General features: G+C 34.7%; 2 protein-coding genes across 2 annotated transcripts; one reads left to right on the forward strand and one right to left on the reverse strand.

Annotated features, from left to right (window-relative positions):
* Positions 1-16,989: 16,989 nt before the first annotated feature.
* LOC147074023 (G protein-coupled receptor Mth2-like) lies at positions 16,990-68,435 on the forward strand. The gene is made up of 8 exons (XM_085944222.1): positions 16,990-17,034; positions 23,307-23,517; positions 29,298-29,495; positions 30,728-30,806; positions 37,667-37,851; positions 38,899-39,070; positions 41,863-42,048; positions 68,363-68,435. The coding sequence occupies exons 1-8, from the start codon at positions 16,990-16,992 to the stop codon at positions 68,433-68,435; spliced, it is 1,149 nt and encodes a 382-aa protein (XP_085800348.1).
* Positions 68,436-82,913: 14,478 nt separating this feature from the next.
* Positions 82,914-121,686, reverse strand: LOC147074024 (G protein-coupled receptor Mth-like). Its single transcript, XM_085944683.1, has 3 exons — positions 120,612-121,686; positions 84,022-84,244; positions 82,914-83,291 (listed from the first exon to the last, which is right to left on the reverse strand). Exons 1-3 carry the CDS (start codon positions 121,086-121,088, stop codon positions 83,014-83,016), a joined length of 978 nt encoding a protein of 325 aa, XP_085800809.1. The 5' UTR covers positions 121,089-121,686; the 3' UTR covers positions 82,914-83,013.
* Positions 121,687-131,551: the final 9,865 nt, after the last annotated feature.

Genomic DNA, 131,551 nt, shown 5'->3' on the forward strand with positions numbered 1-131,551 from the left:
ATTGATAGGTATAACCATATAACACCTTTGTGGTAGTTACACATGCACAACATAACTATAGAAATATTCTAATATACTAAACTGACAAACTTGATGGAACAAATTAAAATAATAAAATGAAGGAACCGGGACGACACGTAGTATACTCGATGGCCTCCGCCATCGCTCCAGCTCCTCGATTTTCGTCGACGACGTCCAAATTGTGATTCGGGTATGCTTCTTCCTGGACGTCAAGAATCTGCAGCGGTGGTGGTACTAAAAGAGAGGAATTCCAGCGCGAACAGCGTTTTTATCGACTTCGTCCGGAACAACCAAATAGCGCCAAAACCGACAATCCGATGCGCGATCCAACTTATCCAAAGACAATTTTATTTCAGCGTGGCCAGTGAAGCGATGGGAATAGTTAGTCATGTTTTATAAATGAACATGACACTAGTTACTAATATATTCCGGATTATTTCATACCGTTAAAATGAGACTTGTAATTGATTCGTATGTTGGGTCGAAACCACGATAGAAATTTCACTTATATCCCATCATCGTCGTGATATATCATATATACGTACAGGGCTCGAAATAGACCGGAGCGCACCGGAGCACACAGGAGCCGTTCCGGTTCATAATATCTACAAAATTATCGCTCCGTTTCGTGGAAAAAATAATTTTACTATCTGAGCTAGATAGACCAAATAACAGAAAAATCTAACACATTTATTTTTATAAAATGTACATAAAATTGATAACTATGTTAATATTTTCAGAAAATTATTCTCCGGTTTGTGAAATTTTCCATGTGCTGTATACGTACTGTAACCTACATAGATCCTAGTGAACAAACAAAGATTATATTTTTAGGGGTGACAGAGGAGCGGGAGTGTGTGTTCAAGGGCGGTTTGGCGTATCAAAAAACTTAATCTACCACGTGGTCAAAAGTGTGTTTATTATCCTAAGCAAAGGATTTTACGTTGTATATTAAACACTATGAAAGCAGACGATGAAATCAGCTCTTCACGGTAAAATCAGTTAGTTACAGATTGAAAATCAAGTTAATCGATCAGGATGGCCGTTATTTTTTTGTTTTTGACAGTTAGAGGCCGACAGGCCAACTGACTTTGAAACCCATGCTCCATTGGCACGCAAGTCAGGCGACTTTCGTCGGACTTTTTTTCGCTTGGAGCACCCCAAATCCACAGACTCTTAAATCCGCACAGGTTCGTTAGATTTCAAATATGTTTGATATTTTACTCTTCTAGTTGTCAATATTCGTACGTCAATGACTACGTAAATTCGATCATTCGGACTGAAAAAGCTTGTAATTGTTCTAAACATTTTTATTGACACATTTCTTAATTTTCATATTAGAAAAGGAGGGATTTATCAATTATTTTTTATTTTAATTCATAAAACTCTTAAAAGAAAGCATAAAAAATTGTGTTCTTTTTACTCCTATATTATTTCATGCAAATCTGTATGACCGTATGTTGTAGCTTAACCACTGGGGAATGCTAAAATAAATGGCGTATTTCAAAAAAACACTACCTTATTCTTAGGTCAATAATTATTATAAAGCAATCATTATTCGTAGTATGTTTATCACACTTGAATGGTCAATGACATTGCTTATAATAAGTATCTTTATAAGTATCTTTAAATGTGTAAATCTTGCCCATTTTTTGAATAATAAAATGCCTAATTCTTGTCAAATTTGGGATCACAGAGGTTATCAGTATAATTTTTTATCGTAAATATTTCACTATAATAATGTCGACATAAATTATACTAATAGTTTTATGAATGCGTTTAAAAATTAATAAACGTAAAAAATCACCACTGCACACGGATGTACCGAAATATGACTTTATTCTAAAACATTAGAGCGAGAGGTTCAAAAGAATACTATTTTATGTAATAAAAATACTTTATGCAGTCATCAAATGTTTAAAATAAACATAAAGGATAATAAGGCTTCATAATTATATAAATAGATTATCTACAACGTTTAAGGAATGTCCAGGATCATGCTTTGAAAATACAATAAAAGCTGCATTTTGACCTACGCTGAGCATGTCCGCCCTTAATAGGATAGGTCAGTGTGGTAGTATAATAAATAAAGCATAAGTTTGTACGGACAGTATTTTTTGTATATCATTAGCTAGTTTTTAAAAATAAATTGCTCTCGATTTGGCTATTTCCAATCACTTCTTACTTTAAAATATTAAATATTTAATATTGGGGAGGACGTCGGCTGCCACCCTTAGCGCGACACTGATTATGGTGGTAACAAATAAAATAAATTAAAATCAAAAAACGTTTTTACTTCTTACAAACAAAAAAGTAAATTACAGTGAATTGACTATATCTAATGTAATGTAATGTAATAATAATATAACCTATATATCTATTATGTATATATATATCTACCTATCTATGATTGTATTATCTACTTATTATCTAGTTTATATAATATTAATTATTATTATTTTTATGTTTTTGTATAGGTATACAATACCAACATACAAGTATGTAAATGGATTATCATGTATTCTTATGTTAATACACTAATAAGTAACTACAATCCTTACCTTTACAAGTGTTTCAATCAAAGCACTTATATAATTATTTTCAAATGTAGATTCTATTGTTAATACTTTCATATTATATTAAATGGAGAATTAAAATGTATTATATTGACATAAATAGTCAACATTATTATTCAGGGCTTAGCTCTCAAGAATATCTCAAATTCTTAATTCATGGTATTGTTGTCATTAAACGTTTTAAAAACATTACGTAATGACCAGGGCTCGAAATGAACGGGAGCGCACCGGAGCGCCGATCCTGTTCAAGAAATCTCCAAAATTAGCGATCCGATCCAAGACAGATGACGAATGAACATCTCTACCAAATTATTTAGTTAAACCATGCAAATGTAATTATAACTGCAGTACATTATCATGTAGTTATAAGAAATGGGCTTTGACATGTATATCATTGTGCAAATGTGAAAAAGTAGTGTTTGTAAAAACTGTGATCATGATACTTAAAGCAGTTTGAACACTTGACTTGTTGTTTCTTTTTTTTTTTTTAAATAAATGTGTACTTAGTGTGGTTAGTGGTTATCGTTATTTCATTTATTCACCTACCTATATTTATGTAACCTACACTGTTTCTGGATTAACCATAATACTAAAACTAATGTCATATGCATAGATATAGTAAAGAAACCAATCTGGGTGATTCTATACAAAAATGCTACTAAATAAAGTAATTTAAGCCAAAGAGGATCCTAAGAATCGATAATTTTGAGAATTTTTAATAAATAATTATTCTAGATTATTTATCAGTTTTATCATCACTAGTAGATGTTCACAGTCATCAACACAGACCGGGTACAACTAGAGACTGGGTATTATTTACAGATAAAGGAAAATGGGAACCACTGCACATTATTTTATTACGGCAGGTTTAATTATTATGTGTTTGTTTTATGTATTAATATTATAATAACGATGTTTTCTTATACCACATGACGCAATTGGATTCTAAAAACTTAGAAAACTTAAAAACTTTTTTTCGCCATGAAAAACTGTTTGGCACGTCAGACAGTTGGAAAATATTATTTAGGAAATTTTGGCACGCGTACGTAAAAAGGTTCGCCAACCCTGCTCTAGAGGGACATAAACGGAGCACTATGATGAAAAGAAAAAGCACGTCACAAGTTAGGCGTATTTTTGTGAATAATTATGTGTTTCAGGTTTAGTAAGTGGCTACATCCATTACTCGTAAAAACAAAAATCTGTTAATACAAACCTCCACTCTGTAGAGGCGCATATTATGATCTTATTAGAATCGGACATGGTCGATGTTACACACATTTACTATTTAACCCTTAGAATGCTACGCAACGATATATCGTTGTTTTTGATAATGGCCAGAAATGCTAACAACGATCGTCGTTTTGCTATTGATGCCCGAAATGTTAAGTTAATTTGGGAACATACTACTGCACCGGTGGTACGAAACATTGTTTTGTCTATGTAGTTTTATTGTTGTGTAATATAACCCGATTCATATATGTTTTGTGACTGGGTAGGTTTAGAACTTATAACTATTGTATATTTTTTTCATGGCATCACCCTTTTCATAATAAAAACAATTCCAAATACAGATTTAAGTTTACAACATAAAAAATTGTTTACAGTCAAATTCTTGGTGGAAGGACAAAGTTTTATTTTATTTTATTTTATAGATTTGAACCAATGGGAAAGTTTTTTACTCAACTCAGTGTTTAAAGTAAAGTGCATTTGTGCTATATAAAAACAGTTTCATTTATAAAAAAATAATGAAATAAAATCATTTGCAATACATATTTTAAATGTTCCAATAACAAAGACCATAAAGACCTTTTTCACAAATCACGCATATTGTACGGGATCTTTTAACGAGGCCACCATGCAAAAATTTTCTTTTCAACCGGGTAGTTTCCTAGTTCCACTACTTTGTACCTATTATCCCTCGTGTGGGATAACCGATTGTTTCCTCTTTCTCTTAAAAATCAAAACTCTGTGCGCGGATCGTGCATTTCGCTCGTTCTCGCGATCGCCCGTATGATGGAGCGAGAAAGAGATATGTCAATTACTTTTAACAGTAGATGTAGCTCGGGATATCTAATCGCCTCAATATCTATTAAAAACGATAAATTAATTACGAAACAGACAGACAGATATTAAACATTATTTAATTATTTTCGCAATCAGCCGTTATTATTTGTTGGCTTCGATACCGATTCGGGCCTCTCAAGATACACAAAGACATCTCCAAATGGGGACCAAACGGGGATATCACACTACGCTATGGCCAGTCCCAAGGCCGGATAAAGGAGGGTTCGTCGTAGGGCTAATCACCCAACACAGTAAAAAAAAAAACCCTGATTACGAACATCAAAACAACTGCCTTGGACCCCGGACTCCCCATAAACCAACGACCAAAGAAGCAAATAATTAAGGACAAACGATTATATGTTCAATGTGGCACATAGAACGTACGCACTATGTTGCAGCCTGGCAAGATGAAGGAGGTTGCAATTGAATTGCACAAGTACAAAATGAGTGTGACTGCACTCCATAAAATAAGATGGGAGGACGCAGGTTTCATAATCAAGAGAAACTACACTTTTACAGTGTTATCTACTACACTAACTAATTAACTAGACTATTACAGTGGATCTGCAGGTACGCAGGGTCGCTATGGAACTGGGTTTCTAATCAGCTCTGATATCCACAGGGCGGTATTAGGATTTGAGCCAGTTAGCGAGAGATTTTGTAAACTTAAACTGAAAGGTACACTTTTCAATATTACATTCATCAACGTTTATGCCCCAACCGACGATGCGACTTAAGAAATTAAGGATAGATTCTAAAAAGCTCTGCAGAGAGCCTGCGAAATAGTTTCCCCACATGATGCTCTAATTATCTTGGGAGACTTCAATGCAAAAATTGGAAAAGAGGAAGCATTTAAGGAAGTAGCTAGGCAGCACAGTTTGCATGAACGATAAGCGATAATGGTGAACGTATATGCTTTTTAGCGGCTGCAAATAATTAAATAATTAATAATACATGGTTTAAGCATAAAAAGATCCACAAAGGAACCTGGAAAATACCTGGAAGTAATACATGCAACCAAATAGATTACATTTTTATATCGAAAAGAAGAGCGACAACAGTGGAGGATGTGCGTGTCTGCGATTCTGATCACTTCCTGGCGAGAGCAAAATTAAAACAAAAAATCTCCTTGATACTGAAAAAAGAAGGCCAGAGAAGAACTAAATGGAAAGTTGAAAAATTGAGAGATGAAAATTTTTTGGATAAATACCTACCAGGAATCTATAGACACAAACTTAAAAATGACCAATAACCGATGATGTGAATGTGGACTGGGAAAATACAAAAAACTGTATTATCACGAGTGCAACTGAAATTCTTGGGGAAAATAAAGCGAAAATAGATGCAGGATGGTTTGATGATGGTTGTAGGCAAGCACTGTTAGAAAAAAATGAAGCAAGGAAGAAATGCATACAAAGGGAAACGCGCCAAAATTACGGAACTTATAAAGAAAAGAGAAAAACTGCAAGAAAGCTCTGTCGAAAGAAAAAGCGGATGATGCTCAAGAGAATACTCCCAAGACATGGAATATCAAAGAAGAAACAATGATCCCAGAAAATTTTACAAGACTCTTCGAAATCTAACGAAATCTTATCAACCCAAGTTCAGCTCCTATAAGGATGGTGAAAGACAAATGCTGATCGAAAAGGAGGACATTATGGAAATATGGAAAGGCTATTTCACAACACTTTGAAATCAGGCTTATAGTAATGATGACGAGAAACCGGTAGAAGTATTGTACCACACTGATGAGGAATTTATTGATGAGCCTACTCTGCCTGAATTAAGAAAAGCATTAAGAACGTTGAAAAACAATAAAGCACTTGGAGCCTGCCGAGCTGATAAAGAGTGGTGACCCAACGTTGGAAGCACATATCCACAAGATAATAGTCAATATTTGGGAAAAAGAAATTTTACCTGGGAAATGGAAGATGGGTATAATCGTGCTTATTCTGAAAAAGGGAGATAAAACAATGTGCGATAATTACAGAGGGATCACAATTCTAAACGGAGCATATAAAGTTTTCTCATCTGTACTGTATAGCAGGTTAATGATCTATGGTGAGGTAATCCTGGCAGAATACCAATGTGGCTTCCGACCAAATAGATTCACCATAGATCACATCCATCTCATGAGGCAAACCATGGAGAAAGTGCACGAATACAACCTGACACTCCACCACCTGTTTATTGATTTCAAACAATCTTTCACTATGAAAAACTGCTCGACACGCCAGGCAGTCGAAAAATAATATTTAGAAAATTTTAGCACGCGTACGTAAAAAGGTTCGCTAACCCTGGTCTAGGTCCTAGGGAGCTGGGAGCCTTTATGTGCTTAGCGTAGAAGACACTGACATTATTTTTCATCCATTAAGTAATTCCTTGCTACGCTGTTTGGACTTTGACGTCCATCCGCAATGAGATAAATATTTTGTTGTATAATTTGTTAGGCTCAATAAAAAAAGTGTATTTGTTATTATATCAAGAGTGACTCTTTCCCTCTTTCGGAGTGCTAATTCTGGGAAGTATCATCAATTATGACAAATATTTTTTTTTAAATACCGTTTTAAAGAAAAATGCATTCTCATCCTTTACCTAACAATTGGATAAAAGGGTTCAGTAAGAACCCTGGCTCATTTCTACATATTTCATTTAGTCTTTGGAAACCCATGTAGTATTATGTAACAGTCATGAAATAAATAAAGTGGACGAAGCCCTGGCGATGACATACTCAGCCTTCAATAGAAAATAGCATTCTGTGAAAATTTTGACCTAGGTGTAACACGTGTGTTTTTATTTACACAATTTATTCTTACCGGTTGAAGGAAAAATTCATCCTGCGTAATAAGATTGGGGTAAGAGTAGTATATCTCCTTGTCTTTATTTGGACACGCGTCTCCAAAGATCAACCCAAAATGTCTATGAGCCACAATGACATTATGAGCCATCAGATCCTTCAAAAGATTCACTTCATGATGCACTGGCGGATTGAATGGATTAACCAGGCTATCATTAATCTGCACACAGGATATTCCTTCCAACAATTGGCCTCTGGAGCAACATTTTCTCGTGCAATTTTTTACAAGGCACGTACACCCTCTTAAATGAGTTGAGTTGTCCTTCTCCGTGTATTGAAATGTTTGGTTTTCCGAGTACGTTAAGCCATCATGGACATAATGACCGTTTGGCAACTGTATTCCAGTTGTTATGTCGACGCTCATGAGGTAATGGCATGGTTGTTCGCATAGTATCGTTGGTAACACTGACACTATTATTATTAATGTCCAAAGCAATGAGTTCATGCACTTTCTTGCCATTTTTAATGTTTGTGTATATCTGCGAACCACAAATAATCACTGACAAAAAAACCTGATTTTTTATTAATGAATGTGTCCAATACGCCTAGTACATACCGACATAAAACTAAGGTCGTTAACTTTTTTTGAAGAATATTATAATATAAAAAATATGGTATTGAAATTCGAATGTTTTTTCCACCTTAATTTTAGTTTATCCCGGAAGAAAGTCAAAAGCCTATTCTACGATTAGGTTATCCCTTCAAAATCAACCTTCTACCCCGGAATATAAGTCGATGACTTTTTATAGCTCTTCATTCGATTTATTTCCTCGATCAATTCTCAATCGGGAAAATGAAAATTCATTTCAAAATATAATTCCATTTGTAAATTTTAGCTTTCTTTCCTAATTTTGTCAAATGCTACGTTTCATTCAAACTGGCCAGTTTTGAAAAATTGTGTTCGTGGCCACTAAAGTATCAGGACATTATTCGTCCCGGTTGAGATTCACCCGGGATGATGGACAGGGTCTACTTTTCCATGGCGTTTGGCAACCTCACATATCTATACGGTTTTTCACGGTTTTGTAATGCATGTGCCCCAACGTTTAAATCTCATCGCATGTTAACACTGCAAGATAATACTATAAAAATAACATTATCAAATTAAAGTTTGGACGGTCTACAATCTACAACTACATCATAATAAAATGCTCGTTTATGTTTAAAATAACACTATTCAAGACCATGCGTTGCTACTTCCTATGAAATAATAAAAAAAAAACCCGAAAATATCTCAACGCATGCTTGTCGTTCCGTGAATTTCAAAACGCTTTCCATTCGTGGCGGAATAAAAACACATGTCTCCATACAAACATAAAGCTTTTATAGATTATTTGTATGTGGACAGATGTATATAGGCTTTAAGAATCTAAAATCAACAAAATTGAAAGTATTTTTGGGTCACACACACACACACAGACACATTATATATGTTATACAAATATTGCCGTATTAATAATATTTTAATCTAGTTTAGAATATTAAAATTGTTTTTTATAATACCATAATATCACAAATCTTATAATACGTATTTTTAAATAAATGTTTCATGTTTTACACAATACAAAATATGAAACTAACCTATCAATAAACATATTTTTTTTATCTTATATAGGTATATATTTAAAGTTAATATTATTACACTATTTTAATACATAATCGGGAGGTTGCTCTAAATACGTCCAAAATTTTTAAATTCGAATACGTTAGGTGCTCCCATAAAGTCTGAGTAAAATATATTTGAAAATCTTAATTCTTATTATTAAGTTATCAAGGAACTGACATATTAGAATTTTCGCGGCAATTTACGTATTGTGCTTTTACTACAACATATTATTATGCTAACCGCTCAAAATGCGTAGGACAACTGAATTGCCAGGTTGAATGCATGTGCTAATGATTCACTGCAAACTTTCTCTGTAATGGAACACTTCGCAAACCCGGAAATTAGATTATTTTTTAGGTCGGGTAATCCCTAGTAGTAAAAATTTTAAAAAAATGTTATTAAAACACATTATTTATTTAGTAATTATTTTTAAACGTGAAACTATAATATAAACATAAACATATGAATAAATAAGGCGCTTCATGACTTCGATGATTTTGAGTCCTTGAATTGCATATCTTCTTGATAACAGGCACAGTATTGGTAAGTTGCATTCTAATAATATCTGGTGTGGCGTCGAGCCTGTTCCTGCACTTCGTTGTAGCATAAAAAGAAAATCCCGCTTCGCATAAATAGGTTGTAGAAAACGGAAGTAAAACAATAATAGTTTGTTTTGAAAACTCTCTCTTATATACTCTTCTGACCAACTCGCCCAGAAATCATTTAAATGCTGATCTTTGTATTTTTGTTTCAAATCATCAAATCAGAGTGACTAATTTTTAAATCAATTAGATTTTCATAGCCTATTGGTTTAACTGTCACGGAAAATGGATTCCGAACCCAGGAATCGTCCTTACTTAAAATATTGCAAAAGATTTGTTTTCAAGTTATGTAGGTGTTTTAAAAATATTTTGGAAACTTCTTCATCTACTTTAAAATTTAATTCATTCAAACATACATGTAAGGCAGGAAAATAATCAAAATTATTAGATTCAACTGATGAAATCCAAAATTGTATTTTTTTTATCAAAATTTGCAATTTTATCTCTTGTATTAAAAATTGTAATACTTTTTCCTTGTAATGCTAAGTTAACTTCATTGCACTTGGTAAAAATATCTGCCAGATATGCAAGTTTTATCAACCATGAAGGATTTGTTAAAACTTCAACAAAATTTTGTCCTGAATTATTTTGTGTCTTCAAGAAGACCAATAACTCACTTCGAAGTTCATAAAGTCTTAATAGTGCTTTTCTTCAGGATAGCCATCTCACTTCAGTATCTAATAAAAGTGCTCTATGTCCACTACCTTCCCATTTCATCGCACAAAATTCCCACCAGAATTTATACACTGATTTGCTGAATATTTAACACGTACATATTATTTTCAACCTGTTTTTTATCAGGTTTAAGAACAATATTTATTAGCGCGACTAACTGTTCTGTCAATCTTGGAAACTGTCGTTAATCTGACAAGACTTGTCAGCCGGTCAGGTAAAACAATATACCTACCCCATCTCTTTCATTAGCACGGTGTGAGAAAAGATGGTCCTCCGCCTGTACCAAGATACTTGACGTCATAAACATCAGTGGAGATTGATCATCACTCGCCTTTCAATATGAAGTAGATTCTTTACTTATTTTACTTCTACTTAATAGAAGATCTTTACATGTGCTGCAGTGTATACAACCTTTCCAAATTATTATCGCGGAACACCTATTCAAGTACACAAAAACACTGGTGTTCCACGGAAAATAGTTTGGGAAACCCTGTGCTAATGAATGGTGGATTTTAAACATCGACCTACAGGGCAGGGCGACTTTTATATCAAGCATTCTACGTCACTATAATATATCGATAACTGCAGTAATTTAATTAATTTTGGATATGATTAATATTGTAGTATGTAGGTACTTTAACTACTCTAACTTCTACATATTCTTATATGAATACACCCATGGTGGCCTAGTTAGTAGTGTCGTCGTCCATCAAGAAGTGAGTTCGATCCCGCGACTCGAAAAAATACATGTTTTTAAATGTTTGAAACCCAACGTAAAGACCCAAATGTGTTGGGAGAATGGCTAACAAGTAACAACCATTCTTCGTATATAACCTCTATTTTTGACTTTTGAGGATAATTCATGTTCCGATTTAGAACAAAGATGTTAATTACTAGGCTTACGATTTTTCTAAAAAATGAATAATAGGTACCTAAAATATATAGATATAATTAGAAAATATGTTATTAAAATTTCATATTTCGTGACCTTAAAACAACAAGGTATCATCTGGCATTTATACGAAACTGAGATATTGAGTTCAAAAGTTTTGAATATGAATGAAATCCTAACTATATGCAATGAAAATTGGTAGATATTAACAATATTATTGTTATTGCATTATGTTTGTATTTTCAAAGCATTTTATACTAAATAAATCTGATATTATCTAATCCAGACATTAAAATTTTGTGATGGAACTTATTGCTCTGAAAATCGAAAAAAATCAGAGCAACAAAGTTCTATCTGATTATTGAACCTTGATGTTGTGAAAATGTTTTGCTACAGGGCTTAATTATTGTGTTTAAAATTGAATAAAAATACCTTTTTCGATTAATTCTTTATTAGAACAACGTTAAATTAAACATAGTTTATGAAAAATGACAGGACGTGGTATAAAAAAATGTTGCATAATACTGAGATTTAGAACAATATTAATAGTTTATAAAATGACAGGAAAGTATCTTCACTTTCAAGATTTTTGTTGTTAGAACCCATATGATCCATGATGAACTCTCCAGTGTACTCACATAACTTCACAGCTCTGAAAAAAAAAGTTTTTATGATAATAGACTGGCATAAAAAAAATACTTTCACAAAACTATTATTACAAAACCTCTCAAATTACTCAATTTTCAAATGAAACTTAATAAAGATATCATTGTATTGTCAATGCAGTGATTCATGAAGTAATAATTAAATAGTTTATGAAAAGAGCTATTGCAACTATTATTATTTAGTCAATATCATAGCCAACATCTATGTTTTCTTCGCAAACAACATACTCTGCAACTTCTCCAAGTACTTCCACCTACATGAATAATAAAAAGGAGAATATATATGAAATTATGACATATTCTAGAAACAATTTATTCAGATGTAATGTCAAATTTACAAAATATGAAAGAACAGCAAATAAATTAAGTACTCATTTTGAAAAGAAACATAAGTACTTACCCAAAATTCTCATCAATTGTAATATCATCAGACAGTACGTATAACTTGAAGATTGTTTATATTATCCAATAAATTGAGATTGTTGCTGAAAATAAATTGATAATATAATTACTTATATTAAATTTGAAACAAAATAGAATAATTAATTGCAATACATGAATAACAAAAATAATACATAACCTCAAACTTACTTTGTATTTAAAGCAACGATATTGTAGTTTGGTGAGGTATATTCGTAGTATTATCATCCTCTTAAATGTCCACAATACCCCTTTCACTTAAATTGTTGCTCATCTGTATGTTATTTTAATTAAATTGTTGACAGTGTGAAATACTACATTAACGTTTTTCAAATTGTGTTTTAGTTAAAATTAAGGGTACTTATACAGTGAATTATTGGCGACTTTTAATACATCTACTTTGATAATGAAACTGTATTGTAAATGTACTGTACTGTAAAATATATTGCACGATTATTATATAATTCAAAATGTTCATGGCCATGAAGTATAATAGACTTTTTTTTACTATTAAAGCTAATTTATGATGTGTGTTTATCTCACTTATCTGGTCAACCCGACACGCCGGGCCCCCAGGCTAGAGCCCTGTCACCCCTTCCCAGCCATGACCTACACCCATAGACTATAGATACATCTAGACGCCACCCGTTGCATTGCTAAATGAAGCCGCGTGCCGTGCGTTTGGTTTGTGGGCGAGCGAACGCATTCGTCTACAAATGTTCGAGACCATAGACCATTTCGCTAGTGCTCGCACTAGACGCTCAGAATTAAAATATATATTTCTTTTTTTTACGTTATATAGTATTTTTAAGCGGTCAAAATGCAACCATTAGGTAAAGATATCCATAATTTAAGTTATTTTAAAGAAACACTAGGTCACTGATATTAAAATATATAATAATATACAAATAAATTATCACGAACATGTATCAACTTACCTATGAAACGTAATACCATCTTCTTGCTTATCAGTACGGCTACCATATTTTAATACAACACACTTCTACTTAATTAACTAAAAATATTTACCACTGACTTTATGTTTAACACAAGAAATAGCAATTTTAGCAACAGGGTTATCTACGCTTAGTTATGCAATAAGCTAAGATTTGCCGGCTACACCGTAGCAAAACATCTCCCAGATCTGTAAACCTTTTATCTTACTCTAGCGCGTGTCGCAGAGATTATAAGGGTACCGAATACTTTCTCACTCGCACTTATGCATCGTTTTTGTTCAGGCCTACACCACTCCGGAATTCGGGTGGACACCGAGATTTTTTTGACAGTTCCATTAACGATTGGGTTTCTAAAAAAACCCGACATTAGTGTTTCGAAATTTTTATGTTAGAAATTAAAATCATTTTTTTGTTGTCTAAGCCCAATGTATAGTTTATTGGCTTTCAATTTAAATGTTTAAAATCAATCTGATAATTTTCATATTTGGGGGATGCTAAACTACACCAACTTCCCCTCTAACATATAAATTAACTGCATATAAGTAAATATATATATATATATATATACATATATATTTTTTTTTTAACCAAAATAGTCATCTGAGGGCTCTGGGTTCGATCCCGATGAGGGCACAATATATTTATGTGATTTTCTCAAAGCCCGGTTGTTTGTGATTGTTTGACTTATATTATTAATTACATTACTGTCGTTGGGCCTCATGGCCTGTTGTAGTGCTAAAAAATAAATATTATAATGCAATATAATTAGTATAAACATACGTTTTAATATTTCAAACCATCTGTCCCAGCGCTCGAAATGAAAAAGTTTACGAACCGGAGCGCTCGACAAATTTCTGAAGATATTTAGTTATCAAATTTTATGTGTAGTTTATAAAAAAATAAGTGCGTTAGATTTTATAATATTATAAGGCCTATCTAGCTCAGACCGTCAAAATATCGTTTTACACAAGACGGAGTAATAATTTTACAGATTTCACTAACCGGAACGGCGCTACAGTACTCCCCGGTCCATTTCGAGCCCTGATCTGTCCTCACCATTTGAAAGATGCTACACACACGATGCTACAGTATTACACGTCATAACCATGATGGTACTGATTGGATTCACATTTTTTTATTTGTCATGTCGACACTGTGCAATATTATCAATTAATTAATTATTTTTCAGCCCTGTCAATCCCGGTATGTGTTTCCAGTGGATTCTTTACCGCAGAAAATCCATATGTGGGTATTATCAAATCAGTTGTCCGATGCATTTTGCACAGTTCGCATAAAACCTAAGTAAATCTTGGCAAGAATTTAATGTCAGTTTCGAAAATAAAACACACTTAATAAATACCCTAAAAAATAAAACATAGCTACCTAATAACTTATCATTTTCAAATATGTTTATTTGAAAGTTTTTGTAGTGTTCAGAATTTAACCCTTAACTTTCTCAAATAATTACAAGTTTTCAATATATTAGAGCGTGACTTGCAACATTGGTATTAAAAATAGTTACAGAATGTTGACATTTTAATCTATCTATAATCTATAATACAACAACGGCCCGTCCGATTTGGTTGCTACTAAGGTCAATTATCTTGCATTTAAAAAAAAATGCGGCGTCTTACTGCGGGCGTGAAGATCTTTTCACATAACTTTCGTTTTCTTTGATATATTCCCAACGTAACTTCATTTTCTGTTCGTAATTTCCATGTGCTTTTATCTCCCTGGCACTTAAATATTAACAATTAAAGTGAACTCATTAAACTCAGTCAGAGCTCACTTTGAGCGTAGCAACCTAAGTCTTGGGCATCTTCTCCCAGTCCAATTGTAGGGTCCCACGATACGCTCGATTAAGACCGAGTGTGGTGCGGGGTGGGTTTCGGTGGACGGCGCTTAATTTCAATGTTGATTTGTAGGTTCTTAAGGGACATTTTACTGGTATTGTTAAAACATCAAGTTTTAAGCAGTGATTGTTCGTGGTTAAATACGCATTTTAAAAATGTCAAGAAAGTGTATAAACCCCATGCTTTGGGCGTTTACAATAACTGTGACAGTGTTATCAGCGGTAATATGCGAAGAACCATGCCATTATGACATGAGTGTCGACATCACAGAAGAAACAAAGTTGCTGAACGGTCATTTTATCTACGACGAATTGGTTTACACGGAAAATCAAACGTTTCAGTATACGGACGAAGATAATTCGACCCACTTAATGGGGTGTGTGTGCCTTGTGAAAAATTGCATCAGAAAATGTTGTCCCATAGGTCAATTTTATGCTGACTACGAATGCAATGACAGTAATGAAAGCTTTGTTAATCCGTTTAATCCACCAGTGTACAATAACATAAAACTTGTGGAAGGTCTGAATGCTTATAAATACTTTGGATTGTTGTTTGGAAATCCTTGTCCAGACGGGCAACAGTTCACACTGAGTCATCATTTCGATTCTGGACCAAATGATAATGATGCATATTTTATTCAAACGGTAAGAGACTTTCAAAAATAACAATTATTGTAATATATAGTTACAGATAGATATTAATTATGTACTTATCAGGAGGTTTGTTAATACTTTAAATTAAAACCACATATTATTATGCTGATACAGTGACGTCCCGTATGGGTAGGCAGATTGAGCGTCGCTTGGGGGCGGCAGTTACCCAATGGGCGGCAAATCGAGGAGAATCATTAGGTACATATGGATAGCTACCTAAACTTAGTAATAAAGGAAATATCTTTCCATTAAAAAAATCAGCTCACTGGCTGGAAACAAAATATATTAATTAGGTAGGTACTATAAAAGTTTTAACAGGACTTTATTTTTTGTCAGGTTCGCGATGTCTAGTTTACTTCCGTTGTCCTTGGACGTCACGTTCTTGGTGAACAGCAATGACACGTGCATACCTAATTTAAAATGTATAATTTAATATTTTTAAATAAATTTTAAATAAGTTTAATATGTTTGCCAGTCACTCGCGAGTTTTGGAAGTTTTCAGGTGTATTTTTAAATGTACCTAAGTATCTGAAACCGTATTCTCGCAATATTCCAGTCTTTCTCAATTTTTTTACACCTGCGGACCACTGAAAATAGGTAAAACGTTTTGCGAACCGCCACCGCAGAAATAAAAAATATTATTTATATAGTAACGTACAATAACATCTGATAACGGTTGATTTCATTACGTAAAACCATTAATCTATTTTAGAGCAAAAACACAATGCACAAACACTTGCAGGTGGAGATTGAGGTGGAGGTGGAGATCAGTTTGGAGATTTTGTAGAAATTTCTAGCATAGGCATTTGGACGCCAAAAATTCGCGGATCACCGGTTGAGAAACACTGAGCTAACCACTATCTTAAACCCATATAAAACAATGTCCACCTAAGCCTAAACTCACCCTCACGTTAGTAGAATATTTTAATACACAAAGCGATTTGATTGAAAACAGTAAGTCATTGCCTTCTTAGTTGGTATTACTCGTATCAAAACGATTTCTAATTGAGATAAAACTTATGTCAATAATTGATTGAACTCCGTTACAATCTTTATGCGTCCGTGATTGGCCCATAGATACGGCAGAGAATTTTTATTTCAAAAATATTCAAGTATCGTTTATTTTGCGCTGTTTATGTCCAGGAATCCATGGCGGATAACAGAGATTTCCAAACTGGGGGACGCGCCTCCCTGGTGAGGCGCGGACTGTTGCAAAGGGAGGCGCAAAAAGTTTAACACAATAATGTAGCCACAGGTTTGCAGTTTGCAAGTGCATAGTTTGTAAAACGGCAGCTAGTTATATATTACATAAAAAACAGTCCTATAAAAGTTAGGTTGTTTGCAAACCTGTATGAAGATAATACGGAGACTAATTTTATTACAGGTAGGTAAGTACTTCATTTTTATACTATCGTCCATGGCCCCCACAACGAGAGACCAGTTAAGTGAGATAAACCCACACCACAAATTTGTTATATTAGTAAAAAAAAATTCGCCTGCGGCACGGTTTCGGTTACAGAATATTAACATTTTATAATATATATGTGTCTGCATGATACAATTTGATGTGATTGTGTGGTGTGTGTGATTGATGATAATTCACATGTAGAATTTTATTTTATAATTATTTGTAGAGTGTTTCCTGACTAAAAAAGGGCTATATGGAAACAAAAACCTTTGTTCAATTTTGGTTGAATCGAACTGAAGACTAATATAATACTTTGTCAAGAAAAGCAATATGAGTAGGTACTGCTACCATTCGTAACATCATATTTATGCGAAACGGAAATTTCTGCATTAGATGCAATGAAATTCATATATCGAGCCCTATAGTAGAAAAAAGCACTATGTGTAAAAATGTATTTAATGAAATAAACAGGGGGAGGCGCCAAGATTAGATTGTTTTAAAAGGAAGGCGTAGTAACGTAAAGTTTGGAAACCACTGGCGTATAATATAAACACATGCTTTAAAAATATTTTTAGTTTACGTGGCTTAAAATGTCTTGCTCTAGTCTTTGACATTATTATCATGCCAATACCCTTAATGATATCATTATTTAGGTTTACAGAAGACCCAGGGAAGGCAAAACTATCAAATGCTAATGACCAATAATTTAGGTTGGGACGGGTTTTCGTTCTGTTGGATTTTTGTCTCATTTATCTATAAACCTATTCTTTTAGTCACGATTTCATGTGTTTTGAACACCTTTTTCACCGCTTATTGAGATGGCAATGATAAATCACCAGTGACGTCCCTAAACAAAATGAAGGGCTCGAAATGGACTGGAGCGCACCGGAGCGCCATTTCTGTTCGTGAAATCGGTAAAATTATCGCTCCGTTTTGACCGTCTGAGGCCATATAATAGAAAATCTAACACACTTATTTTTATGAAATGCACATCAAATTTGATAACTATGTAAAAATCTTTAGAAAACTGTCGAGCGCTCTGGTTCGTAAACTTTTCCATTTCGAGCGCTGGCAAAGTACTACCCTTAGGCAGACTTAGAATACCATCCCCTTTCATTTTTAGTCTCAAATTGTATGCAAATTTGTTGAATAGGTACCCACCAATCACAGAATAGATAATAAATCGAATTCCGAAAGGCTATATGCAATACGTTATATTTTGATACAGGATTTTGAATGTGTGAGTGTCCTACGAAAATGAAACACACATTATGCATGTGCAATAGTGTGTGTAATGCATCAATATTAAATGAGTGTCAATGCATAAACCAAGAGAAATTGTGAGTATTCGACGTAATATGAGATATTCTTGACACGTGTTTAAGTTTATCTTCCTTACTCGAGATCGGTTACCTGCTACTCCTTACCCGTTCGGTATACAGTTCCCAATATTTCTGAGTTCCCTGCCACCGACCTATTTTATTAGTCATCGTCTACTGACGATTAAAGCATTTCCTCGAAACATATTCTCAAACAGCGGTGTTTTCAAGAACGTGGATGTCTGAGTCACTGACAGGTTTGGCGACTCCCTCGTGATTTTTGTCGTTCGCAATAAACCGCCATTGGGTATTACAATACAAAGTAGGAATAATAGAAAATTATTTTACCACGATTTTTAATGCTTCTATTATTTGTAATCTGAGATGTCGGTACTTTATAACGAATCGACCGCATCGGCTGTGTAAAACCGCCACTGCTCTCAAAAGTTGTAATATTTATGTCCGTGTCTTCATTTACCGCCCTTTAAAATGTGCCACTTCTGATCAACGCAAGACCTGACTACCCCCACGGGACGTCACTCGTGTCGTTATCATTTAGGTATGAAAATATGAATATGATCATTTTATCCATACAATATAATAACAATAATAATTTACGTATTATTTAAAATAAATTAAAAACACCATTTATATGAAATAATAAAATGTCATTATTATTGATGACGCATTTTATCGATTAGCAAGAATCAATAATTGCCACGTGTTACCTTCCTCGTCAGATGGAAATTATATAATATAAAGTTTGTGTGGTCAACGTCCACAGGAATACCACATCCTGAGAAGAATCCTTACCACCAGCTGCTGTATTAAAAAATAAGATGTTAAGTTATCAACTTAATACTGACATATTATAAGGATATAATTAAATAAATATTATCGGCGTCACGTCGTCTATATCAGTGTTTAGCAACCGGGTCCGCGAGTCGCCTAGTCCAGGGGTCGGCAAACTGCGGCTCTTTGGGTATTGGGGTGCGGCTCTTTGCCTAATTCCTAATTCACAATTTTTACAAAAACTTTTGCAAAATTCACAATTTTAATGTTGACATTGATTTGTACACTTATTATATTATTATGTAATGATATTATCGCGAACCTAATTTTCCCTCCGTGATGGTTGATGCAAAAAGGTATGATTGTTGTTGTTTTAAATCCGCCCATTGCAAAAGTCGACAATTTAAATTTTTCTCCATTTGATATTGACACTAGCACCTTTAAAATACAATTTTATTGGTAGATTTCACAAGCGAAGAGTTATGGAGTTCAAAATTTATAGGTCTTGCCACCAAAATGAGGATTTAGGCCATCATCCCACGGCGCAACTGAAGTCCGACGGAACTGAAACTAAAATTCCAGCCAGTATCTAGCTAATGTATTTCAATGGCGGCTCGCTGACGGCAAGACTGGAATCTCTCAGCTTCAAAACGGTCGCAAAGAGGCGCGACATGCTAGTCGCGCGGTCTCTGAAGTTCCCAGTCACAGTAAAACAGTGGTACCAACATCATTAGATTTCGGTGAAAAATCATATTTTCTTACCAAAATTGGTAGCACTTCGTAAAGCCGCTAGCGCCATATCGTAAAAACCAAAACAACCAGAGACGTCAAAAGTACAAGATGAGCAAACAGACTTTTAATTTAAATTTTGTGGCAGAAGTCGAGAGACACCCCTGTCTGTATAATTACAGGCTACCACAATATTCCCGTAGAGATATTACGGAAAAGGCTTGGAATCATTCACTTTTTCTGGGTCTCTACATCGTATTGGGCTATTCAATACTTGCCATCAGTTCCTTTGCAGCAACGAATAGTCTGCAGTTTATGTTCCTTTCTATATAAGGATGAATCCAATATTTCTTTTATTTTGTCTCCTGTATCTGTTGAATTGATACAAAACTAAAGTCTCCTCGTCACTTGACTCGCTCGAAGACATTGTTTGTTAAATATTAATCAGAAAATTAAAATAACCTAATTGTAAACGCTGCAGCGCGCGTGTTGTCAGTTTTTGTACAACACAGCTGATAGTCCAGTTTGACAGTTTGAGGTTATGTGATTATTATTTCAACTGGGTTTCAGTAGCGCCGTGTGCGAAGCATCACATTGGTCAGTTTATGAGTTCCTTCACAAACCAGTTCCACCAGATTTCAGTTGCGCGTGGGAGGATGGCCTTAGAGAGAAGAAAATGCAATTTTAATTTTACAACACAATTGGAGTGCTCTAAAAGATCTACATAAGTAGATACTATGATTTTTAATACATGGAATAGCTTTTCGAGCTCATATTCGAGGCTACATAATGTGTAGATATGTGAACAATCATTTTCGAACATGAGCAATATATATAGCATTGAGAGAAGGCAAATAACCGATGAGAATTCGGAGTCGTGTCTGAAATTAAAAACTACAAGTTGCATAAATAGCCAAACATACAGAAACTCTCCAAAGAAATGCAAGGAAGGCCATTGTTCACATTAGTTTTAAGCAATGCATGAAAATTGTAAGTAATTCATATTCTGTAAAAATTATATTTATAATTTCAACAATAAAAACATATATTTAGGTACGTTAGATTTATTCGGGAAATCTTCACTTAATAAATAAATAATTATAAAATATAATTAATTCATTTAAATAAATCATATTTATAAAAATATACGTATAGCTCTTGAATTTTTTTTCCGTTGTATCACTCAATTTGGCTCCTTTGGTCCGAGTCTCACTCTTTGGTGAGTTTGCCGACCCCTGGCCTAGTCAAATTACACAAAAAAAAAACAAATGGTAAAAATAAATATTTATTAAACCATACATAACAATAATAATAAATTGGTTGAAAATTGCAATCAATATTTTTTTTGATTTTACATGGAAATATTATGTTCAAATTACATTAGCAAATTGCGTCTGGTCCGATCGTCTGCCACGATTGCCAAAATCTATTATCTATAGTTTTCCGGGATCGTGAACGATCGTGAGCAAACTGGAACCAATCCTATTTCCGAAGATTTCCGAAAACGTACGAAAATATCCGAAGCTACCGCCCGCTTACGAGGTTAGGTTTTACAGCCGAGTTTTGACGTAAAATTGTGAGGGAAACTGTTTAGTGTAGCCACCAATCTAACGAAGAAATAGTTTTCGGTCAACCTATATTTTTAATAGTAGCAACACTATGTTTATTTTAAGCCAATCAAAAGCAAGGACCAACGCGATGGAATCGTTGCGTGTAATTGCTTATAGTGTAAAGACGTTGGTCACGACGGTCGGCGTGGATCGTTGGATTTGGTTGGATCTGCGCGTCTGCCAATGCAATTAAGCCTTTACAATATCACAACAATAATTATTGTTACGAAGCGTGACTCTTGTAAAAGGACTCAAAGGACGGATGTTTATCATTGAAATCAATGTATTTAAATGAGGACGAGACTGGGAATTAAAAAAGTGTGGTGCTCTGTTATGCGTCGATGACATTGAGCTACTTTACAAGCTACAAGTCAGCGAATTTACAATCTGCTTGTATACTCCCCCAGCGTCATCATCGACCTAGCTGAAAAGCAGATTGTATACAATCTACCGAGAAAAGTTGAAAACCGGGCTAATTTACACGCTACACGCTGGCATATGGGCCGATCTGAGTCTGCGCAGTAGTAACTATTCAATACGTCCTGTCAAAATAGTACCAAAAATGACGGTTTCAACTCGCTAGCTTGTTGGCTTCTGAGTGAGTGGAATGTTTTATGTGTCATCATCACAATCGCACTAGCTGACTCGCCCGCTTTTAAACTCCCCCCACAGAACGTGTCCAGTGTGAAAAAGTCAACTTTTTGAGGACTACAGTCAGAATAAAATATGAAAACCAATGCAAACCGACGAAAACAATTAAAATAAAAGTTGTACATTATTACAGAAATATAAATTCATAAAAATATCATACTTACTAAAATTTGTTTTGCATATACTGCGTCGTCAATGTATTTAGTAATTAGTAAAAAAGTCTTAATTTTTATAATAACTAGAAAAAATTACCAGGTCGTGGTGCCACCTATCGACATTCTTGTACTATTTAGCTGACAACAATATCATACGCAAAGCAATATCGGGTACCTCACAATATTCATAGCTAAATAATGCGTACGTTTGATTACCATTGTATATTGGTAGGTATTTGTTTCGATAAAGCCGGTTTATTTTACGCGAGTTTCACCCCGTGGGCCCGATTGCGTCACCATTGCCTCCAATGCAATGACATTATTACATTATTAATGGACAACGCACGCAATACAGTAGCTAGCAAGTAAATTCGCGCAAAGCGATATTCGCACATGTATAGGTAGACGTCACGCAATTTCCAATATACTATATCACGCATCGGGAATTTATAGCAATATCACCTTTATTGTAATGGCATTAGAGCAGTGTTTCTAGTGTGAATGTTCATTTGAGCGAACCCGTTCGAACCGAACCATTCGGCAGACCCGACAAAAAGCATCGGGAATTTATGGCAATATCACCTTTATTGTAATGGCGTTAGAACAGATTATGCCATTCGGCAGACCCGACAAAAAACTGAGTGTCATTTTTTTCTCCAGATGCTTCGTCCATATTAATGTCATTGCTCCAATTCGACTGCTCTAGTGTGTGTGTGTGTGTGTGACGTGTGTGAGCTGCGCTACATTGCAGACAATCCATTCCCTTATAATAATGTACTAAATGTTCCTGTCTTTTTAACAGGATGGCAGCGTCTTGGTTCCAAATTACTTTAAAGAAGGACCCAGATCATTCGGCCAGATGGAGTACTGCATCGAAGCCTGGGGAACAGATCCAGAAATGGAGAGAGGAGAGGAGAATCCTGATTGGACCACCAGATACGTGGCTGCAATCTGCTCAAATGGAAACACACATAATTCCACCCTAAATAACAATGCTGTCGCGTTATGTATAAGTTAGTCATTAGTATCCCTCTTGTCACTATTATCCTTACAATGGTAGTAAATTCTACAGTGCGAGTAAGCTTCTAGGATTCGTCATGCGACAAGCCAAACCATTCAAGAATCCAAATGTCATACGTACACTCTACGTCTCGTTCGTGCGTAGTATTCTTGAATATAGGTCAATTATTATATGGTGTCCTTATGAGGTTTCCTACAAGCTTAATTTTTAGATCGCGTGAAGAAGGATTTTTTTACGATGTCTTTATTTTAAGACATATAACTATTTTCCTTTCAATAATTCGTCAAATGATTATTTTCCGACTGCCTTTCTACAAGGCATAATTACTTTTCACTCGTTTGAATCTCATAGGTCATATTTTCTGCTGTTGACACATTTGCTTGTTATCGCGAGGTACGGTTTCCAATCCGGTGAGTCTATTCTATACTTATTGACCGCTAAAATGATAAATATTATCACTTTATCATATTTATGTATTGAGGTATTATAATTGTTACAAAAAGTTAGCCGTCTAAATAGTCAAAACTGTCTAGCTCGCTCTAAAGTTAACACAGCCAAGAGAGGTGCTGTTAAAACATAGCACTTATTGTAACAATTACAACTAATTTATTGTAATAATTGTTACAATAAATGCTAATATTTCGATACAAATCTACCCTAGATAGCTGCCGTAGAGGCCGAAAAGCAGTCTTGTGTATAGAATAGACGTGTAGGTGTATTATTGAATTTTAATTTACATGAGCCTGTCAATTACATACGTGGTCGCAGCCATAATCTAACAAACATTTACGCTCACAAGAGAGAAAGAAAAAAAAATATAAATACCGTAAAATAAAATTTCGAAAACAAAATACATAGCACGTCACAGAAAATTTATGTCCTTGGAGAGCGCATTGCCTAGTCTTGCACCCCTCGCTAATGGTACTGATACGATGGGGTCCTTTGACAAATTCACATTTTTTTACAATTATTGTAAGTCTAGGTGCCTCTTGTAGGTAAAGACATCGCCTTAATAATTGTGAGTCTCAGTTAGGCTCTAACTAGAGTACTACTAGAGTTCAATATGTCTCCATCAACTCTAATTCGGATAGGGAACTTTCTTTGCAAATTACCATCTTCCGTGATATGTTATGGGCCTAGTTATTTGAAGCTGTGCTGAAGTTGCTCTTCAAAAATAAAAATAAAATTATTTTCCTTTTGACACCTTCTCAAACGAGTCTTTTCCGACTAACTTTCTTCAAGGCATGCTCGCCTTTCATTCTCTTAAAGCTCGTAGGTCACTTCTGCTCTTAAAGCATTTTTCCCTGCTCTCACGTGGTATCATTTTCAATCCCGATATTCTAGAAAATTTAATTTTTTACGCACCCGTCAATTACATGCGTGGTCGCAGCCATGACCTATTTTGGGTGAAAGCTGTTTCCTCGACGTGTCAGGCTCACCAGGCACCAATAGCGAGGGCTGTGCGGTTGGTCAATGCACTCCCTAGAGATGTAGATATTTTTGGCGATCCATTATATTCTGTTTTTTAAATTCTATTTTATTGTTTAATTTGTACTTTTTGAATCATTGTTGTTTTTTTTTAATTTTATTTCTTTTGTATAAAACTATTTTTGCTTTCTTTTTTTCCTCCACTTTGTTTTTTTCTGATTTTCCGAACTGATTACTTGTAATTTTTATTCTAAGTGTCATGTTGTGAACGTCCTGAATTAATAATTTGTTATGTACTCAACGTGTCTTTTTCAAATAAATAGATAAGACAGCATCATCGAGGAATTCCAAACCTCACAGCTTCAGCATGGGGATGACGGCTACGCCTCGGTCAGGTGGTGTTGACCTTCATAGTATGACATCGAAATTAAATATAGCAAGGAAAAAATTCTATCTGGCTCGAGTCATGACCATGAACCATTCCTTGACAGTATCACCAATTCTGACACAGCATATAAATATATAGTATCTTCGAGTAATCTTTCAATTAATTTATATTATTACGAAGTGTTCTTAGATGTGTATTGCCCCACTGGTAATTCCACTTAATATTTGATTAGTTTATTACACTTTTTACACTTAGCAATTTCTTTACTTTCATCCAGTAAGAAGTACCTAATACCGAACACTATATTATTCACTCTTTTGTTAAAAAAAAAATTATTTATCCATTATTATATAATAATATAAGCTACTTTTTAGTACATAATATATAAACAGAAAAAATAGGTACAGGCAAGTTCATTATAGTGTATAATTATTATTTCGTCATGAAATATTCGCCACTAGGGTTAAAGTTACTAATGATTATACAAATGAACAGTATCAAATTTAACCGCGATGTTAGATACATCTGACAACTTCTAAAACCCACGAGTAACTGGCGAATATATTTGAATAAATTAAAAATTAGGGAAGTGGGTACCTAGGAAATCTGCACATGTTATTGCTGATCACCATGGACGTCGAAGGGCAGCGGAAGTAACCCAGATATCGCGTAACCTGGCAAAGAACTTATAGTCCTGTTAAACCTATTTTGTTTATTAATACTTTTTGTTACCGAATATATCGGTATTATCTGATTTTTAAAACCGGTATTTCGGTATCGAAAAATACTTGGATACCGATTTTAGCCCCCAGTCATACAGTGCTACTAAACGACCACAAGGATGCCCTAAAATTTGATTAACAGCTAATTTTTTGTGTTATTTTCTACAATTTAAAGTTAACCCGGCCTTAAAAAACACCTTTACTATTATTCTCATGCAGGGATTTAATTATGGCAATAATCTTGAGTAAAATCCCGTATGCTCCAAGCCAAAATATGATAAAATTAATAATTTGATGTGTGTTGTGGACAGCAAACAAATTGTATTTTCTGTCGATTTTATGCGGACGTGGGGTACCTAAGTATATCGTCTGCCATGGCCGTCTTTTTGAGATTTTTTTGCGTGATATTGAGGCATAAATAAATAATTAAGGTTTCGTACCGCGCGGCTTAATCGTCCGCCTATAACAGGGATGGCGAACCTATGGCACGCGAATGTTTCATTTTAAAGAGAAAAGAAATACCTATTACTACTTTTTATATAATATATTTAAAAAATGTTTTTTTTATAAAAAAAAGTTTTACAAATAAATATATACTTACTTAAGCAGGTATCTACTTACTTAGATATATATAATATTAAAAAAATAATGACGACATAGCCATTCGTACTTTCTTAGGGTTTTCATATAATATTTAGGTACCTACCAATCGATGCGGAAACGGAAACGACGAAATTTATGCATAAATAAAGACAAATCGCATTGTATAAAAAATTGCAGGTAAATCATTTTAAAGAATAATCATTACGTTTAATGTAAATATACAATTGCATAGGTCGGCCCTTAGGACCGGGGAATTAAAAATAAAAATAAACAAACAACAAACCTTATGAAATTAATTATCGTCAGTCATTCAAATATAATAACTGCTTGTTATTTTACCTCAAACATAATCTCTAAAAATGGAAAAACGCTCAGTGATGAAGAATATAATAATATTAAAGAATAATGGTTTAATTAAATGCTTCCACGATCTCTTTGAGTACCTATCTACTAGTGGCTGACATCCATTTCTCGTAAAAACAAAATCTGTTAACACAAACCTCCACTCTTTGGAGGCCCATAATATGATCTTATCAGGATCGGATAAGGTTGGATTTTCTTTTAGACTTTAGTATCACTATAATATAAATAGCAAAATTCCTTATACTTAAGGGGGGACATGCTCAGCGTACGTCAAAATGGAGCTTTTATACTATTTTCAAAGCATGATCCTGGACATTCCTTAAACGTTGTAGATAATTTATTTACATAATTTAGAAGCCTTATTATCCTTTATATTTATTTTAAACATTTGTTGATTGCATAAAGTATTTTTATTACATAAAATAGTAATCTTTTAAACCTCTCGCTCTAATGTTTTAGAATATAGTCATATTTCAGTACGTCCATGTGAAATGGTGTTAAGATTTTTTATATTTATTAATTTTTAAAAGCATTTATAAAACCATTAGTAAAATTTATGTCGACATTATTATAGTGAAATATTTACAATAAAAAATTATAATGATAATCTCTGTGATCCCAAATTTGACAAGAATTAGGCATTTTATTATTCAAAAAATGGGCAAGATTTACACATTTAAAGATAGTTTTAAAAATACTGATTTTAAACTATGTCTTTGACTATTTAAATGTGATAAACATTCTACGATTCTATTTTACAGTCATCAAATGTCATTAAAATAAATATAAAGGATAATAAGGCTTCAAAATTATGTAAATAGATTATCTACAACGTTTAAGGAATGTCCAGGATCATGCTTTGAAAATAGCATAAAAGCTCCATTTTGACGTACTGTTGTATACACTAATAAGACATCACACCTATTTAATTTACAATGCTATTTGATCATAGCATCATACAAACTTTAAGCTTTTAAAGTAAACAATATAATATAATATAAACATTTATGCACCCACTTGACTGTGTCAACTTAAGAAATGTTCAAAGGGATCTCACAGCATTCAGGTCACCATCTAAAAGCAGTAAATTAACTAAAATAACGTCTTGAACCGAATGCACACCTGCAGTTATAAATAAGATGATATATGTATCTTTTTATACAAATAGCACTTTACCCTCTTTTAAAATACTGACACGAGTTAAGAAATACATTTAACTGATAATTATTAATATTATTTACGAGATCATGCAATCTGTTCTCACCCTTTAAAATTTTTAAATATCTTATTAAAATAATTAAATTAATAGAATATGCTATTCTTTCTTAAGTTTTCAAGTAAACATCTGTATTCACCCCTATTTTAACTATGTTGATTTAAAACAAGTACATCATTATGAAATTGCTCCCACGCTTTTGCGTGTTATGGAAATAAGCCAGAAAAAGCACTTAACTGGTAATTACTGATATTATTTACGAGCTTATGTTTAATATTCAGGGTAAAGCAATCTATTATCTACATTAATTGCATAAGTGTGCATCTTTTTGGGTTAGATATTCAGATCTTACACACTCTTTAACCTTTTTGACCCGAACTAGAAAACTCACTAACCATTATTAGTGTTATTTATTGTTGATGTAAGTAGATGTGATAATGAACACCTGCATAGTCAAATAATGTTATAAATGTTATTTCTTGTTAATGTAAAGCATATATCATAACGAACACGTGCAGATGAAATGGAGTCTGTTCAAGTCAAAAACCCATTAAAGAGAATAGTATAAAATCTCAGGGAATGTTACCCCTGTTGTCTTTAGTCTCCAACCATTGTACAGTACGTAACCTCTGTCTGTCAAACACTTTGTACTAAAATTATTACTGACATAAATAGTAATGTTTTACTTTACGTAAAACACTATTTGCTCCGCCGTGTTCACAATCAATTACAAACGCCCACCGCTCAAGCATCCTAGAAGGTAAATCTCCTGACAAATTACCTTCAAAGACGTACAGTCTATAAATGTACAAGAAAACTGTGACGAATTACATCAAGGAGTTTCACAGAGTGTCCCAATTCTGGTAAGAAACTTAAGGAAGGTTAATATCATCAAACCATACAGGACCTGCTAACCCAGATCTCCTACTTCCTTATTCTCATCACTAGGACATAACAGTACGCTGAACATGTGGGCCGTTAACCGTTTGCCACATTATATTTGTATTTCTGTTAATTTACTCTACACTTATTAAATATGTTATTTGTTACAGCAATGATAATCGGCCTCCCGTTCCTGGTGGTAACTTTCTTGGTATACGCCCTAATCCCTGAACTCCAGAACCTCCATGGAAAGGCGCTCATGTCATACGTATTTGGACTGGCTGTGGCGCATACTAGTGTGACAGCCTTGACACTTACTAGGCTCCATAGTAATGATGATACAGTCCCATCGACATTCTTCTATTTGGGTAATCCACCTAACCTATAATATTTCCATCATTATCATCGTCATTCTGGGTTGATCCACTGCTGGATGAAGGCCTTCTCTAGCTCCTTCCAATCTTTTCGGTTCATAGTCCTTTACTGCCACGTACATCCACGAGTTCGTCTATCTAGCGGGTTTTAGGGCGTTCCTGTGGTCGTTTAGTGCTCCTTGGGTACCACTGTATGACGGCATTTATTCAGCGGATGTCCTCTCACCAAATAACAAGTCCAACCCATTGCCACTTCATCTACGTAGCGATGTCTATCACATCGCGTACTCTTGTCTACTTCCTTATCTATTGATTTATTTTGTGATCTTTACTCAGGGCTCGAAATGGACCAGAGCGCACCGGAGCGCCGTTCCGGTTAATAAAATCCCCAAAATTATCGTCCGTCATTGACCTTCTGAGCTAGATAGACCATGTAACAAAAAATCTAACACACTTTTTTTTTATAAAATACATATAAAATTAAATACATAACTATGTTAATATTTTCGTAAAATTTTCCATTTCGAGCACTGATCTTTACACATTATACCAACATGCACATTTCATACCACGTTGGGTTACTCGTATTTTTTAGATTTCTCTTACATTAAGAGTCCATGTTTCACATGCATACCTTAGTGTTTTATGCACATATTAGTTGAACACTTTATTAAGACACATTACAATTATGATTAAGTCGCAATGGTAGGTTACTTTCAAACGCCCAAATGCACTCATTGCAGTTTGATTCTGTGAGTAATCTCGTCATACATAATAATATTATAGTGCCCCATTATCATCAGCCGAGGTCAATCCACTGCTGGATGAAGACATTGCCATGTAAAAAATATGTTTGAATAAATAAATAAATAAATAATTTAGTACCATTTATATTTTCAATGTAAAAGCAAGAATATGGCGGGATTTTTGATCATTATCATTATTAAATAATAAAATTAATAAAAAATATATGCATCGGCTAGACGCCAGCGACTTGCCTGCGCGGTATAGTTTGTGCAAAAAATACGGAACACTTTTACAGCGCTTTTCGGTTTGCGCAAGCTACAGTTTTCCCGTCCATACACACGGGCTTCTCGATACAAACTAGTTTGCGCAGGTAAGCTTGTGGTAAAGCATGAGCGTCTAGCCGGCGCTTTAAAGTTGTATTTTTCTTCGAACGAAATTAATTACTGGTGCTTTTCATTAAAAAGCTTTTTCTCTTTCAGGTTTCATCACTTACTTTTCTTTCTTGCTATGTTTCTTCAACCTAAACGTCATGTGCTTTGATATGTGGTGGACGTTCAAGTACGTACCTACTCTATTCTCGTTAACTGATATAAGCCCCGTTTTATCTTTGTGTTCTATTAAAATCGTGGGGTTGCTGCCAAATGTTGGTAAGTCGATAATTTAGGTATTTAGAGATAACAACGGATTATGTGTCTATATATAAATTTGTACGTTAGAAAAAAAAATATAAGGTCACCCGATATAAAACGTGCACATAAAGCACAAAGAGATTAGCATTGTGCCTGATTTTCGAAGGCATATCAAACTTTCAAATTTGCAATTACCACATAACATGATTTCCTTGAAACTTACCAACTTTTGGCGGTAAACCCAACATACGAGGGTGGGTCAATAAGTCCTTAGAAAAGCCGACAGGTGGCGCGACTAGTACTGTAAGCGGTTTGTTTTCGTGCAGCGGCACTACCGATTCAGTATGCTGCGAAGTTTCAATCAGATTGGTCGAGTTGTTGTGTGTTTCTCGTATATTTAAAAAAAAAATTTGCTTGTGGAAAATGGAAAAATGGAAAATGGAGAAAATTGAGTTTAGAGCTGTTATTAAACATTTTAATATAAAAGGGTTAACAGCAAAGGAAATAAAAAATGAGTTGGATTTAGTTCACGGCATATCTGCTCCTTCACTTGCAACTATTTATAACTGGTTAAATGAATTTAAACGTGGTCGTACATCAACAAAGGATGAACCACGCTCAGGACGTCCTGTAGAGGTGACTACACCAGAAATGATCAACAAAATCCACGATATGGTGTTAAGTGACCAAAGATTAAAGTTGAGTGAGATAATTGAGGTTACAGGGATCTCAAAAGGTAGCGTCATTTCTATTTTACATGACAAATTGGGCATGAAAAATATTTCTGCAAGATGGGTGCCGCGTTTGCTCACAGTCGACAATAAACGCAATAGGGTGGTGGCCTCTAAAGCCCTGTTGTCGCTCATGCAACGCAATCCGGATGAATTTTTTCGTCGCTTTGTTAGATGAAACATGGATACACCACTATACTCCCGAGACGAAAGAACAGTCAAAGCAGTGGATTGCGAAGACAAACCATGTCCAAAGAAGGCGAAAACCGTAAAATCAGCTGGTAAGGTTATGGCTACTGTATTTTGGGATGCACGTGAAATTATTTTCGTTGACTATTTGGAAAAAGGAAAAACAATAACAGGGGATTATTATGCATCTTTATTGGACCAGCTAAAAAACGAAATTGAAGAAAAACGGCATCATTTAAACAGGAAAAAAATCCTCTTTCATCAGGACAATGCCCGTGCTCACACATGTTTACGATCAATGGCTAAAATTGAAGAATTGAAGTTCGAATTGGTCGACCACCCACCGTATTCACCAGATTTAGCCCCCAGTGACTTTTTCCTTTTCCCAAACTTAAAAAAATGGCTAAGTGGACAACGTTTTTTTTCAAATGAAGAAGTCATCGATCGGACAAATGCTTATTTTGAGGACCTTCCGAAAACTTATTTTTCTGACGGTTTAAAAAAAATTGAGAAACGTCTAACCAAGTGTATTGAGCTCCAAGGAGATTATGTTGAGAAATAAAAAAAAATACAAAAATAAAAACTGTTTTAATGCTTTTTTCTAAGGAATTATTGACCCACCCTCGTATTATGTTTATAACCAATACATATTATATACTATTTGCTAGAGTTATTTACTTAAAAATTACATAATATTATATTTATTAAGCTCTCCTGTTCAAACTCGTCTAAATTAAAAATAATTTCACGTATATTATTATGATTGTTGTAAGTTTAGCAGGGGTTGCCAACCTTATTGCATACCATGCGCCAATTTTTTTCACAGACGAGTTCAGATGCGCCATACAACTCAAGCACCTTTTCTACTTTCTTACGTTCACGGATGGGCAGGCACGTCATACGCTCGATTAAGACCGAGTGTGGTACGTGGCGGGTTTTGGTTTGGAGGGATTAACTTCAATGTTCACGAATGTGGTTGGAAAATAGGGATAGGGGCAGGATCTGCTTCTTTAAGGAGATGAAAAGGAATAACTCAATCACGCAATTAAATTAATTAATTTATGCCAGTTCAAAAAACACACGTTTATTGGAGAACCAATCTACAATAATCAGAAATGATCTCTTGGACGAGAGGGTGATCGCTGTCGTGGACCCGGCTGATGGTACTACAGCTGCCGGAGAGTCTCGTTTGGTGAAGATTACTCTGGACCACAGTTGTTGGATGTGATGAGAGAGAGAGCTCTGAGCGGGATGGAGCACTGAGAGCTTTTGAGCGTTTGTATTTCGCTAGTCTTCAATGTTTGTGTCAAATTTGTTACTGAGAGCAGCAGAGAATTCTTCAAATTTTAAGCAGTTATTCGCGACCTTGTTTTAAATTTAATGGATAAAAATGCTTGTTCACATCTGAATTTCGATCCAAAGCCACATAGGTATATAACTTTTTGCAAATTTTCTCAGCTCTGGGAAATGTTCACAGGGTAATGAACGGCAGAACTTAATTATGTCAGAAGCATTTTGATCTGGAAAAAGCTCATCAGATTTCATTTTCAATAATGAATTTGTTTTTAAATCAATCAGTTCCATTTGTATGTTACTAGGCATCTGCATTATATTTTGTTCACTAAGTGAAAATGGATTTAAAATACGAACATGCAGTTTTCTTCTTAAGCAAAATCATGAAAACGACTTTCCTTGTAATTTCCTACTGAAACTTTCTGTACTTCTCTGTACTTCTCTGTACTTCTCTGTACTTTCCTTGAAATGACCTTGCAATATCTTGATTTTTTATTTGGTCAAATTGCTATTATCCGCAGCACATTCATTCTGCTCTTTCAAGTGTGGAAATTGACTCAAATCCTCATTTTCTAACTCAGAGATGAACAGTTTTAATTTCATTTTATTCCTACAATTAATTGTAAACTGTCAAAAACGAACTGATGAGTAAGAATATGTATATGTATGACTTGAATTGAGAGCACTCAGGTGTTGAAAATATGAAGATGGATTCAGTTATGGCGCCTATTTCAAATAAATAAGTAGGCGCAAAGATACAATGCGCCACTTGTAATCATCCAATACGCCACGTTTGGCGCATGCGCCACGGTTTAGCCATGACGATGAGCTTAGGAGGTTATAATTTCATAACAAGTTGACTTAATAAGTCATACATAATATGTTGACATTTCAATATGTGTTGCTGTTTTAGAGACAAATAAGTTATTGAATTAATTTTAAGTATTGGCAACACTAATTAGTTGTCAGAAATCACGTTCCCGCAAAAATCTGACAAATGGTCCGAGATCCAACCGTTGGTTAGATTTGTTTGATTCAGTTTGATTTGATTAACGGAGTTTCCTCACTCCAAATGTCTGCCATTCACGGTAGCAGACTTTTACATACTCATCGTTCCCTTGAACCGTGGTTCAGAATGAAACCACTTTTATTTAGCACGGATACATACTTTTGTCTTGACCTCCCGGGCGGATTCGTTACGAAAATCGCACAGGGGTAACAAAAAATAATATCACAAAAGTTGCGCGGCCGCTACAGACTCCAGACGGCCGCGAGCGGCGTTTCAGGGATGACGTGTAACCCCGCGCCCAGCAATTTATTTTGATAATTCTATTAACAAATAATAGTATTAACAAATTTCAAGCTGTTCTATAATTTTTCATTAATACTTAAGAGGGGGCTCAAGAGAAGGAGATTGAAATATAATCAAAGTATAAAAAGGACATCGGCGTCGTTAGGATGTTAATTTAAATCGATATTTTCGCAAAAATCACTAATCATCGGAGATTTTATTTAAAAAAAAATATATTATTGGTATTGTCGGCCGTCTTACACATTATTATTTGATAAACAACTGCACGTGTCCGCCGATCAGAAAACAGGGCTGTCAAAATAGTATATGGATTAATATTTTTTAAATGTAAATTTCGTCATAGTTTTTAATCAAACCTGTAAGTACAATCGTAGCAAACATACTATTGATATATCTACGGGTATATTATTATTATTACCTAATTCAAATTGAGCATAGGTTGATACTCAAATACTATTATAGTATGTTTATGATTTCGAGAAAATAATATCATGGTATATAATCCATATCAATTATTTGAAAACATTACATTTGCATGTAGGTACATGTATAATATAGTGAAAAGGTCAGATACCTGTTTAATTTGCAAGATAACATCAAAATTTGTATATACTTACCTAAATGAAGAATGACATTCATGAGTGAGCACGGCTCAAAGCTTGGAAAATGTGTTTTTTTTCAATTAGAAAATATTTTAATTGTGTATTATTTTATTACAGATTCATAATACATTATATAACTAATAGAACATACTGTTTTTTTCTATGAATAAAAAAACTGGAAGGAACATATTGTGTCACGGCAATCAAGAAAGACCGGAAAATATGGCCAACTTTGCATGATACACAAACAAAATTACCTATTTAAGTTTACCGCATACGTGCAGACCACGCGATATTTGTTTACGCAAAATCGTCGCTTTCCAAAATGGCGAATTTGGTTGCTAGTTTTTATGGCGATGAATCAGTATGTTCCTTCCTGTCTTTTTTTATTCGTAGGTTTGTTTACTATGTACACCAAGAAATTTCCATTTATAAAATCGGAAATGAGTTTTGGAATATAATGCAACTAAAACTGGAAAAATTCTATCATGGGTGTTTACTTCTTGAATTAGTTGACCCCAGAAACAACAGGTCCATTCCACTACGTGAACCACAGTGGATATTATGCCGGGTCCACATTGGCAACATGTCGCCGGCAACCTCGTTAAATTTTACGATAAGTATGATAATTATCGTAAAATTTATCGAGGTTGTCGCGCGACATGTTGCCAGTGTGGACCCGGCATTAGATGCACAAAACTTGAATAAAATATATTATAAATAAAATTTAAAAAGTACAAAATAATTAATTCCGTCGACAGCCCCGGCGTCATTTTTTATACGCCCGCCAGTGGGATGGACTAATAAAAAAATAATGTGTCTAGTGACTGTATCTATGTTAATAATTATTTGTAGGCACTCATGATATAAATTATTTCACCCATTGGCTTTACATACAATTACCTACCACTTGTTTCACTAGTATAAAAGTGAAGTTGCGCAGGCAATAAAAAGTCACTTTCTTTTTATAATAGGCAGACACTAAATTCTACGTTTTAAAAAATATGCATTAGAATTCAACAATACCTATTATTTTTAATACGTAGGTCCTAAACATTACAAACAAACACTATTCATTAGTAATATTTTTTGGATAGCACTTGAAATAAAAATGTAGGTAGATATGTATTTCAACATCCTTCGTATGTTTAGTTCTCGGACAATTTCATGTTAAAAAGTTATTAATATATTAAGTTTATATCGTGGCTAACACATAATCAAAAAAGTTATCATATCCATCATATCAGTTGCAATACTTCCCACCAAAGAACTGATATACATATTGAATTTAGTAACATTTATTAGAAAGTACTATTTTTTGGTCACCCCATAGCTTCACTTCACAAGCTTCACTTGGAGGGAGTTTATTGAGACAAACATTGGCGGCAACCTTTTTATATTAATTAGTAGACCAGTTATTATGGACCACATGTAAAAAAATCATATTTTCATTTCTCAAGGCCGATTCTGTAGAGCGTCCCCTTAAGGCCATGCATTAGTTGAGGCACGGTCTAAAAAGATCGTTGCTAGGCGATGTGCGGATTGCGGGTCGCGGGTGAAAATGACGCCTGTCAAACGAAATATTATTTCTCATATAAATCCAACATACGTCCATTTTATGTTCTGTTTATTATTCTATTAGTATCAATAATAATATATTCATTGACATGTTTGCTTTTTAAAGTAAATGGGTAAAGTTTTTAGTCATCTTTACACGATTTTAGAATTAATTGGCCCGTCGCCATCACGCAGCAAAGTGACATGCGTCCGACTCCACGTTCTCTCGATGAATGCGAAGCAAGTACAAATTTTCGTCGCGCGTACAGTTGAACATTATTTGGCGTTTCACTGATGCGTCACCTTAAGCGAGACAAGTCGTTTATGTATGTAGTCTTGATAATGTGCATGAGCAGTTTTTATTAGGTATGTAAGGTAAGTTCTCTTCGTCAAGATGGTTTTCCGATATTCCTTCTGAGAATAATGTACTCTTACAATTAATAATTTAAAAAATATATTTCCACCTCCAACACCGTTTTAGAACATTTTGTATGATAAATGTAGAGTTGTCACTTCATAACTTTGCACTCCGTAATATATTTTATTAAATATATTACCTATTTATTTATTACTACATACATTAATACAAGTGAACATCATTTGATATAATTTAATGCGAGGTAATCAGTCGAAGAGTCGTATCAGTGCAGTAAACAAGTGAAAAAAGTGCAAAGTTATAAAGCGTATACCTACTCTATGAATAAGTAAATAGTCGTACCTATATAATTCGTTAGCAACAGAGATTGGCATTTTTTTCTTTCGAATTTGGACAACCAGCATTCAGAGAATCAGTAAGCAAAGCATGTATCCGTGTTTAATAATTTTAGCCTCAGGGTTTAAGTAACCTTCGTCTGAAGGGCCCAGGGGAGGCAGAGCCCCCCGCGAGGCGCAATAATCTGAGGCAAAGCGCCGAGTTTCTTTGTTTTGATCTTACCATCCGGTTCTAAGTAACCAAAATTATTTACTTTGATAAAATATAGTCATTAGATATTTTTTTCTAGTGTGTATATTATATCTGAGGTGTTTTTAAGTTATGAAAATCAAATTTGATGTGATTAGTACCCACCTATTATTTTTCTAACGACTAATCTGTTTTGGTTTATAGAAACTTTCAGGCACGCAGCAATGGAACGCCCGCGATGGAAAGGCGTCGCACCATATTTTACTTCCTCTACGCCTGGGGATCCCCCGTCATCTTGACGGGAATCTGCGCGTTGATGGAATTCCACCCAGACATTCCTGAGAACATTATAAAACCCAATCTAAGAGAATCCGACGGTTGGTTTTCAAGTAAGCCATCAACTCAGACAGTGTATTATTTTTGACAGAATAGTAGCATTTAAATTAAAATTCCATCAAGTACCCTCAGTCGATAGTATTAACGATCTGTTTAATTGGATGATAGCTTAAGCGCAAATTATATCATGGTGCATGTCGCGGACTATTACGTGACGTCACAGTAAGCTGCCGTTACGGGGGAAAAGTGTGTAATGTCGTTTTTATTGGTGTTTAAAATGTTATCATACTGATGCTCCCATCCCGTAGCACATTTGAACCTTTAATCTAACATTGTCATTTGGCAAAATCTGCCGAAATCACCAGAACAATAATGAGGTCACCTCACGTTGAATTGCACTGCATCAACACCTGCATGACTCCAGGGCTCTAAATGGACCGGAACGCCGTTCCTGTTCGTGAAATCGGTAAAATTATCGCTATGTCTCGTGGAATAAATAATTTGACCAACTGGGCTGGATAGGCCATATAATAGAAAATCTAACACACTTATTTTTATGGAAAAAAACACATAAACTTTGATAACTTTACTATGTAAAAATCTTCAGAAAACTGTCGAGCGCTCCGGTTCGTAAATTTTTCCATTTCGAGCGCTGCATGACTCAATGAACGTTTTTATCATCTTCTACATGCCTACACTTTTTGACTGGCATGTCAAAATCAGATTTTTTTTCTTTTTAGCGGTTGGCACTATGTATTTTCTATAAGAATGTTGTCTATTATCTATGGTCTGCAGGTTGAATTCTGTTCAAAATATTATCTATGGATGTCATGTCGCAAGTAATTTTAACGTACGCACACGTAGAAACTGATAAAATTAAGAATTGAAATTAGCATGAATAATTAATAATAATTCAAATTACTAATACATTATCGTTGGCACTCTTCATCAGTGTAATTCTTCAGTGAATTTATAGAGATGGTGATCGTTCAAAATATTCTGCAAAATCACGAACCATAGACTAACCTAGACATGCACCTCAATTTGATTCGCGCTTTACTGTCAAATGTTGTATACCTATCGATAACATTTTGTTTCAGCTACCAAGTCGGAGTTGGTATACTATTTAACTCCTATCATCATCCTGATAGTGTGCAACCTGATTCTCTTCGCGAGCACGGCTTTCAATATCATGCAAGCCAAACGGGACACGGCTGTGCTCGGTTCCGGGAGTAACTCCAGGCATTCGCAGTACGACAATGATAAACAAAGGTTAACATACATTTATATACACCGGGACGCGCAAGCGGGGGTGTTAGGGGTGCGAAATACCCGGGCTGACTCAGGGGGCGGTGAAAGTATCACGTCTGTCGGGCTCTCTTGATACAACCCAGGGCTCGAAATGGACCGGAACGCACCGGAGCGCCGTTCGGTTCGTGAAATCTGTAAAGTTATCGCTCCGTCTCACGGACAAAATAATTTGACCGTCTGAGCTAGATATGCAATAGATATAACAAAAAATCTAGCACACCTATGTTTATAATACCTATACACATAAAATTTGATAACCTTGTTAATTAACCTCAGAAAATTTTCGAGTGTTCCGGTTCGTAAACTTTTTCATTTCGAGCGCTGATACAACCATTATATTATATTATGGCTGTTGTGTAATTGTAGGTACAGTAATAATTGAACTAAGTACACCTTCCAGTAATAGCACTTCCTGAGACAGTATATGAGGAAATGAAACGTATACCTACATTACCGCTTGGTGTCAGTATCTATTAACACCACCAAACCAAAATTTCCCAAATATTATTTTTCGACTGTCTGACGTGCCGAACAATGTTTCATGGAGAAAAATAGTTTTTAAGAAATCTATTAAAAAGTTTAAAAATTAAAATTTAGTTCTTGAGATTCTATCTTTCACCTTGTTTCTAGCCGAAACCATAACTTTTATTCTTTGAATATTTTTTTCATAATAGTATGTATTAATACTATCGACCGAAATATTATTGATTCTGTTATATCATTAGTTAATCCCATTAAATTCTTAGTATTGACGATTTCATACCTCGAGGTCCTCTTGAATGTAGTATTAAATTTATTGATTATTATTTAGTCTTGACGAAGCATACACCTATTGATTGTATTATTAGTGATAGGGGTTTTATACAAACCAGTATTGTTTATACAGTACAAATCTTTCAATCGATTTTTAACTAACTTTCCGACTAGCTGGACATTTCAAACTTTTAGAATATTTATCAGAACACCATGCCAATGCATTTTTTTAATACTTTTAGCCATCTTTTAGTATAATTGAATTCATTTTCAGTTAATTCTGTTTTGTATGAAAAGTTATTTCGACACCATTATTGATTGCTAGGGGTCTGGGGTCCTAGCACCTAAATTATTAATAAATATACGTGCGTTACTATGGAAATCAATATGACATTTCAGTATTATTTCTTTCAAGTACAATTTTTTTGATCATTTAAACTAGTCAAGTCAAGTTTATATGATTAGAAATGATAATTATGATTATATTATGAAGTAATTGATATGTGATAAAGTTTTTACCTACTGTATCGTTTTAATTTTTTATATTAAGTTAGAATTACTTGTATTCGTTTTCAGTGTGTATTTACGTTTTGGTGAGTGCACATAGTGCCTGAAGATGCCGAAAGGCGAAACCTGTGAAAACTAAATATCCATCAGAATTTTTTTCATTGTTTTCAATTTTTTTAAGAGATCGTGGGAGCATTTTAACCACGCTTCTTTCATAATATATAACTGAACGGTTTTCCGTTTTTAGCTATTATGTTTGAGTCAAAAATAACAAGCAGCTATTATATTTGAATGACTGCCGATAAATTTCATTAGGTTTGTTGATTGAATATTTTTAATTTTAATTGCTCGATCAATAAATTTCTAAACCCTAAGGACCGACCTATGCAATTATAAAATATATCTGCATTAAACGTAATGCTTTTTCTTGAAGAGTATTTGCCTGTTATTTTTTATACAATGACATCTGTCATGTACGCATTAATTTCGTCATTTCCGTTTGCGGATCGATTGGTAAAAAAAATGTAAAACTGAAGAAATTATTGCTACGTCTTCATTATTGTTTAAATTATTATTAATAGGTACTCTCTTCAAAATAAAACATTGGCGTGCCATGCAAAATCATCTTGCGTGCCATAGGTTCGCCATCACTGTACTATATAATTATATAATGGAAAGCTTATTTTCATTATCTACGAGCACATTAGTTCACATTTTAGTTGCCAAATTTAGTTTTAAAAAAATTGGGGAGATCCCAGACTAACATAGCAATAAAAATAACATGGTATATCGGCAGAACGAGAATTTAGGCCCCATCCAGCGTAGGCGCGTTCGGCGGAGCGTTGAGCGGCGCACACAACTCAAACGTATAACCGTATAAACGTATAACCAAAAAAAGTCATTGTCTACGAACATTTTCACACACGGTTATACGTTTGAGTTGCGCGCGCCGCTCAACGCTCGGCCGAACGCGCCTATGCTGGACGGGGCAGGCCTTGTCCAGATAGCGCATGTCTCACCACGCTTTACGTTCGAGTACCAAATGTGTACTGCGTCCATATACCTATATACCCAAAATAAAAACTCAAAACTCAAAAGTGACGCACGGCTCTTTTGAGATTTAATATCTCGCGATATACTGCCAAGATATATTCTCTGCATTGTACAACCTAGGTGACGTAATTAATTTTGGAATGGCTATAAAAACGTCGCGTTGTTGAAAGTTTCGCGTACGCTTGCGATTGCCTGTGTGGAATACGCGCGATTTTACTCGCGTGCATTCCAGGTACATGTGACCTCATTGAGCCGTCCACGTGTGATCGCCGCGTATCACTTCTCACGTGCGGTCGAGGTACAGGTGACCTCATTGAGCTGTCCACGTGCACTCGCGGCGTATTGCGGCGAGACACGTGTCATCTGATCAAGCTCTAGGGTCGATCGAATATTGTTAACAAGCGTTCAATATATTTCGTTATGATCAATTTCTTTGACAGGTTCAACCTTTACTGCAAACTGTTTCTGGTAATGGGAATTAACTGGGTAGCTGAATGCGTTATCGACATGATTGACCTGTTTCAATACCTCTGGATCCTCACCGAATTGTGTAACATCGCTCACAACATCTTCATCTTTGTCACATTTGTGTTGAAGGGGAAAGCCAGGAATCTCATCATCAAAAGGTAAAAATTGAAATATGTATATTAACCACAGAACAGATAATAAATAGAATACCGATAAGCTATATTTAATACGCCGCATCTTGATGCAGGGTTTTGAATGTGTGAGTGTCCTACGAAAATGAAGCACGCATTATGCACGTGCAATAGTGTGTGTAATACACCAACATTAAATGAGCGTAAATGCATAAACCGAGAGCAGTTTTTAGTATTCGACGTAAAACGTATTCTTAACACGTGTGTAAGTTTAGCCCGGATTCTTCCTTACTCGAGTCGGTTACCTGCTTCGCCTTACCCGTTATGTATTTCAGTTCCCATTATTTCTGAGTTCCCTGATATTAATATTTAAATACCATCAAATTAATTTAGTATATCTACTAAATATTTATATTTCTTTGTGGAAAGTGACGTTGTTGCAATATTCTCTGAATAACTTTGTCATTTTATTAGTCACTGAAACTATTAAAACCGCCATCATCTCATGTTTTTAACATTTAATCTGGGTCAGTAAGTAACTAAAGCCTCAAAATTGGTACTGACAGTTAGTTCATAACTCTGATTTGTTGCTAGCTTCAGTGACGTCCTGTAGGGGTAGGCTGATTGAGCGTCGCTTGGGGGCGGCAGTTACTCGAAGGGCGGCAAATCGAGGAAAATCATTTAACATATATAGAAATAGCTACGTAAACTTAGTTATAATGAAAATATCTTTCCATTAAAAAATTCAAAAATCAAAATGTATTAATTAACATGAAAGGTTTAACAGGACTGTATTTTTTTTTGTCGAGTTCGCAATGTCTAGTTTACTTCCGTTGCCTTTCGACGTCCTTGGTGCCAGAAACGACACGTACACGGATGATACAAAATACTGTATTAAAAAAAATGGGACGATATTTGGGCGCTGCCCAGGGGCGGCATTTTGTCTAGGGACGTCACTGGCTAGCTTCATTGATAAAGCACTCATCTAATATACGATAGATAATTATTTTCTAAGATTGTTTCTGAAGCGTTTTCAATAAAAAATGATTCATTCTTCAACCTTGTGGGTATTACAGTCATGTCTATGGGAAAACCAGGAAGGGACGGTTATACAAGGAAGCGATACAATGATAAATTCTACGGTCTGTATAAAGATACCAGCATAGTTCTATCAATCAATATTGGGAGACTGCGCAAGCTTATACATGTGCACCCACAGACCAGATTAAGATATAAGATAAGAAGAATTTGAAGACAGTTTTGGTTAATGACTTAATGAGATACAATCTATGAAACGCAAAATATACAATGCCCCACGCGCGTTAGAAGTTATACTTCTCTGGCTTAACAAAACTTGTGATAACCTAGATTCTTCGACTAGCTCTTAATTATCTTGTTAAATTACACACTCAAGAAAAAGGGCCGCGTATTGGAACGCCGTTGGTTTATTTCTATACATATTATATTACTAAATTATATAATTATTTCTCGTTGTTTTTATTTTTAAAGTAACAACTGTCACTCTAACGATTAATCGTTTGTTTACGTAAGGACTTACAAATGGCCGACAATAATAAATTCGTTGCCTAGGCAACGGAACAATTTTACTATCAAACTTGCGTGTGTATACAGCTGACTGATTCGCAGCTAACTTCATACTGTCAATTACTTTCGTAACGTCTCTCAATTTCACTCTCTACCAAACGGCCCAAAAGAAGTATAACTTCAAAAACTAAAAATGACTTATTTTTTAATATTTTGATCATGCATTTTTCAAGCTTTTTATGTTGCATATAATCCAGTCTCTAATGATTACATTTCAGATACAACAGTATGCGATATGGATCGACCGCTTTCAATACAAACAGTTCCTTTCGATTCCAATTTACTAACACAAGCTTCACCGCCAGTGAGGTGGATAGATCTTCCATACGGCAATCTGGAGTCAACGACGTCACTCATCGGAACATAACCTACAGCAATACTGTATTGTGAAGAAGACAGCATCAACTCTCCACCAATTAATTACTCATTATCATTGCTACATTATGTATCAATGTCGCCATCTACTGTCGAACAAGATCTTCTTGGCTGCATGATAAAACTGTGAACTAACAAGCTCCTCCCATTTCAATTACAGCACCTTCCGGTTAGCGACGAGTTATCCACGTGTTAAAACTATGAACTAAACAAGCTCCTCCTATTTAGTCGACGACAGCGACTTCCAGCTTGTGCCTCAATCTTCTTGTTGGACAGTAGACGTCAGGACAAATAAATAAAAAGACAAAAGCGCCGCTACAGATAAATAATAAATACACCTGCGCTTAACCGATTTTCATTTAAATACATCAGCCGAACAATTATAAGAAAAAATCTTTATAAGTAGTTAATATAATATATATATTGCAGTAGCGTAGGGTGGAGGTAGGCTGTTAAGATCCGCCATAAATAGTGCACACTAAACGTTGTCAGTCACACGTATTATTTCTTTTCATTGAAATAATACTACAATTTACAGATGGTGTTGGTTAGTTTTATAAATTCAATTAAACCCCGCGCAAACCAAGCCATAATAGATGATAGTAAAAAAATACTCGTCTATCAATAAAATATCTTAAATTATGCAATTAAATCATACATAACTTTAAATATTTTCTAGATAGAATAATATTTTTTATCTATTGTGGTTTGGTTTAGGGAGGGTGTAATGTATTTTAAAAAATGAACCAACAATATGTGTATGTATTCTTAATCCAACAAAAACAAATAAGTATTAATGAAAAAGTGTACACAATTTTGTCGTATCGCCAAAAGTATACTAAAATTATTATGATTTGGTTTAGGCAGGGATTGATTGATTTTTAAAAACTAATCAGCAACATCTGTAAACTGTAGTATTTGTTCAATAAAAACAAATACGTATGGCTAACAAAGTTTAATGTACACTGTTTATGGCGGATCTTAACAGCCTACCTCCAAGCTTCGCCAATGATACATAGCATACAATATAATCACAATATCAAAGCTCGAATCGATATAAATAAAAAGGATTTCAAAATATACAATCGATTTTTTTTTAATTTAAAAAAATATATTAAATTAATTTTCTTTCTTATCTCGCCGAAGACCAACAATAGCAGACGTCATTTTCCATAAACACCACACCGCTAAGCGAAAGAGGCAGCCAAACGCCAAACTTTCAGAGTTGATAGTATCTACCAAAGAATGTCGACTATAAGGCCCTTACGCACTGTCAATCAGTCTGTATTCTGTGAGGACCAAATGTCGTTTGTTCAACGCGTGCGTGCTACCTGTGCTCCTGTATGACTGTGAGACATGGCATCTTACTAAGCTTTACAAAGGTATCGGCTTTTGAGCGTCGAGAATCGATGTCTCCGCCGACTATTATGGGTACATTGGTGCGACTGCGTTACAAACACCCGAGCTCGTGAGCAGACACAGCAGCCTTCGGTGATTGACGTAATCACGAAGATACGTTTTACGTGGCTGGGACATGTCTTCCGGATGCCGCCAAAGAGTGCGACACTTCGTACCCTTGTGTCACAGCCCCAAGGGTTCCGTCGTCGTGGCCGGCCCTCCCTCACCCTGCAGTGGTCCTACAAAAACGATCTACACGCTGCAGGTCTGGAATGGCGGGAGGCGCAAGAGTTGGCGATATATCGAGGGAAGTGACGCAAACTTGTGCTTGCTCTATGTATTGCCCATTCATCCTGAATTCTTCAAGTACAGCCTAAGCGCAATCCTGCACCCTATGTTTCATCTGATGACAAAGGTGTGGGAAGAAGAGCGCTGTCCAAGGGACTGGGTGAATGGTTAAATCATCACACTTCATAAAAAGGTGACCCTTTTAGCTAAGACAATTACCGAGGCATTACGCCAATCAGTGTTCCGGGGAAGATTTTGGCAAACATCCTCTTGATGAGAATAAGGGACCCAATAATGCACGTCCTCAGGAAAAACCAGCCGGATTTCTACCTGGTCGAGCGTGTGCAAACCAAAACCACAACCTTCGATGTCTTCGCCAGCAGAGCCATGTGCTGGACAGTCTGATGGCTTGCTGCTTTGTGGATTATAATAAGGCTTTCGACAGTCCGTACCGCCCCTTCCTCTGGAGGATACTGGGACCATACAGGATCTCTCCCAAGATCATTAGCATAATCAAATGCCTGCACGAGAATAGCGAATGCTGTGTCAGAATTGGAGACACTGTCACGGAACGGTTCGGGGTCACGACCAAAGTCAGACATTACATACCTAACCGAATTTTTTTTTATTTTTTTTAAACGGTACATGTTCAAACACGCGCGTTAATATCATTTTACTCCCTACTTTAATTATAGTTTGTCAATTTATGGCTACGGCCGTATGTTGTAACTTAACTACTGGGGAATGACAAAAGAAATAGCGTATTTCTAAAAAACACTACCTTATTCTTAGGTCAATAATTATTATAAAGCAATCATTATTCATAAGATGTTTATCACACTTGAATGGTCAAGGACATAGCTTATAATAAATATCTTTAGAATCATCTTCAAATGTGTTAATCTTGCCGATTTTTTGAATAATAAAATGCCTAATTCTTATCAAATTTGGGATCACAGAGATTATCAATATAATTTTTTATCGTGAATATTTTACAAAAATTATCTCGTAATAAATTATGCTAATGGTTTTATAAAAGCGTTTAAAAATTAATAAATGTAAAAAATCTTAACACCACTGCACAGTTATGTACCGAAATATGACTATATTCTAAAACATTAGAGCGAGAGGTTTAAAAGAATACTATTTTATGTAACAAAAATACTTTATACAGTCATCAAATGTTTAAAATAACTATAAAGGATAATAAGGCTTCAAAATTATATAAATAGATTATCTACAACGTTTAAGGAGTGTCCAGGATCATGGTTTGAAAATACAATAAAAACTCAATTTTGACCTTCGACGAGCATGTCCCCCCTTAAGTGTTTGTCAGTCATTGTCATGGTTTAATTTTATGGATACCTTACTTACAATTTAATTTGTATCAATAAATAAAATCAGTATTGAGTTTTATTCAGCGTACCTATAGTTTTATTTAAACTTAAAACTTTAATTAAAGTTTATTAAGTTGATAAACAGTGTACCTACCAATATAGTTTAAGTTTAAGAAGTTTGGCTCTCAAAAGAAATCTTAATCGTTGTGCTGTTGATATTTGGCTCTGTAAAGTGTTTGAACAAACCGAATGTGTGGCTATGGGGTCTCCTCCATCTACCGTGGTCGCAAACTTTGTATGAAAAATTTTGAACAGACAGCTCTTGACACAATATGTGGATTAAAACTGTTGTGATGGTGTCTTTTGGTGGTATTTTCAGAACAATGTGCTAGTTTTAATGTTTTTGCTTCACTAGTATCCTTTTAAACACTAAAAACAATAATAGTTATTAAAAATATTAACATTTTTAATTGAAATTGATCATTATTTCCAAACAAGACATCATTTTACAGAACTTTATGTAAAATTTAAGGCATATTTAAGTTTGAAGCCAATTTACTTAACTTGGTAACTTGCCTACTTGCACAAATTTAATCATCATCTCATCAATGTACAATACATTAAAAATTATAATACATTTAAAAAAAACAAAATATTTTTACTGTCCGTTTGTAACTTAATAACTTTAAAATGCAAAATTTTCTGACACTATAAAATATTTCCAAAGTAATAAAATATACTTGAAAGTGTCATTCAATAATGCTATTAATTAAAGGGATGTGAATTTGTGGCGCAGTCATTGTTTTATCCGAGTTTTTTGTGGATAATAATATGTATAAAATGTCTATATCGACGACCCCAGGAAAAACCATTGTAAGTCTGAAAATAGCGTTTCCGGTTTTATTAGCTTTTTATAATATTTAATTTTTTATGCATGTCCTGTAAAAAAATCAGGTCTCTAGCATAAAAATTGACGAAGTTAGGTTTTTGACAATGGTGCTCTATATCTACATATCGCATCGACCAAATTTGTGTTCACAGAAATATCCGAGGAGTATAGTCATACCTCGATAACAAAAGTGCACTGCGCTTTATTTTACAAATAAGAAGGTTGTTATACTTGTTATAACATTCTTTTACGGAAATCTAAAGAAACAGCATGATTTATATTGACGTATCACAATAATTTAAAAAAACATCGGTTTATCTCCGAAAAATATTGGTAGGTATTTGCAGTGAGTATTTGCATTATTAGTTTAAAAGTTAGTCAATATTATTGTGTCAGAAAGTTAAGTTATTATATTATTTAATATAAAACAAATACCGAAAAGAAACGGAATTAATTTTCACTTGCATAGCTACTTTAAAAAACTTCTCAGTTATTAATATTATCTTAAAATTTGAAGTAATTATATTAATTTTGATTCGCTTATTTAAATTAATTCACTGCATGATAAAGACCTCTTCAATCTCTCTCTTACTCTTTTCGGTTGATTACTCTCCCATATAGATACTCAACAAAACAATGAAGTAAAGTTTAAATTTGAAAATGTTATATTATTTAATAGAAAAATAATATCATATATAAAACGTTATTTATATATAATTATATTTAATTACTTTGCAGTTACCTACTTAACTTAAAATGAGTTTGTAATATTCTAATATATAAATTTAATTTACATAAATACCCAGTAGAAAAATACATATTTTAATTAAATATTACTATCACTATAAAATCAAATATTTTGGACCTAAAAAGGTAACTACCTAAAATATTATGTTTTAACTTCAAAATGTTATTTTATCATTAGTAGAAAATGACATTACATATTATTTTGGTTGAATTAATCTTGCACAAAGATAATAAAAAATCACTATTATCATGGTTCAGTTTGAAAACATTACTAATTGCTGACTATTTTTTTATGATCCAACCAAGTTAAATAATCCTTTTCATTGCATTTTGAAATGGAATTATTTATGAATGGCTTGCTTTGGAAATAGTATAATAGTAATGAACTTCGTCTAAATATCAATAACACGTGCGTCAGTTCTTAGTATTTTTGAAAATATAAAAGGGTACACATTAAGTAAATTATGCATAATTTTGTATTTTGAATATTCCTCAAAGATAGAAATTACCCAAAGGATTATATTATTTTATTACATGCCATTCGCCGAAAGGGATTAAGCGGCTGGGATTTTTGAAAATGTGTTTTGACGTGACATTGTTTACAATACAATTTGAAAGTAACAATAAAATTTTAATGGTCAATAATTGTTAAAGCATTTTATGCTTATCTAAGTAGATATATTTTGGAAAAAGGATGAAGTAAAGTAAACAAAATGATGTGTATGTATTCTGAAAACAAGCCCATCGCTGGTGATTGGGAATTTTTAATATTACCTACTAATTAAAGACATATATTATAATCTTAGCATTGGTGAGTGGTGACATAATTTTCGATGTTAGTTAAATTTGTTCAAAATAAATATACAGTGTTGCTTTTAACAAACAATAACATTTCTATAATATTTTCATCACAATTTGACATAGCTTATTTGACTTTTAACACTATAGATAATTACATAAATATTATGTATCTATAGTTTGTGAAAAACTCAAATAAACTATGTCAAATGGTGATATCGTACACGGTATCTCGTAGATTTTAATTAAAATATCAATTGGATTTGAAAAGTCTGTAATGGTAAGTATGTACTTAAATTCATATACTTACCTCCTATTCACCTATTGACTATGATTTTTATAAATTATGAAAACCTTTTTAAATAGTAACTACCTAATTATTATTTCATCCAATTTAAATCGGTCTGAATTATACATTTTGTAAAACTATCAAAATAAATAGTTATGAATGACAAATGATATAGTAAACTGTGTTTCTTTGAGAAAATTTGTATTAAAACTCTACGCTATCGATTAAATAACAATATAACATTTCAAGAACATACTAATTACTTGAATGCAAATTTTTTTTTCAGTTTATAAAAAAAATGCAAATCCACACCAACAAAATAAATTTGATTATTTAAATTTGAGAGTATTAGTACACATTTATTTCAACCTTTTAAATAAATAATAAAAATCATAAAACATCGTATTAATTAACGTAACAGAGCTCAATTAAGAAATATACTTACTGAAGTTTATGTTGACAATATAATATAATCAATCTATATTTAATTATAATTGGCAATAACATTCATATTAACGATTGAGATTAAAAAATACAAACGATAATTAATATGGTCATAATTTATATGAAATTTTATAATCTTAATTATAGAAAGGTATTATAAAATTATATGCACAAATAAGGATACTCTTAAAAAAATAGAAGGTAGGTACTGACAAAGCAATTTCTCTTGTTTATACAGATACTGTATGAATATCATTTTAGATAGGTACATAATCATAATTATCGAATGGACTTGTAATACAAGCCTAATAATTATATTAAATATATATTTTTATATAAATATTTCTGATGATGCACAGTTGACTGCGGTCTCATCTGAGAACGAAAGTAATAAACCTCTCTTTCATTAATAATTGTTAGGTAAACATAACATTAGTTATTTTGTTAATACGTAGTTATAATTTTCAAACTAGAAAATCTATATTTTTGCAAATAGTATGATGTTTAGATAGGTATATCTGTGCCAAATGTTCAAGAATATATTTCAGTAGTTGTTTACTACCTACATTCTTATGTTCAAATAAGCAAAGCGGTTAGTAATTTATATTATTGTATTAAACCGTACATATGTTTTTTCTAAAATGGTAATTACTTATTTAAATAAAATTCATTCCCTCAGAAATACAATGATGCAGTTAATAAAGTATATAAGTAATTATTTCCCTAGTTTTCATAATTAAGTCAACTACTATTAATAAATTAAAATTGGCTTAGTGATTTACATGGCGATTGACATTATGTTTTTTCAACAGTTTTAATGAAAATTGTGTTGTAAAGAATAAAAAAACATTTCTTTTAGCTATTTTTTAAATCTAATAGTTACCAATGTTATGTACTTATTTCTTATACAACTTCTTTATTATTCCATTATTAACATTTTTCCTGAATGTTTATTGTTTCGTAATGTACATATTCTCATTATTTATAAAAATATCAATAATAATTTACAAAAAAATTAAAAAAATCATACTTAAATACTTTTAAATTATAAAAACTCCGTATAAAAATATATATATGTCAATATATCCTCATACTCTTTGTTAAAACTTTATAGACACGCTGTATTATTTCGAGTTAAACATTGCGCAATGATGGTTCTTCCGTAAAAGAGCATTATAAATATAGGTTTACTAAATAAAATCGTATAGAGAAAGAAAAACGTGACGTAAAACAAGGTTACATCTCAGAGTATGAGTCTGTTACGCGGAGTCTGTAATCTATTTCGTCCGCGCAAAAGCATGTTGAATCAAGTCAAAGCACCAAGCGCGTAATATTATTCCAAATAAAAACGATTTTTTGACATTATCTCAGCTGTTTATTAATTAATCAACATTACATTTTGATAGGAATATAGACCATAAATTGGTTTATCTGATTTACTTAAATAAGATAAGAAAAAACTATCTCATTTTATATGATGAATTTAATAGCGTAAATATTTTAGTTTTTTCGCTCTCCTGAACATTTGTGATTTTAGACTTACACCGGTTTTTCCTGGGGCCGTCGATATCTTGTGAACAAAATCACACAACGACTCATTGTTTTTGCGTTGATCGAAATATCGGCCAAAGAATCCAGATTGTGCCGTTACTATGCCTTTGAGTTGTGGATATATCATAATATTATATTATAACTAGCTGACCCGGCGAACTTCGTACCGCCTCAGAATCAATAATCTTGTGTTAACTTATTAGCTGAATTAAATTTATTTTTTTATTAAGTTAAAATGAATATTCAAAATGATTTAAGTTCAATAAATGTGCAAAAATCAAACCAAAATGAAATGGATTACATAGTTTTGGTTGGTTCAGATTTCGAAGCATGATGACTACCGAGCCAACATTCAGTTGTAAATTATGCGGTGGCAAGCCAGGAAGATCCAATGAGTTTAAAAATTCAGTTGGCTAGTTGGTTGCTTCGTCTTCGTTTGTTAGTGCAAGAACGTAGTGGTCGCGCGGGGGTGGCGCGCCGGCATCTTGCGAAACTCAAACGTATAACCGTGTGTAAAATGTTCTTAGACAGTGTCTTTTTTCGGGCATAATACACATGGCTATACGTTTGAGTTTCGCAAGACGCCGCCGCACCACGCCCGCCAAATTACTACGGCCGAGCACTTACACAGTCGATAGATTTGAAGGAATGCAGTAGACCAACGATTTGATTTTGAATTGTGAAGTTTAAGTGATCCACATCTTTGTTCTTTGCCGCAAGAATTGCTCGTTCACTCAACCAATTGTTGACACGAAATTGCAAAAATTCAGCGGAAACGAAATCAATCCGTTTGATTCGTCGACAGGAACACGGCCGTTACCGATAGTCAGAAATTGCTTAGAGAAATCTTCGGCAGACGGATCGTTTAGCAATGTAACTCGCATGTTTGTCGTCAGCTGAAGGTTCTTCACATAGCGCCACAGAGTCAATGATTTGAGGCAAGCATTTATTTCATCGGCAGCGGTCGATCTTGGAATGACTGGTAGTGTTTGGCAGAAATCGCCAGATAGTAGAATCATTGCGCCTCCAAAACATCTCTCACAATGCGCGTTTGTGCGCCATTCTAAATTCATCCCAGGTGATGATTTTACTTGCTACCAAAACTTTGGCCATTGTTGAATGTTTCGCAATATTGCATATTGGTTTTTCAGTCGTTTGAAGGTTTAACGGCAATTTCAACGCTGAATGAGCCGTTCGGCATCCTTTTAGCAACGTGGCCGCTATCCCGGAAGAAGCAACTGCTACAGCAATTTCGGATCTCGCACGAACAGTGGCCAAAATCAATGACATGAGGAATGTCTTCCCAGTTCCACTGCGCGCATCGAAAAAAAATAAGCCACCATTTCCATCATCAATTGCCTTCATCAACGTATCGTGCACTACCTTCTGTTGGGGGTTCAACATTGGTACATTCGTTCGAACTAATTAGTTCAATGCATCTCGATCATTTTCACGTTCACGTTCCAATTCTAGATTGAAAGCGTAATTCACTCCACGATGTGGCATTGGCATTCCTAACTTGACTAAAAAACTGCCGCACATGAGGTAACACATGTCTTCGATCAAAAGGAAAACCTGGTTATGTATCTCCTTATTCACCTCGAGATCAGGATTCCCTGAAATGATACGAATTCGATGTAAAATGTCTTCTGACATGTCATCCTTGTAGTTTTTCTACAGTTCAGGTGGATTCGATGGGAAGCATGTCGAAATAATGATAACAAATAATGTGCGTATCTGACTTGGAGATGCAGAAACAAATGCTTTAGCGATTGTCATGTCCCAATGAGTATCATTTTCAATCAAATTGAGTTTTTGACATGCAGCACGAAATGTTGGACACACTACACCATTGACAGTTCGAAGTGATTCAAATCCCACGAACATTTACCAGCAACAACCGCAAATAGAATCATTCGCCATTCTTTGGATGAACTGTGTAAATGCGACCAAGAGCATCAGTAGAATGCACATCCGGATGATCAGGAATCGCATCGCCTTGCTTCCGACGTTGAAATTTCTTCGATGAAGCGTTCCAAGTGTAATAACGTGGCATCTTAGAGTAGAACAACGTTCGTGCAAACGGATCGCTTTGGCAAATCGAAAAGAAACTGGTCAATGTTGGCGCTGGAGATATTTCAGCACGTTGAGCAACATTCGATGCGTTGAAATAAACTTGTTGACCATTCTGCAGATGCACCGCCAAATGTACAGCAGTGGGATGACGTTCATGAATGGGAAATGAGAGAATACGCCAAATTGCTTCATTGCAGCTCACATATCGACCAACTTGATAGTGCGTGATTTCATCGTTGGTATTGGGAGTTTGAACGCCAAAAACTACAATATCGCTGCTTTGGTGACATATTTGCAGATGTATTTGACGGACTTCACTGAATTGCAAAACTCCACGTTGCAATGCGCCTTGAATGTTTTGGAAAAAAGTGGCGAATATGGAACAATCCAAGTGTTGTTGACCACGATATCGTTTCACTTCATTTTCGTTGTGATAGTTCTACCGTTATCATTGGGTGATCGACGCCGATACAGTGGATAACCATCATTGGCAGTAATAGTCTCCGCCGTTAAACTTCATGGATAACGCTTGGAACACTTGCCGTCGACCATGCACGGTGATTAGGGGTTGATGGCGCCACACTGTCCATGAATCATGTAAGTAATTACAACATCATGCAGGTCTGGATCGGTTTCAGGATCAGGAATCTCGGCACATATGATGTCATCTTTTTGGTCTGGTCGAATTCTTTCGACTAACCAAATAAGAATGTGTGCATGCGGCAAGCTTCGTTTTTGTCATTCAATCGAATACATCCAGCATCGAGTATCCCAAAGACGCGATGCTTAACAATGTAGTTCATCAGCGACAGAATTTTTTGTTTGAAGACACGTGCGGTGATGTCGTGCCGATCACTTGATGTTTGTCCGGGGGTAGCAGTTGAACAATTTCTATTCATTTCGGATTTCATGTAAAGGTGATGAATAGATCTGGACGACCGTAATGACGAACATATGTCATTGCATCTTGCGCATATTCATGCATATGACGTGGGCTGCCAATGTACATCGCCGATAGAATAGTCAATCGACCAACATTAGCTGCATCTCCTACGCTGCTGATTGCATCGCGTAAATGAATATACTCCTCCGATCGCAGTTTGGCTTGATTCAACCGAATGAAAGTGAGGCGCTCCGTCTCGATTTTAAGCAATCGACGAAATCGCAGCAAATAGTTGTCAGCATTTTGACGAATCATCAAATGATAATCACTGGAAAATTAATCACATAATTCAAAATTACATAATGAAGCAGTTATCGATGCACACACAATCACAAATTTGATAACCTCACAAAGTGAACATCTTCGAAGGCAACTTACCGTTTGAAAATCACGATCGAAATAGCTATTTGCGCACCTAGCTGGTAATCGGCTCGATTATTCACGTAGATCGATTGTCGAATGAAGTTCGAAGGATGGATTTTGAAAATGGTAGGTAAATAATGAGCAATACCAGCAATGAGATCATGTAATTTTATCCTTGGCTTTATTTTTGGACGCTGTCGAAGAAGTAAAAAAGATTCAGGCAGGACAACTTCCTCCAAAATTAGCCGGATTATACAACAAAGTCTTTCGGGATTATCTGAGGCTGAACTGAATCAACTGTCAAAGGATAGATAATGCACACAACGCCTTTCATTTGTTTGTTTGTTTCTTGTGTGTATGCCTGATACACCCCCCTGGTTTCTTGTTTATTCTTTCTGTGATGTATATGGATTTAAATTTTTTGTGATTTTCTTTTATTTTCGAATGCGCGAGTTCATTGTTCAAAATGTCAAAATGTATGAGAAAATTAATTTTCTTCATAATTTATTTTTTCCGTGATTTATCCGATGTTTTAATATTTATTCTGCTATTCCGGGGGGAGAAAAATTCAACAAATCAAAGATTATAAAAATCGGTCCAGCCGTTCTTGAGTTATAAATGGTGTAACTAACCCGACTTTGTTTTATATATATAGATGATACTCCGGTGGGCTGAATCTCGAAGATCAAAGGCTCGGGATTAGCTCATCTTTGGGGTTTTGCGGAGAGAGAAGTTTTCTGACCTTGGAACACATGGTTATTTCTCAATATCAGTTAAAAAGACAGAACTTATTTTTCTCTGCACAGAGTTGGTTTTATTATTATTAATATTATAAACATTATTATTAAAGGCATATTATAAAGATCGAACAATTAAAAAGGAGCGATAACTGATTAAAACTACACGTGGCTTAGGTGGAGGAGATTTGGTTATTTCGCTATGCGGTACTTTAGATCAGTGTTCTTCAACCTTTTAACACCCGCGGCTCGGTGAACATAATATGATAAATATTTTGCGGAGCGATATTAGCCCGAAATAATAACCATTATAGATAGAATTTTATTTATTAAATCTTATGTTTTAAAATTATAACTTTTGGTTAGTGCCACATCTGCTGCTGCTTCTTGTAAGCAAATTTTATATATGTGGTTGCAGCATTGTTTCTGAAAGATGAAGCCCTGCATTAACATCCATTCGATTTCTCTGTTTGGTTTTTATTACTGACATAGATGAAAAATTCTTTTCACATAAATATGAAGTCGAAAAAATTACCAATATTCTGATCTTTATAATTCAGAGATGGATATTCTTTATCAAGGGATATCCAAAATTGAGACAATGTTTGTATTTTATGTCTGGACACCAGAGTGGCTTCAGAAGATGGCTCGATCAACCTTTCTTTCTCACGAGGATCAAGTGCGCATGATTTAATATCTTCCAAAGAGGGATTATTTATCCAGAGGTTAGAGGTCCGCCTTTACGTAGGTCTTCATTTTCAAAGAAATATTTATTAAAGTTTTCAGCTAACGCTTTTAAATGTTGGCTTATGATGTTGAATATGACTTTCTAGTTAATATCAGCAGCATTCAAAAATTCTCCCAGCATTTCATCTAGTGCGAATTCCCCGAATCTTGTAGCGATATAGTAAGTTGATAACAATATGCTGAAAGCTTTCACGGACCGGTAATAAATTCTTGCGGACCGGCGCCGGTCCGCGGACCACCGGTTGAAAAACACTGCTTTAGATCACTTGATATCGAAAGAGTGCAATATTACAGTTGCTATGAGACGCATTTGTTTAGATTACGATCCATTGTATATCATTAATTAAATATAATAGTTTCTAAACTTTAACCAGGGTAGTCAGCGCGGGTAATTTGACGTCTGCCCTAAACGGCGGGAACCTGCGTTTTCGGGGGGTGGGGAAGTTTTTCAAGTTTCAACTGAATTCTATTTGATTAATGATATCTCGAAAAGACGCGGGAAACGGGAAAGGTGTAAGAGGGGTTGTCTTCGAGCATAATCTATTTTACCGTTAATATTTCGGCGATCCATCCAACGTAAGTTTTCTGAAATGATCGGACCAACGCATCTATTCTATACACAACATCTAGGTTAGGTTTGTATCGAAATATTAGCACTATTGTAACAATGAAAATAGGTTAATTGTAATTATCGTTACAATAAGTGCTATGGTTTAACAGCACCTCTCTTGGCTATGCTAAATTGTACAGCGTTTATTGTAATTGTGACAATAAGTGCTAATACTCCGTTACAAACCTACCCAAGATAGCTGCCATAGCGGCTGAAAGCAGTCTTGTGTGTAGAATAGATGCGCAGGTTACTTATATGAATCGTAATTTAAAGATATATCTTATATTTTAAATATTATTTGCTTAATATAATTAATGGTTTTTGCTACAACTTTGTTCCAATGGTTTTTTGCTCTCCTGAATAGTTGACATTTTTGAGTTAGTGTGTTATTCCATGAGGCACTCGAATTGATGTTGTCATCTTCCCAAACTATTATCTTCATAGTTTACGTCCCCAAGAACGATGTTGTCATTAGACGGCGACATGAAAGATTTACCCGTCTCATCGGTGGCGAATTGTGGCTTAGTTACATCATTACACAATCGGGTTCTATTAGATGCTGTTGATCCGTATCGTATACGGTGGTATCTGAAATCAGTATATGACATCATATCAACACCAAACAATAAAATAAAATAAATTTTATAATTTTATATTGTTGACATATAGATTAAAGAATCTAACAGTCTTCGTTGAAAAAATTAAACATTAAAAAGCCTCGAAATCATACTCATTAGGAAATCCTTGAATGAATCTTGAGCCGAGTGGGATTTCAACATCCATATCGCTTGCCGTACCTACTATCAGAGTAGTCAGAGTAGTCAACTGATTAGTTGGTCAAATCCTGAAGCTTTTTATGTTTGTTATTTTCCACTAAATCAATAAACTTACTGTTAATGCTCGTCTAATTGGCACTGGCAATGATTGCTGAGGTGTCGTGCACCCGTATTACCAAACCTTTCTAATCAGAAAGTACGACAGAAGCTATTTTCGCGCCCACATCGATGCAGCCTTTGGCGACCATATTCATACATCGCCCATGAAGCTACAAAGCCTACTTATCGGAACTCAGTCCATCAGTGACGTCTCAAGACAAAATGCCGCCCTTAGACTATAGATACGGCAGTCGGCAACTAATGAACTGGCCTGTTCAGACTTGTTTCGTGGCTTGCTTAGTATATAGTAAGAGGTGGTGGAGGTCGCTACTCGCCCGAAATAATAGAATAAAATGGATCGGCTTGACTGACCATTTTACTAAACTACTCGATTAAATTTGTCTGTTCAGACACGGTTTTTTACAAAATCACTCGCTACTTTACTAAATCACTGGCACAGTCCGAACAGGCCTTAAGCGCCAAAGGCTACTGCGATGTATTGAGTATTTGTATGGGCGATGTTGAAATGTGTACGCCAAAAGCTACATTGATGTAGGCGCGACAATTACCTCCATCGTGCTTTCTGATTAGTAAGGTTTGGCAAAACGTGTCCAGGACACCCTCAGCAGTCATTGCCAGCACCAATTAGACGAGCATTAACAGTACGTTTATTCATTTAATTGAAAATACCCATTGTATACAGCCTCAGAATTCAACCACCCAATGAGTTGATCACTCTGACTCAAAAGCTTAGAGTAGGTAACAGAGCTCGAAATGGACCAGAGCGCACCAGAGTGCCGTTTCTGTTCGTGGAATCGCTAAAATTATCGCTCCGTCTCGTGAAAAAAATAATTTGACTGTCAGAGCTGGTCAGTCCATATAATAGAAAATCTAACACACGTATTTTTATAAAATACACAAAATTTGATAACCATGTAAATATCTTCCGAAAACTGTCGAGCGCTCCGGTTCGTAAACTTTTCCATTTCGAGCGCTGGTAGGTACGGCAAGCGTAGAGTTGTTCACATTCTACTCGGAGAAAATCGCGATTGGTACGCGAAGTTTTGTCTCTGCAATAACTATATAACTTTTCAGTGGAAAAAGTTCTCTTTTTTAAAAACTTTTTTTCATTGCAATTCATTTCTATTGCAATAAAAAGATGTTAAATTACAATAAAAAAATCGGTGTGTGTGTGTACTTATGTACGCGCGTTAGAAGTTATACTTCTTTAGCGTAACAAAACAAAATAAGCCGTTACCTGAGTCTATTAATATTACAGTGGATTAGGTTGATGAAAACGTCCGCGATTCATCTGTGTCTCATATAGCACATGATAATTGTAATTTAATTATTGTATTGGACCAAAACTCATCTTTGCCATACAGCGGTTATAATCGATTCAGAAGTGCCCATGATGAATTAATAAAAAATCTAATTTTAATATATTTTTTGAAATATTTACCAACTCAACATTCACAAAATTTATTTATTTATCGATATATATTTTTTCTCATAAATAATACTTACATAAATATAGCCTCAAATCTTGATAAACAATCTTTACAATGAAAAATAAATATACACTCCAATATAAATAAAGTTTTATGAATATAAATTAACAGTGTAGAATGTTAGTCTCCATCAATTTGTTTACAAACATAAGTATATTTATTATGACACAATATTGGTTATATTTACAGCACGTGCTCTTTACTTGGTTGTATTGAACGACTTACTAAATGACACTATGCGCATGAGCATAAACCCTTGAGACCTAAGTGAATATAATCATAATAATAATAAAGTATGTGTTACATCGGCGCGCGCAACTTCGTCACACTCCAAAAATACACTCTGATTTGTTTTCCCAAACGCGCCTAAAGAATTATAACTTCAAAAATATTTTTCTTTTTGTGGTACTTATAATATAATATTATTTTGTCTGAAAAAAATATTCAATCTCACTAAAATGAAAGGAGCAAAAAAATCTTTATTTTTCCAAATATCAAAAAATACGAGTATCAATAGGGTACTCCATAATTCTTTCTTACAATATATCGCTAAAATGAGCGAATTAAGCCTTGTGCACGACATGGTGCAAGAACTGTTTTGGCCAAACTTGAAAACCGATCCGTCTGTTTGTCGTATTTTAAAGAAATATTTTTTTACTACCTAGTAACTACTTTAGCACTGTATGGAAAATACACGTTTATATTGAAAGAGAGACGGAAATATGAACCTAATGCCGGGTCCACACTGGCAACATGTCGCCGGAAATCTCGTTAAACTTTACGATAAGTATGATAATTATCGTAAAATTTAACGAGGTTGCCAGTGTGGACCCGGCATAACGCCCTAAAGGTAATTTAATAGATATAGGTACATTATTATTTTTTACCTTTTGATGATGAGTTCTTTCACTTTCCTTCTACACACGAAAGTGATAAAGATGAATAGTATGTGAATGAAGTCGAGCACGTCGCTGAGGACCAAAAGATAACGTTGTGCAAATATGACGCTGATGTATTCAAATGCCCGGTTTATTCCCATTATCAAAAACAGTTGGAAGTAACGTTTGCACCTGTAAAACATTAAATATATTGGTCATTAATATTACAGTAAGTAAATATATTCATTGCTGGTCAACAACATTCGATATTTTCATTATCCTTTCTATTTTTATTTAATGAATAATTCACAAGATACAAGAATGTAACATTCTTAATATAAAAATATCAAGAAAAATCCTAAAAACTATGGGCGGTAGGAAACCTGCACCATACGTTATGATGACGAAATTAACAAAAAATTATACGTCTGAGGTGTTTATCAAATTACGTTACTTAATAACCCACAGTGTTATCCAACTCGTGGTACAAATTTTAGAGTCCTGGCATATTTGCTAGCTGTCAAATATTATAAACATATAATCAGCTGAAAATCTAAGATTAACACAGTGGACAGGAAGGCGCACGAATGGCCGCCGCCCGGATCCCAGTCAAGAATAGCCACCCTCCCCAAAAGAAAAAAAATGTGAAAATATGAGAGAAGTCAAAGAAATATTGAAACAATGATTGTATTGACATCAGTCATCACAAAACATAACCAAAATTATTACATATTTTACCTATTAAATAATGTAATAATCTGAATCACAATGTGTAATGTATAAAAGAATTTGGAGGTATATTTAATACATAATATTATAATTATTAAGTCCTGGCTATAATGAAAATATTATGTTTAGCCTCTGTGATTCTACGGGACTCTCCGGCTAGGTCTGTGAGACCTAAATTGCAAAAATTAGGTAAAAACAAAAAAAACCTACAAGTGATTCAATAGAGTAGTGTTTCCCAAAAGTGTGGTACGCGTACTCCCTGGGGGTACGGGAAGAGTTTGATGGGGGTACTCGCTGCACCGGGCTTTGGATGCGTCTGGTGCAACAAGCATTACTACGACATCAATACAACATCCATGCTAGAAGGTTTATCGCATGCGGAAGAAGAGCAATTGTTGGAATTAGCTTCAGACGGATTCTTGAAAAATATATATAAGGAGTGTACTTTAACATAATTATTGTTGCAAATGCAACATGTGTATCCAGTTTTAACAGAGAAAGTCCTGAAATACATCTTGCTTTTTCCAACTTCATATCTATGTGAAGTTGCTTTTTTAGCATCTGTAGACCGACAGTCAAAAAAAATGAACAAGCTTTTGGGTGTGGAACAGCATCTCAGATTAAAATTAACAACCAGGGAACCAAATTATGATGATCTGTCTCAACATAAACAATTTCATCCTTCTCATTGATTATAATGAATGTTATTTATAATATTACTTTTATTTATTTTATTTATATTTTATTACGACTGAATTTTATTTTTCGTTTATTATTATTTTGTTTATGTACCTACTAAAATAGAAAAAAATATTTTTAATGTTATTAAAGTATACGCATTTCTTTTTGACGAGGGTTAGGTACTCAGTGCTACGAAAATTATAGAAGGGGTACACAGATGTCGAAAGTTTGGGATATTTTAATTAGCCATCAAGATCGTGCGATTTAACACTGTTGGATTTCTGTTGTGACACCAGTGGAAGCGTCTATACCAATGATGGCGAACCTTTATTTTGAAGAGAAAATATATATATATGTATATATATATATGGACATTACGATGCCACAGAGAAAATTAACAAGAAAATAATATTATTATCGAACAAAATTTGTTCATCATTTAATGCTTAACTAATATATTATTAATCTTAATAGTAATATCTAAGCTAAGTATTGAATAATATTATGGGTTACTCAGAATTGAATTGGCTCACACTTTGATCTGTGACACGAAGCAAAATAATTCGAACTATTCCCGAGAATCTTGACATGACATCACGACCAGAGGAGTGTTTTGGTACAAGTGTCAGTTAGTGACAGAATACGGATAGACGCAATAATTTATTGATAGGTCTTGCGATAAAATCGGTGTATAAAAGATATTTTTCATATTAATTACAATAACAATATAACACACTTAATAGACTTAAGGGGGGACATGCTCGTCGAAGGTCAAAATTGAGTTTTTATTGTATTTTCAAACCATGATCCTGGACACTCCTTAAACGTTGTAGATAATCTATTTATATAATTTTGAAGCCTTATTATCCTTTATAGTTATTTTAAACATTTGATGACTGCATAAAGTATTTTTGTTACATAAAATAGTATTCTTTTAAACCTCTCGCTCTAATGTTTTAGAATATAGTCATATTTATTATTGTTATATTAACACGCGCGTCAATATCATTTTACTCCCCACTTCAATTATAGTTTTTCAATTTATGGCTACGGCCGTATGTTATAGCTTAACCACTAGGGAATGACAAAAGAAATGGCGTATTTCAAAAAAACACTACCTTATTCTTAGGTCAATATTTATTATAAAGCAAGTATTATTCATAAGATGTTTATCACACTTGAATGGTCAAAGACATAGCTTATAATAAGTATCTTTAGAATCATCGTCAAATATGTTAATCTTGCCGATTTTTTGAATAATAAAATGCCTAATTCTTGTCAAATTTGGGATCACAGAGATTATCAATATAATTTTTTATCGTGAATATTTTACAAAAATTATCTCGTAATAAATTATACTAATGGTTTCATAAATGCGTTTAAAAATTAATAAATGTAAAAAATCTTAACACCACTGCACAGTTATGTACCGAAATATGACTATATTCTAAAACATTAGAGCGAGAGGTTTAAAAGAATACTATTTTATGTAACAAAAATACTTTATGCAGTCATCAAATGTTTAAAATAACTACCTATAGAGGATAATAAGGCTTCAAAATTATATAAATAGATTATCTACAACGCTTAAGGAGTGTCCAGGATCATGGTTTGAAAATACGATAAAAACTAAATTTTGACCAACGACGAGCACGTGGGCCGTTAATCCAATTGAATTTTGAGCACTCCATAATATGAAAATTTAACCTTTGTTTATATTGTTTGCGAAACAATTGAGTGGAGTTGCTGTCTGGGTAGAGAATAGACGTGTCCCGCCTGGCCTGCATTATCTTCAACGTGGTTATGGCGAATAGCACACAATTGCTCACAACCAATATGATAACAGGAATGTAGAAGTAAATCACCTCCCTAAATCCGTCTGAAAGAAAATGTTATCGATGTTAATAATATTATAAACCAAACAAGGAACAGCCTTTGTGGAACATAATCTCTTTCTTCGCAGTATTATCCTATGTGGGTCTTGGAGTGGAGTCGAAGGAAAGACCACCACTAAATTGAAATTGTAAAAAAAATATTTGTAGCAAAATACTAGGTACTCAAACCCATTAGGCTGCGGTTAGCGTACAGACGCTCATGCGACTCGCGTTGAAGTCTAGACTAATTATCCGCTCCAAATATTTGCCTGTCTAACGTAGGAGCGTCTTTTACCAGCGGCTTGAGCCAGTGGCACTTCACCTTTTCAATATAAATATTTATTTAATATATTTAATGAAATTGAGAACCTGAACAGACTTATTTGGATTATAACCAGAAGGTATTGTATGATGTTTTTGTAGAATACCCACTTTGTTTGTAAACTTATATCGCTTAACAAATGCACGTTACAAACATTTGGAAGTCTACGCACGTATTCATCTGCACACATTGTTATCAATGAAATGTAGTCTGGGCAGCCCGTATCATACAAATGTATGAGATTTAACCAAAACAACATTCGTCGAGACCACACGGCGTTACTTTTAGTGAAACAACATCTATAGACACGTCCACGCTCGCATGTTTCTTTGTGCGTTTGCATACGTTTTCTATTCGTGACGAAATACAAAAAAGTGCACATTTGTTTAAAATATTATCTATGAATTATTGTTTTTATACAAATGTTTGCAAAGAATTGATATGCAACTTTAAAACTGTTTATATAATGTTTTTTTTTTTATTTATCTTGATTTGAGACTTGGCATAACTCGGCACTTGATGGCGGTTCCACAACGTTTTTAGTATTTGTGAATTTGTTTTCAAGTAAGAATTATTGCACCATCCATTCTGCCCTGAGAGAAGCTGAAGATCGAGAAGGATGAAAAGTCTTGGTCGCTCAAAGGATGACGAAATTCAAATTTGGTCACGATCCTCAGCCATGAGTGCACAATCAAGAAGAAGAATTATTGAGATCATGTCGGCATATTGAAAGATCTTGACTACACACGCCTACGTAAACAAGTGTAATTTTATAAAGTGTTCATTTTATTATACACGCAAAGTTAAATATTAAAAATATTATGTAAATAAACATAAATAATTTACATAGCCCGACAGTCACTAGATCAAAAGTGATATACAAAATAAGGTTAAAGTATATAATTTCCCACACAGAAGCCGGATTTTTTTTATTGTGTATGTAAAAATCCCGTATTTCACAAAAACAGTGAATTTTCAGCATACCAAACCATAAAAATGCCGAAATACTAAAAAAACAATAAGAATTGAAAATTTTGAAATGTTTAGTAACGCACAAGCGCATTTTTTGAAACGTGAATTATAATATTGTATGAAATCTGGTATAAGTTAATTAAATATTATTTTATTCGAGAATTAAATATTATAATAAAATAATAAAAGGTTTCATAGAACTGACCACATATGGTTTTGAAAAGAAATATGACGCGCCGTGCAATAAAATAAGAAATTTATCGACGTGCCGCGTATTATTATTAGTCTGTATTATTATTATTTTATCCGTAACACAATATTTTGTCGCGAACAATATAAAAAAATAATAATATTTCATTGTTTGTTCCGCATAATTAAAAAAATACACTGGAGGAGGTAATATGATAATAATAATGTCTTCAATAACTTAATTATAGTAGGTATATATTTGTATTTACTTAAAAATAAACTTTTTCCGAGACCATTCAAAATCACAGTATTTTGGACGTACCTACTATACCTATAGACATTTTTTATATCGTACATAGTGCGCGGACCAAATACGCCAAATAGTTCGGCTGGCAAAGAAACTTGGTTACCTACGAGGAACGGTTATCAGCCATTCGCCGAATTTATTGGAACCTTGCTCTGTTAAATGTTTTACCTTGTTATCAGCTCGCATCCAATCATAAACATTTAAGTTATTAGCAGCTACTTATTTTTCGTTCTATTTCGCTCAGAATAGGTCAAATTTATTCTGAGATGCGAACGAACGACATATATTTTTAATTTACCACCAATTTCGTCCGATATTTAAAAACATGTCTCACAATAACTTTGTATTTTGTTGTTTTTCAAGAATATATTGCATTTTTATAATATTAAAAAGTTTTAACACTATTGTCTACACTTGCAAGTTGAAAGTTGTGGTCTGTGATACCAAACATTAGTTATAATATTTTTTCTTATGTTGGATGACGTTCCTATTATGTATGTATGTATGTACCTACCTATGTGAAAAAGTGACGTCGAGACAGCCGTGTTTTCAGTTAGTATACATAATGACTTCAAACTAGAACTACGTATTTTCAGTACCTACCCAGTTAATAATATTAAATAGTATGTCTTTATCAAATCATTCTCGGATGTTATGTCATCTCGAAAGGAGTTCGTTTTTCACGTATGATATCTTAATGAACAGAACAAACATTCACGATTTGAACTGTGAAAGAAAAAGTGTAACATAAATACGTACCTACTTATGTACTTCCATAGTTACCTTGTATTTGAAGATTATTTGAATATCGAGCGTATTTTTTGCACTTCGTTCTTCCGTATTTGTTGATATAACTATACGAATGAAACCATAGTATATGTGCATACCTACTGTTATAACATTCCTTTGTATTTTTAATAATAATTCATTATACATATTGGAAACAATATGCACCACATACAATAAAATATGTTTTATTCAATTAATAATACACCTACACAAAGCGGTTGGACCGGGGATGATGGCGATGGGGCGAGGAAAATGGCGCGACCTTGTGCTTTCCTTGCATTACGATGATTGAGCCTGATAGTGTTAAAGTAAGAAATATTTATCACAGTTCAAAAACATAAAAAAATATATTTATTGGGAATTCTGTGCTCCGTGGCCATAACTCAAAAACTCCTGGATGATGTAATGATTGATGAAAATCTTATAGAACACAACTTATAGAACAGCAGCTTATTGGTACCAATTTACTAAAGTTTCGTCTTCTTTTTGTGCTCCGAACATGTGGTCCCCAACCAACCTTCTTCCAAAAAACAACTTTATGTTTTTCATGCTTTGAAATCGTCTTCATAACATAAATAGATTTTTTGTACTAGTCAGTTTCCAGATATGAATTTCAAAAAACGATATTACGATTATTATTTCAATATAAATCAAACCAAGGTTAATGTGTATTTTAAATCTAAAACTAACTTAAATAAATTTCATCAGTCTACCTATATCAGTGGCGGGTTTAGAGACTTGAAAGGCCGATTCACTGACTGATGTTGAGGTCCCCCCACAATAAAGAATACTACCAACGTACCTAATAAAAATAACAATATATCTATTTCCCTATCCAATTATTATTGAAGATAACAGTGATGACACATAATATTAGTGGTTTATTTTTTGTATGTACAAGTAAATGTGAGTTGAAGGAATTCTGCATCTCTGCATTCAACATCTTCAGGCAATATGTAGGTAATCTTGACTCAATAGCTAGGTAATAAGCTTTTTACCTACTTTGTTATATTAATTTTATTAAGTATATAAGATATAATTAACTGCATTTGTTGATAATGTTTATTTACCTTTGGTGAGTGTGCATAGTACCTGAAGATGCCGTAAGTCAAAAACCGGGTCGCACAAAACGACTCAAATGGAATACATAGTACAAAACTTAAATGGATTAGATTATTTATACCTGTACATATTTAAAAAAAAAAAAAACTTAAAGTATAGGTACATGCTAGTGTAATTTATAATACTATGGGTTTAGTAGGTATTTTCCTTCAAATAAAAATGAATAGCAAACTAAGACGCGCGTAAAACACAAAATGTTTTGTGATCCGAATTTAATATAGCAGCGGCTTCCCAACGCTACCGATTGCAGACGTTTTTGGAAGTCGGGCAAACGAAGGGCGAGGGGAACAGTCAATTTTGTTTGACACACCGCTTATAAGCCGCTGGAAACGCTGCAAATTCGACGAGCGGCCAGACTGTCTACCGCTCACTCTCCGCGCTTTCATGGTGGTCCCCATACATTTTTCGGCTCCGCTCGACCTGGCCGCTTGTAGGCTAACCAAGGGCTAAAGTGTTGGAAAATAAAATTGTTTTACCATGTGTCCGAAAATTTTCGTATTTATCTATAAACATGTACCTATACGGTAAATAAAAAGTCAAAATTTATTAATATTGAAGTTTTCGGTCGGTAACCTCCATATTCCGTAATTTTGAGAAAACCAAAAATACCCGTCAAGCACATGTAGAACTACAAATGGAATATTTTATTTTGTAAACATATTAGTAATCGATTTGAAAAGCGAATAGCGATAAAGAAGTACTTACTAAGTACTTCTACTTAGTATCAATAAATTATTAAAAAACATGTTTTAGTAATAAAATTTATATAAAAAAAGCAGCTGAATATAAACGACTTTGTAATCAACCTCCGGTTGAATTCTATTAAATTGGCTAAAATGGATTTGATATTTTATTTGTTTTAGTAGCTGAATCATTCCGTGCAATTGCTATTTAGAGTTGACGATTGCTGGGAATGGGGCGATTTGGCACCGCCGACTAGGCACGACCGAATGGACCCCGCTAACTAGAGTCTATTTTTTATAAGCTGGCGTTCCGGTTTCCCCCCCCCCCCCCCCCCCCCCCCGCTTTAGCATCCATCTCGTTCTCTACCATTGAAAACTTGCAACAGTTGAACGCAATGGCACAATGCTTTCCGTGTGACGTGTACGCCAGTTTATAGAATACAGACTCTAGCCGCCGGGACAAGTGAGCGCCACACAGATTAGTATAATATAGTATATTAGTCTATGACACAGATGAATGAAATGCGCAACGGAAAAGACGTAAGTTACGATTTAGCAGATAAAATAGACAAGACAGTTTAATATGCTTCTATCTACTATTAGTAGTAGTACACATTTTTATTACGGATTCAGAATCATTATGCTTTATGACGTTGAAAAAAAAATAAGAATTCTTTCCTTATCAGAACCTAAAGAGGTGCATAAATACTTAAATAATCTATTGTGTAATATATCTGTTTAAATTTACAACAAAAAATATTAAAAATGAATTGGTTATAATGAAAATAATAGTATCTTTCAGCGGTTTCTCGACTTCATATTACATAATAAAGTTTAAACGTGTTTTTCGTTTTTACTTCTTATTTACGTTTTGATTAACATAAAATGTAATTAAAGATCGATTGACCAACATATTTCAAACAACAATATTTATTATAAAAATTGGGTAGGCAGGTACATGTCAAGTAAGTAAGTAGAGTAAGAAACTGGATTGATTCTGTTCTGATCCAATAATGCACTATATTTAGAATAATTGATAGCTTACTCGAAAACCAGCACTTAGTTTGAGCAAAATCGGGTTTCAAAATAAAATCAGGGATATCTGGGTGGAATTCCATCAATGCACAGATTCCCGTCAATATGGCGGGAAATCCCCAGGCATAGAGGCAGTAAAATATGATGCGACGTCTTTCCGATGGGCGCGTACGGCGTCTTCGAACCTGGAACTCTTGGAAGTCTCTGCAAAACAAATAATATTTATACTTATTGCTTTTTATATTTTGCATTCGAATCGAAATATTTTTGACGTCGAATAATGTCACAATTTTGTGATTTCGTTACCTTCAAGGAATATAAAATGAAGATGGTATTATCCATAAATTCAAATTATTGTATATTTAATTATATTGTTTTGTTTCTTCTTCTGTAAATGATAATGTGCGGAAAACTTCAAATATTCATATCTTGCAAATTAAACCCAAGTTTTCCCAAGGAATCTTCAATTACAATTTCAGTGGTTTGAAATTAGTGCTCCGCAACCTTTTCTCACCCATGGCACACCAAAGGTATTCCCAGAATTCCGTGGACACTACAGGTAAAACAAATTATGCAACAAAATATGGACCCCACATGCTGAAGCAGGCCTCCTACCTATAGCTAAGGTTAAAGACAGTGTGATACTCTTAAGTAGGTAGTGTTTTTCAAATGGTGTTCGAGGTAAAATTAATGGTATTCATTGTACGTTTATCTATTTTTCGTATTTATTATTACAAACACTCCCCAATTAGATAATTAAAAATATTAATATTAGCGTAGTAATATAGCGCCGCATGCGACTTTTTTAACCATTAGAGAATATTTGTAATTTGTGTTTATCTCACTTATCTGGTTGATCTGCCACGCCCCCCCTTGAGCTGAGCGTGGCTCCCCAGACTAGAGCTCTGACGAAAGCGAAACCCGAAGTTCTTATCACCCGTCAAGTATGACTGCTTATCATTTTTAATTATAGCTTGGGTTGAAAAAAGTTGCTCACATAGGTATATGTCGTATAAAATGGGAGCTGAACTCCGATTGCCTTGTCGGAAATCAAAGGATATTCTTTATTAACCGAAATCCAGAAAATACCCAATGGAACATCGGCGAAATTCATTTTTAGTGTCACGTCGTTCCTCAATTCAACAAAATTCCTCACGAATATAATTAAAGTGCTTTTATAGAATTTCCGGCATTGGTTGCAAAAGGGTTTCGAATCCAGTCGTATTGATTGTGTGAAAGTAATGATGAAATTTCTTTTGCAGCAAAGTTATAAGTTTTTGGGCCGGACCCAATATCATTGCTTGTTTTCAATGGTAGTGAATTTATTTAATATCCCTATGGTAGTGAAGCATATCAATATATTTTCATTCTGACCTTGCATTTTTTTTATTAATTTTATTCAGGTGCTCAAATATATTACCAGCCATGCACGCAAATTTGACCATTAAGTAAGTATTGTATAATATACAAAATTATTTGCATTTTTTGACACAATGCGCAGCGGCACACCTAGCATCGTCTCCCGGCACACCGGTTGCGGAGCACTGACTCTAGAGCAGCGATGTCCAACTTCATTTAGGCCGCGGGCCATTTTTTTTTCGCAAACATTTCGTAGCCAAAGAGGATAGGTAAATGAAAAGTCAGTTAATGTTAATTCAAACGCTATTTTTTTGTACAAAAAAAATCAAAAATAACACATAACTAGAAATAATAAAAACAATAATATTATTAAGTTATTTAATTTTTTTTGTAATTTTTTTATTCATCATAAATTAATTACGTTTACCAAAGAAAGATTATACTTATACGTACTTATAAGTTATTTAATATGAATATTGTGGCCATCGTTGTTGAGCAACAATTTCTTTTATGTCATTATCAACATTTGTTGTGGCAATTCTAATTATATTTTCAATCGTGTAGTCCTTCAAGCTGTTTCAATATTTTGATTTTATGTATTTCATGTCAGAGAAGGCATGCTCGCAGATATATGTACTTCCGAAAATGGAAATGATTTGAAGTCCAAAATCTCTCATTTTTCGGTATTTTTCTATATCCAAAAGTTTGAACAATTCTATTCCAGTTGCTCCACTAGATGCAATAAATGGGTCAGCCTGAAGGCCGCATAATTCCAATGTTTGATGAAAAATTTGCTGTACTGCTCCCGGGCCGCAAAAAAAAATTGGCGGGCCGCCAGTTGAACAGCGCTGGTCTAGAGAGTAGACTCTAGATCAGGGATGGCGAGCCTATGACCCGCGTGTCAGACACTGGCCCACACCAGCTTTATAAATGACCCACGCGTTGATTTTTATAAACTTATTTTTTATATCATAAAAGAGAGAACAGACAATCAAAAATATTACTAACATAAAGTATATAAATATCTAATGTCGAATTTATGAAAAAATATTTCCAAGTGGACATTGGCTGGCTAATTTTCTATCGTGTCACTGCACCTTTGTATGAGGTACTCGGTCGTAAAATGCCGTGTTTCGTTCTTTTGTCGCGAAGCGTGTAGACTCATGACAGATAGTCATAAACTTGACGCGCATACATATTTGTTGCATCGTAGAACGGGGAGATGTACCAGTGCTGAACTAAATGGCAGCCTTGTCGTACGCGTCTAGAAGTGTTTAATAATAATTCAACAGTATTATTTTTTTTTATTATTTAAGTTTCTGATCTACATAATATGTATGTATATCAAGTAGGTACGTTAATAAGAAATTTCTTCTCAAATTATTGTATTCTAAATATTAATATTTGTAGTTGTAGCCCTGTACTGTGTCGGCGGTTAAAAATATAAAAACAAACGATACAAGTTCCAGACCAGAGATTGAAAAGAATAAAACGACTGTGTGTGTAATTTGCCATGTAATTTTTATTATCAAAATTCGGGACCGGATTCGTCAGATTAAATGAAAATTCTTAAATAAATCAATTGGTATCCAAGTGGATAGTAACCAAGTTAAGTAAAGCGACTTTAATGATAAATTTACGTTTATGTATTTACACGTCCATTTACGAGTAGGCTTCTTTTCGAAGAAGGAGTTCATGACATGCAGGTTATTTCTCTCGGCAAACTCGACCAGCATGTCACCCCTTGTGTCCCTCTGGCCGTATCCAAAGCGCCCGACAGCTATATCGTCTCGATGGTAGGAGCCGATCCGCGCATTGAAGTCACCCATTATGATGTTATAGTAGCAAATACGCTTGTTTTTTTAATTTATCTATGTCTTCATAAATTTTTTCCACTTCTTCATCAGGGTAGCTTTGTGTAGAATCATACACTTGTATTAGTCGAAGTTGGTACCTGCTATTGATTTGGATGATCAGACTTGTCACCCTATCAGATGAACAGTCGAATTCAACTATGCGTTCTTTCCATGCTTTATGAATAGTAAATCCAAAACCGCTAGTGCGTCCACTTGTAGTTACTTTATAGCAGAGCACATGTCCGCTGTGTAAGTTGGTGATAGCTTCATCTTTACGTCGGACTTCGCTGAGGCCGATAACGTCCCAGTGGATTACGCTGAGCTCTTGCTGAAGCTTCTCAAGTTTGGCGTTGCTGGATAGTGTTCTGGCGTTGTACGTGGCTATGGTCATCAGTAGGCAGCCGTTACCGTTGCTCCGGAGATTGTTAGCACCATCTGCCTTCATTTGCTGATTGCTGCCGTGATCAGTGTCTGATTGGCCTCCAGAGAATAAGGGCCGAGATTTATTGTTGGTTTTCATCGAGGGGTTTTCGGACATAGCACACCACGCTGTCCAGACTGGTTGGTATTAGAGGTGAGTTGGAAATACTGTCACCAGTTTGTGTACTTAAGTTTCGGATGAAACTACCCATACTAAGTATTTGTGGCCCAATAAACTTGTTTTAAGTCGTAACTAATTCGAACGCATTCGATGATATCATCGCCGTGACTCGCCATTACGTGATGCTGGTTGACTTTCAACGCTATTGATATTAAATGCGCGCGAGCGAGATATCATGATACACGTATCTCTAACCGTGATATTATACACAACTGTCATTGTTCTCCCTTTCTCCTCTGTTGTAAAGTTGGTATAGTGAAGGAACGAAATTGTCACATGTTCATTGTATAGTATACTATTTGAGTTCGCCTTAGTTTTAGTTTTAAGAGTTTTAGTTTTAGTTGAGTATGAGTATGAGACTTTATCGAGTCCGGAGTTCGACGCATGGTATGAGATCTCGCCGTCCGCTAGCTAGTTCGTAGTCTTGCTACGTATAAAATCATCACCTCGGCGTCGCGACTCACGTATGTTTAGTATGCGACTGGTTTGAGTTTTAGTTTCAGTTGAGTAAGACATTTACATCGAGTTGACGTCATTCGCAAGCCAGAATAGCGGAGTTCTGATAACGCTAACTGACTACGCGTTTATCTGGTTTTATCACGACAAGTTTCTCGATTTTTTAGTGTTATAATTGGAACTTATAAACATAAACTGAATTCAAATTGTATGCGTGATTGTATAAATGGATAATAATTATATTATGCTTAATAAACAATTTTTGTAAAAATGGCTACTAAAAGGTTAAGTTTCGTGTGGAATCATTCCAAAGAAATAGTTACAAATTATGCCATCTGTAATGTTTGTAAAATAAAAAATTCATACAAGTCAATGTCAAATTTAAAGAAACTTTTACAGCGCAAGCACCTAACTATTCATATTGAATTGTCCAGGCAAAATATAGCTCCACCTGTAAATGAAAATGCTTTACAGATAAATGAAACCAGTGCTTTTAATGCTTCAGTATTTTCTACTGAAACAGGAGTGACTACTGACTAGTGCCATAGTTCCAGCTGTACCTGTTTCGAAAATGGGACTTTCCAAAAAGCGGATGTATTTTTAACGATTCTATTATAGCCGATATTTCAAATACTAGTAAGTATTTTGGAACAAGTTTCCATACTAAGTATTTTTTAATACTGGTAGTAAGTATACTTAGTCTTCAAAATCGACCAGTTTTCCCACCTCTAGTTGTTATGCGGTTTTCTGTCTGGGTTTCCATCCCATAGCCAAAGGACTCTCGTTTTTCGGCGCCAGAGATTCGCCTTTCACCCTTCTCTGTCAGCTATGGATTGACTGCATTGTCTAGGACTGCACATCATCCACATTGCCCGGGTGAGGCCACGGGGAGGTAGGATCTGTCGGTTCATGAATGGGTAGCAACTCAACATTTTATAGAAGTAAGCTTATTGGCATCAGCATACTTCATTGAGGCCAGAACTCGACCGTTATTATATTTCATAATAATTATTATCATACCATATTATGAAGTGCATCAAGATCGTTATCTGCACGAGGCAAGTTCTCTCCTTATTTTTTAATCATCTGATATATAATTGCATTTTCTAAAATCTACTGATATTTTATCGAATCGCTGATTTGTTTTGTCAAAATCAATCAAGAAATTTTGAATTTTGACTTGGCAACATTGGTGACGACTGTCGCGCGCAATCCAGTGATGCCAATCGTACTATAATTTTGGCCCGCGTAGTATGAAAGATAATACTATAATTCCGAAAATTCGGAATATAAGTTCGCAATAGAATTTATCTAAAAAAAGCTCTAGTTAATTACTTTGCGCGTAGTTTTTGTCTAAAAAAGTAAATCACAGTTTTGACTAAAAAAACGAGACATTAATTATATATTATTTTACAAGTAATTTTTAGAAAACCTCGGCCCGAGCCAAATTTACCGTTTGTTCCTGTGATTTTCCAGGACCCCTGCCCCTCATCCCGACATCCTGCATTCCCCAAGGCCTTTTGAAAAATCACCCCCGCAACGTAGGGTCACGCTGCATCAAATAGTGACCCTTCCAAATGTTAACTTCCCGCGTTTACTTCACTCCAAAGTTCAAATAAAATTTTCTACTTAGGTAATAAATGAATAATTGAGTAATAAATATTTATGCGACCCCTACCACGCGAGATCTAAATTTAAACAAAGTGAACAGCGCAACCCGGTAATATACCAAAAGTGAATCAACCCTCAGTAATAGTGCCATTTGGAATCGTAAAGACCCCCTTGAATCAAATCAAAATAATATAATAATGTCCCATGTTTGAATAATTATAATAAAACTCAAGCTTCGGATCTTAAATGTGTTAAAATATGGTATAAACTTAAACACGTGTTAAAGAATACTATGTTATTTGTTGCACTAGTAACGTCTGCATTGTACATAACATGCATTAAAGTTTGTTACGCAAACATAAAATAATAAAAATAGCCCGGCTTCGAAACCTTGGTCCAGGCCGCAAGGTAACTGATTTTCACATTTATATCTTATTAATCCGTTTTGTGGATATGATGATCTAAATCCATTGTTATAGCACGGTGTAATCAGGCTGCTATTATTAGTAATTAACGAGTTTATCTTCTTAAAATACTTTATTGGATTCAATTAATTGACAATTTATTGTAAAATCATGTATTTATCATAACTTAGCGGCATAGAGTTTGATACAAAATTCCTCCTTCATTGATTACAATAAATGCTCAATATATATTTCTTTTATTGTGTTAACTATTAATTCATGGCGGAACTGTATTGTATTGTTGTTTAATAAATAATTTGGAATAAATACTGAAAAAAAAATGCGTTTTTAAATCAAACAACAGCTCAATATATATATTGAATACTGAAGAGGGATTTATTCTATCTTGCAATATGTTCACACGGACAAGGTTCACCGTGAGAATAACTAGATCGCCTATAATAAGCAGGTGGTCCACAAAAACATCATAAACTATGAATATTATGATGTGAACATTACAATTCATGCTACTACACTCTCTATAGCTATAAAATATTTCATTTCTAAAGAGATTTCTTATTTGTTGATTAAAAACATTCTTTCTACTATATCGATAATAATATTATATTATTGTGAGAATTTAGCTAGTACTTAAATTTACACAATAAATCTTAAGACGATACATCAGTGAAATGGCAAATAATTTTTAATTATAGGCGCGACGAAATTTTGGACTCGCTGGCATTCGGAGAGAAAACGTCGAGTTGGGAACACGTCAATTTGTTTAGTGATGGCGACGGGGGTATTAATTCTTAAATCGTGTAAAGATGACTAAAAAATGGCTTGCAAACAAGTGATTTCGTGTAAAAACTCTTTAAACTCTATCCTCAAAGTTTTGGCTGAAGTGAAATCTAAAGTCACAAAAGAGCTGCAAGGGCGACTGGCTATTGCTTCGAATGATTTGATTGCTGCAGTTGCTGAATTAACGGTTGAAAACGAGACCCTGAGGAGTACAAGCAAGGAGTACAAGGACATACAAGCACAGAGTGTTTCGGTTTCGCCCTTAGACGTTTTGCCTGACAAAGCTATCGTAGCTCCGTCACCACCGGTATGTCCATCTACGGCTGTAAAAGACAAACACAAACAAGTTGAGCCACCATTTGTTTAACAGATTACCGTCATTCAGTCGCCATCTACAAGCATTGGCGAATGGTCAACAGTAAAAAAAAAGGAGTCCAATGAGTCATCGTAATTTATCCACTGGAAACGAATCTAAGCAACCTAGCCTGCAAACTTCTACCCTCAAAAAATATGTGGTTCCAAACCTGGTTCCAAATCGTGTTCTGGCGTTGAAAAACGCAGAAGTCTACACATTTGGTCATTACACCCAGACACTACAGTAAGCGGCCTAACTGATTATGTGAAGGAGAGTGTAGGTGATGTTAAATTTGAAGTATTTAAACTAAATACAAAGAATAAATATTCTTCATTCAGGATAACAGTTCCAGAGTCCTCTATTGGCCATTTTCTTGTTCCTGAAATTTGGCCGGTTGACTCGATAGTCAATGAATGGCGTTGGAATAAGTCAGCTTCACCCCATACTGCAAGCAAAAGCTCGTGGCGGTCACCTAAATACATAGACGTTTATTATCAGAACGTTCGTGGTCTCAGGACGAAGACAATCGAGATGCGTAATACTCTCTTAGCAAGTGACATTTCTATCATATGCTTGACTGAAACCTGGCTCAATGGCTCGATTTGTGATGGTGAACTTTTCGATAGTAGATATATTGTATTTCGTTGTGATCGTTCATTTGGTCAAAGGGGTGGCGGTGTGTTAATTGCCGTTCGCTCTGATCGGGTAGATAGTGTATCTGTGATTGACCATATATTTACTGGTATCGATGTAATTATTGTCAAATTGCTGTGTAATGGGTCTCCTTTTATTATTAGCTGTGTTTATTTTCCGCCTCGATCATCGTGTCATCATCATCATCATCATCATCAGCCTGAATCTATCCACTGCTGGATGAAGGCCTCTTCAAGTTGCTTCCACTTCTCTCGGTCCTGTGCATTGCGTTGCCACGTACTTCCGCAGAACTTTATCATTTCATCGATCCAGCGGCCTCTAGGTCTACCTTGTGGACGTTTTGTACTTCTTGGATACCACTGGATGACTAGATTTGTCCAACGATTGTCTCTTCTTCGAGCTATGTGTCCAGCCCATCTCCATTTAAGGCTTTTAATAAACTCTATTACATCGCAAACCCTTGTTTGCTTCCTTATCCACTCATTCCTCTTTTTGTCCTTTCGCGTTATGCCCAGCATGCACCTCTCCATACCACGTTGTGCTACTCTAAGTTTCTGGATCTCTCTTTTACTTAGGGTCCATGTTTCACACGCATATGTCATCACGGGAAGCACACACTGGTTGAACACTTTGCGCTTTAGGCACAGTGGAAGGTCACTTTTGAAGACATTATTCAGGCGGCCAAAAGCACTCCAGCCTAGCTTTACTCTGCGAACAATTTCATCAAATATACATCCATCTATAGATACTTGTTGTCCCAGATAGATGTAGCTTTTCACCTGTTCGAGCTGAGTGCCATTGATGAGGATCTCTTTTTGTCCTGCAAAGCAGTTGAACATGACTTTCGTCTTTGTTACATTTATTTTCAAACCTACTTTGTTGCTTACTTCAGCGAGTTCCTGCATTCTGCTTTGGAGGTCTTCTGAGTCTTGCGAAAAAACTACTATGTCATCGGCAAAGCGCAGATGACTCAGGAATTCTCCATTTATGGGGATCCCTTTGTCATTCCAGTCAAGTTGCCTGAATAAGTCTTCAAGGGTAGCTGTAAATAGTTTAGGTGAGATTGTATCACCTTGTCGGACTCCTTTGCTGATAGGAAATCTGCGCGATGGTTTATGGAGATTTACAGATGCTGTTGCGCTACTGTATATATTATTGAAAATATTTATATAGCGTCCAGGGATTCCTTGTTTTCTGAGTGCGTCGAGTATTGAACATTTCTTTATCGAATCAAACGCCTTCTCATAGTCTATAAATCCCATGCATAGTGGCAGTTTGTATTCCTGGTACCGCTCTATGATTTCTCTGACGACTTGGATATGGTCCATAGTGCTGTATCCTCCTCTAAATCCGGCTTGTTCTCTCGGTTGGTTCTCGTCTAGTACATTTTGCAGACGGTTTGAGAGAATTTTTGTGAACGTCTTGTAGAGAATAGGGAGTAAACTTATTGGACGATCATCGTGTAATACTTATAATATGTTTTTTTTCATATTTTGAAAATTTGTCAATTGGCAGCTCAATTGCGATCATCGGTGATTTCAATCTTTATTCGGCATCTGCCAATGTTGATTTGGAATTTGCGCACTTTCTGAGCTGTATGCACTTTAAACAGTTTTCTCAAATTAAAAATGTGAAATCACGCATATTGGACTTGGTCTTGGCGGATACAGATTGTAATGCACAGGTGAATGCTTGCGTTGATCCCCTTGTTCAGGAAGACGCTTACCATCCTGCTCTATTAGTTGAGTTGCCAATCAATTATCATAATTTTTCCAATAGTCGTCTTAGCGATAACAATAATTTCGATGCTGTTAGCTCGGAAACTTTCTTTTTTAATAAATGGAATTTCTTCAAAGGCGACCTATTACAAATGTATTATGAAATGCAGAGTATTGATTGGAATGCTTTATATTGTACCGATGATATTAATAGTGCAATTGATGTTTTCTATGTAAATATTTATAGTGTATTTTCGAAGTCTTTTCCCATTAAGAAGTCTTCGGGTACTTTGCGCAGCTACCCAAAATGGTTCACTCATAGCATTATTAAATCCATTGACTTGAAAGCCATCTGTCATAAACGATGGAAGCGCTCGAAGTGCCTGAATGATTATGGTGCTTTCTCCGATATGCGCAGAAGAGTTCATCGCGCCATTGACGCTGTTCACAAAGCGTATAATTGAGAAAAATTCTTTGAATTTAACCTCAGACCCGAAAACTTTTTGGACGTATGTTAGGAGTTTACGTAACTCTTCTGCACAGCTATCGTCTATGTCTTTTAGGGGTAGTGTATTGAATGGCTATAAATCCATCGCTGATGGTTTTGCTGAATATTTTAGGTCAGTTTATTCCACGATTCCACCAACATTTCAACCTCAACCTGAATACTTTTCGTCTTCTTGGCCCATACTAAATATTGGTCCTCTGGATGAGTCAGATATGAAATATGCTTTCTCTAGACTATATCCGAAATCCTCAGTAGGTCCAGATGGCATTCCTCCATGGCTATTGAAAGGATGCAAAAAACTTTTAAGCGATCCTTTTTTGTATATTTTCAATCTATGTTTTAGTAAATCTACCTTCCCTGAATGTTGGAGCTTAACTCGTATACGACCAGTGTATAAAAATGGCTCGGTATCTGAAATAACTAACTTCCGACCAGTGGCTGTTCTCTCTGCACCGGTCAAACTATTTGAGTCCATTTTACATAAATATATATATATATAAACATGTGGATGGTCAGCTGACTGACGCTCAACATGGTTTTCGATCTACTCGATCAACAGTTACCAATCTCATGGAGTACACTGAATACATATCTCGTTCACTAGACAATTATTGTCAAGTTGATGCAATTTATACGGATATGTCAAAGGCTTTCGACCGAGTGGATCATGATATTCTTTTAACTAAACTGAGTGCAGTAGGCGGATCTATTAATTTTGTAAATTTTTTCAAATCTTATTTTTCGCATCGTTGTCAATATGTCGAGTACGCTGGGTGTGCATCTGAAGTCTTTCAAACTCTTTCAGGTGTTCCTCAAGGATCAAATCTTGGACCAATTATGTTCCTCATATTTGTCAATGATATAGTTAAAGCCATGGATGGAGTAGAATTTTTACTTTTTGCGGATGATTTGAAATTATATGCACCAATTCGCAATGAGTTGGACTGTTGCATGTTACAGAGAAATCTCTGTTCAATTGAAAGTTGGTCAAAAAAGAATAAATTAGAATTTAATACTGACAAATGCTTTTGTATTACCTTTTCTAGGTCAAGAACCCCGATTAAATATAATTATATTATGTCAAAAAAATCTTTAAAACGTCAATCTGAGGCAAAAGATCTTGGGATAACTTTTGATTCTTCATTATCCTTTCACTCGCATATAACTTCCACGGCTCTACGTGCGAGTAAGCTTCTAGGATTCATCATGCGACAATCCAAACCTTTCAAGAATCCTAATGTATTACGTACACTCTACGTCTCATTAGTGCGTAGCATTCTTGAATATGGGTCGATTATCTGGTGTCCCTATGAGGTTTCCTATAAACTTATTTTAGAACGCGTCCAGAAGAAATTTCTTCGATGTCTTTATTTTAAAACATTTAACTATTTTCCTTTCGATAATTCGTCAGATGGTTATTTTCCAACTACCTTCTACAAGGCATGCTTACTTTTCACTCTCTTGACTCTCGTCGGTCTCTTCTGCTGTTGAAACACTTTTGCCTGTTATCGCGAGGGATGGTTTCCAATCCTGGTGTCCTAATGAATTTGAATTTACATGCGCCTGTCAATTACCTACGTGGTCGCAGCCATGATTTATTCTGGATTGGAACCGTTTCCTCGTGTCAAGCCTATCAGGCACCATTAGCGAGGGGGGCAAGACTAATAAATGCGCTCCCTAAAGACATAGACATTTTCAATGATGTACTTTGCATTTTATTTTTGAAACTGTATTTTTCTGTATAAAATTGTATATTTTTCGTTCTCAAAAATTATATTTTTCTGTATTTAATTGTACTTAAGTATGTTTTGATTATTTTTTTTTTTTTTGTTATTATATATATATTTTTTTTTTCTATATTCTCTTCTCTCTTGTAAGGGTAATGTTTGACGACTTATAATGTAAATCTCATGTTGTGTACGTCTTGAATTTAGATTTGTTATGTCCACAATGTTTTGTATTCTTAAATAAATAAATAAATGTCAATGAATATATTATTATTGTTACTAATAGAACAATAAACAGAATATTAAATGGACGCATGTTAGATTTATATGACAAATTATATTTCGTTCGGCATGCGTCATTTGCACCCGCGACCCGCAATCCGCGCATTGCCTAGCCACGATCTTTTAGGCCGTGCCTCAACTGAGGTATAGCCTAAAATTCGTATATCCAATACTAATTCTAAATTTATCTCTTAATTATGTATATGTTACACCGAATGTGCGAAATTGACTATTACATTAAATGGGCAAAATTTTGGCTAATTCATGTAACAGTCAAGCCTATTGCCTTATTCATGAATTAGGTAAATTTCTGCAGGGTACATGAATTCGCCAGGGTATGGAATTCTTGAACTGTCAACATGACAGAAGAAAAAGTGAATTTAATACGGATGGTTTTATTAGTTATAATTGGACATAATATAATATTATTATTATTAGGTTAGGTTAGGTTAGGTTAGGTTAGGTTAGGTTTTGTAATTCTGAATTAAAGTATTCAACTGAATGTCCATTTTGAGGTTAGCTATCAAGTGTCAACAAACTATCACAAACATTCAATCGACCAAGCACGAATCAAATCACGAAAATACTTTTCAATACAATTCTTCCGTTATCATTTTATAGTTCTAGATTTTTTTGCGCATAGTAAATGGATATGAACGTCAACATATCCAACATTTGACACATTTGTTTAGTTTGATTAGTTGCAAAAAATACAACCGGAGCGCGATCATCTATTTTGACCATAGATAATATATGTACATTTTGACCAATGCATGAGCATTTTGATACATCTAGTTTAGTTGCAAAAAATACCACCGTAGCGCTACTATCTAATTTGTCCAAGACATGAACTAGACAGAAAAATTACTGCCGAATTCACGCACTCTCCAGATATTTTGTCTAATTCATGAATAAGGTGACGGGCTTGCATTTTTCATGATTTAGGCAAAATTTTGCCCATTTCATGTAATATTCAATTTCGCACATTCGGCGTAACATATATAAAAACATTCCTTGCAATAACATATTGGATTGCTATAGGAATTCGATCAGTTATTAATTTGCTCATTGATTCATATAATATACCAAATAATATTTTTTAACACCATGAGTGTTGGCACACAAGCGACGGGCTTGTCGGTTAATAAAAGTTGAATGATACTTACTTGAACGTCCACCATATATCAAAGCACATGACATTCAAGTTGAAGAAGCTCAGCAAATAAGAAAAATAAATGATGAAAGCTAAAACAAAGAAATAAAAATGAAAAGATTAAACGGCAATAACATAAGCACCCATTTATTCTTTTGCAATGCTTTTTGTGTCCGGTGCAATAAACAATACACTTTCGTTAACCATAAATTTGGAATTATGTGTATAATATTTTTTTCTAATGGTTATAATATATTTCTCAGAAGTGTTTTCAAAATGATGTATGTTCAAAATTATAAAATGTGGAAGCCTTGACGGCACATGACTAAAAGCTGATTGGGAATCACTGGTCTATACTAAATGTGATGCTGGTGCAAAATTTAATATAATATATTACAAGTGGGTATAAATTAAATGGTTTACCGAAATAGAAACACGTCTGCATTTCTATATAGTAATCATTGATATCCATAATTCGTATGGTTGTAATATTGATATACGCCACAGTCAGCCCACACACGTATGACATGAGTGCCTTTCCGTGCAAGTTCTGGAGCTCAGGAATTACAGCGTATACCAATAAGGTTGCGATCAGGAACGGGGTGCAGATTATCATCATTACTGTAACGATACAAATACATTGGTTTTAATCAATCAGGTCATTTTTCAGGGGGTAGGTAGATATACGTCAATTAACTAAGATGAGTTATTAACAATATAGTAAACTTTGATTCGCTACCGTAGAGCAGCACCGTCAGAATGCAAGCGTCGAACAGGCGGCATTTGGTTTTGACATTTGTGAGTCCCAGACACTCCGCATCGAGTTGAATGTTGCTCCAGCCATTCCCATTCTGCTCGAGACTGATTAATTTGCGAGGGTAAAAATCGATCTATGTAGTCCTTCAAAAATGTGCACACTTCATTGTGCCTTTTTTGCTAGTCCTAGTTAGCTAGTTGAAGTAGCAATAAAATCCTGCCTTATTTGACTTAAGGTTGTGTATAAAAATAGAGTTTACCTATAGATGGCGATAAGCAAAAAAATCATGCACAGGAATATTCGGAAGTGAAAGATTTTGCATACAGTCGATGTACGGTAGCTAAGGATAATCTATGCGAAAACAACACGACTACTGCAGTTATGTTGTTTTCGAACTGACTTGAAATAAAATCGTGTTGCATATTCACAATTGAGTTGTTTTCGAAGAGAATGATAGGTCTACCCTCAATAAACAATAATCCGCAATAAAAGCATTTTTCCATTTTGTGTCAGTTATGGGGTTTTCGAAATGACCAGTTCAATTGCAGAGTGCATTAAACATTGGATATGACCTTAACGACAATAATGACTTACTCATGTAACACAGCATTATCATTGTATCGTAATCATTGTGCACATCAAATGATGTGTCTTGTTCTACAAAGCACACCAAGGCCATGTATCTGGTGGTCCATTCATTGTCAAAAGTCTCATTGTCATAACCCTCAAAAAAAGGTTCTTTGGCCCAGGCGTCGATGCAGTATTCCATCTGGTCCACGTTTTTGGAATCGAGTACTGGGGCGAAGAGGCTGCCATTCTGTTATAAAAAACCATACAAATATTAGGGTAACAAAGTCATTGTTTTTCAATTATACCTACTTATTGAAGCTGTCAAAATCATCAGGTAATGCACTACAACTTGTAGAGTATGTACCAAATTAATACTCGTATAATTATGTACTATTAGAGTAGCTGATGTTCATGAAGGTACTGCCACAACCCCGAATTGTCTCCAATTGCGGGATGTTTCCTCTGGGGTATAAAGAGGCCGGAACCATTTTTTGAGCTGACTCATAGTAATATGTGCAGGGGTCGATTACGAGGAATAAAATGCGTAGAATAATTTTTGGTATTAATGTATGTAAATTCCTGCGTTTTCCCATACAATAATCTTAGCATATTTTTATTAAAAACAAAACCTAGCATCAGTAATAATCATTAACTAAATAATTAAAAATGTCCTTCAGCCTGTTTTACGAGCGGCCGACGCTCGCTTGCGGAGGAAGGGCAATAAATGAAAAGGAGCGCGGTGCGAAATATTGATTTGGCGGCAGTTTGCCAACCGTACTATAATTATAGTATTTGTCCTATAATTTTGGTCCGCGTACTATGTACGATATAAAACAGGTATAGTACGCCCAAAATACTATAATTTTGAATATCCGAAAAAATACGTAAAAAGTACTAAAATTTCTAAATTGGTGCAAAGTAGGTTCCTACTATAATTTTGCAATATAAGAAGATTTGGAGAACTTGTAAAAAAATTGCTCGAAAAACGTAAAAAAACCCTTGACTTTGGCTTAAAATAAAATTTCTTGAATTCTTCAGTAAGCATTTTTGATGGCAAGAGGTACCTAAATAAAAAGGGGTCTCGGAGTTTCTCAAATTCTCAGATTTTTTTTCTGAGAAACAAAAAACCTATACATTTTCAACAGATGACAACGCGTACTTGCTATATTTTTTCCCCAAATACTATAAGTTCGGAGGCTCTGTAGATACTATAATTCCAATTTTAAAAGATGGCAACACTGTTTGGCGGCAGGATGTCCCAGACGGCCAGACAATGAACATATTAAACTCGGCCTCTGCATTAGAAAAATTACAACAATGTAATAATATGTAATTAAAGCCGTAAAATCTCGCCGTTTCCCAACTCCGGTGTTTAATTTGTGGAGGTGTCCAAGTCCAGAACCCAGACGATAAAACCTACTGAGTAAGAAAAGTGACAGCATCTTTTCACTTTCGCAAATGGAGGGAGATACTGGAGGTACTGACCTAGTTATCTAGAGCAGTATTCTTCAACCGCTGGTCGGCGCCGGTCCGTTAAAGCTTTCACCATACTATCAACCGACTATATTATCGCTATACGACTCGGGGAAATCGCACTAGATGAACTTCTGGGAGAATTTTTGAATGCTACTGATATCAACCAGAAAGTCATACATCATCATAAACCAACATTTAAAATTGTTAGCTGAAAACTTTAATAAATATTTCTCTAAAAATTAAGAGCTACGTAAAAGTGGATCTCTAACCTCTGGATTAATAATCCCTTTTTGGAAGATATTAAATCACACGCACTTGATCCTCGTGAGAAAGTGAAATAGTTTTCTATTTCTCTCTGATGAGAATTTTTCTTGAGACAAGGGAACACAAGTTAGGCGTGTTATATTGTGTTGCTCGATATATTGTGTGAAGATGGGCTAACAATTATTGACATCCTCAAGAAAGCCGGTAAAAACATGGATGTCCACAGCCTGTCTGCACGAAGAGAATGTCCCAGAGGCCTAGACAAATGGCACGATCATCATCCCCCACAAAAAGGGAGACCCTGAGGATTTAAAAATGATCAACCGATCAGTCTGTTGCCAATTCTGTACAAAGCTTTCACAATGGTACTCTCCAACCGCTTAGAAAATATGCTAGACGAGAACTAACCGAGAGAGCATGTCGGATTCAGAAGAGGCTACAGCACTCTGGATCATATACAGGCTGCCGGAGAATTTATATGACATCAAGAATATAAACTACCACTCTACCTGGGTTTCATTGATTATGAAAAGGCATTTGATTCTATCAAAAAATCTTCAATTTTGGACGCCTTGTACAACCAGGGAATTTCTGAGCGCTGTATAAATACCCTAAATAACATATACAGTGGTGCAACAGCCAGTGTAAAGTTTCATTAGCCGTCTTGCAAGTTTCCAAATAAAAAGGGTTTCCAACAAGGCGACATTCACGATCTCACCAAAATTATTAAGGGGGGACATGCTCGTCGAAGGTCAAAATTGAGTTTTTATTGTATTTTCAAACCATGATCTTGGACACTTCTTAAACGTTGTAGATGATCTATTTATATAATTTTGAAGCCTTATTATCCTTTATAGTTATTTTAAACATTTGATGACTGCATGAAGTATTTTTGTTACATAAAATAGTATTCTTTTAAACCTCTCGCTCTAATGTTTTAGAATATAGTCATATTTCGGTACATAACTGTGCAGTGATGTTAAGATTTTTTACATTTATTAATTTTTAAACGCATTTATAAAACCATTAGCATAATTTATTACGAGATAATTTTTGTAAAATATTCACGATAAAAAATTATATTGATAATCTCTGTGATCCCAAATTTGACAAGAATTAGGCATTTTATTATTCAAAAAATCGGCAAGATTAACACATTTGAAGATGATTCTAAAGATATTTATTATAAGCTATGTTTTTGACCATTCAAGTGTGATAAACATCTTATGAATAATGATTTCTTTATAATCATTATTGACCTAAGAATAAGGTAGTGTTTTTTTGAAATACGCCATTTCTTTTGTCATTCCCCAGTGGTTAAGCTACAACATACGGCCGTAGCCATAAATTGACAAACTATAATTGAAGTAGGGAGTAAAATGATATTGACGCGCGTGTTTGAACATGTACCGTTTAAAAAAAAATAAAAAAAAATTCTGTTAGGTACATGTTCAAACACGCGCGTTAACATAATTTTACTCCCTACTTTAATTATAGTTTGCCATTTTATGGCTACGGCCGTATGTTATAGCTTAACTACTAGGGAATGACAAAAGAAATGGCGTATTTCAAAAAAACACTACCTTATTCTTAGGTCAATAATTATTATAAAGCAATCATTATTCATAAGATTTTTATCACACTTGAATGGTCAAAAACATAGCTTATAATAAATATCTTTAGAATCAACTTCAAATGTGTTAATCTTGCCGATTTTTTGAATAATAAAATGCCTAATTCTTGTCAAATTTGGGATCACAGAGATTATCAAAATAATTTTTTATCGTGAATATTTTACAAAAATTATCTCGTAATAAATTATACTAATGGTTTTCTAAATGCGTTTAAAAATTAATAAATGTAAAAAATTTTAACACCACTGCACAGTTATGTACCGAAATATGACTATATTCTAAAACATTAGAGCGAGAGGCTTAAAAGAATACTATTTTATGTAACAAAAATACTTCATGCAGTCATCAAATGTTTAAAATAACTATAAAGGATAATAAGGCTTCAAAATTATATAAATAGATTATCTACAACGTTTAAGGAGTGTCCAGGATCATGGTTTGAAAATACAATAAAAACTCAATTTTGACCTTCGACGAGCATGTCCCCCCTTAACTGCTACAATTTAAGATCTATTCAGGCGACTCGGATGGGAGAATAGTGGAATCGCCGTTAACGGCGAATTAGTCCAGTCAAATTAGACCGAAAAATACGTTATGGTTGCAAAAGGTGGGGTAGAAGATTTTTTTTTCTACTTGTATAGAAGATAATGAGTAATAAAAAAACGAGTTTGCCAATTCGGATGACTTCGGCACAACTTTTGGCGGGCAAAAAACTGCAAAATTTTCGGTTTTCTTTTGGTTTTTCGCTTATATCTCAAAAACGGTCGGTCGTAGCAAAAATATTGTTATTTATAATTTTAAAGCTTATTAAATTTCTTATTCTTTTTTTGAATGCGTTTTTTCTATCTCTGACCGTTTATGAGATATTTGCTGTTGAAAACAGTATATATGTATTCGAAAACACGCGTTTTAGTAAAAATCAAACTTCAATGAGAAGAAATACCATGTTAAACTTAAGATCTTACAAATAAACAGCTTGGGGTTACAAACTAGACTTTATGGTCAATGGGCCTAATGTTCCAGATGATGCGTGGGAGTGGTAGAAAGGGCCACATTCCAATACCCCCACCAGTACCGCTGGTATCACGACACGAATCATTACCACTTTTGCTTTAGTTTAGTCTCCATCGCGCCCGCAGTTATGTTTATTCTTTACATATGTATTGTGTTGGGATACAATAATTGAACTTACCGAAGAAGTAGGTGCACTCCATCACCTTGCTAGTAATATCCCTATCATAGTCTAATGGTACTGTCCTCAAAATGGTCATAAATGAATTTGAAAAAGCCATGTGTTTGCTAGAAAATAATGGTCCCACTGTAAAGCTATGGTTACAGTATTTTCGAATGACAACGCTTATCACACACTTTATTCAGGCCGAACGAACTGGTGACTGGAACCTTCATTTAAAAGTATTGAAAAAATGATTTCATTCTTTCATGCAGCAGGCCATTTCCTTTACGCTAAAAGTGCCCATTTGTATCTTCAGGATATGCAACAACTGAAAGAGAAATGGACGCTATTGAATTTGAGGAGTTCACTAGCAGAGGATATTTTACGACTCTGACAAACACTGGAGTGGAATTTGGTCGGATATGACCATCCAGCAAAGAATTCCAGAAAACAATGAAGATTTATGGAGGTCTAACACAGGGCAGAGGCATAACTGAAAGTGTTCTAACCAGATGGACCTTAGGAATGGTCAGTATGCAGAATGCAATTAAATTGAGTCATTCTGTAATGTTCAGTCCGAATCATCGGAACAGCATGTTGACATGAGAAGTTCCCGAATTATATCCGAGACAACGCTGACTCAAGGAAGCTTCTTGAATGGCTATCATTTCACTACCCATTTCCCAAAACCGACGAGAATTAGTCGTTGAGCAGTGGGATTGTTGGAGGAACAGCAGTAAACTGCTATAATTCCCAAGAAGAGGGCTTAATAAAATAGTCGGTAACGACTTTCACAATATTAATTTCAAAATAAAAGACAAAATTGTTACCATTGCATCCGTTGGCGGTAGTATGAAAGCATGAAGCGCTAAAGTTGTTGTAGCTGATCCGCTTACCCTATTTGAAAGAATATATATATATATATATATATGTAAAGAAACGGAGGAAGATTTGCAACATTTCTTTACATATGAATTAGCACCCTACCCTATGTCACTGTTTTCAGAACAGGGTATGAGAAAAGGGACAAAATCGTTATTCTACAAGGCTTTCACCAGCATTGAGACTCTCGGCACCAACATTAACCATCAGTTTATTGTGGTTGATGGATTACATCTCCTACATAAAGTAGTTTGGACCCGAAATTCATCCTTTGGTGACATTGCGAATATGTATTCGGATTATTTGACAAAACACTATAAGTCACAAATTGAAGTTGTATTTGACGGATATCCATCCTATGCTGCATCCAGTGGGACAAAATTTGTAGAAAGATTAAGCTGTATAAATTTAAAATCACACCCTGAAATTATGTTTCAAGGAAACACTGTCAATCAGGTGGACCAGAAACTTTTTTTGAGCAACGAAAATAATAAAAAATCGCTTTTCATATAGGTAGGTTGGCATAAAAGTGAACCAGGCAGAAGAGGATGCCGATGTTTTAATTGTAACTACTGACATTTTAAAAGCAAATGAATTCAAAAGCGTAGTAACAATAGGTAAAGATATTGACCTTCTTGTAATGATGTCGGCAAGGAGACAATTCTTGGACAACTTATTTTTTTCGAAAACCTGGAAAGGGAAGTAAACCAGATATGTTGTTCTCGACAAAATCATTTAAATATGACGCACGTACCATTCTTTTCACACACGCGTTCAGTGAACGTGATACAACATCCTCCCTAATTGGCCATATAGAGATAAAATTGTGTGGTATTTTGGAGACAAATATTCAGTTGAAGGAAGTGGTCACAGCATTCAACAATACAGATGCCAGCCCTGATGAAATACATACGTGGGAGCTGCATTGCAAGACTTTGAAGACGTACAACCTTTGCCTACTCCACCTCCACCAAAGCGGCAGAAACGGTTAAAAAATTAAGATGTTCGGTGAATATTATTATTCTGTAGGTATTAACAATTGTTTTGCTATCAACATACTTTATTTGTAAGATCTTAAATTTAAATTAGTATTTATTTTCATTAAGGTGATGTCTCTAGGTAAAGTTGTTATCGAAAAATAGCTAGAAAAGTTTATTAATCGGTAAATATATATTCAAAAGTAATGAGAAAAATAAAATAAAAAATTAAGATGTATCGTGGAGTTCTATATACCAAAAATACGTGTCAAATTCGGTACATTTCTATCGGGTGGTAAGAATGAATGACATAAGATTTATTATCAAAATTACGATAAAAATGTACGTAAATCTATTACCTAGGGAAACGCTAAACGTTAATTGGAATTTATTATATCCTTATATCTTTTTTTTCAAATTTAAAAAACATCGATTTAGAGGTTAGAAAGCATGCAATTAAAATCGAAACATCTCGGTTCAGACTTAATTTATCGCAAAAAACGATTAGCGTTTCTATTAAAAATATTATTTAATAATTTTTAGGCTAGTTATTTAAATTTAATCTTGTATTTTTGTATATTAACGAATCGATTGTAAATAAAATGAATATTTGACAAGACTTTATCGACATATGCTGCTAACGCGGAAATAAATCGAACTATTTTTGAAACAGTACTTGCATAGATTAAAAAATACATACACACACACATACATTGAAAATAAAGGTTCGCCAGGTACGAAGACAAAAACTGTGTTAATTCTGCTGTCAATAATTTTTGTTTGCGATATTGGAGCATATGTCAATGGACTACATATATCAACCTCCACTTTCTGAAATAGTGTTGTGTAATTATTTCAGATATTTATTACTGTTTTGACGTACCTACCTTTTATAAAGCGATTTTAAAATAAATATAGTTTCATAATAATATAAAGAAAGCATACGAGCGAAAATGCCTAAGATACTTCTGACACACATCAAATTTAATCTTTGTCTAGTAACTGTACAATTTATCCATATTTATGTTAAGTGTTTAAAATGTTATAAGTAAAAAAAAAATCGTCTATTCACGTGGTAGTCGCGAAAATTATGAACAATATACAATGTTAAAAATAATAAGAATTGTTAAAATTTCTAGTCACAATATTATTCAAAGACAAATTAACCCGATCAAAACAGCCTCGACAAACTTCCACTTCACTAACTTTTGTTCTATATGTTTATCCTGGATACAGCGGCAAACACATTTTGAAAATAGCCGATATACTGGATTATTTGTTAGTTTGGGTTAGTTTAAGTTAGATTAGGTAATCTTAACAAATAATCCAGTATATAGGCTATTTTCAAAATGTCTTTGCCGCTGTATCCAGGATAACCGACTTGTACCCTAACTTTAATTACATACATACTATTGTACTATATTTGGGCCATCAAACGTTCATTCCTGTCTACGGCCTTAAAATTATTATCTACGTGCCTATATAACTGTATGCCGTCCTGTCAAAAAGTGGAGGTTGATAATTTAGTATGTAGAAAATAGAAGTTATTATTAGTCTCCATAAAATATAGGGTAAACAATTCAGTGAATGAACACATAAGAGGTGAATTTGAAAATAAAATAAATTAAAAACGATTAAATGAACTAAGAAAATTATAACAATAGGTAGGTACAATAAATTGTGTATAACCGTGGTATTACTAATTTTATGCCGTGATGCTTTGATAGTTGAACTTTTCATAATATTTGGATCACTATTTAGTTGCTCATTTATCTGCTACATCATAAAGTCGTAAATATTGTTTTTTTATGAAGCAATCATAAATACAAAAAATTAAGATCTACTTTTCAATCATAGTAGATACCTAGGAATATGGTATAGGTGTTGATAATTTTTAATTATTTATTCGAGATCTTCAGGGAATTACAAAAGTCCACACCTAGAAACCACTGGGCCAATAAGGTTTCTTTTTATATCTCCAAATCCATTTCACTTACACATTTATAGGTAAAATAAATAAAACTATCTTTTATTTTATCTTGCACTGTTCTTTAAAATCGACATTAGATTTTTTCAAAGAAATAACGTTCTGTCTTTTTCTTAGAATATTATGTAATCAGTGGTGCACTTACTTCAAATTCTAAATTTTTTTCTTACGTTTTACAATTTTTTTTTTAATTTGTCACTTATTTTGTCCTTGGGTTTGCTTATCAAGATTTGTTCGCATGTTTATTTACGTTTTTTCTTACCTCCAACTTCTTTTTTATTCAATTCGTTGCGTGTCTTACTTTATTCTTATCTCAGATATAGTTAGTTAGTTAATACAAACCGTCCACTCTGTGGAGGCCCATATGAACCCATTAGGATCGGACATGGTTGAAACGAAATGAATTGGGATGTCTATATAATATCGACATTGTCATAATTATAACTACAGTCGAACTCGGTTATTACAATTTCGGACATAGCGAGATCTCGGATGTAATGAGGAAACAGTCGTTGACATTTGGTATATGATTTTCTCCGTACATTTTTATTCACTGTTATAACGAGATACTTATCGGATATACCGAGCTAAAATACTGGTAATGTGTTGATCGTTTAAAGACATTTCGACCCTAAGCAATAAAATCCGATCGGACAGGATGCCGCCGGGGACAGATTACGTTTATGACACTAGTTAAGTGTCTAATTGTTGTTTTCGCCGACAACAAAAATACCTATTCTCTGATATAACGAGTACCGCTTATAACGAGCACATTCAGCAGGTCCAACCTTCCTAGTAATAACCAAGTACAACTTTATATTCCTTATTTTGTTTAATAATAATTCGAATGGCATTTGTTTTGCTATTCATTTCATATCATTCTTTTATTCCACCTCTAGTAGAAATTCGATGTAATTGTCAATTGTACAAGATTAAACTCAATCTTATAAACATTTGTACTTAAATGTTCATTTACTACTATAAATGAATTTTACTGTAGAAAAATATTTATATTAATTCGTATTGACAACGTAAAAAAATCTGGTTCATTGACTGGACAGGATACCCTTGTATTGCCACTGTAAAAAAAACTACGGTAAACAAAATGTAAAAATCATAAACACTTTAAATCAAATCAAATAGATATGTTAGAATTGTAAATATTTTATGGGGAAAATATTAATTGTAAATATTTTTACATAGGTAAGTAAATATATAATAAATTTAAATGCATTTTTATCAAGCTTATGATTTTTATTATCTGGCGACACACAATATTTTATTTTATATTTTATCGCCATCTGGTTGCGATCGACGAAAGTTTTTAGTAACACATTTTTAGAAATTCATGGTAGATGCCTGTAGATGCCTTTAGATGGCGTTGAAGTCACATTTGATCGTAAATTGAGGCAAAGAATTCGCCTTAAGGGGGAGAGGCATAGAAATTCATCATACTTCATTTTCAAATTAAAGCTTTAAACATATTTTAATCGATCAATACCTATCTAAATACAATGGGAAAAATAAAATATATTTTTTATTTCAAAGAAAAAGCGATGGAGACTAAACTAAAACAAAAGTAGTACTGATTCGTGTCGTGGCACCAGCGGTACTGGTGGGGGTATTGGAATTCGGTCCTTTCCACCACTCCCACGCACCATCTGGAACATTGGGCCTATTGACCATAAAGTCTAGTTTGTAACCCCAAACTGTTTATTTGTAAGATCTTAAGTTTAAAATGGTATCTATTCTCATTAAAGTTTGATTTTTACTAAAACGCATGTTTTCGAATACATATATACTGTTTTCAACAGCAAATATCTCATAAACGGTCAGAGATAGAAAAAAACATATGTTAAAAAAAATGAAATTTAATAAGCTTTAAAATTGTATATTACAATATTTTTGCTACGACCGACCGTTTTTGAGATATAAGCGAAAAACAAAAAAAAAAACCCAAAATTTTGCAGTTTTTTGCCCGCCAAAAGTTGTGCCGAAGCCATCCGAATTGGCAAACTCGTTTTTTTTTACTCATTATCATTTACACAAGTCGGAAAAAAAATCTTCTACCCCACCTTTTGCAACCAAAAAGTACAGATTGACTGGACTAAATACCTCAGTCACCTGCTTTTTGCAGACGACATTGGTTTCTCTGCAAACGACCCAGAATACCTTCAGAACAAGATGTAGGATCGTGCAAAAGAAAGCCGCAAATCAGGTTTAAAGATTAAAAAATAATCGAGCGAGACTACAACTACGTCTATCTTGGACAAAAATGTCAATTGACGGTGGTATGTATGACAAAATTGCTCGCAGAACCAAACTGGGATCGAGCGCATTTCAGCGTCTGAATAGAATCTTCAAAAGCGACCTCCCATTGTGTCTTAAGCGTAAAGTGTTTAACCAATGTGTGCTATCAACGCTCACGTATGCATGTGAAACATGGACTCTTAAGGCGAATTCTTTGCCTCAATTTACGATCAAATGTGACTTCAACGCCATCTAAAGGCATCTACAGGCATCTACCATGAATTTCTAAAAATGTGTTACTAAAAACTTTCGTCGATCGCAACCAGATGGCAATAAAATATAAAATAAAATATTGTGACATATTAAAAATCATAAGCTTGATAAAAATGCATTTAAATTTATTATATATTTACTTACCTATGTAAAAATATTTACAATTAATATAACCCCATAAAATATTCACAATTCTAACATGTCTATTTGATTTGATTTAAAGTGTTTATGATTTTTACATTTTGTTTACCGTAGTTTTTTTACAGTGGCAATACAAGGGTATCCTGTCCAGTCAATGAACCAGATTTTTTTACGTTGTCAATACGAATTAATATAAATATTTTTCTACAGTAAAATTCATTTATAGTAGTAAATGAACATTTAAGTACAAATGTTTATAAGATTGAGTTTAATCTTGTACAATTGACAATTACATCGAATTTCTACTAGAGGTGGAATAAAAGAATGATATGAAATGAATAGCAAAACAAATGCCATTCGAATTATTATTAAACAAAATAAGGAATATACAGTTGTACTTGGTTATTACTAGGAAGGTTGGACCGGCTGAATGTGCTCGTTATAAGCGGTACTCGTTATATCAGAGAATAGGTATTTTTATTGTCGGCGAAAACAACAATTAGACACTTAACTAGTGTCATAAACGTAATCTGTCCCCGGCGGCATCCTGTCCGATCGGATTTTATTGCTTAGGGTCGAAATGTCTTTAAACGATCAACACATTACCAGTATTTTAGCTCGGTATATCCGATAAGTATCTCGTTATAACAGTGAATAAAAATGTACGGAGAAAATCATATACCAAATGTCAACGACTGTTTCCTCATTACATCCGAGATCTCGCTATGTCCGAGATTGTAATAACCGAGTTCGACTGTAGTTATAATTATGACAATGTCGATATTATATAGACATCCCAATTCATTTCGTTTCAACCATGTCCGATCTTAATGGGTTCATATGGGCCTCCACAGAGTGGACGGTTTGTATTAACTAACTAACTATATCTGAGATAAGAATAAAGTAAGACACGCAACGAATTGAATAAAAAAGAAGTTGGAGGTAAGAAAAAACGTAAATAAACATGCGAACAAATCTTGATAAGCAAACCCAAGGACAAAATAAGTGACAAATTAAAAAAAAAATTGTAAAACGTAAGAAAAAAATTTAGAATTTGAAGTAAGTGCACCACTGATTACATAATATTCTAAGAAAAAGACAGAACGTTATTTCTTTGAAAAAATCTAATGTCGATTTTAAATAACAGTGCAAGATAAAATAAAAGATAGTTTTATTTATTTTACCTATAAATGTGTAAGTGAAATGGATTTGGAGATATAAAAAGAAACCTTATTGGCCCAGTGGTTTCTAGGTGTGGACTTTTGTAATTCCCTGAAGATCTCGAATAAATAATTAAAAATTATCAACACCTATACCATATTCCTAGGTATCTACTATGATTGAAAAGTAGATCTTAATTTTTTGTATTTATGATTGCTTCATAAAAAAACAATATTTACGACTTTATGATGTAGCAGATAAATGAGCAACTAAATAGTGATCCAAATATTATGAAAAGTTCAACTATCAAAGCATCACGACATAAAATTAGTAATACCACGGTTATACACAATTTATTGTACCTACCTATTGTTATAATTTTCTTAGTTCATTTAATCGTTTTTAATTTAATTTATTTTCAAATTCACCTCTTATGTGTTCATTCACTGAATTGTTTACCCTATATTTTATGGAGACTAATAATAACTTCTATTTTCTACATACTAAATTATCAACCTCCACTTTTTGACAGGACGGCATACAGTTATATAGGCACGTAGATAATAATTTTAAGGCCGTAGACAGGAATGAACGTTTGACGGCCCAAATATAGTACAATAGTATGTATGTAATTAAAGTTAGGGTACAAGTCGGTTATCCTGGATACAGCGGCAAAGACATTTTGAAAATAGCCTATATACTGGATTATTTGTTAGGATTACCTAATCTAACTTAAATTAACCCAAACTAACAAATAATCCAGTATATCGGCTATTTTTAAAATGTGTTTGCCGCTGTATCCAGGATAAACATATAGAACAAAAGTTAGTGAAGTGGAAGTTTGTCGAGGCTGTTTTGATCGGGTTAATTTGTCTTTGAATAATATTGTGACTAGAAATTTTAACAATTCTTATTATTTTTAACATTGTATATTGTTCATAATTTTCGCGACTACCACGTGAATAGACGATTTTTTTTTTACTTATAACATTTTAAACACTTAACATAAATATGGATAAATTGTACAGTTACTAGACAAAGATTAAATTTGATGTGTGTCAGAAGTATCTTAGGCATTTTCGCTCGTATGCTTTCTTTATATTATTATGAAACTATATTTATTTTAAAATCGCTTTATAAAAGGTAGGTACGTCAAAACAGTAATAAATATCTGAAATAATTACACAACACTATTTCAGAAAGTGGAGGTTGATATATGTAGTCCATTGACATATGCTCCAATATCGCAAACAAAAATTATTGACAGCAGAATTAACACAGTTTTTGTCTTCGTACCTGGCGAACCTTTATTTTCAATGTATGTGTGTGTGTATGTATTTTTTAATCTATGCAATTACTGTTTCAAAAATAGTTCGATTTATTTCCGCGTTAGCAGCATATGTCGATAAAGTCTTGTCAAATATTCATTTTATTTACAATCGATTCGTTAATATACAAAAATACAAGATTAAATTTAAATAACTAGCCTAAAAATTATTAAATAATATTTTTAATAGAAACGCTAAGCGTTTTTTGCGATAAATTACGTCTGAACCGAGATGTTTCGATTTTAATTGCATGCTTTCTAACCTCTAAATCGATGTTTTTTAAATTTGAAAAAAAAGATATAAGGATATAATAAATTCCAATTAACGTTTAGCGTTTCCCTAGGTAATAGATTTACGTACATTTTTATCGTAATTTTGATAATAAATCTTATGTCATTCATTCTTACCACCCGATAGAAATGTACCGAATTTGACACGTATTTTTGGTATATAGAACTCCACGATACTTTTCTTTTATTTTTCTCATTACTTTTGAATATATATTTACCGATTAATAAACTTTTCTAGCTATTTTTCGATAACAACTTTACCTAGAGACATCACCTTAATGTAAGAGAAATCCGAAAATTTCGATTAGCGCAATGTGGCATGGAAAGGTGCATGTTGGACATAACGCGTAAATATCACAATAGAAACCAATGGATAAGGAAGCAGACAATAGAATACGCGATATGATAGAGGTCGTTAAGGATGAAATGGCAATGGGCTGGAATGTCGCTCGGAGAACGTATAACCACTGGACAAATGCTCTAAAACCCGCTGGATGTACTTGGCAGCAAAGAACTAGGGACCGAGAAAAGTGGAGAGAGCTAGAGGAGACCTTCATCTAGCAGTGGATCGACCCCGGCTGATGATTATATGTTTATGAAAATAAAAACCAAATTAAAAAGGAGGAAATTACTGGAGATCACTTAGCATAGAATATTGGACTGAAAATGTTAAAAATAGGTTGAAATATACCTACTGATCGAGATTCTAGAATACGTGATTCTCGCCGATCATATTTATTTTAATATACCCATAATATAAGTACGTCAGCATTAATATAATTGATAAGTCAGTGAGTTTTAAGTTATATATAACTTATTGTTTAATACATCTAATTAAAGATGAATGAAAGAATTAATACATCTAACTAACTAAATAATGTTTAATACGTCTTCCGATAAACGTTGACCACACGGATATACCTATATGACATAATAATTATCTGAACGTCATATTATTATGCAACATGGCCCAAGTGCAATTTTGTCGAATTAAGCTCGGTTTGAATATCTACATAGGTATCTATATCATTCTCATTCAGAATAAACCTAAACCATGATGACGTCTTAGCCCGTGGGCAGCCTACAAGCGGCCAGGTCGAGCGGAGCCAAAAAATGTATGGGGACCATCATGAAAGCGCGGAGAGTGAGCGGTAGACAGTCTGGCCGCTCGTCGAATTTGCAGCGTTTCGAGCGGCTAGCTAGCGGTGTGTCAAACAAAATTGACTTTTCCCCTCGCCCTTCCTTTCCCCGACTTCGAAAAACGTCTGCAATCGGTAGCGTTAGGTAGCCGCTGTTATGAATCTTTTGGATCACAAACTATTTACGCGCGTCTTAGTTTGCTATTCATCTTTATTTGAAGGAAAATACCTACTAAACCCATATTATTATAAATTACACTAGCATGTACCTATACTTTAAGTTTTTTTTAAATATGTATAGATATAAATAATCTAATGCATTTAAATTTTGTACTATGTATTCCATTTGAGTCGTTTTTTGCGACCCGGTTTTTGACTTACGGCATCTTCAGGCACTATGCGCACTCACCAATGGTAAATAAACACTGTCAACAAATGCAGTTAATTATATCTTATATAATAAAATTAATACAACAAAGTAGGTAAAAATTTATTACCTACCTATTAAGTCAAGATTACCTACATATTGCCTGAAGATGTCAAATGCAGAAATGCAGAATTCCTCCAACTCACATGTACTTGTACATACAAAAAATAAACCACTAATATTATATGTCATCACTGTCATCTTCAATAATAATTGGATAGGGAAATAGATACATTGTTATTTTTATTAGGTACGTTGGTAGTATTCTTTATTGTGGGGGGCCTCAACATCAGTCAGTGACTCGGCCTTTCAAGTCTCTAAGCCCGCCACTTATATAGGTACACTGATGAAATTTATTTACGATAGTTTTAGATTTAAAATGCACATAAACCTTGTAACCTAACACATGTAATAGAGCAAGGTTCCAATGAATTCGGCGAATCGCTGATAACCATTCCTCGTAGGTAACCAAGCTTCTTTGCCGGCCGAACTATTTGGCGTATATGCTTTTGGTTGATATTAAATGGTTATTGAAAAATTGTAATCGTTGCAAAAAAAAAAAATATTCGTTTTGCAGTGTTCCACTATGCACCAAAAGTGTGACTGATTTTCCATTAACATATCAATTATTTACGAATTTGGTTTTGCTTATTAAAAAAACAATATGAATATAGAATATTTATTACAAAATTATGTGTTTATTACAATATAGTATGAATAACTGAATAAACTAAGTACTATTCTAAATAAAATATTACCACGGTAAGAGTAACGATAAAAAAGGAAGCAGTAAAAATAAATGTAAATGTTAAGTTTTAATCGATGAATAAAACTTATAATTAGTGTCAAAATATGAATTCTATTCGATTTCAAAATCCAAAGATAATCCAAACCCTTCTACATCGTCAGTATAATCAGCACGTCATTATTGAGAAATTGGTAGAAGGGTTTGGCATCTTTGAGTACAAAGCTTAGTCATTTTTTCTGCTGATAGTTTTTCTATTTAATGTATTATTATAATTTGATGTGCCTCCAAAACTAAGAACGGTATCTTCAATAATATTGAAAATATTATCATCTACTGATATTACAACAATATCTTCTTCAATCATTGCCGAGCTGGTAATATCTTTTCTATTTTTCAAAGCCATTTCATTCCTTGCCATAGCAACCATGAGTTTGTCTCTATTACCACCACTCAAAATATAGGTATTACCACCAATAATCCCGTTAAGTAACAGTTCAATTCAGTTTATCTTAGCCTTATATTTCCACTGTAACTTTTAACACAATAATTATAATGAATTTAAGTAAGTGGGGCGACGATAACTAGGCAGCTATTGTAAGAAAATGCAAAAAACGACAACGTTTGACATCTCAGTTTCAAAACAGCGGGCAGCGGCCATGTTGTTTGGTGGATGACTGTTATTGCAAAATGGTTTTGTTTATTATTGTATACTTACACACATTTTTTTAAAGTCTCATAGATGGCAATATAGACCGAATTTGACCGTGATCTTTTTTGCAAAACGTAGACAACATATTCATATTGTCGTTAAAATGAAAAACGCAAAAACACAAAAGTGTCGCATAACTTTACTGCATAACACCGTCCAGTTTATGTTTTGATGTTGTACAATTATTATTATGAATACGGACGCCATCTACCAAACATTCATTAGTAATTCTTAACTTTGGACATTTATGTTGGCCGTGCGATTCGCGCATGGCGCGAGAGACGTAAAAGCTCTTTCGTGCTTTGCGCATAACTTCGTGCGCAAAGCAAGTCGTCAATATAGAACTGGTTTGTCGAATATCCGTTTTTGTCGAAATCGACATTTTAATGCAGAATGATTTTTTTGTATCTAAATGGACCAGAAACATTTATAAAAAATGTATATTTATTTCAAAACACAGAGATATTTTTTTTAAATTGTCGAATAAACCTTGTGTGTCAATTCGACAGATCAGCATGCAGAAATGATTTAAAAAATACTATGTCAAATAAGTTATTTCTGTCGAATATCACAGTTAATTTCGGGATGCTCGAAGAATCTCTTAAGATTTGAATAATTGTCGAATATCACTTTAGCCAATCAATTTCGCGGTACATCGGCCCTCGTTCTACTAAATACGCCCATATCTGTTTACATTTCATTTTTTAAGTTTATACGTTTAATCTAACGTTTTTTTTAAATTATTTTACTTCAATCATGGCTAATTCATCACCGGTTCGCCCTGAACAACAGAAGAAATGTGAAAGTGTGAATTTTAACTTGAATTACTATGTTTTGTACCTACTGTCAGATAGAGACAAAATCCCAATGCTCGACTAAAATCTATAGGGTGACTCAAAGACTGCCGTGACTTAATATTTATTTTTATTTATAATCAATCGAACAAATGTATCAATTATTTTTCGTATTTATTTATTACAGTACTTATATTATATTATTTAATATTTGGCTGTGTGACGTAAATCTATAATGTGAATGTATTCCTTCCTATAATAAATTATAATAAAATTCCTTTTAATATTTTTATGATTACAGATTGAGAAATAAGCCATAATAATATATTATTATATTTGTTTCACGGTACCTATTGATTGTACAATAATTTGTATTTTTTTTTCTAAATAAATGTTTTCATGTTTAGACTAAAAACTTTTAGTACATAGGTCCTACTTAAGGGGGGACATGCTCAGCGTAGGTCAAAATGGAGCTCTTATTGTATTTTCAAAGCATGATCCTGGACATTCCTTAAACGTTGTAGATAATCTATTTATATAATTTTGAAGAATTATTATCCTTTATATTTATTTTAAACATTTGATGACTGCATAAAGTATTTTTGTTACATAAAATAGTATTCTTTTAAACCTCTCGCTCTAATGTTTTAGAATATAGTCATATTTCAGTAAGTACATCCATGTGCAGTTGTGTTAAGATTTTTTACATTTATTAATTTTTCAACGCATTTATAAAACCATTAGTATAATTTATGTCGACATTATTATAGTGAAATATTTAAGATAAAAAATTATATTGATAATCTCTGTGATCCCAAATTTGACAAGAATTAGGCATTTTATTATTCAAAAAATGGGCAAGATTAACACATTTGAAGATAATTCTAAATACACTAATTATAAGCTATGCTTTTGATCATTCAACTGTGATAAACATCTTACGAATAATGATTGCTTTATAATAATTATTGATTTAAGAATAAGGTAGTATTTTTTTGAAATACTCCATTTCTTTTGGCATTTCCCAGTGGTAAAGCTACAACATACGGCCGTAGCCATAAATTGACAAACTCTAACTGAAGAAGGGAGTAAGATCATGTTAACGCGCCTGTTTGAACATGTACCTAACCGGAAAAAAATCTTTTTTTTTAAATGGTTTATGTTCAAACACGCGCGTTAACATTTTTTTTTTTCCCACAAAACAGTTCTTCGAAAAATTATATTATCGTCTTTTTATTCATTTTCTGTTTGCCGCTCCTTAACGTATGGAACACCTAAGCAGTGCATTACCTACCTACCCTTCGAGACGTGACTGCTCTATGGCATCACTAGAGAAAACATCGCCCCTAGCCAGAGTTAATGGCCATCCCAATTTTTTCGATAATATTTTAGGACCGTCAATCATATTATTCATATCGTGATTTAATTACCTACTAAATTTATTGGAGGTTTAGTAACAAAAAACAAGCCCATCCCATATATAATACCCACTATAAATTTATCATAATACCTATGATGTAAAATGTCTCTAAATTTCATTTCGGCAATCAGCAATTAGCAATTATAAATATTTATAAGGCTCTCGTGGTGTAGTGCGTAAGGCGCTGGCCTTCCACCTGAGAGTTCTGGGTCCAATCCCGATGAAGACACAATATTTATGTGTTTTTCTCAAAGCCTGGGTGTTTGTGATTGTTCCAAATTACTAACAACCAGAAAAAGCAAGGACATTGTTATTAATAATTCTAAAAAAAATATATAAAAATACATTAATAAATGTTTAATCTACATGACACGCAGCCTCTTTTTGCCAATAGTGTCAATCGTTATTGTACCTACCGAACTATTTCAAATGAAATTGGACAGTTGGAAGTCCAAGGTATGCTATATGTGAATGGGTGAGAACTTTATTCCATCTCTCCAAGTTTTTTTTGATAATGCTCGAACAACTAATACATTTTAATAGTGCGTTATTTTACACTCGTTTTTCAGAAAAAAAGTCAACAATAATTGCATATTATTGATGATTGAATATTTTGAATAACCAAGGCTTCATTGAATTGTATTATAAAGATGTCGCACTTCTACTATTTTTTTTTTATTATACCTTCTAATAATATGAGGAAAATTTTACGTCTCCATATGACATAATGTATGTCCACCTCACCATTAATTGGTTTGAGTTAATTTTCACTCTCCATTATTACCTCTATAATATAATTATAATTCATGTTATAATTTGTTTTCCTAGTGCATATTTTCATTTTGACTGACATGGACAGATCTTGTTATTAATTCTACTCGATTCGATTGGGATTCCTAAATAAGCACAATTTTTTATATATATGGCTATAACGATACTTAATAATTGGACCAGGATCAATAAATATAGAATCAAGAATACAAAATACGAATGGTGGCTTCAATAGCATTATCAACACCAAAACTACCCAGTGAAATATTAAGAACCTGAAGGTAATTTGATAAGTTTTCATTTAAATATGTATGTAAAGCGATAAAGAGAACCCATTTTTATGAACTACTAGCTGACCCGGCGAACTTCGTACCGCCTCAGAATCAATAATCTTGTGTTAACTTATTAGCTGAATTAAATTCATTTTTTTATTAAGTTAAAATGAATATTCAAAATGAATTAAGTTCAATAAATGTGCAAAAATCAAACCAAAATGAAATGGATTACATAGTTTTGGTTGGTTCAGATTTCGAAGTATGATGACTACCGAGCCAACCTTCAATTGTAAATTGTGCGGTGGCAAGCCAGGAAGATCCAATAAGTTTAAAAATTCAGTTGGCTAGTTGGTTGCTTCGTCTTCGTTTGTTAGTGCAAGAACGTAGTGGTCGCGCGGGGGTGGCGTGCCGGCATCTTGCGAAACTCAAACGTATAACCGTGTGTAAAATGTTCTTAGACAGTGTCTTTTTTCGGGCATAATACACATGGCTATATGTTTGAGTTTCGCAAGACGCCGCCGCACCACGCCCGCCAAATTACTACGGCCGAGCACTTACACAGTCGATAGATTTGAAGGAATGCAGTAGACCAACAATTTGATTTTGAATTGTGAAGTTTAAGTGATCCACATCTTTGTTCTTTGCCGCGAGAATTGCTCGTTCACTCAACCAATTCTTGACACGAAATTGCAAAAATTCAGCGGAAACGAAATCAATCCGTTTGATTAGTCGACAGGAACACGGCCGTTACCGATAGTCAGAAATTGCTTAGAGAAATCTTCGGCAGACGGATCGTTTAGCAATGTAACTCGCATGTTTGTCGTCAGCTGAAGGTTCTTCACATAGCGCCACAGAGTCAATGGTTTGAGGCAAGCATTTATTTCATCGGCAGCGGTCGATCTTGGAATGACTGGTAGTGTTTGGCAGAAATCGCCAGATAGTAGAATCATTGCGCCTCCAAAACATCTCTCACAATGCGCGTTTGTGCGCCATTCTAAATTCATCCCAGGTGATTATTTTACTTGCTACCAAAACTGTGGCCATTGCTGAATGTTTCGCAATATTGCATATCGGTTTTTCAGTCGTCTGAAGGTTTAACGGCAATTTCAACGCTGAATGAGCCGTTCGGCATCCTTTTAACAACGTGGCCGCTATCCCGGAAGAAGCAACTGCTACAGCAATTTCGGATCTCGCACGAACAGTGGCCAAAATCAAAGACATGAGGAATGTCTTCCCAGTTCCACTGGGCGCATCGAGGAAAAATTAGCCACCATTTCCATCATCAATTGCCTTCATTATTGTATCGTGCACTACCTTCTGTTGGGGGTTCAACATTAGTACATTCGTTCGAACTAATTAGTTCAATGGATCTTGATCATTTTCACGTTCACGTTCCAATTCTAGATGGAAAGCGTAATTCACTCCACGATGTGGCATTGGCATTCCTAACTTGACTAACAAACTGCCGCACATGAGGTAACACATGTCTTCGATCAAAAGGAAAATCTGGTTATGTATCTCCTTATTCACCTCGAGATCAGGATTCCCTGAAATGACACGAATTCGATGTAAAATGTTTTCTGACATGTCATCCTTGTAGTTGTTCTACAGTTCAGGTGGATTCGATGGGAAGCATGTCGAAATAGTGATAGCAAATAATGTGCGTATCTGACTTGGAGATGCAGAAACAAATGCTTTAGCGATTGTCATGTCCCAATGAGTATCATTTTTAAGCAAATTGAGCTTTTGACATGCAGCATGAAATGTTGGGCACACTACACCATTGACAGTTTGAAGTGATTCAAATGATGTCGGCCCACGAACATTTACCAGCAACAACCGCAAGTAGAATCATTCGCCATTATTTGGATGAACTGTGTAAATGCGACTGTAAATGAGAATGCACATCCGGATGATCAGGAACCGCATCGCCTTGCTTCCGACGCTGAAATTTCTTCGATGAAGCGTTCCAAGTGTAATAATGTGGCATCTTAGAGTAGAACAACGTTCGTGCAAACGGATCGCTTTGGCAAATCGAAAAGAAACTGGTCAATGTTGGCGCTGGAGATATTTCAGCACGTTGAGCAACATTCGATGCGTTGAAATAAACTTGTTGACCATTCTTCAGATGTACCGCCAAATGTACAGCAGTGGGATGACGTTCATGAATGGGGAATGAGAGAATACGCCAAATTGCTTCATTGCAGGTCACATATCGACCAACTTATAGTGCGTGATTTCATCGTTGGTATTGGGAGTTTGAACGCCAAAAACTACAATATCGCTGCCTTTTCTGACATATTTGCAGATGTATTTGATGGATTTCACTGAATTGCAAAACTCCACGTTGCAATGCGCCTTGAATGTTTTGGAAAAAAGTGGCGAATACGGAACAATCCAAGTGTTGTCGACCGCGATATCGTTTCACTTCATTTTCGTTGAGATAGTTCTACCGTTATCATTGGGTGATCGACGCCGATACAGTGGATAACCATCATTGGCAGTGATAGTCTCCGCCGTTAAACTTCATGGATAACGCTTGGAACACTGTCTTGCCGTCGACCATGCACGCTGATTGGGGGGGATTGATGGCGCCACACTGTCCATGAATCATTTAAGTAATTACAACATCATGCAGGTCTGGATCGGTTTCGGGATCAGGAATCTCGGCACATATGATGTCATCTTTTTGGTCTGGTCGAATTCTTTCGACTAACCAAATAAGAATGTGTGCATGCGGCAAGCTTCGTTTTTGTCATTCAATAGAATACATCCAGCATCGAGTTTCCCAAAGACGCGATGCTTAACAATGTAGTTCATCAGCGACAGGATGTTTTGTTTGAAGACACGTGCCGATCACTTGATGTTTGTCCGGGGCGTAGCAGTTGAACAATTTCTATTCATTTCGGATTTCATGTAAAGGTGATGAATAGATCTGGACGACCGTAATGACGAACATATGTCATTGCATCTTGCGCATATTCATGCATATGACGTGGGCTGACAATGTACATCGCCGATAGAATAGTCAATCGACCAACATTAGCTGCATCTCCTACGGTGCTGATTGCATCGCGTAAATGAATATACTCCTCCGATCGCAGTTTGGCTTGGTTCAACCGAATGAAAGTGAGGCGCTCCGTCTCGATTTTAAGCAATCGACGAATAATAAACACTAGAAAATTAATCACATAATTCAAAATTACATAATGAAGCAGTTATCGATGCACACACAATCACAAATTTGATAACCTCACAAAGTGAACATCTTCGAAGGCAACTTACCGTTTGAAAATCACGATCGAAATAGCTATTTGCGCACCTAGCTGGTAATCGGCTCGATTATTCACGTAGATCGATTGTCGAATGAAGTTCGAAGGATGGATTTTGAAATTGGTAGGTAAATAATGAGCAATACCAGCAATGAGATCATGTAATTTTATCCTTGGCTTTATTTTTGGACGCTGTCGAAGAAGTAAAAAAGATTCAGGCAGGACAACTTCCTCCAAAATTCACCGGAGTATACAACAAAGTCTTTCGGGATTATCTGAGGCTAAACTGAATCAACTGTCAAAGGATAGATAATGCACACAACGCCTTTCATTTGTTTCTTGTTTATTCTTTCTGTCATGTATCGTTGTATATGGATTTAAATTTTTTGTGATTTTCTTTTATTTTAGAATGCGCGAGGTCATTTTTCAAAATGTCAAAATGTATGAGAAAATGAATTGTCTTCATAATGTATTTTTTCCGTGATTTATCCGATATTTTAATAGTTATTCTGCTAATCGGGGCGGAGACAAATCTAACAAATCAAAGATCATAAAAATCGGTCCAGCCGTTCTCGAGTTATAAATGGTGTAACTAACCCGACTTTGTTTTATATATATAGATTTATAAAATAAAATACGAAACTCTCCACAGGCATAGTAATTTTGAAGATTTTTACTGGGTAGGTATAGGTAAATCATTCTACAGTGGCACCATTGGCGTTTGTCGTATGTATTGGAATTGTTTGCTGCAATGCCTAATTTAATGCTAACAAACAATACCACTACAACTTCAAGTCGCTTTTTCCGTACCCATGGTGCCACTGTAGAATAATTTACCTATAACACAAAACTAAACCGCCATAAAATAAAAATATTAAAAACAAATTTATTTTAGTTCCACTATTGAAGCACTTAACTTCCCTTGTAGTCGGTATATCTCTATATATAAAAAAATCTCATGTCACGGTGTTTGTGGTCGCACTCCTCCGAAATGGCTCGACCGATTTTTATGATTTTTTTATGTATATTTGTTAGGTATGAGAATAGGTCAACAAGTATATTTCATATCGCTAGGTGATTAGGATATCTCTATCCAGAAATTTTTTCGTTCGGAGCAACAGAAATAGTTCACAATACTGCGGCAAATGGCAAACAATTCCATTTTACGTTCAAAATCAAAGGCCACAAAGTAGGCTCATTGCTGCCAATGCCAAACGAACCACATAAATTTTTACAAATCTACTTCATGGGCGGTGAGGACATCAATCGTGTGGATGCTCGTTGCGGCTACAATAACCTCAATTCGCATAATGCCAGGTGCATTGTAGGCGAACTGGACGCCCTATTGAATGAGCACAATGAATTATTGAACTTATTCAAAGCACACATGCACGAATTGCAAAGTGACAATCACGGACTTGCTTCCTAGCGCTCGGACCGTACACACGTATCCGCAAATCGCTCCGACCCGAATTTTATTTCTCTACCTGAATTTGCTCTCTAGCCGATAACCATTTGAATCCAGCCGCCTCGCTCTGAGTTGAAAAGTTTGTTTTAAAATATTTGACTATTGTGTTCGGCTTTCGCTTCATTTATATTGCCGCGAATACCGTGCATCCTGACAAACTTTCTCGCGAGATTGCTGCGAGCCCAGGAGCGGCTCCCGGATAAGTTTGAAATAAGGAGACGCGCTCATCGTGAAAACAATATATGACAGAGCATTCTATAATTTCCGGCTTGCCCGCGTCAATTGCCCCAGCTCTCGCGGAGTGTCCAGAGATCGCCTCCCAGGATGCACGGGATCGAAAGCTAAGTAATCTATTAAACAATTGCATCATATAACCATTACCTTAAATCAATCACTATTTAATACCTAAAGTTCATAAATTACAGTCTCAATTTATCTCACTAAAATCATTTCATTACAATTAGTATACTAATTATCTCTGTAAAACCACTTAATTGACCTAACTTCAAAAAATTAACTAAAAACGAAGTAAGTCCAACTCACTACCGATAGCATACAATACGTTACCTTGATAGAATACCATACCTACCGCCCGCACATAGCTATCACAGTAAGAATATTATTCGTACGCAAACGGTAAAGTCTACTCTATTCTATTACCAATTCGCTCTTAAATAATTCCATTGCAATCAGTATAGGTACTATATATTATTGAGCTCCATCAGCATAATTTTTTAAACCCATAACTCGTTATCAGAAACTTTATACTAAACAGCACTCGCCTAGCCCTCTCAAATATAAATTCAATTCAAATTAAATTTTAAAATAAATTAATTCAGTACATACCTAGTCCTGTACCATAGGTTTTCAGTAGGTAGCTCACAAAATATCCAACACTATATAATATGTGACTTAAAGCCCCTCCAAACATAGCATTAGCCTTTACTTCATTTATATAATATATAACAATATAAGTACTTATTAATTTAATTCTAGAAAGCACGATCCGACCGCCCGATAAGTAATTATTCCATACATACTTACCTACAAAAATAATCGTCAACTCAACAACCTCGCAGCCTTCAAAAAATTAATCTATTCACAAAAGTCTTCGCTCCAAACACAAAGCTACAAATTCTCAGAACTGCAGCCCTTAAGTCAACCTTTTTTTTACCTACCTAATAACAATATCCTGAAACAAATTGGTTTTATATTCTTCATTACAAAACATATCTGTTGTAGTAATTATTATCTACGACGATTATTGCTATTGCGATGTTCTGAGGGAATTGAGTTAGCAATACTAGTAACTTGTAATAATTAATAGTACCTACCTACCAACGTATGCTCTAATAACGTTTAGTAACGTCTGTCCACCTACCCTAAATCGCAGCGTTGCCAAACTGATTTGATCCAATAGCTTATTTTTAAATAAATTTGTTAAAGTAGGTAACATCTTGTTATTGTATTCTAAAATGGGTAAAAAATCGCCTGCCAAATCTGCCGAGGGCTCAACGATTAATTCCACTTGTCAAAAGACGCCTCCGTCTCTGACGACAGTGACCGTGACAGCCGTTACGTTTTCCGTGACCATCATCACAGAGGTCACGAAGGCTTCCGCAGAATTGGAAGCCCTCAAAAATGTCAGTCGGTCAGCGAAGGAATCGATATCGAATAGTCTGGGCGTAATCAGGCTTGCGTGTCAGGCTGCAGAGCTGGAAAAACGCGAGCTTGAGAGCGCCCTCATCAAATCTAAGGCGCGTGCTGAGGCGACCAGAGATCTGCTCAATCAAGAAAAGCGTCACACAGCGCAGCTCTCAATTGATCGCCGGCCTGTCACAAGAATCTTTAGCGAAGCACCTGCGCACATGGAGAGTGAACTGCCACCGCAAATCCTTACCCCTAAAAATTTGCGTAGTGCTAGCAACATTTCGCTGCGGCCAGCGCAGCCGCATTCAGCCAGTTCCGCAAGACCCGAAACTGTCATTCCCAATAGACCCGTATCGGCAAAGCGTTCCTTTGCGGAAGTTTCCGGGGCTACACGATCTTCTGAGAAGCCTGAGATTACACCTGTCTTGGAGTTCCCGGCTTCGACTGCAGCTGCATCGGAAAAAGTTCGTTCACGTCATGCTGTGATTTTAACAAGCAAAGACAATAGCAAGACGAGCGAGGAGGTTGAGAAATGTATCATAGAAACGGTGGACGTCTCCAGTCTAGGGATCGCTATCGTGTCATTGGCGAGGGCGACTCACAACAAGTGCATCGTCAAAGTCATGAGCGAGGACGACTCCCGGAGACTGGTGGACGCTGTCAGCGGCTTGGAGGTTCTCACCGCATCGGTCAGCTCACTGAAAAGGCCGAGGGTTGTCCTAAAGGGTATTGAGGAAAATTTTGATGCGGGACAATTGATAACTGCACTACGTTATCAAAATGCCTTCATCAGAACGTCACCGAACGATTCCTTCAGGGTTGTGTTCAAAACAAAAGGTCGCATCCAGGGCAAATCTAATTACATTCTGGAGGTGGAGTCCTCCTTGTATCACCAGATGGTGGAAGTTGGCGGCCTGAATGTTGGTTTCCAGCGGGTTCGAGTGCAGCCATGCTGCAGTGCAGATTTTTGAAGCCGCAAAGAATAAGTATGAAACTGCGATTGCGGAAGCGAAATTAGAAAGCTGAAAGAGCCATTGCTCGGCGCAGGGAAAAGAGAATGTATGGTCTAGTCTTCAGAGATTGCTCAAAAGTAAGGCGTTCAAGCCGCCTGAAACTCTGACAATCAACGGTCGCATGACCTCTTCGGCTCTCGAATCTGCAGAGGCTCTTCTTGCGTATTTTTTTCCAGACAACAATATTGCAAACGAAACGGAGCAATAGACATTGATCCGAAATTCCGCCTCGATTCCTTCAAAGGAAGATGACGATGAGAACTTCACTCTCGAGGAGGTCAAAAGAACAATGAGGCTGTTTAATCCAGCTAAAGCTCCGGGACACGACAGCTTTACGGCGGATATCTGTCTCAATTCATTCTTGACTGTTCCTAGCTTAGTTCTCGCTCTTTATAATGCTTGTTTGCGAATTGGTCATTTTCCAAAAATCTGGAAGGTAGCTAGAGTAGTGGTCATTCCCAAACCGGGAAAGGACGACTACGCTAACGTCTCGTCATATCGGCCCTTGGATTGCTGCCCGTGTTCGGTAAAGTACTCGAAAAATTATTTATTAATCGAGTTTCCTGGAAACTTCAGACTAAACATCTGCTCAGCGAATACCAGTACGGTTTCACCCCTCAAAAGAGTACTGAAGACGCGCTTCATGCAGCAATTGATAGAATCAAGGGGGCTAACCGCAATGGTCAGCTCGTAGTGGCGGTATCTCTTGATATCAAAGGCGCGTTTGACAAAACGCATGGTGGCCATATCTTCTTCAACAGTTGAAATCTAAAAATTGTCCCGCTAACATTTTCAGGCTCATCAAAAACTACCTATCCGACCGAGAAGTCTTCGTCAAATATGCTGGAGCATCTACTACCAAAGAGACATCAAAGGGATGCATACAAGGTTCGTCTTGTGTCCCTGTATAACTGTGGAACATAGTTCTCGATCCAAAGAACTTGGTTCTCTACAAACCATGACTAAAAGCGTGTTGGAGAGCGTCGAGGCCTGGGGAAGGAAGGTCAAACTGTCTTTCTCCGCGGAGAAAACGAAGGCCTTATTTTTTTACTAGGAGGCGCGTCTCTTCGCTTTCGCTGGTGATGAGTGGGCAACCTCTATCTTTTTCTAGGGATTTTAAACTTTTAGGGGTAGTAATCGATGACAAACTATATTGGTCAAAGCACGCGGACAGCATCTGCAAAAGAGCAGCGGTGACTTCGCTCAAACTAGCAAGAATGGCCAAACCCACATGGGGTGTATCTTCTGAAGCTCTTCAAATTCTCTACACTTGTGCTATTGAGCCTATGATCATGTATGCGTCCAGCATATAGTATGAAGCTGCCAAACGGAAAAACATAGCAAAAAAACTCAATACGGTTCAGCGAGCACTAGCAATACGAATATGCAGAGCTTACCGCACGGCTTCGCTCAATTCAACGCAAGCCCTAGCAGGACTTATGCCTCTAGATTTACGTTTAAAACAAATCGCTCTCATTTACAGAGCCAAGAAGGGCGAGGAGGGCCTCGCAGGTTTTCTGCCTGACGACAGGCTTTACGAAAAACCGGTGGACTATAAAAGGCTGCCACATCCGGCTAGACTATTTTCTGAAGTGGTTTCTTATCCTGCAACGTTGGAAAGCAACGAATGCAATAACATGCCGATTTTCACGGATGGGAGCAAAATTGATGGCGGTACTGGTGCAGGGTTTGTGGCATACATTAATGGCGGCGAGTTAGCGGCTCGTAAGTACCGCCTTAACAGCTATTGTACGGTAATGCAGGCCGAACTCTATGCCATCCAATGCGCTCTGGAGTGGGCAGGCTCAGATCCAACCTAACGAAAGCTCACCGAAAACCATAGTATTTGTATTTATTCGGACTCCAAAAGCTCAATCCAAGCAATTGGAGATCCCTTGTCTACTAATCCGATTGTCTTTTCTATTCACAGCGAGTCCGCAATACTGAGACTGCGCCACCCCGAGGTGCACTTCAAGTGGATAAGGGGACACACCGGGATAGAAGGAAATGAAAGAGCCGACAAATTGGCTCGGCATGGTGCCTCTGAACCCAAGACCACGATAGCTTATGACAAATTTCCTCTGAGCTACGCGAAAATTACAATTTCAGATATGGTGAAAAACGAATGGAACTCACGATACATAAACTCATCGACAGGGGAGTTGACCCGAAAGTTTTAACCTTCAATTTTAGCAGCACGAGACGTCAGGGTGCATAAGGGGTTGTGTTTTGAGATGACTCAGATTCTTATTGGTCACGGAGTCATGCGAGCATACCTGCACCGGTTTAAAATAACATATGATGGAAAGTGTCCATGCGACGACGGAAGCGACCAGGACGTCCTACATTTACTCCTAGATTGTCAAATCTTTAGCAAGGACCGGCACAACCTGAACTTTTTATTACAGATGGCAGATGCGGACATTCGAGACCTTCCGGGGACCATGGCAAACGAGGCCGGAAGAGATGCACTTTTTAATTTCTGTATTGATGTAATAAAAAGAATAAAAATAATCAATGGAGACAATATGTAATGATGATTCATGCCTTTCAGATCCAGTGACTGCAATCATATAAGATAGGATAAGTATATGCTCAGAATACCAGTCCTATGTGACATTTCTTTTACAACGGGAAAAAACTCGACTGCAAATCGCAGTCCTCAGTTCCCAATGAATACGACAAAATATTCATCAGAATCACCTCCGCCTTGCGCTACTAAGAATTTTCCAGGGTTTTTGCAAGGCGGTTTCATAGCCCCTGGCCGAATTCAAATTAGCAATACCCGATGCGGGTAGAAGAACAGTTTTCAATAAGGCATATTCTCTCAGCCGGCACAATTTTCATTTGACTAGCATCAAGTAGAGTAGTTTGCGTGCCAAAGTCCTTAAGAAACCTCGATAGTAAATGCGAGGTATCCATAAAGGCATCTAGAAAAGAAAGAAAAAGTGACAATCACGCTATTGTCATCAATCCTGATAAAACACCAGCTGGAGAGCACGTGCGTCGATTCAATGCGCCTGTTGTTGACGACATTGCTAGAATCATGGTTGGCGACCGCACATCGACGCGAGAAATCGTGATTCTAAGGCCGCGGACCTGGTGGAAACGCTCATGCAACGCGCGATGAACTCTAGACTAATTATCCGCTCCAAATGCTTGGCCTGTCCCACGTAGGAGCGTCTTTTACCAGCGGTTTGAGCCAGTGGCACGTCACCTTTTCAATATAAAAATTTATTTAATATATTTAAAGAAATCGAGAACCTGAACAGAGTTGTTTGGATTATAACCAGAGGGTATTGTATGATCTTTTTGTAAAATACCCACATTGTTTGTAAACTGATATCGCTTAACAAATTCACATTACAAACATTTGTAAGTCTACGCACGTATTCACCTGCACACATTGTTATCAATTAAATGTAGTCTGGGCAGCCCGTATCATACAGATTTATGAGATTTAATCAAAACAACATTCGTCGAGACCACACGGCGTTACTTTTAGTGAAACAAAATCTGTAGACACGTCCACGCTCGCATGTTTGTTTGTGCGTTTGCATACGTTTTCTATTCGTGGCGAAATACAAAAAAAATGCACATTTTTTTACAATAGTATCTATGAATTGTTTTTATACAAATGTTTGCAAACAATTGATATGCAACTTTAAAACTATTTATATAATGTTTTTTTATTTATCTTGATTTGGGACTTGGCATAACTCGGCACATGATGGCGGTTCCACAACGTTTTTAGTATTGGTGAATTTGTAATCATGTAAGAATTATTGCACCATCCATTCTGCCCTGAGAGAAGCGGAAGATCGAGAAGGATGGAAAGTCTTGGTCGCTCAAAGGAAGACGAAATTCAAATTTGGTCACGATCCTCAGCCATGAGTGTACGACCAAGAAGAAGAAGAATTATTGAGATCTTGACTACACTCGCCTACGTAAACAAGTGTGTATTTATAAAGTGTTCATTTTATTATACATGCAAAGCTAAATATGGAAAATATTATGTAAATAAACATAAATAATTTACATAGCCCGACAGTCACTAGATCAAAATTGATAAAGGTTTATGTATATAATTCCCCACACAGAAGCGGGTTTTATTTGTATATGTAAAAATCCCGTATTTCACAAAAACAGTGAATTCTCAGCATACCTATAAGATTAACCGAACCAGAAAAAATGCCGAACTACTAAAAAAAACAATAAGAATTGAAAACTTTGAAATGTTTAGTAACGCACAAGCGCATTTTTTGAAACGTTAATAATAATATTATATAAAATCTGGTAAAAATTAATTATACATTATTTTATTCAGAATTAAATAATATAATAAAATAATAAAAGGTTTCACAGCGCTGACCGCGTATGGTTTTGACAAAAAACATGACACCTGACGTAATAAATTAATAAGATAGTTATTAGTTGCCGCGTAAGCAATCGGCATTATTATTATTACACCCATAACAAAATTATTTTGTCCCCAGCAATATAATAATAATAATAATATTTCATTTTATGTTTCGCATAATTAAAAAAATACAATGGAGCAGGAATAACGTAATTATAGTAGGTATGTATTTGTATTTAGTTAAAAATAGACATTTCCGATTTCAAAATTACAATATTTTGGACGTACCTGCTATAATACCTATAGACTTTTTTTATATCTTACATAGTGCGCGGACCAAAAACATACGCCAAATAGTTCGTCCGGCAAAGAAGCTTGGTTACCTACGAGGAATGGTTATCAGCCATTCGCCGAATTCATTGGAACCTTGCTCTGTTACATATTGTGTACCTTGTTAATATCAAAATCAAGGTTAATGTGCATTTTAAATCTAAAACTATCGTAAATAAATTTCATCAGTGTACCTATATCAGTGGCGGGTTTAGAGACTTGATAAAGAATACTACCAACGTACCTAATAACAATAACAACGTATCTATTTCCCTATCCAATTATTATTGAAGATGACAGTGATGACACATAATATTGGTAGTTTATTTTTTATATGTACACGTACGTGTGAGTTGGAGGAATTCTGCATCTCTGCATTCGACATCTTCAGGCAATATGTAGGTAATCTTGACTCAATAGGTAGGTACCTACTTTGTTGTATTAATTTTATTATATAAGATATAATTAACTGCATTTATTGACAGTGTTTATTTACTATTGATGAGTGCGCATAGTGCCTGAAGATGCCGTAAGTCAAAAACCGGGTCGCAAAAAACGACTCAAATGGAATACATAGTACAAAACTTAAATGCATTAGATTATTTATACCTGTACATATTAAAAAAAAAAAATTTAAAAGTATAGGTACATGCTAGTGTAATTTATAATAATATGGGCTTAGTAGGTATTTTCCTTCAAATAAAAATGAATAGCAAACTAAGACGCGCGTAAAACACAAACTATTTTGTGATCCAAAAGATTCATAGCAGCGGCTACCTAACGCTACCAATTGCAGACGTTTTTTGAAGTCGGGGAAAGGAAGGGTGAGGGAACAGTCAATTTTGTTTGACACACCGCTAGCTAGCCGCTCGAAACGCTGCAAATTCGACGAGCGGCCAGACTGTCTACCGCTCACTCTCCGCGCTTTCATGGTGGTCCCCATACATTTTTTGGCTCCGCTCGACCTGGCCGCCCCTACGAGGCCCACAGGCTGAAGAAACAATAATCTGGAGTTCATCGCTGACACACACCATTCATACGACGCTCTCCAATATCCACTAATTTTCTGGAAGGAACAAGACGGATATTGCATAATCATTAAACAACTAGATCCTGTCACAGGTAATTCATTCATAATGAACATCATTACTCATTTTGAATTGAGAAAATGAATGGTTGGTGTTTTTTTGTTTTTATCGGCGGTCATCGTCTACAGCGCTCCATTCCTCTTTCTGTCATAGATCCCATCCCCACACACTTACGATACATTTGTTATTTTTTATTTAACAACCAAAATATTCACTAGAAATAATTTATATGGCAGAACAACGTTTGCCGGGTCAGCTAGTTATATATTAATATACTTAGTAATTATATGACACGACACGACACTAATATTTCACTACACTAAGTATCGTACAATTAATAATAATTTACACTAAGATAACAGATATTTCTTAATAAACGGATTTGTAGGTAAGTAGTATAAAATAATAATAAAAAGTCAACGAGAAATAGGTATACGGTCTAAATTTTCAAACGTATCAATATTAATATTAATTTTATCATAAAAAACATTTGGGTGATATTTTATTGTCACTTATGTTATAATATATCTACGTTATAAATATTTTGTATTGAGATTTATTATAGGAAATATTAAATTACAAGGAAATAATGCGACCAGTTCAAAGAGAAAGAAGATACGTACTAACTTTGGGACATATTATGTCATCCTTTAGGAATGACCAAATAAGTGATTTTTTTTCAAAATTTCGTCTAAGTTAAGTACAAAAACTTCACAAACAATGCAAGTAAAATAAATGCAAGCTGTCTGCAATAAATCACTATTGTTCGCCTGGATGACGGGCGGTCAGTGCGCGTCCGATGCTTTTGTTTTATTGACGCAATAATTCGGACAATATGAGAGACCCTAAAATCCATAAAAAGGGCATAGTTGCTGAACACCGGTTGGGAAGAAATAATTTATGACATACCTAAACATAGATATTTTTATTCTTGCGCGCCCGGCAAAATGTTACTTCGTTAATATTAAATTTTAAGAACAACTTGATATTAACATTATTAATATTATTAATAGAAAAACTACATGCAATAATATTATCTGAATAACACGAAACAGAACGCAATTATTAAAGAATCCAAGAGCCGGAACGGTATCTTTTAGAATTTCACGAACTGGGTGCGCTCCGGTGCGTTCCGGTCTATTTCGAGCCCTGGTGGTGCTCTTATGTAGTGTTTCCTAAATTATACACAGGAGTTATCATTTAAGTATATCAATCATCATATAGGTATCACATCAAATGGCAACGCACAACCACATATTTAAAATATGTAATAGCCTTGAAACAAAACAGCGCTTTTACATTAATAAAATATTGGGAAAAGTGCATTAGCAAACTAATCAAGAACTCAGTAAATAGATTTATGGTTGCTTCAATATATCTGGCGCAGAAAACATTTAAAAGTGGAAATATGGCGAACATATTTTTTTGTAATTTTGATTTCCAAAGCTCCGATTTTTTATGATTATATGATTAGCCGTCACTTTGTTTTTTTAAATCAGTGAATGCACTAGTGGTCCTTGCAGTGATTAATTCACTCAATTTTTTTGAATTTCAACCAAATAGACAAGTTTAACAACAAAATTATCGTTCCAAAACAAATTTTCCTCAAATTTCAACATTATGATTTGACCCTTTATTTCATATTTTTTTTTCGAGGTAGCCAGCGCGCTTCACAATAGTACCTATATAAGTGAGGTATTATAAAATTAGTCTCCATATTTTCAGACAAGTTTGCAAACAACCATTTATAGGACTGTTTTTTTATGTTGTTTATAACTAGCGGCTGTTTTATAACTATGCATTTGCAAACTGCAAACCTGTGACTACATTAATTGTGTTAAGCTTTTCGCGCCTCCCAGTTTGGAAATCGCTAGTCTAAATAAAGCAATTCAGTAATCAAATTCAGTTGATACAATTAAAAATATAATGCGAGCTTGTGAACAGAACATTATATTCCCTAGCAGCAGTGATACCAACCGTACTATAATAAAATTATAGTACAAAACTATCATTTTAATTTCGCGAAAAATGTAAAATACTATAGTTTTACGCCAAATATGCCAAAATACTATAATTTTAAAGGATTCAAGACGTAAAACGTTCCTGTACTATATATGTTTCAGAAATACTATAATTGTTACAGCTTTGTACTATAATCAGCATAGAGAAAGATGGCAACAGTGCCTAGCAGTAAAAAATGTACCGTTATTTGTATCCGGCCTTGAAGTACCTAGGAAACTGCATTTCAGAGGAACACAACACTCACCCCGAGCCCGGTGGGCAAGCCGAGGAATAGCTGAGACCATGCAAATGACAATAATGCTTCAATAAGACATTTTCGTAAGACTGGACTAATTATTGACCAACTGAGAAGGACCGCGCCAAAGGTGACTGCCGCCCGGGTGCCAGCCAAAATAGCCGGCCCCCAAATAGAAAAATATTTTTTCAATGGAATAAAGAAAAGAAATGAATATTTTACCGTCATCAAAATATTCATATTACTTATAATAAAAATAATGACTTATTTTACCTTTTAAATATATATCATTCTGAATAAAGCGACTTTAAATGATCGAAATGTCTCGATGGAGTAAGGAAATTGCGCCTTTTTTTACTATCTGTGAAACAAAGTTATGACACAAATTAATTTTTAAAACGTTATAGCTTTATGACTCGGTTCTTCTTACAAACAATTATATTTTTGCAGAAACGATTTAAGTATTTATTATATTTACTTATTGTTTTATTTAATAAAACGCAATTTTTTTTAGTACTTATTCCACTTTTAATCAATAAATTAGGACCGGTTTCGTCCGCCTCAGAGTGACATTTTCAACTCGTGTATATTTACTATGACACTTTCTTATCCTATTCCTATTTCTACTTTGAAACAATGCTTTACGGTATTTTGCATACACGTGTGATAAATTAGTCATAGATCGTAGATTTAAATGTCATAAATAAGAATATAGTGTAGTTAATAGGTAGTTGCATTATTTGCTATTTCTCCTCAAATTGCCGCCCTTCGGCAGTACGCAACGTGCGTAGGTAGGTACTTGATATATTTCATCATAAGATTGAGTTTATGTAATTTAATAAAAGTGTAGAAGATACTGACATTCCTTTTCAGACATTCGATAATCCCTTGCTCCGCTGTTCGGACTTCCAAAGAGAGATAAATATTGTGTTGTATGTGTATTTTATTATGTAAAGTGTAAATACTCAACCTTCAATAGAAGACAGCATTCTGTAAACTTTTGGCCTAGGTTTAACACAATATTATTTTGTTTTTGTTTATACAATTTATTCTTACCGGTTGAAGAAAAAATTCATCCATAGGCGAATCAAAAGGGTCCAGTACGAACGATCCTATTCCAACACACGGGATTCCAAAGATCAATCCAAAATGCCTACGAGCCACCAGATCTTCCGAAAGAATCATCTCATGATGCACTGGTGGATTGAACGGATTTACCAGGCTATCATTACTCTCCACACAGGAATTTCTTTCAAACAATTGGCCTATCGGGCAACATTTTCTCGTGCAGTTTTTTACAAGGCACGTACACCCTCTTAAATGAGTCGAGTTGTCCTTCTCCGTGTATTGAAATGTTTGGTTTTCCGAGTACGTTAAGCCATCATGGACATACTGACCGTTTGGCAACTTTATTCCAGTTGTTATGTCGACGCTCATGAGGTAATGGCATGGTTGTTCGCATAGTATCGTTGGTAACACTGTCACTATTATTATTAATATCCAAAGCAATGAGTTCATGAACTTTCTTGCCATTTTTAGTATCACTATGTTTATTCGTAAACCACTAAAAATTACTGACAATTAAAAAATATATGTAAGTGTGTTCATTACAAATAGCCAGCGCTCGAAACGGTAAATTTTACGAACCGGAGCGCTCGATAATTTTACGAAAATATTAACATAGTTATCTAATGTTATGTGTATTGTGTAAAAATTTAGCTCAGACGATCAAATTATTTTTCTACGATATTTAATAAACCGGAACGGCGCTCCGGTGCGTTTCGGTCTATTTCGAGCCCTGCAAATAGCCTAATAGGACAGACCGAGATACAACCAAGATTGTAACTATTTTTGAAGAATATTCCGAAACAAGATTAAAAATATTTGGTATTGAAAGTCGAATGTTTTTTCCATCTTAATTTCTAAAGAAATTCTTAAAGAAAAAAATCTACGTCATTATAAATTAATTGCTCGCTTATTTTAAAACAACACTCTTCAAGATCATGTGACGCTTCTTCCTATGAAATAATTTTAAAAAAAACAAACTCGAAAATATCTCAGTACGATATCTATAGTCTATGCTCAGTACATGGTTGTTGTTCAGTGAATTTGGAAACGCTTTCCATTCGTGGTGGAATAAAAACACATGTTTTACACACAGTTTATTGATTATTTGTATGTGGGAAGATGTATATAAGACTGTATTAGGTTTTAAGAATGTAAAATTAACAAAAATTAATGCATTTTTTGGTTCACACACACACACACATATTATATAATATGTTATATAAATATTGCCGTAAGTATTAATAATAATTTTAATCTAGTTTAGATTATTAAAGTTATTTTTTTAAATACTCGTATTATACGTATTTTTAAATAAACGTTTCATGTTTTACACAATACAAAATATGAAGCTTACCTATCGATAAATATATTTTCTTATCTTATATATATATATTTAAAGTTAATATTATTACACTATTTTTATATATAATCAGGAGGTTGCTTTAAATACAACCAAAATTTTGAAATTCGAATACGTTAGGCGTTTGAGCCTTCCCGTAATATATGTATAAAAGATATTTGAAAATGCTTAATTGAATAATTCATAATAATTAAAATATTTCTTATTATGTATGTACTTGTATGTCAAGGAACTTATTATAATTTTCGCGATAATTTACGTATTGTGCTTATACTACAACATAATATTATGCTAACCGTTCAAAATGCGTGGGACAACTGAATTGCCAGTTTGAATATAATATGCGCGAATGAATGATGGATTGGAAACACCGACCTACAGTGCGACTTTTATATTATCACGTCTTACGTAACCGCGGTGGTTTCTGGAACTAACACCCCCCTCCCTCCCCGGCTGCCACATTCTCTGAGCCCCTAATTCAGTGTGAATTCAATATCACGTGTAGTTTTATTAACATTAACATGCCTAAACCTTTGCGGAAGCAGACGAAGAGTAATATTGCGAATGTAGAAGTATTGACAGGAGAACATAAAAAAAGCTTTTAATTACCCTCAATATTTCCAGAGTGTCTGCTGTGACAAGTCAACACGCATTACGCAAAGAGCGCGTGATATAATCAAGGCCTGAACAAAAACGATGCATGAGTGCGAGTGAGAAAGTATTCGGCACCCTTATAATCTCTGCGACACGCGCTAGAGTAAGATAAAAGGTCTACATATTTTTAAGTTGGTTTCCAAAAATATCGCCGGCAAATCGTGCTGAATCGCTTCACGTAGCGTGTTGTTCTTGTTGCTAAATTTGCTATTTTTTGTGTTAAACATAAAGTCAGTGGTAAATATTCATAGTTAATTAAGTAGGAAAGATGGTTCTGCGTGTTGTATTAAAATATGGTAGCCGTACTGATAAGCAAGAAGATGGTATTACGTTTCATAGGTAAGTTGATACATGTTCGTGACAATTTATTTGTATATTATTATTTATTTTAATATCAGTGACCTAGTGTTTCTTTAAAATAACTTAAATTATGGATATATTTACCTAATTGGTTGCATTTTGACGGCTTAAAAATACTATATAACGTAAAAAAACAGAAAATTATATTTTAATTCTGAGCGTCTAGTGCGAGCACTTTGGGCGAGCACTAGCGAAATGGTCTATGGTCTCGAACATTTGTAGGCGAATGCGTTCGCTCGCCCACAAACCAAACGCACGGCACGTAGCTTCATTTAGCAATGCAACGGGTGGCGTCTATATGTATCTATAGTCTATGGATATAATAGTGTCAGCGCGTACAACAGCGCTGTGCGGTGTGCTGTAGTAGATGTAGAATACTCGATATAAAAGTCGCACTGTACTATGAATTGCACGCTGAATTAATATAGGTGTACGATAAAGGAAATGGATAATGACTACAAACCATTGTGAATATTATTTTAACAAAAACAAACGCATTGATTCGTAATTAACCAATAAAAATTACTGAATCGAATTATAATATACTACCAAACATTACTTGGTAGCAGTATCACCTGTATACATTCGCATACGTCTTCTTCATGTCTCTCTCTTATGTACACGTGTATATTCTGCCTTACTGTCTTTGTTCTGGTGTTTCAGACTCAATTATTTGTCTGTGAGCTGCTGCAGCAGCCTGGCGGAGTCTACTAACTTTGCCGAACAGGCCATCGCTGAACTCATTCATTTGGATCTTCCTCATTCATAATATTTATATTTTTCGATTGATTATGTAATCATTATAATCGTAAATACATAATAATAAATATATCGCACCCCCAGTAAGATACTGTAGTAATCCAAAAATTGGCATTTTACAGGAGAGCCATTTAAAGTTTCAAATATTCTTTGTAAATACAGGAAAAGTCTGAATGTAAAAATTATTACTCATTTTTATGGAAAAACATGATCTATTTTCAACTGTATTCATCATTTTTCTCTAAAACATATACAAATGGAGATATTTGAATATTTCTGAGTTACGACAGTATTTTATTAGGATATTTGAAAATGTCATGGTAAAATTTGAATCAACTTTCTATGTAAATTTCCCCACCGTCACTCTAATAATTTCAACTAATTTGTTGGGCACTGTAAAGGATGGTTTTCAAAATATTAAGTTATGGTACAATATTTAAAGATTTATTCAAAAAAACAAGAAAAACGCTTAATTATTTTATTTAATGGGCAAATAAAATTTTTAGGTAAGTACGATTTTAATTTTTAAACATCACTTGGAAGAGAAGCAAAAAAATCATAATAAAATTCACGATGTTTAGCAGTGGAGAGAGAAAACAAATCCTTCTTTTTAATTGTCGTTATTTTTGGCCGCTCTTGATATGTTTTGGATAAATTCAGACCATCCAACGGTAAAGGTAACGGTTTACCTTTTTGCCATTGACGAACATTCAATGTTCTACATTCTTTATGATAACTGGTTTTAAAAAAAATAATGGATAGTCTTTGTCTACTTTTTTAACTTTATTCTTATGCCATAAAACTTTTTCTCCATTTTCATCCGTGTTGTAATTTTTACCGATTTCATCTGCTAGTTTTTTCATGTTGTGAAAATTATTTGTCATCATGGGTTTAACAATGTATGGTTGTCCTGTGTTCTTACTTGTTTGTACAATGGTAATCATTTGGCTGGACACAAATATTGGTCCACTTTTTAGAGCCCTAGTCTTCTGCTACTCAATTGTAGATTGGGTAGGGTATTTTGGGTATGCCCGGTGACCAAAAACTTATGAGAGATCGTTTTATTTTTTTGTGAATTCCCGATGGCATATAAATACATTGCAGCAATGTATTTATTTTTATTCTACCCGGCACAATTTTATTGTCTCTGTAAAAAATAAAATGCTCAATGTGGTGATATTTTTCACATGCAATGTAATCGAGTACACAGCTACCAATTTCATTGGATCCTCATGCAGCTTGACTCCCACGTCCCACATGTATCAGTTTGAAATATTTTCAGTGATATTATAGACTATAAGATTGTACATTGCTAACTTTCGTTTATAATAGAAAGTTGACACATTTCCGCAAGGAAGCGGTAAAACAGCCTGCAAATCATATACAGCTACATTAATGACGCTATTTTGGCCATTAGTTCGGGACACTGCTATGTCTTTGGTCTTTTCATCCTTGCCTCTTTTTTCCAGGTTGATGTGTCTCATACTTTTCTTGAAGTTGTTCTTTTTCTGATGAAGAATTATTGTATAGGTCGCATTCAACGTACAAATCTTGTTTAGGCTTAAAGAAGCCAATATTAAATTCGTCATTAAATATGGATGCGTATAATAGTGTTCTTTTCTAAAAAGCATATTGCTGTCAGCTTGTTGTTTTTTGTATAACCGATACATTTCAGCAATTGTTAATTTACCATCTGAATACAATCTAGACGTCTGTGCACGCAAATAATGTTACTCGATCACTGGGAAAGACTTAATGACGTGAGCTCTTATATAATTTTTTAAATCATCATCATTTTTTTTGTGATTACCATGGTGACCTCTTTGTTCTGGAATTGGCGTTCCGGAAAGGAGATCTCTTGTTTTCCACGCAGTGGAGCAGTACCTTACACTCACCCCAAATTTGTTGATAAAGTAGTTTTTGCATACTTCTTGTATTTTACTTCCATTTAATTCAAGTTGATAACAAAAATTGTTGCCTCTGCTGCTTCCAGTTTTTTTGTTTGAATACTTTGGAACAATAATATCCATGCAACTAGTGAGAAAACTACGCTGTATCTCAAGATCTTCCTGTAGTAACAGAGTTACAACAGTATTTTTTTGAAAAGTATTGTTTTAGTTTTTTAGAAAGCTTCTTGTAAAATACTGTCGTAACTTCAAATTATCGATTTAAAGGCCATATTCCATTGGCAGACGCACAGACCCAACCCGATCCAACGATCGACGCCAACCGTCGTCACTAGCTATTTGCAATTACACGCAACGATTCAATCTCGTTGGTCCTTGATTTGATTGGGTAAAATAATAGTAGTGCTGCTATTATTAAAAATATAGGTTGAGTGAAAACTAGATATTTCTTAGATTGGTGGCTACACTGAACGCATTCCCGCGCAATTTTACGTCAACAAAACTGAGTTGTCAGCTGTCAAAACTAGCGAGCATCAGATCTGTTAAAATTTATGCGGCCGTTTGACATTTATAGAAAGTTTGTATACTTATTGTTAATTTACATCATGAATAACTGGGCGAGCTTGAATCTCCAAACCAATTGAGTAATTCGAATATCGAAATCGAATAATCCAAAGACTAATTTATTGTAGCGAGTATGGCTATATTTCAACTGGCTCAGGCGGTCAGGACTCGCCGTAAACGAAAACACTGGGTCAAAAGTTGGCTAACTGAAGAACAGCGTGATCGCCATTGAATATGGCGGATTTTTTACGTTCCACACTATATCTTTGGCGTGTATTTATTCGACGAGGACTGTGTCTTCGGTGATACTCCATATATATTTTTTTTTCGCCATCTTGTAGTTGTTCAGTTGAAATCGACCGGTAGAATGAAATGAACGACCGTTTGCGTGACTCAGGCGCATATTCGGCTATTTTCGTACGCTTTCGGCAATCTTCGCTTGATAATGAAAGGATCGCACGACGGATAATAGAAAATTTTCCACTTTCGACCCGATCGCTCACGATCCTTGAAAACCATAGAGAATAGAGTTTGACAGTCGTGGCAGACGATCGGGCCAGACGCAATCTGCCAATGGAATATGGGCTTAACAGTTTTCGGAAAGTAATTTACTGTATTAACTATTAAGTGCTTTCTCTCTGACACTATTTGAGTTTGAGATACGACAGTATTTTATTAAAATAGCAAAAAAAATACGAATCCAACCACATCCATAACTTGAAAACGCCAATTTCAGACTTACGACAGTATCTTACTGGGGGTGCGATATATAAATATATTATATATATAATTATATGTATTTATCAGTGGCGAAGGGTGGATGTGCGCTAACAAGATCCGACATAAATAGTGCACACTAAACTTTATCAGTCAAAAGTATTTGTTTTCATTGAACTAAGACTACAATGCGTAGACAGTGTTTGTTAGTTTTTTTTAAATTTTATTAAGTATTTAAGTAGGTACATTATGAAAATGATAAAAAATTCGGACAAGTATTTTTGACATAATAACGATGTAGGGATGGTTCCTACGAACCCTTAAGGTATAGCCGCCCCTGTGCGTTTGTATAACTATTAACGAAGAGCGCATGGCCCTTCGTCGTGGGTCTGGAAGAAAAAGAACAAGGGCTATACAGTGGTTTCTCTTTCGAATTGACGAAGTCAACTCTGCAAAATATTTTATTTTTTTATATCTATGCAGCTATAGAGTGAACTAAAAACATGGTTTCTCTTTTGTCTCCAACCGTATAGAAAAAATATAGACTTTAAGAGCAATATTGCTCGTGGTCTCGAAAATTCCGTGGGAAACCGAAAAAAGTTCCGAAACTTTCGGGATTGATTTTTTTATCAATTTTTATAGAAAATAAAATTAAAACGAAAATATAATAGAAAAAATACTTTTAATAACAAATAACTACATTAGAAATAAACTGAGTTTGAATGAAGTTTGATTTATACCCATGTGTAAGTTGCCGATTCATTTTATTTTTTCACATAATTTAATAAAAATGAGAAAGATTGGAAAAAAACAATGCTTCGCACTTTTAACAAAGTTATTCCATCATGATCTCATACGTTTTATGACAGTTACATATTTGGCTGTACTTACTAATTAGATTTATGAAGCGGAAAGGTCATAAACTATGATTTACTTATTTTAAATCTCGCTAACCCATTCATTACGTTCTTCATTTATCTTTTGCAATAATTATACTATCACAATGATCGCAGGAGAAATCTATTTTAATCGTTTGTGTGGAACCGGAGAAGTATGTTTTCAATAGCAGGATTACGGATGGTGAAACAAACTCCTCAAAATATGCCGCATGGAGCCGAATCGCGGATTCTTTTAATTCCACGTCTGGCGTTACACCGGTAAGTTATTTTAGTATAGTACCTAATTAAATATTACAAAGCATATCAATCCTATTACCAATTTATATCTAATGTAGATAGATGGCTTTTCCTTATCTCCTAAAGGTACTCGCAGCGCTCGGAATGGAGCGGAACGCCCCGGAGCGCCGTTCCGGTTCGTGAATTCCTCGACAATTCCGTTCCGTCTCGTGGAATCCTCGAATCTACCGTTCCTTCTCGTGGAATCCTGATAGCGAGATGTCTCGTAAAATTTTTTCGAGCCTCATCAGACTATTTAATATAGCATTTCGGTTCAGAATGTGTTGAAATTGAGGAATATGAATTAGTATAATATATTTTAACAAAAATCTTTCTATTAAACAATGATTTTACTTGTTGACTACCCCTGTTAATACTTCGTAGATGTCGATACAAATTGGTGCCAAAGTAAGTCAAATTTCTTCTTAGAAAGGCATCTAGGTATATTTTTTCCTAACAATGCATTTCTAGACAACCCATGTGTCTGATAATAAAAAATACAGTTTTTATTGAAGAAAGAACCCTTACATTTATTGCTCTCTTCCGTTTTCTTTAAGACAATATGAGATAATAGTACCTACTTACACTGGCGGCTCCATGCTTAGGTCATTTGGTCATTGACCTGCCAAAATAAATACCTTACAATCGACATAATACTATTAATAATATGTGCAATGTCATATATAATAATATTAATAATAATCGGTGGATTTGAAATTATAGGGCGCGCGATATTGTGTCAACCCTGTCTATTGGTCTTTTTTTTGTTTGGGCGATAATTCCCCGAACAAAAATATTGTGTTCGCCGGCAGTCTGAAAATTGACCCAAATTGAATATTTTTATAAAATTTTCTCTCTCGTTTCTCATACATAAGACAGAGATCGATATAACACAAAATACGAGATCGAAGCTTGTAACGGTGCGTGAATTACTGTAATATCGGCAATGCCCGAGTGTGAGACAAAAGATTTTTTCACCTAATTAAATGAAACAGAATGATAACACTGACTAGATAATTGGTCTCAAGACGCAACTGTGTATGCGGTTCGGATTTGTTGACAGGTTTTGACGAATGCTTTTGGTTATTTTAATCATATGTAAGGAGTTTTTGGTGCAGTTATTGCATATACACACAACGTTTGGTTTTTAGTGATTTATAATATTTTTGTGAAGCAGTTAGTACGCACGCAGTAGCAATTGAAGTCTGTGATACAATTATAATGGAAATGGAAGCACGATTCGCATCCAACGATCATCTCATTATATCCGATTTGTTCAATAAAGAAAATTACACTGATTTTAAAAATAATTTTCCCACACGTCAAGTAAATTTGGTAAAACTGTTAGAAGAAATAAACATAATCAAGTTAAAAAATGAATTATTGGTGTTTTATCAACGAGATGATTTGCATGGCGCTAATAGTGCAGTTTCTCTTCTACATTTTTTACTCAGCAATAATTTCAACGAAACATTTTCCGAGTCGATCAAAGTTCTCCAATTTATTTGCGTCATACCAATGACAACAGTTAAAAGTGAAAGATGTTTTTCCACTCTCAAAAGAATAAAAACCTTTCTACGCAATACGATGGGCCAGGATAGACTGACCGCTCTTGCAATGCTCAGTATTGAGAAAAAAAAATATGTGGGAAAAATAGACAATTTTTATAATCGTGTGATTGATGATTTTTCAAAAAGCAAATAAAGAAAAATGGACCTAATTTACAAAAAATTATAACGCGTTGTGTGCAATTTCGGTTAACGATGGGTTGGCGTTATGAAAAACGGACATTTTTTGAAGGGTAAGTAGGTACCTACCTATAAAAATTTCTAGCACTTATTCTATAATATATAAAAAGTCAATTTGCAATACGTCTCTTCAGTATACAACGAAAAGGCAAATTAAAATAATATATTCAAAATTGACCTGCTAGTTTTTTTCCGGATTAAGCCGCCAATGCCTACTTATATGTATTATTGTATTCTATAGTGATATTTAACAAGTTGTTTTTTGCTTGAAGACAAAATCACAGAATACATAATTTATTTAGGGTACCTACTACTAATAACGATAATAACGTACAATTATTACGTACCTAATAATTGTAATACACACTGGTAGGTACGGTTTGATTTTCAATTAAAACACATGAAATATCTACATAACATTATTGTAAAAAATAGTTAATTTGTTAATTAAAGTTTTATGAATAATTAAATTACCTCAGTGTAGATATCTACCAAGGCTTGGATTTTCGACCCTTTGGTATCAAACGCGGAGCTTAACTGACTTGGATAAGACTGGTAAGAGTGTGAAATGTTTTATGGAGTGAAATGAATGGGAGAAACAAAATCATAACTGTCCGATTGACGATTGCGCAAAATATAGGATATAGTATAGCTAACTTTAGTAGGTTTGACGCATTAATAGTTTTGACAATACATCACAAGACAATCGAGGCCGTTCATTAGTCGACCTGTTGATGTTGGTGTTCAGCAACTATGCCCTTTTTATGGATTTTAGGGTCTCTCATATTGTCCGAATTATTGCGTCAATAAAACAAAAGCAAACGCGCGCTGACCGCCCGTCATCCAGGCAAACAATAGTGATTTATTGCAGACAGCTTGCATTTATTTTACTTGCATTGTTTATAAAGTTTTTGTACTTAACTTACAAAATTTTGAAAAAATAAAGCACTTATTTGGTCATTTTTAAAGGATGACATATGTCCCAAAGTTAGTACGTATCTTCTTTCTCTCTGAACTGGTCGCATTATTTCCTTGATTCAGTGTAATTTAATATTTCCTATAATCAATCTCAATACAAAATATTTTTAACGTATATATTTATAACATAAGTGACAATAAAATATCATCCAAATGTTTTTGATGATAAAATCAATATTAATATTGATACGTTTGAAAATTAAAAGCGTATACCTATTTCTCGTTGATATATATATTCGTGTTTTTTGCTTGACTTTTTTATTATTATTTTATATATCAACTTACCTACAAATACGTTTATTAAGAAATATCTGTTATCTTAGTGTAAATTATTATAGATTGTACGGTACTTAGTGTAGTGAAATATTAGTGTCGTTTCGTGTCATATAATTACTAAGTATCTATAATATACCGACCACAAGAGAAATTAAGTGCTTCAATAGTGGAACTAAAATATTTTTTTTTTATAATATTTTTATTTTATAGCAGTTTAGTTTTGTGTTACCTACCCAGTAAAAATCGCAAAATTACTATGCCTGTGGTGAGTTCCGTATTTTATTTTGTAAATAGTTCATAAAAATGGTTCTCTTTATCGCTCCAAATAAAAAGTAGACATATTTACATACATATTATAAATGAAAACTCTTTGAATTACCTTCAGGTTCTTAATATTTCACTAGGTAGTTTTGGAGTTGATAATGCTATT

The sequence above is a fragment of the Rhyacophila brunnea genome, unplaced genomic scaffold (genome assembly GCF_057557595.1).
Source record: "Rhyacophila brunnea isolate RB1 unplaced genomic scaffold, BYU_Rbru_1.0 scaffold_17, whole genome shotgun sequence".
In the NCBI taxonomy this organism is placed as follows: domain Eukaryota; kingdom Metazoa; phylum Arthropoda; class Insecta; order Trichoptera; family Rhyacophilidae; genus Rhyacophila; species Rhyacophila brunnea.

Bases quoted from the DNA above. Each gene is read 5' to 3' on its own strand.
- LOC147074023 (XM_085944222.1), top strand. From the start codon at position 16,990: ATGGCGGATAACAGAGATTTCCAAACTGGGGGACGCGCCTCCCTG. The intron at 39,071-41,862 runs GTTAACATACAT...TTTCTTTGACAG, and splicing joins TACGACAATGATAAACAAAG to GTTCAACCTTTACTGCAAAC. The intron at 42,049-68,362 runs GTAAAAATTGAA...ATTGCTATTTAG, and splicing joins AGGAATCTCATCATCAAAAG to AGTTGACGATTGCTGGGAAT.
- LOC147074024 (XM_085944683.1), bottom strand. From the start codon at position 121,088: ATGGCAAGAAAGTTCATGAACTCATTGCTTTGGATATTAATAATAATA. The intron at 84,245-120,611 runs GTAAGAATAAAT...TTTTTATAACAG, and splicing joins ATGAATTTTTTCTTCAACCG to AATGGCAGCCTCTTCGCCCC. The intron at 83,292-84,021 runs GTAAGTCATTAT...GTATCGTTACAG, and splicing joins GATAATGCTGTGTTACATGA to TAATGATGATAATCTGCACC.